The sequence below is a fragment of the Oncorhynchus keta genome, chromosome 26 (assembly GCF_023373465.1).
Source record: "Oncorhynchus keta strain PuntledgeMale-10-30-2019 chromosome 26, Oket_V2, whole genome shotgun sequence".
Classification (NCBI taxonomy): Eukaryota; Metazoa; Chordata; class Actinopteri; order Salmoniformes; family Salmonidae; genus Oncorhynchus; species Oncorhynchus keta.
Genome location: NC_068446.1, coordinates 2,649,840 through 2,754,290, shown reverse-complemented (window position 1 = coordinate 2,754,290; position 104,451 = coordinate 2,649,840). Strand labels below are relative to the sequence as shown.

The 104,451-nt window shown below is 42.9% G+C and overlaps 1 protein-coding gene across 1 annotated transcript; it reads right to left on the bottom strand.

The window, feature by feature from the left end:
- Window positions 1-41,258: 41,258 nt before the first annotated feature.
- LOC118358828 (rhophilin-1-like) lies at window positions 41,259-86,546 on the bottom strand. Its single transcript, XM_052481150.1, has 16 exons — window positions 86,322-86,546; window positions 85,980-86,063; window positions 78,003-78,118; window positions 72,752-72,880; window positions 69,938-70,013; window positions 69,737-69,814; window positions 69,276-69,400; window positions 66,872-67,038; window positions 66,146-66,333; window positions 63,909-64,065; window positions 63,618-63,743; window positions 61,691-61,885; window positions 48,570-48,646; window positions 41,850-41,996; window positions 41,582-41,734; window positions 41,259-41,465 (listed from the first exon to the last, which is right to left on the bottom strand). The coding sequence occupies exons 1-16, from the start codon at window positions 86,352-86,354 to the stop codon at window positions 41,259-41,261; spliced, it is 2,058 nt and encodes a 685-aa protein (XP_052337110.1). The 5' UTR covers window positions 86,355-86,546.
- Window positions 86,547-104,451: the final 17,905 nt, after the last annotated feature.

Below are 104,451 nucleotides of genomic sequence, written 5' to 3'. Positions count from 1 at the left end.
GTGTTCTGCCATGGCCAGCGAAGACCTCGGATCTCAATCCCATTGAGCACATCTGGGACCTGTTGGATCGGAGGGTGAGGGTTAAGGCCATTTCCCCTCAGAAACATCTGGGAACTTGCAGGTTCCTTGGTGGAAGAGTGGGGTAACATCTCACAGCAAGAACTGGCAAATCTGGTGCAGTCCATGAGGAGGAGATGCACTGCAGTACTTAATGCAGCTGGTGGCCACACCAGATACTGACTGTTACTTTTGATTTTGACCCCCACCCCTTTTGTTCAGGGACACATTATTCTACTTCTGATAGTCACATGTCTGTGGAACTTGTTCAGTTTATGTCTCAGCTGTTGAATCTAGTTATGTTCATACAAATATTTACACATGTTAAGTTTGCTGAAAATAAACGCAGTTTACAGTGAGAGGACTTTTCTTTTTTTGCTGAGTTTACATAGTAGCATTATTAAAGTGACTAGTGATCCATTTATTAAAGTGGTCAATGATTTCAAGTCAGTATGTAGGCAGCAGCCTCTCTGTGTTAGTGATGGCTGTTTAACAGTCTGATGGCCTTGAGATAGAAGCTGTTTTTCAGTCTCTCGGTCCCAGCTTTGATGCACCTGTACTGACCTCGCCTTTTGGATGGTAGTAGAGTGAACAGGCAGTGGCTCAGGTGGTTGTTGTCCTTGATGATCTTTTTGGCCTTCCTGTGACATCGGGTGGTGTAGGTGTCCTGGAGGGCAGGTAGTTTGCCCCCGGTGATGTGTTGTGCAGACCGCACCACCCTCTGGAGAGCCTTGTGGTTGTGGGCGGTGTAGTTGCCATACCAGACGGTGATACAGCCCGACAGGATGCTCTCAATTGTGCTTCTGTAAAAGTGTGTGAGGGATTTAGGTGACACGCCAAATTTCTTCAGCTTCCTGAGGTTGAAGAGGCGCTGTTGCGCCTTCTTCACCACACTGTCTGTGTGGGTGGACCATTTCAGTTTGTCTGTGATGTGTACGCCGAGGAACTTAAAACTTTCCACCTTCTCCACTGCTGTCCTATTGATGTGGATAGGGGGGTGCTCCCTCTGCTGTTTTCTGATCATCTCCTTTGTTTTGTTGACATTGAGTGAGAGGTTATTTTCCTGACATCAGTGCCCTCACCTCCTCCCTGTAGGCTGTCTCAGCTAGCAGGTCTGCACAACGCGGCTAGGGATGCCGTCTGGGCCGGCAGCCTTGCGAGGGTTTATGTTTAAATGTCTTACATCGGCCGCAGAGAAGGAGAGCACAAAGCCCTTGTTAGCGGGCCGCGTCGGTGCTACTGTATTATCCTCAAAGCTGACATAGAAGGCGTTTAGTTTGTCTGGAAGCAAGATGTTGGTGTCCGTGACGTGGCTGGTTTTCCTTTTGTTGTCCGTGCTTGTCTGTAAACCTACTGTATTATCCTCAAAACATTTTGACTACAGTATACAGCTTCAAGGATGTACCTTCATGATAGGTTTAGCACCTCATATTGAAGCTTATAGAGACCGCAACGGATGTATAGAACAATCTTAAAATTCTGTACTTTGGTTTAGGTACTAGCTTTATGAAAACTCTAAAGTTTTGTTCACAGTGCAGGCCTTAATACTGCTCAAATCAGTTTTTTTCCAAATCTGTTTTGGAATACTGACTATATAAACATCAAGTTACAAGTGACAAAATCGTATTTGTGTGTGTTCAGAAAGCAGTCATTTGCTGACATGGCTACGCAAGTTGTCATAGTAATGCCAGGTGTGTTATCAGTGGTTTAGGCTGATTGGTGTTAGTGCTCATGCTTCCTACCATGTAGAATTTATGTAGCAAATTAAGGTGACAACAATGCCTGGCATGGATGTTTCCCAGTTGTTTTGAATGTTCACAATCATAGTGTAAGAACACTTTTAAAGCCTCAAAGGACAAGAGGATCTAACTTTCAAAACAAGTCCTTTTTAGCTAGCCACAACAGTCAACTAGCTAGCTAGGTAGCTGTTTAGCTTTCTAGCACATTCACTAATTTGTTTGTGAACAACTAACAAACTAGTTAGCAATTAACAAGCTAGTTAGCTTCTTGTCAAACTGTCAACAGAGTAGCTAGCAAGCAACCAGATATGCCAAATAACAGTCTAAAAATCACTTGAAGGCAAATAAATCAGATTTGACCGTTCAGACACAACCACGTGGCCAGGATTCAGATTTCCCCCCATGTTGAGGATTAGTGTGGGGAGGTAATATTGCATATCTTTACCATCTGGTGGAGGCACGTCGGGAAGTCGAGGACCCAGTCGCATAGGGAGGATTTCAGACCCAGGGCCGTGAGCTTTTTAATGAGCCTATAGGGCACTATGGTATTGAAGGCCGAGCTGCTATAGTCGATGAACAGCATCCTCACATATGCATTATTTTTGTCCAGGTGGGTAAGGGCAGTGTGTAGTGCAATGGCGATTGCGTTGTACGTGCATCAGTCAGGGCGGTAGACGAATTGGAGAGGGTCGAGTTTGTTGGGGAGGGAGGAGGTAATATTGTCTGTGACTAGCCTCTCGAAGATGTGACACACGCCACACATGATGTGTGCTACTGGTTGGTTGTCGTTCAGTTACTTTCCCTTTCCTGGGCATAGGGATGATAGTGGACATCTTGAAGCAGGTGGGTATAGAGGCCTGAGCTAGAGAGAGATTGAAAATGTCAGAGAACACAACAGCTGGTCTGCACAATCTCCGAGGGTACGGCTAGAGATGCCATCTGGGCCGGCAGCCTTGCGAGAGTTAACACTTACATACTGTACGTCCTCAGTGGAGACTGTGAGTGTGTAGCCCACATTGTCATCTGGGGCTCTCCTCAGCAGCTCAGGGTCATTGTGCTCGAATCTTGAGAAAAAGGTGTTTAGCTCTCCCCGGTAGGGTGGCGTTGGTGAACGTGATGTGGCTGGCTTTCTTTTTTGTAATTTGCGATCGTTAGGAGCCCCTGTCACATTGTGCCTTGTGTCCGACCCGCTGAATTGCTCCACTACCCCAGTCGTCCTGTTTGTAAGCAGCATCTCTCTCTTTGTTTTCCTACAAATCAATTATCAATCCAAGGTTTCAGGTCAGTTTTGAAAGTATCGGTATCACATCATCTATGCATTTTGACTGAGTCGGCGTATTCGTTGACATTGTCTCCAGAGGTGACCCGGAACATATTCCAGTCCACTTGATAAAAACAGTCTTGGAGCGTGAATTCTGATTGGTTGGACCAAAGCTGTACAGACCTGACCACTGGAACTTCCTTCTAGAAGCATGGAGAAGATGGAGTCATGGTGGGTTTTTCCGAAAGAAGGACTGGAGAGAGCCTTATGCCCATGTCGAAAAGGTGTGTAGCAGTGGCCAAGAGTAGAATTTCCCTTAGTTAGACAATCGATGTGTTGGTAATAATTAGGGAGCACGGTTCTCAAATATTTTTTTTTATGTCTCCCTCAACAACGAACGCTGCCTCCGGGAATACTGTCTCCAATTTGTTCAGGGTCCAATGAAGATCTTTGAGAGACTTTTTGGTGTTGGCTTGGGGCGGGATGTACACAGCAATGGCAACAATGCCTGTGAACTCTTTCCAAAGATAAAAAGGATCATATTTTTGACCAAGTATTCCAAGTCGGGTGAACAGAAGCTTGCAAGTTCCTGTATATTTCCCTTGTCGTACCATGTGTTGCTGGTCATAAAGCAGAGCCCACCACCCTTTTGCTCTTGCCATAGAGAGTTCGCTTTCTATCCGCTCGAAAAACTGTAAAACCTGCTGGTTGTATATAATGTCTGATGTCAGAGAAAAGCCAAGTCTCAGAGAAACAGAGTATGTTTCAGTATATGATGCCCCTCTGGAAGGACATCCTCGCTTTCAGTTTGTCAAGTTTATGCGAGTAGTATGCTCGGTAATGGAGGACGGGTCGCCCGGAGTCTTAATCTCACTAAGACCCTGCTACATCTGTCTCGGTCGGTGTCTTTGCTTTCTACTCTCTGGTAGGACTCCAAAGCAGCTTGGCTCCTCACTTAGTTTAATACAGTGACAACTAAAAGATACCAAAAACAATTTAGTCCAATCAACATAAGATAAATACACTATTTATACAAAGAATGTGGACACCCCTTCAAATAGGTGGATTCGGCTATTTCAGTCACAGAGTTGCTGACACGAATATGAAATTGAGCACACGGCCATACAATCTCCATAGACAAACATTGGCAGTTGAATGACCTTACTGAAGAGCTCAGTGACTGGCACCGTCATAGGATGTCACCTTTCCATCAAGTCAGTTTGTCAAATTTCTGCCCTGCTAGAGCTGTCCTGGTCAACAGTAAGTGCTGTATTGTGAAGTTGTCTAGGAGCAACAACAGAACGAGACCACCGAGTGCTGAAGCGTGTGGCGAGTAAAAATTGTCTCTCCTCGGTTGCAAAACTCACTACCAAGTTTCAAACTGCCACTGGAAGCAACGTCAGCACAATAACTGTTCATCGGAGCTTCATGAAATCGGTTTCCATGGGTGAGCAGCCGCACACAATCCTTAGTTCACCATGCGCAATGCCAAGCGTTGGCTGGAGTGGTGTAAAGCTCGCCGCCATTGGACTCTGGAGGAGTGGAAAAGCGTTCTCTGCAGTGATGAATTACTCCTCACCATCTGACAGTCTAATCTGGCGGATGCCAGGAGAACGCTACCTGACCCGATGCATAGTGCCAACTGTAAAGTTTGGTGGAGGAGAAATAATGGTCAGGGATGTTTTTCATGGTTCGGGCTAGGCCCCTTAGTTCCAATGAAGGGAAATCTTAACGATACAGCATACAATGACATTCTATTCGATTCTGTGCTTCCAACTTTATGGCAACAGTTTGGGGAAGGCCCTTTCCTGATTCAGCATGATAATGCCCCAGTGTACAAAGCGAGGTCCATACAGAAATGGTTTGTCGAGATCGATGTGGAAGTACTTGAGTGGTCTGCACATAGTCCTGACCTCAACCCCATCGAACACCTTTGGGATGAATTGTTAACACCGACTGAGAGCCAGGCCTAATCGGCCAACATCAGTGCCCGACCTCACTAATGCTCTTGTGGCTGAATGGAAGCAAGACCTTGCAGCAATGTTCCAACATCTCGTGGAAAGCCTTCCCAGAAGGGTGGATGCTGTTATTGCAGCAAAGGGGGGACCAAGTCCATATTAATCCCCATGATTTTGGAATGAGATGTTCGACGAGCAGGTGTCCAAATACTTTTGTGTGATGTGGTTGTCCATGGTACTGATTCGTGTGTGTGTGTGTGTGTGTCGTACAGTAGGCTACCCACTTTTCGTTTTTGTTGTCCTGGTTAAAATGCTAACTTCCTTTCATGGGCAATGATGCGCCAGGCCAGCTAGTTAACTTTAGCCTTCTACATCTAGTTACATATTGAACTTCCATCCTCTCAGGGACACAATGTCTGAATTTATGGATCAGAATTGTTGTTATATTCATTGGCCAGAGAATGAAGTAAAACCAAATTGCTATCGATGGCCAATTCAGGAAGGGATGACTTTAGCTAACAAGCTAGCCACCGGAGTACAACAACACAACACAACGAGATGCAACAATGACATTTTTTAAAAATCTAAATGATGTTCTCCTTTTGATGTGATGTGATTGGTGTGAAGCCAAATCAAAACAGGCTTCCCATGACACGTTTTTTTTGGGTGCGTCAGGACCATTCACAGTTGCGCTCACTCAGATTAGCTCAACGCTGATTAGCTTTTAAAAATATATATATATTATCAAGAAAGACAAATGCTCACTGGCTTCCCTTGCATTCAATGCTAGAGGCGGCAACAATGTCATACTCTTTATGACCAGACAGCATAAGATCGCTACACATACTGAGAAAGAGGTGGCTGTTTCATTCACTCGGATGCTTTCTCTAGTGAGAATCATTCAGCCTCTTGCAAATTGAAGGAAAATGATGAAATACAAGGAGAAGAACGATACATTCTTTTTGTCTTTTTTTCTTGGTAATTTTTGGGGGGAAGCCTGGCTTCCCTTGGCATCCATGAATACACTGACCCCTGCTCATAACTGTCCTGTAAGATAGGGTTTCCCAAACTCGGTTAGGGCATTCATACTTCTTGCACTTCGTGGAGCAGAGCTGTTGTGTAGTAAGTTAGTTGGTCTTTATACAGGACCTCCCGCCCCCACCTACCGTCAATGCATCATGTCAATGTGGAGCCATACGGAGCTCTCCACATTGTTACACAATTTGGGAGGCGCATGGTGATGCGGTACAGAACTGTATTTGGCCTCAGCAACCCTCCGGAGGTCGGCGCAAGCATAAATTGGCTTTAACCGGCTGTAACCATAACCGTCTGCAGGCGCTGATCTTGAGGGTCAGTAGAGTTTACAGGTGGGAGACAGAAAGAATCAATACAAGAGGTACATGGAGCTATAACATCACTGTCATGGGTCAGTGGAAGAAAAAGTGGAGGTTAGCAAGGCCTGAGAGAGAACGGAGCAGAGGGAGAGACACAGTAACAGTGACACAGTATACAGTGACAGCTAATGTAGATGGGAGGTCAAGAAAATGGAGTGGAGGAAGGGGTGTCACTCCCTCTCCCTCTGTCTCTGAGGGTCATTTGGTTGTGTAGATTAAATTATGGGCTATAATGGAGGAGGTGTGGACTGCTGAATCAAGGAGAAATGGCCCACTGCACAGATTGATGGTTAATTGATACCACTGCTCTGCTACCCCCTGGAGAGAGAGAGGGGTGGGAGAAAAAGAGAGAGAGAGAGAGGAGACAGAGGGAGATAGAGAGAGATCATGGAGTTTTCAAACATTACCTTTGATAGTTTTACGTATTAGAGAATAGTTGAAGCATGTGCTAACCTTGAACATCCCTGTACGGATGATGATGATGATTATCAGTGGCCATCAATGATTGGTATATGCCTTGCTAAACTACTTAAATGTTATTGAAAGCATTTTCATTTGATTTTCATCCAGTAGGTAGCTACATAACATTACAAGGGTCACACCACCACTATGAAAGAATTAGCTTTGCTTCATTCCATTGATCCCCTATCAATAATCTATTACATTTTACATTACATTAGTCACTATCCAGAGGGATTTTACAATCAATCTGTTTATCTGATAAGTAGGCTAATCTTTAGCCTCTTTTGGTTTCATCAACTCCAGGCTCCATATTGTGGTTCTAACCTCAAGCGCTACTGTGTTCTCTAGCGTTCCATTTGGTCTCTCCACAAGTTCTCTAGTGTCACTTCTCAAGTCCTTTCTCCGTCAGACACCATTCCGCGTCCACTTGTCAGGTGTCTTTCATGTCGCCATGGCAAAGTGTCCCGAGTGGTTTTACTGAAACACATTTATGACAACGTCAATGACATCATGCCTCAGGTGGTTTGTGACAGCCTCTCCATGTGTCTTTGCTCCCCATTCAGAGATTAGGGTCATCAGGACAGACATATGGTAAACATCAAGAGCACGCCAGAGGAGAAGAGGGGAAATCTATGTTGACAGCCGCCACTTCTCTTACAGCTGTCAAACCCGGTCACGAGATAGGTTAGGATAGTGTGGCTGTCTGAGCTTTGGTATGTTCCAATATTTGAGCATTCATTTTGGTTTACACTCCGACCCGTTTCTGTCTACCGAGCTGGGCTACGAAACCATTTAATCTAGTATGTAAATCATGAATATTGTTTCATATTGACAATATCATATTGGTAATGCCCTGACACTAACCCTTATATGGATGAAAGAAAATAACCAGTTCCACATCTGAGAGGTTTAAAACGTCCTGTTTGGTTTGAGGTTAGAGGTCGTGGTTGGTCAATAGCATGACGGGTGCTTGATAGGTCGTGTTGCGGCTCTATGTACGGTGGTATTGACCAGGTAACCGAGCTGTCCAAACAGGAACGCCAGAGCCCTTCCACGCCCATCTACAATTAAAACTTCTTCAGGATTGGTGGGTCCCCCACGGGACGGTTGAGCTAACGTAGGCTAATGCGATTAGCATGAGGTTGTAAGTAACACAAACCTTTCCCAGGACATAGACATGTCTGATATCGGCAGAAAGCTTAAATTCTTGTTAATCTAACTGCACTGTTAATCTAACTGCATGAGGTTGTAAGTAACACAAACCTTTCCCAGGACATAGACATGTCTGATATCAGCAGAAAGCTTAAATTCTTGTTAATCTAACTGCACTGTTAATCTAACTGCATGAGGTTGTAAGTAACACAAACCTTTCCCAGGACATAGACATATCTGATATCGGCAGAAAGCTTAAATTCTTGTTAATCTAACTGCCCTGTCCAGGAGCTATTACAGTGAAAGAATACCATGTTATTGTTTGAGGAGAGTGCACAGTTCTGAACTTGAGAAGTTATTAATAAACAAATTAGGCACATTTGGGCAGTCTTGATACCAAATTTTGAACAGAAATGCAATGGTTCATTGGATCAGTCTAAAACTTTGCTCGTATACTGCTGTCATCGAGTGGCCAAAATCTAAATTGCACCTGGGCTGGAATAATACATTATGGCATTTCTCTTGCATTTCAAATATTCTTTATTTGTATTCTCTTTTACCAGATCTAATGTGTTTTATTATTATTTATTTTATTCTCCTACATTCCTTTAACATTTACACAAACTTCAAATGTTTCCTTTCGAATGGTATCAATAATATGCATATCCTTGCTTCAGGCAACAGTCGAGTCATGTGTCCTCCGAAACATGACCCGCCAAACCCGCCTGCTCAACCTGGAAGCCAGGTTCACCAATGTATCGCTATGAGCCAAGTAACCTAAACACATTTAACATCTCCTGGGCTTCCACACAAGCCACTGATGCAGACCTTTGGAACGTCTACATTTTAAAAAAGTCTAATAAATCCATGTAATATAGACTACATCTTCACAATAAATCCATGATTTATTTTAGACAGGCCTAAAGAAACATGATGTTAAGAAAATGTAGTCTATTTCAGAAGAACAGAATAGCATAGTCTGAGTTGTCCTTATGTTAGGTCCTGACGTGGCTATGCCATACGGCTGTGGGCTACACTAGTTCATTTAGCAGACAAGATTTGCCTAGAATTCTGTGGAGTTATTTTATATTATTTTATAGTATGAAGAATAGAATTGAACAAAGTAGAAAGGATATTTTCTCCAAACGATTCGAGGGAGTGAGCACATGCGGCTATTCAGTGTTGAGCCTGTTAAACAAAGAAACAGGTACTCCTATAAGTGTGGCCATAATGCACCTTTAAAAAAATCCATGCCTTTTGCAGCCCTTCTCCCTAAGTGCTGCCTGCTCCGCACTTCTCACTCACAAGGCTCTCCGTCACACTCTTAAAAAAAGTAGTATCCTTTCTTTAGTGGTTCTTCCAATTGAAACTGTGGGGGAACCCCTATAAGTTCTTCAAATAACCCCTTTTAATGGATCCTCAAAGAAACTTTTGAATAACTTTTTGGGGTACATTTTTTGAACTACCCCTCTCCACTGCACGCAATAATACAATTATTATTATGAAACACAATATTTTAGTTCTGAGTGTTTAAAATCTAAATGTGAACTTCCAGCAGAGTCCAATGGGTATATCCTCTGGCATGTTGACGTTAATGTGTTGATGTTCTCCATATCCACAGCCACAATGATTTAGCAGTGCATGGTGATCAAACAGGTTTCCTGTTATATTCATCAGAGGTGTAGGGAGTGTGAAGTGATGATTAACGAAACACGCACACACGTACCTTGGTTTTTGTAGTGAATTTGAATGGGGGAAAAAAACGGTTTTGATTAGGGCTTTCATACACATACTTTATCCATAATGTAGAGGCCTATGGGGATATTCATTGAAGAGATAAGGGAGGAGGTTGGTAAATGCGATCTGCATAACATACCAATACCAATTGACATACCTTTGTATGCATCCTCGTCTGTATACCTGCAGACACAGACGTGACCAGTTCAGTCATCTGCAGCCAATACACCCTTCAACATATTCTTATAGCCTAGATATTCTTACCTCTTTGTTAATAGAAAGATTGGCACAAATATGAAAAGATAGATGGTATCATCATAAAACAATATACATTTAGATCATACAAACCATACCTTAAATTGAGGAGATCTTTACATGTTTCAGTTAAGTGCCTGCACCTGCTGTCCTTTCAAATATAAATGTTTCAGGTTTCTGCAAGAACCCCCACCAACTAAGGGGGTTCCTCGATGAACCCCGCCTCCTCCTTGTAAGAACCTTTTTGGGGCCATTTTCAGTGCCAAGAACCTTTAAGGTTCTTTGAAAGAACTTTGAGGATCTCTGATGAACCCTTGTTGAACCCCTAATTTTTACATAAACGGGTCTTTCTCACAGGCTACAAGTGAAGACAAACACATCTGGAACGCAACTGTGTGCGCCCTTAACCAATTCCCGAGGTGCATATTGAAGCTATTGGAAGAACATTTACTTTTCATCAGCCTACAAGAAGAGTGGGCCTAACGAACAGCAAAAGCACTATTATATATAGCCTATTTCAATCTACTATCCCCCATAGTACAAAAGTTGACATATTCTGTGCGAGAAATAAATATTAAAAACAGACTGCGACAGTTGTGATGCGATATCCCAAATGAATACAACCACTAGCATCAAAAATAGTTTTTTTTTACGTAATGAGGCTGACGAAACAGATCCACACTTTTAGCTTAAAAATGTTGATAAACTATAAGGCTATGTTTTACCCATTATAAGTGCAGCAAATGTGCATATGACAGTAGGCTATAAGTGTAAATGTTAAATTAGTGGGAAAACACCATTATGACCACAAATGTGATTATGCATGCAATGCTTTTATTATAAAGGTGGATTTGTATGATGAAAATGCTCTTACCCAAACATGAATCTCGTGCTGCGTATAGTACGTATGCAAGTTAGGCTCTAAACCCCTTGTAAAGCAGATTAATGTGCTTCATTTTAAGACGTTATTTGGCCACTTTAGTTGCGATTACAATCCTTATCAAAACATATAGGCCTATGGGCTAGGCTACATGAGGTGTGTGACTATGATTTTAAAAAGTAATTGTGATAATATATAATTCACAAATGATAGGCTAATATTGTCACCCATCAGGCTATTCTTGATTTAATCTTGTCTTTACATATACTAAATAATATACAGTGGGGCAAAAAAGTATTTAGTCAGCCACCAATTGTGCAAGTTCTCCCACTTAAAAATATGAGAGAGGCCTGTAATTTTCATCATAGGTACACTTCAACTATGACAGACAAAATTAGTGTCACGAACCGGCTCAAAGCCCATAACAAAAGGGAGACAGCGTGGGATAAGGAGTAGCAAAATATATATTTATTAAATAAATAACTAAGTACAATATACAATGGTGTGTGTCATCAGTAATCTGTAGTGTAAGTGAGTGTTTTGCAGTAATGTGATAATGCAGGGTGTTGAAAGCAAACAACCAAAAGGCCACCAAGAAACACAACAAAATCTAGAAAGGTGTCTGCATGGAGAGAGTCTCTTCCATGAATGTGGAAGAGGTCTATTTATCCTGGGACACACCTGGCCCAGGTGCTTCCCATGTAGCTGACGACCCTCCCAACTCCGCCCACCGGCATCCTAATAAGGAAACAAGAACAAAGAGAGAATACGGCAGACAGAGTGGGAGGGTCGTCACAATTAAATTTAAAAAATCCAGAAAATAAAAAAAATACAGAAATTCACATTGTAGGATTTTTAATGAATTTATTAGCAAATTATGGTGAAAAATAAGTATTTGGTCACCTACAAACAAGCACGATTTCTGGCTCTCACAGACCTGTAACTTCTTCTTTAAGAGGCTCCTCTGTCCTCCACTCGTTACCTGTATTAATGGCACCTGTTTGAACTTGTTATCAGTATAAAAGACACATGTCCACAACCTCAAACAGTCACACACCAAACTCCACTATGGCCAAGACCAAAGAGCTGTCAAAGGACACCAGAAACAAAATTGTAGACCTGCAGCAGGCGGTGAAGACTGCATCTGCAAAACGTAAGCAGCTTGGTTTGAAGAAATCAACTGTGGGAGCAATTATTAGGAAATGGAAGACATACAAGACCACTGATAATCTCCCTCGATCTGGGGCTCCACGCAAGATCTCACCCCGTGGGGTCAAAATGATCACAAGAACAGTGAGCAAAAATCCCAGAACCACACGGGGGGACCTAGTGAATAGCCTGCAGAGAGCTGGGACCAAAGTAACAAAGCCTACCATCAGTAACACACTACGCCGCCAGGGACTCAAATCCTGCAGTGCCAGACGTGTCCCCCTGCTTAAGCTAGTACATGTCCAGGTCCGTCTGAAGTTTGCTAGAGAGCATTTGGATGATCCAGAAGAAGATTGGGAGAATGTCATATGGTCAGATGAAACCAAAATATAACTTTTTGGTAAATATCAACTCGTCATGTTTGGAGGACAAAGAATGCTGAGTTGCATCCAAAGAACACCATACCTACTGTGAAGCATGGGGGTGGAAACATCATGCTTTGGGGCTGTTTTTCAGCAAAGGGACCAGGACGACTGATCCGTGTAAAGGAAAGAATGAATGGGAACCATGTATCGTGAGATTTTGAGTGAAAACCTCCTTCCATCAGCAAGGGCATTGAAGATGAAACATTGAAGATGGGTGTTTCAGCATGACAATGATCCCAAACACACCGCCCGGGCAACGAAGGAGTGGCTTCGTAAGAAGCATTTCAAGATCCTGGAGTGGCCTAGCCAGTCTCCAGATCTCAAACCCATAGAAAATCTTTGGAGGGAGTTGAAAGTCCGTGTTGCCCAGCAACAGCCCCAAAACATCACTGCTCTAGAGGAGATCTGCATGGAGGAGTGGGCCAAAATACCAGCAACAGTGTGTGAAAACCTTGTGAAGACTTACAGAAAACGTTTGACCTCTGTAATTGCCAACAAAGGGTATATAACAAAGTATTAAGATACACTTTTGTTATTGACCAAATACTTATTTTCCACCATAATTTGCAAATAAATTCATTAAAAATCCTACAATGTGACTTTCTGGATTTATTTTCTTCTCATTTTGTCTGTCATAGTTGAAGTGTACCTATGATGAAAATTACAGGCCTCTCTCATCTTTTTAAGTGGGAGAACTTGCACAATTGGTGGCTGACAATACTTTTTTGCCCCACTGTATGTGTTTTGATATAGAATGGACCATTATCATGCAAGTGTCTCGAAGCAGGGGAAAAGGGAGGAAGCTTTTCCTGTGGATCATTTTCATGCCAGCCAGGTAGTCTATACTCCTGTGCTTAATATTGGCTTAATATTAGGACATTTGAGAAATAAATATAGTAAGCCTAGCCTGTAGAAAGCTGATGGGATCCTCCTCTTTTTAAAAGAGGACATCACTCTGTTTGTCACACCATTGCAAAGCCTATAGAAATGTTGAGCTCATTGGCTCTCATGAAGTGTTTGATTAGATTTTAGATTACATTTGCATTGATGTCAGAGGGATTAGAGAGACAATAGAGTACTGAGTAACAGGTAGCTAGCAAATTTGGTAGGCTACTAATGTCTGTCAGCAGTATCAGAGCTTGGAGAAACCTAATTACAGTGACTAAATGGGCCTTCGTGACTCGTGACTGCCAGTGTGACGATGATATAGTCACCATAACAGCCCTACTTGAGACCGGTCTTTACTGTATACAATCAACAACTGTTCTGATAAAACAAACCATGGCACATGGACCCCGGGAAGAGTAGCTAATGGGGATCCATAATAAATACAAATACACACACGAGCATACAGACACACACACACACACACACACACACACACACACACACACACACACACACACACACACACACACACACACACACACACACACACACACACACACACACACAAAACAGCTCTCTGTAGCCCAGTCATTAAATTCACCGAGTGGAGATGTGAGGTGATCAACTGGACTCAAGGATCATCTTAACCTTTGACCTTCTAACTCAGACATCATCAACGCAGAGACAGGAAGCCCCACCCCTCTCTCTCTGCTTTTCAACCTCCCTGCCCCTGCTTTCCTTTTCCTCTTTCCCGTGTCTATCTCCATCCCCTCTCCTATATGTCAGTCATACTCCCTTTCCCTCTCCTTCCCCCACCCCTTCTGTCACCCTCTCATTCCCTCCATCTCTCTCTCTCTCTCTCCGTCCCACCTCTGACACTGATCAATTCCCCATCAAATCCTAATGCTCCGGTTTAACTCAAGTGTGGCATCTTAATTAGGACGATAACTGCACACTGTCAGGGTCATCGACTGGGCCTGCCACACACACGCACACACACACACACACAGCCAAGCACGTGCAATCACACACAAACACACACACACACAAACACACTGCCGGGGTCATTGACTGGGCTTGCCCCCTCACTGACGGATAGCTTCGACATGTCTGCCAACACAACCTAAGAGAGGGACAGGGAGGCACAGGAGGGGAGAGAGGGGTACGGAGTGAGGGACAGCTAGAAGAGGAATGGAGAGAGAGGGAATAAGAGACAGCTAGACAGAGAACGAGGAAGAACGGAAGAAAGAAAGGCGAAACAGCAACAGTCTAATGACGCACAAGAGAGCGGAAAGGAGGAGAAATAGATTGAAGGTTAGAGAGAAAGAGCGATGGGAGAGACTCATCTGGGAAAACAACAACCAACAAGAATGATCATTGTCCTGTTCAGAACACTCAGAGGCCTCAACGGGGAACAAAGGGACAGAACTGTGACAGTTTATACATTTATATAACAGTCATGTTGTATTAAGCTGCTGTAATTAGAATTAGAATTAGAATCGATAATAAATGATGATTGTGACCCTGACTGAATGTTTGTTCTTTTAATAACAGTTTTTTTTTATGTCTTAGACAGTACAGTCTATGACAACTAGTATAAGGTTAATGTAAGATAAATATAATTTTTTCTGCTTTTCAGAATACAGAAAGAGATGCCAGTGACAACATGCTAGAAAATATAATGTATAGTATATGCAGCATCTCAAGTACACACACACACACACACACACACACACACACACACACACACACACACACACACACACACACACACACACACACACACACACACACACACACACACACACACACAAGGGAACCCCCTCTTTTCAACATGTCAAGAGAGGAAGAAAGGAGGGAAAGACAGACGGATGGGATAGAGAGTGAGAGATGGAGGGAAAGAGAGGGAGAAAGGAGGGGAAGACAGAGGAGAGGCAGAGAAGGAGAGGAAGAAAGGAGGGGAAGACAGAGGAGAGGAGAGAAGGAGAGGAAGAAAGGAGGGGAAGACAGAGGAGAGGAGAGAAGGAGAGGAAGAAAGGAGGGAAAGACAGAGGAGAGGAGAGAAGGAGAGGAAGAAAGGAGGGAAAGACAGAGGAGAGGAGAGAAGGAGAGGAAGAAAGGAGGGAAAGACAGAGGAGAGGAGAGAAGGAGAGGAAGAAAGGAGGGAAGGACAGAGGAGGAGAGAGGAGAGGAAGAAAGGAGGGAAAGACAGAGGAGAAGAGAGGAGAGGAAGAAAGGAGGGAAAGACAGAGGAGAGGAGAGAAGGAGAAGAAGAAAGGAGGGAAAGACAGAGGAGAGGAGAGAAGGAGAGGAAGAAAGGAGGGAAAGACAGAGGAGAGGAGAGAAGGAGAGGAAGAAAGGAGGGAAAGACAGAGGAGAGGAGAGAAGGAGAGGAAGAAAGGAGGGAAAGACAGAGGAGAGGCAGAGAAGGAGAGGAAGAAAGGAGGGAAAGACAGAGGAGAGGAGAGAAGGAGAGGAAGAAAGGAGGGAAAGACAGAGGAGAGGAGAGAAGGAGAGGAAGAAAGGAGGGAAAGACAGAGGAGAGGAGAGAAGGAGAGGAAGAAAGGAGGGAAAGACAGAGGAGAGGAGAGAAGGAGAGGAAGAAAGGAGGGAAAGACAGAGGAGAGGAAGAAGGAGAGGAAGAAAGGAGGGAAAGACAGAGGAGAGGAGAGAAGGAGAGGAAGAAAGGAGGGAAAGACAGAGGAGAGGAGAGAAGGAGAGGAAGAAAGGAGGGAAAGACAGAGGAGAGGAGAGAAGGAGAGGAAGAAAGGAGGGAAAGACAGAGGAGAGGAGAGAAGGAGAGGAAGAAAGGAGGGAAAGACAGAGGAGAGGAGAGAAGGAGAGGAAGAAAGGAGGGAAAGACAGAGGAGAGGAGAGAAGGAGAGGAAGAAAGGAGGGAAAGACAGAGGAGAGGAGAGAAGGAGAGGAAGAAAGGAGGGAAAGACAGAGGAGAGGAGAGAAGGAGAGGAAGAAAGGAGGGAAAGACAGAGGAGAGGAGAGAAGGAGAGGAAGAAAGGAGGGAAAGACAGAGGAGAGGAGAGAAGGAGAGGAAGAAAGGAGGGAAAGACAGAGGAGAGGAGAGAAGGAGAGGAAGAAAGGAGGGGAAGACAGAGGAGAGGAGAGAAGGAGAGGAAGAAAGGAGGGAAAGAAAGAGGGATGGGATAGAGAGTGAGAGATGGAGGGAAAGAGAGGGAGAAAGGAGGGGAAGACAGAGGAGAGGAGAGAAGGAGAGGAAGAAAGGAGGGAAAGACAGAGGAGAGGAGAGAAGGAGAGGAAGAAAGGAGGGAAAGACAGAGGAGAGGAGAGAAGGAGAGGAAGAAAGGAGGGAAAGACAGAGGAGAGGAAGAAAGGAGGGAAAGACAGAGGAGAGGAGAGAAGGAGAGGAAGAAAGGAGGGAAAGACAGAGGAGAGGAGAGAAGGAGAGGAAGAAAGGAGGGAAAGACAGAGGAGAGAAGGATAGGAAGAAAGGAGGGAAAGACAGAGGAGAGGAGAGAAGGAGAGGAAGAAGGGAAAGACAGAGAGAGAAGGATAGGAAGAAAGGAGGGAAAGACAGAGGAGGAGAGAAGGAGAGGAAGAAAGGAGGGAAAGACAGAGGAGAGGAGAGAAGGAGAGGGAGAAAGGAGGGAAAGACAGAGGAGAGGAAGAAAGGAGGGAAAGACAGAGGAGAGGAGAGAAGGAGAGGAAGAAAGGAGGGAAAGACAGAGGAGAGGAGAGAAGGAGAGGAAGAAAGGAGGGAAAGACAGAGGAGAGGAGAGAAGGAGAGGAAGAAAGGAGGGAAAGACAGAGGAGAGGAGAGAAGGAGAGGAAGAAAGGAGGGAAAGACAGACGGATGGGATAGAGAGTGAGAGATGGAGGGAAAGAGAGGGAGAAAGGAGGGGAAGACAGAGGAGAGGAGAGAAGGATAGGAAGAAAGGAGGGAAAGACAGACGGATGGGATAGAGAGTGAGAGATGGAGGGAAAGAGAGGGAGACGGAGGGAAATAGAGAAATAGCGACAGTGGGAAATAGAAAGTTTCCATTTTTATGTGACAAATAAATAAATCAATAAATCATTGTGTGTCTTTGACAAGTTGAGGAGGGGCCATTTCTCATGGACTATTTATGAAGATGTTGGTACCCCACATCTTTCTCTACTTTCTTTCTACCTCTACCCTCCTCTCTCTCTCTCTCTCTCTCTCTCTCTCTCTGAGCTATGTCAAGGACAGTGTGTGTGTGTATGGCTGAGCGAGTGCACTGTCTAAAATATTAAAACGTTTGCGTGCATTTCACACCGGACTTGTGGGCCAACGGAAGGGACAGGGCAGGCGGAAGGAGGGGGGGATGGTGAGGAGAGAGAGGAGTGCAGTCACAGTGGCACAGACCTGGTGTGTTAAGCGTGACAACGCGTGTGACTATGTGTCAGTATGTGTACGTAGACGGGGGCATGTTGAACAACCATTTCTTCTGGGTGCAGACACACACGCACAACCTTTGAGCTTTGTTTAGCTGTGCCCGTATGAGTATGAACATAAAAGGATGTCCCAAGCTTGTCCATAATATTAGCTCTAATATTAAATTAGTATTAGATGATGCTAATGAGCGTAACGCCAGTTTTATTGAAGCCCAAAACCCAGTTTCAGGTCCTATCTTTCTAACCTGTTGTAATCCAGCTGTAATAGACAGATTATCCTGATGACTAGTCTAGCGGACCGTGAGCCTGAATTAACACCGGAACTCCCCGTTGATATTAATTAACAGGTTTCTGTTGGGGGATAATCTCCAAATGAATGTCCTCCCTCTTTCCTCCCTCTTTCCTCCATCCTCCCCTCTCTCCTGATGTATTATTTGAACACTTTCTAGCTGCTCAAAAATAAACAGGGGGTGAGAAAGAGTCTTCTTAAATTTTATAAGCCCATGCCGGCAAAAGGTCTGGAAGTGTGCGTGTGCTTGTGCGTGCATTAGTAATGTGTGGGTTTCAAGTTTCATGTTTTATTTGTCACACGCATAAGTACAGTGAAATACTTAACTTGCCTTACTCAACAGTGCCGTATTCAATAAAAAAAAGTATTGCATTTTCTTTTTCTTTTAAATAACATGACAAATAATAAATAAGAGGGGACGCTATATACAGAGTACAATGAGCAGGGATAGTGGAGGGATAGTGGAATATTTGAGGTAGATATCTACATGTAAGGCAATGATTAGGGGAAAGTGACAGGCAGGATAACTAATCCTAATAATATTACTACTACTCCTACTACTAATAATAATAGTAGTGAGTGAGTGTGTGTGTGTATAAGTGTGGGGAGTTAATGGAGAGTTAATGGCTAAACTTCAGAGTTAATGGCTAAACCTTGGAACGATACAGAGAAGTAACCAAACCAATTTGACATTTGGAACAATTTTAACGTGAGAGAAACCTGGATGGTCTAATTCGGATGTGAGGCTCTAAGAGCTTGTTGAATATATACAGTTAAACAGTAGCATGATAAATAGATTAGATACTAATGGTAATCAATGGAAATCAATAATCAATGAACAGTGTGTGTGTGTGTGTGTGTGTGTGTGTGTGTGTGTGTGTGTGTGTGTGTGTGTGTGTGTGTGTGTGTGTGTGTGTGCGTGCGTGCGTGCGTGCGTGCGTGCGTGTGTGTGTAGCAGTGGGTGTCCCATGGATGTGTGTGTAAAAGGGAGGAGAAAACAGACAGTAGATGAAGAGGATGTTGGAGGGCCTTGCGGCGATGCTGAGATTTAAACCCATTCTGTCTACGGCTCCACCAGATAACGAGCTGATTCAGCGTACAGCGGCTACCGACTGCAGCGAGAGGAGGAAACTCTGACATACAATACAGTTTGAAAGTTTGGGGTCACTTAGAAATGTCTTTGTTTTTGAAAGAAAAGCACATTTTTGGTCCATTACAATAACATCAAATTGATCAGAAATACAGTGTAGACACTGTTAATGTTGTAAATGACTTGTGGCTGGAAACGGCAGATTTTTTTGTGGAAGATCTACATAGGCGTACAGAGGCCTATTATCAGCAACCATCACTCCTGTGTTCCAATGGCACGTTGTGTTAGGTCATTTTAAAAGGCTAATTGATCATTAGAAAACCCTCTAGCAAAACTGAAACCTACTTGAAGGTAACAGTGCTCACGGTTTCCTCGTCGTCCTCAGACATGGATGGACATCGAAAACATATTCCCTTCCCCTGGTCACTATATTTTCTGTTCCCCTCCCTCCCTCCCTCCCTCCCTCCCTCCCTCCCTCCCTCCCTCCCTCCCTCCCTCCCTCTGTCTGTCTGGTTTCCCCACTCAGTAGCTGTAGCAGTAGCTGTTGGATCACTTTCCTTCCCCCTGCTGTCTGTGCTAACCACACTGTGACCTGGCTGAACCCTCTTATATCCGTTCCCTTATCTCTCCCTACCCATTAACCACCCCGTCACCCGGCCACCCCGGCACCCTCCACCTCCTCAGTGCTCTACACACACACTTTAGAGCTCACCCACACACATACGCACACACACACAACTCTGAGCTTGCACACACGCGGACAGATACACACACCGATACACACTCAAATGCACACAGGGACACACAGGCACACACACACAGGGACACACAGGGACACACAGGGACACACAGGGACACACACACACACACGCACACACACACACACACACACACACACACACACACACACACACACACACACACACACACACACACACACACACACACACACACACACACACACACACACACAAACCTTTCACACAAACCTTTCCCCCCTTGACTCATACATACTAAAGATAAAACTATACACAATGTCCCTGCATCTCATACTAAAGATAAAACTATACACAATGTCCCTGCATCTCTTTACCAGAATGTACCTGTTTATTTTCCAGTCCACCCCCCAACACACACACACCTATTGCTCCAAATAGGGCACAGAGGAAGAGAATGCAGGCCTCTCAGGCAGGAGAGAGTCGGTCAGTGACACGGTGTGGTGATCCTTGGGACACTGTGAGCCCTCAGCTCTGAGCTTGTCCATGCCCATTCCAGATTAGCCCATCTGCACTAGCGCCAGCCAAAGTGACAGCTGTCAGCTCTGCAGCGCAGAGCACACACACACACGCTACCCGGATGCCCCCCCCCTGCCGCTCTCCCTGCTCATTCCTTTACAAACTCCGTCTCCATCCGTCCTTGGAGCATCGCCAGGGAGAGTACACAGGATGGGAGACACCTTTCACAGAGGAGAGGAGCAAGATAAGAGAAGAGAGGAGAGGTGAGGCCAGGTGAGAAATAAGGGGAGCAAGATAAGAGAAGAGAGGAGAGGTGAGGCCAGGTGAGAAATAAGGGGAGCAAGATAAGAGATGAGAGGAGAGGTGAGGCCAGGTGAGAAATAAGGGGAGCAAGATAAGAGAAGAGAGGAGAGGAGCAAGATAAGAGAGGAGAGGTGAGGCCAGGTGAGAAATAAGGGGAGCAAGATAAGAGAAGAGAGGAGAGGTGAGGCCAGGTGAGAAATAAGGGGAGCAAGATAAGAGATGAGAGGAGAGGTGAGGCCAGGTGAGAAATAAGGGGAGCAAGATAAGAGAAGAGAGGAGAGGTGAGGCCAGGTGAGAAATAAGGGGAGCAAGATAAGAGAAGAGAGGAGAGGTGAGGCCAGGTGAGAAATAAGGGGAGCAAGATAAGAGATGAGAGGAGAGGTGAGGCCAGGTGAGAAATAAGGGGAGCAAGATAGGTGAGGCCAGGTGAGAAATAAGGGGAGCAAGATAAGAGAAGAGAGGCCATGAGGCCTGAAATAAGAGCAAGATAAGAGGACAGGACAAGATAAGAGAAGAGAGGAGAGGAGCAAGATAAGTGAAGAGAGGAGAGGAGCGGCCAGGTGAGAAATAAGGGGAGCAAGATACTTCTCCTGAGAGAGGCCATTCCTGTAGACAGGACAGACAAGATAAGAGAAGAGAGGAGAGGAGAGGCCAGGTGAGAAATAAGGGGAGCAAGATACTTCTCCTGAGAGAGGCCATTCCTGTAGACAGGACAGCCTGGGAGAAAGCTTGTCTTGAGCAGCGTCTTACGCCTGAGCTTCTTTCACTGGTCTGGGTATAAATATGGACAGTTGTCTTCATCTGTTTATCATCCGTGTTTATTGCTCTTTACCTGAAGCTTAACACAATGGACACAGAGACCCAGATCACTGATGTGTTGTAAAAAGTTGCATTCCTTCCGGTTTCCAACGACGATGAGAAACAAGGCGGAAGTGAAACAAGACGATAAAGGAAATGATTTGTGTACTGGAATAAAAACGTCTTAAACTACTCACTGTCCACTCTCTTTTATAGCAGGCTACGATGGTGTCCTAAGGTACTGCATGAGGTTGGTGTGTATACATACGTTCTCTTTATGGCAGCAGGCTGGATTTGTTTGCGAGCAGCGCCACCGTTTGGTAAGGATGTTAATTGCAGCCTCCTGGTGTCTATCGGATCTCTACTGAACCGAGGGTCTTTTAACTGTCCCTGCCAGAGAGAGAGAGAGAGAGCGAGAGGGAGAAAGAGACAGAGAGACCAGGAAGAGTTGTGGATCCTAGAAAGAGTGAATGCTGCTCAGGCACTAGCTAATGGGGATCCTAATAAAATCCTACATTTTAAGAGGCATCGCGCTGAACAAACCAACTCAAAACAAACTGACAGACAAGTTAGGGTGGAAGTGGAGGAGGCAATGTGCTTGTTCTGCGTGTAGTAGACCTAGTGTATTGGTGAGCGCTATTCGCTTATACACATTTTTATGAGACAAATATTAAAATGTTACATTTAACAATATTTACATATTCAATGTTAATTTGTATGAAAAAGATGTATCAACATTAGCAACTTCAAACGAAACGCCACCAAGATTTGTACAATATGTGTTTGAATCATGCATCCTTTTTTTTTCTGAATTTATTTTGGTCAGTAATCTCTGAAAATCCTTTGCTTAATAAAGCAATAGAATAATACGCAAATGAGTTATAATTGATTTGAAAACATTAAGATGAATGACCAAACTGTATTATAATGATTCATGTTTAATGCTTAAAAAGAACAATGTCAAAATTGATTATAATGTAATATTATTGTTTTTATAATAATTGTATTTCTTGTTTGATGGTCACTTTAATTTTGTATAGTTCCTAAACACTTTTGGATCCATGTTGTCTTCTGTACTAAAACTATATATTGTCATCTATTATATTCTGTCTTTTAGCACTTTATCTTACATTATTAAAATCATTTTAATATGCGTTTAATTACTGAGTGCATTTAGCCTAAATATTCTAGGCTACAACTAATGTGAAAATGATTTGATTCAAGCTCGTATCCTTAGTTTCTAAATCCTTTTTTGTACTTAGAAATGAATACCCATTGATTCTTGAAGAATATAAGTTACAAATGCCTCATGAGCTTAGTTCAACTGTCGTACCCCATCAGAACCCGACATATGTGCTTGGTTTACTCCATTGTTTGTTAACAATGGGAATGTAAACGCGTACTTTATAGCCTCAAAACGTGGTTACAACTGTCATTTTGATATCATGGATGGTCAGTCCTTGCATCCATAGCTCTGTCTATCAATCTGAGCGTGGTTCCATGTCTCCAGGTCTCTTAGCTATTTACCAAAACAGAGGTGGAGTACCCCATTTGTTATTGTTTCAATGAATGATTCTAGTTTTAAAACCTTTATCAAAGACTACAAGAAAATGTAAGCTCATTTCTATTTGGATATTATCACTTGGTGAATATTGTGCACCTTTCAGAGTTATTCTTTTGGCTGTTGATAGTTGAAAATATATAATGATAGATTCATCCCTGTAGAGAATGAAATATTTATTATCAGATGTCACCTCCAGTAACTTGATGGCCTTTCAGCAGCAGACAGGACACAAAGCTATAGAATTGGAAAGGGCAGCAGACAGGACACAAAGCTATAGAATTGGAAAGGGCAGCAGACAGGACACAAAGCTATAGAATTGGAAAGGGCAGTCAGACAGGACACAAAGCTATAGAATTGGAAAGGGCAGCAGACAGGACACAAAGCTATAGAATTGGAAAGGGCAGTCAGATAAGACACAAAGCTATAGAATTGGAAAGGGCAGCAGACAGGACACAAAGCTATAGAATTGGAAAGGGCAGTCAGATAAGACACAAAGCTATAGAATTGGAAAGGGCAGTCAGATAAGACACAAAGCTATAGAATTGGAAAGGGCAGTCAGATAAGACACAAAGCTATAGAATTGGAAAGGGCAGCAGACAGGACACAAAGCTATAGAATTGGAAAGGGCAGTCAGATAAGACACAAAGCTATAGAATTGGAAAGGGCAGTCAGATAAGACACAAAGCTATAGAATTGGAAAGGCCAGTCAGATAAGACACAAAGCTATAGAATTGGAAAGGGCAGCAGATAAGACACAAAGCTATAGAATTGGAAAGGGCAGCAGACAGGACACAAAGCTATAGAATTGGAAAGGGCAGTCAGATAAGACACAAAGCTATAGAATTGGAAAGGGCAGCAGATAAGACACAAAGCTATAGAATTGGAAAGGGCAGCAGATAAGACACAAAGCTATAGAATTGGAAAGGGCAGCAGATAAGACACAAAGCTATAGAATTGGAAAGGGCAGTCAGATAAGACACAAAGCTATAGAATTGGAAAGGGCAGCAGATAAGACACAAAGCTATAGAATTGGAAAGGGCAGCAGATAAGACACAAAGCTATAGAATTGGAAAGGGCAGCAGATAAGACACAAAGCTATAGAATTGGAAAGGGCAGCAGATAAGACACAAAGCTATAGAATTGGAAAGGGCAGCAGATAAGACACAAAGCTATAGAATTGGAAAGGGCAGCAGACAGGACACAAAGCTATAGAATTGGAAAGGGCAGTCAGATAAGACACAAAGCTATAGAATTGGAAAGGGCAGAATAGATAAGACACAAAGCTATAGAATTGGAAAGGGCAGCAGATAAGACACAAAGCTATAGAATTGGAAAGGGCAGTCAGATAAGACACAAAGCTATAGAATTGGAAAGGGCAGCAGATAAGACACAAAGCTATAGAATTGGAAAGGGCAGCAGATAAGACACAAAGCTATAGAATTGGAAAGGGCAGCAGATAAGACACAAAGCTATAGAATTGGAAAGGGCAGCAGATAAGACACAAAGCTATAGAATTGGAAAGGGCAGCAGATAAGACACAAAGCTATAGAATTGGAAAGGGCAGTCAGACAGGACACAAAGCTATAGAATTGAAAAGGGCAGCAGATAAGACACAAAGCTATAGAATTGGAAAGGGCAGCAGACAGGACACAAAGCTATAGAATTGGAAAGGGCAGTCAGACAGGACACAAAGCTATAGAATTGGAAGGGCAGCAGATAAGACACAAAGCTATAGAATTGGAAAGGGAAGCAGATAAGACACAAAGCTATAGAATTGGAAAGGGCAGCAGATAAGACACAAAGCTATAGAATTGGAAAGGGCAGCAGACAGGACACAAAGCTATAGAATTGGAAAGGGCAGCAGATAAGACACAAAGCTTTAGAATTGGAAAGGGCAGCAGATAAGACACAAAGCTATAGAATTGGAAAGGGCAGCAGACAGGACACAAAGCTATAGAATTGGAAAGGGCAGCAGATAAGACACAAAGCTATAGAATTGGAAAGGGCAGCAGATAAGACACAAAGCTATAGAATTGGAAAGGGCAGCAGATAAGACACAAAGCTATAGAATTGGAAAGGGCAGCAGATAAGACACAAAGCTATAGAATTGGAAAGGGCAGCAGATAAGACACAAAGCTATAGAATTGGAAAGGGCAGTCAGATAAGACACAAAGCTATAGAATTGGAAAGGGCAGCAGATAAGACACAAAGCTATAGAATTGGAAAGGGCAGCAGATAAGACACAAAGCTATAGAATTGGAAAGGGCAGCAGATAAGACACAAAGCTATAGAATAGGAAAGGGCAGCAGACAGACACAAAGCTATAGAATTGGAAAGGGCAGCAGATAAGACACAAAGCTATAGAATTGGAAAGGGCAGTCAGATAAGACACAAAGCTATAGAATTGGAAAGGGCAGCAGATAAGACACAAAGCTATAGAATTGGAAAGGGCAGCAGACAAGACACAAAGCTATAGAATCGGAAAGGGCAGCAGATAAGACACAAAGCTATAGAATTGGAAAGGGCAGCAGATAAGACACAAAGCTATAGAATTGGAAAGGGCAGCAGATAAGACACAAAGCTATAGAATTGGAAAGGGCAGCAGATAAGACACAAAGCTATAGAATTGGAAAGGGCAACAGACAAGACACAAAGCTATAGAATTGGAAAGGGCAGCAGATAATACACAAAGCTATAGAATTGGAAAGGGCAGCAGACAGGACACAAAGCTATAGATTTGGAAAGGGCAGCAGATAAGACACAAAGCTATAGAATTGGAAAGGGCAGCAGACAGGACACAAAGCTATAGAATTGGAAAGGGCAGCAGATAAGACACAAAGCTATAGAATTGGAAAGGGCAGCAGATAAGACACAAAGCTATAGAATTGGAAAGGGCAGTCAGATAAGACACAAAGCTATAGAATTGGAAAGGGCAGTCAGATAAGACACAAAGCTATAGAATTGGAAAGGGCAGCAGACAGGACACAAAGCTATAGAATTGGAAAGGGCAGTCAGATAAGACACAAAGCTATAGAATTGGAAAGGGCAGTCAGATAAGACACAAAGCTATAGAATTGGAAAGGGCAGCAGATAAGACACAAAGCTATAGAATTGGAAAGGGCAGCAGACAGGACACAAAGCTATAGAATTGGAAAGGGCAGTCAGATAAGACACAAAGCTATAGAATTGGAAAGGGCAGTCAGATAAGACACAAAGCTATAGAATTGGAAAGGCCAGTCAGATAAGACACAAAGCTATAGAATTGGAAAGGGCAGCAGATAAGACACAAAGCTATAGAATTGGAAAGGGCAGCAGACAGGACACAAAGCTATAGAATTGGAAAGGGCAGTCAGATAAGACACAAAGCTATAGAATTGGAAAGGGCAGCAGATAAGACACAAAGCTATAGAATTGGAAAGGGCAGCAGATAAGACACAAAGCTATAGAATTGGAAAGGGCAGCAGATAAGACACAAAGCTATAGAATTGGAAAGGGCAGTCAGATAAGACACAAAGCTATAGAATTGGAAAGGGCAGCAGATAAGACACAAAGCTATAGAATTGGAAAGGGCAGCAGATAAGACACAAAGCTATAGAATTGGAAAGGGCAGCAGATAAGACACAAAGCTATAGAATTGGAAAGGGCAGCAGATAAGACACAAAGCTATAGAATTGGAAAGGGCAGCAGATAAGACACAAAGCTATAGAATTGGAAAGGGCAGCAGACAGGACACAAAGCTATAGAATTGGAAAGGGCAGTCAGATAAGACACAAAGCTATAGAATTGGAAAGGGCAGCAGATGAGACACAAAGCTATAGAATTGGAAAGGGCAGCAGATAAGACACAAAGCTATAGAATTGGAAAGGGCAGTCAGATAAGACACAAAGCTATAGAATTGGAAAGGGCAGCAGATAAGACACAAAGCTATAGAATTGGAAAGGGCAGCAGATAAGACACAAAGCTATAGAATTGGAAAGGGCAGCAGATAAGACACAAAGCTATAGAATTGGAAAGGGCAGCAGATAAGACACAAAGCTATAGAATTGGAAAGGGCAGCAGATAAGACACAAAGCTATAGAATTGGAAAGGGCAGTCAGACAGGACACAAAGCTATAGAATTGAAAAGGGCAGCAGATAAGACACAAAGCTATAGAATTGGAAAGGGCAGCAGACAGGACACAAAGCTATAGAATTGGAAAGGGCAGTCAGACAGGACACAAAGCTATAGAATTGGACAGGGCAGCAGATAAGACACAAAGCTATAGAATTGGAAAGGGAAGCAGATAAGACACAAAGCTATAGAATTGGAAAGGGCAGCAGATAAGACACAAAGCTATAGAATTGGAAAGGGCAGCAGACAGGACACAAAGCTATAGAATTGGAAAGGGCAGCAGATAAGACACAAAGCTTTAGAATTGGAAAGGGCAGCAGATAAGACACAAAGCTATAGAATTGGAAAGGGCAGCAGACAGGACACAAAGCTATAGAATTGGAAAGGGCAGCAGATAAGACACAAAGCTATAGAATTGGAAAGGGCAGCAGATAAGACACAAAGCTATAGAATTGGAAAGGGCAGCAGATAAGACACAAAGCTATAGAATTGGAAAGGGCAGCAGATAAGACACAAAGCTATAGAATTGGAAAGGGCAGCAGATAAGACACATAGCTATAGAATTGGAAAGGGCAGTCAGATAAGACACAAAGCTATAGAATTGGAAAGGGCAGCAGATAAGACACAAAGCTATAGAATTGGAAAGGGCAGCAGATAAGACACAAAGCTATAGAATTGGAAAGGGCAGCAGATAAGACACAAAGCTATAGAATAGGAAAGGGCAGCAGACAGGACACAAAGCTATAGAATTGGAAAGGGCAGCAGATAAGACACAAAGCTATAGAATTGGAAAGGGCAGTCAGATAAGACACAAAGCTATAGAATTGGAAAGGGCAGCAGATAAGACACAAAGCTATAGAATTGGAAAGGGCAGCAGACAAGACACAAAGCTATAGAATCGGAAAGGGCAGCAGATAAGACACAAAGCTATAGAATTGGAAAGGGCAGCAGATAAGACACAAAGCTATAGAATTGGAAAGGGCAGCAGATAAGACACAAAGCTATAGAATTGGAAAGGGCAGCAGATAAGACACAAAGCTATAGAATTGGAAAGGGCAACAGACAAGACACAAAGCTATAGAATTGGAAAGGGCAGCAGATAATACACAAAGCTATAGAATTGGAAAGGGCAGCAGACAGGACACAAAGCTATAGATTTGGAAAGGGCAGCAGATAAGACACAAAGCTATAGAATTGGAAAGGGCAGCAGACAGGACACAAAGCTATAGAATTGGAAAGGGCAGCAGATAAGACACAAAGCTATAGAATTGGAAAGGGCAGCAGATAAGACACAAAGCTATAGAATTGGAAAGGGCAGCAGACAGGACACAAAGCTATAGAATTGGAAAGGGCAGCAGATAAGACACAAAGCTATAGAATTGGAAAGGGCAGCAGATAAGACACAAAGCTATAGAATTGGAAAGGGCAGCAGACAGGACACAAAGCTATAGAATTGGAAAGGGCAGCAGATAAGACACAAAGCTATAGAATTGGAAAGGGCAGCAGATAAGACACAAAGCTATAGAATTGGAAAGGGCAGCAGACAGGACACAAAGCTATAGAATTGGAAAGGGCAGCAGATAAGACACAAAGCTATAGAATTGGAAAGGGCAGCAGATAAGACACAAAGCTATAGAATTGGAAAGGGCAGCAGATAAGACACAAAGCTATAGAATTGGAAAGGGCAGCAGATAAGACACAAAGCTATAGAATTGGAAAGGGCAGCAGATAAGACACAAAGCTATAGAATTGGAAAGGGCAGTCAGACAAGACACAAAGCTATAGAATTGGAAAGGGCAGCAGTTAAGACACAAAGCTATAGAATTGGAAAGGGCAGCAGATAAGACACAAAGCTATAGAATTGGAAAGGGCAGCAGATAAGACACAAAGCTATAGAATTGGAAAGGGCAGTCAGACAAGACACAAAGCTATAGAATTGGAAAGGGCAGCAGTTAAGACACAAAGCTATAGAATTGGAAAGGGCAGCAGATAAGACACAAAGCTATAGAATTGGAAAGGGCAGCAGATAAGACACAAAGCTATAGAATTGGAAAGGGCAGCAGATAAGACACAAAGCTATAGAATTGGAAAGGGCAGCAGATAAGACACAAAGCTTTAGAATTGGAAAGGGCAGCAGATAAGACACAAAGCTATAGAATTGGAAAGGGCAGCAGTTAAGACACAAAGCTATAGAATTGGAAAGGGCAGCAGATAAGACACAAAGCTATAGAATTGGAAAGGGCAGTCAGACAAGATAAATATTGGATATTCACTCATTCTCTGAGCTGTGATGGATGTAGATACCAATGACCAGTACAGCTATTACAAATGATAAATACTGGAAAACACACCTAATAACAAAGATGGTCTGCTAATAACTAGCATATCCTTTATATATAACACACCTAAAGTGATTGAATTGAACTGAATTATCTGGTATTTGTCCCTTTATTTGGAAATGTAACTATATCGGTGGATAATTATGAAGGCAGTATAGATGTTAAGTGTCAGGTGACAAATGTCAATGAGATGAGGTTTCCATCCAAACTGCAGCGTAGAGTTGAGTTAGTCTCAATACCCTTTTCACCTATCTTCCTCTACTCTTCCTCTCATCAATATCAACATCCTCATCCTCCCCTCTGCTGTCTCTGCTGTGTGTGTGTGTGTGTGTGTGTGTGTGTGTGTGTGTGTGTGTGTGTGTGTGTGTGTGTGTGTGTGTGTGTGTGTGTGTGTGTGTGTGTGTGTGTGTGTGTGTGTGCGTGTGTTTGACAGTATCAGTGTGTCCAGCAGGGTGACACCCACCACAGGATGACCTAATACCATCCATCATAAATTAGTTATAAGCCAATGCACACACACACACACACGCGGTGTTTTGATTCCTAGACAGACACACTCATACACATTTAATAGGATTCCTCTCTAAAACACAGGGATTCCTCCAACATATTTCCTATTATCCCTGTGTGTGTGTGTGTGTGTGTGTGTGTGTGTGTGTGTGTGTGTGTGTGTGTGTGTGTGTGTGTGTGTGTGTGTGTGTGTGTGTGTGTGTGTGTGTGTTAGGGGCGAGTGGTCATTGCCTAACTCTGGGGTGCATTTCATCTTGCCTGAGGGAGGCGAGGAGAGTGGTCCCGAGAACCCAAACCACAAGACTAGACATCAGGATACCTAACACATAACACACTGCGTCTCTGTTACTAAATGCATCACATTTGATTGACTTACTGTGATTTTCCTAATTATGAATAAATATTAAACATATATGAATTTCTAATTTCCTCTACTATTCTATTTTTCAAATGTAATTACCTCATTTAATTTCAGTTTTTAATTCAAAATATAAAATGTAAAATTTTAGCGCTAGATATTAGAGGACATTTTGAACACAGGCTTTTGGTTATTATCTGTATGGGGAAATTTCCAACCCGTGTTTAGTGTGCATACAGGGAACCTCTGTAGCTCAGTTGGTAGAGCATGGCGCTTGTAACGCCAGGGTAGTGGGTTCGATTCCCGGGACCACACACACATGACTGTAAGTCGCTTTGGATAAAAGCGTCTGCTAAATGGCATATATTATTATTATTATAACATACTTTCCTTTTAATGCTCTGTTCTTTCTATATGCATTCTGACCGTTAACTTAAGCATGATAACAGCATGCTATAAATGAAGGTGTGGCAGTGTGTCTACAGACGCGCCATATCCCGACCTTGATTTAAATTCCCTTACCCTTATGCGTGATGAAACGATGAGTAAGGTTGAGCAACCTACTTTATTTTCCCGATAGAAATAACACCATGCACTGCAATTTAGAAATTGATAAGAGCTAGGTAAAGGAGTAAGCCGTTTGGATAAGAGGATTGTAAATATAAATGACTATTGTTTTCTATCTGTTTTACCTTATGATCGCTAGAGACAAATGTGAAACCAACTAATGGCAGCAAACTGAAGCATATCAACGTATCACCCACAGTGAGGTAAATGCTGGCCTTATAGCTAGCAGGGAGGAAACTTGGAGGCTTCTCCGTGTTTTTTCTGCAATTTGCATCGTGTAAAATATTAGCCACTCTTTGTAGCCACCTTTAGTTACACCCATATAATTAGGAATATGAAATTAATATGAATTTAATAGGATCTCTATGGTTATACCGATATACATTTACAACTGTCCCTTTTGTAACTTCCTTACATTTTGCATCATTCCATTACATCACTAGCTTACCTTTCTTTTCACTGACACGTGAGTGTGGTTGTTCCTGAGGATCGCTAGCAATAGTTTACACCCGAAGCCGTGGCGCATGGTTCTCGACGACTGCACAGTTGTTATCAGTTCCATGTCTCGTGAGGATTATTAGGTAGATTTATAGACTACCTTGTAGACGACAGTCAAACTTTTCTCACCTTCCAATATTTTATGGTTTGAGCAATTGAATATGGAAACCTTACTTCCAGGATGAACCAAACCCTATGTATCAATACACAACAGCTGTTTTCTCTATGATTCCTATATACAGTGATTCATATACAAGTATTCACACCCCTTGACTTTTTCCAAATGTTGTTGTGTTACAGCCTGAATTTGAAATTGATTAAATGTAGATTTTTTTTGTGTCTTCACGACTGTCTTGATGTATTTGGACCATGATCGTTTGTTGCTGTGTGGACAACAAGGAATTTGAAGCTCTCAACCTGCTCCACTCCAACCCTGTTGATGAGAATGGGGGAGTGCTTGGTCCTCCTTTTTCTATAGTCCACAATGATCTCCTTTGTCTTGATCACGTTGAGGGAAAGTCTGTTATCCTTTCTTGGGTAGGGGGCAGTATTTTGAAGACCAATGAACGTGCCCAAAGTAAACTGCCTGTTACTCAGGCCCAGAAGCTAGTATATGCATATGCATGGTAGTATTGGATAGAAAACACTCTGAAGTTTCTAAAACTGTTAAATAATGTCTGTGAGTAAAATAGAACTGATATTGCAGGTGAAAATCCGAGGAAAATCCATCCAGGAAGTGGGATTTTTATGATGTGAGTTGTTTTCAATTGAATGCCTATTGACTATGTTATGGGTTAGGGCCCAGATTGCAGTTCCTCTGGCTTCCACTAGATGTCAACAGTCTTTAGACATGCTTTCAGGCTTGTATTTTGAAAAACGATGAGTAAAAAGACCTTTTGGTCAGAGGACAGGGGAATAATGCAGAGCTGCGTTGCACGCATGACCAATAATAGTGTGCCGTTTGTGGTTTTTCCTTTCTATTGAAACCACTATTGTCCGGTTGAAATATTATTGATTATTTAGACAATAGACAACCTGAGGATGAATTATAAACATTGTTTGACATGTTTCAACGAACTTTACCGGTACTATTAGGATGTATTCGTCTGCATGTTTTGACCGCCCTGGAGCCAGTGGATTACTGAACAAAACGCGCCAACAAAACAGAGTTTTTGGGACGTAAAGAGGGACTTTATTGAACAAAACTAAAATGTATTGTGTAACAGGGAGTCCTGTTAGTGCAACCATATGAAGATCATCAAAGAAAAGTGATTAATTTAATCGCTATTTCTGACTTTTGTGTTGTGCTTGGCCATGCAGTCATGGGTGAACAGGGAGTACAGGAAGGGACTGAACATGCATCCATCTCTGTACCCCACACATTAAATTATCTGTAAGTTCACTCAATCAAGTAGTACATTTCAAGCATAGATTCAACCACAAAGACCAGGGAGGTTTTACAATGCTTTACAAAAAAGGACACCGATTGGTAGATGTGTACATTTACATTTTTTACTAACAGCAGATGCTGAACATTGCATGGTGTTTATTAATTAGGCTTTGGATGGTGTATCAATACACCCAGTCACAACAAAGTTACAGGCATCCTTGCTAACTCAGTTGCCGGAAAGGACGGAAACTGCTCAGGGATTTTACCATAAGACCAATGGTCATTTTAAAACAGTTACAGAGTTTAATAGTTGTGATATGAGAAAACATTGTAGGTACTCCACAATACTAACCTAAATGACAGGGTGAAAAGAAGGAAGCTTCTACAGAATTTTAAAAATCCAAAACATGCATCTTGTTTGCAACAAGGCACTAAAGTAATACTGCAAAAAAATAAAAAGGAATGCAAGTGTTATATTTGGTGGTTGCTGCATCATGTTATGGGTACTGTATGCTTGCCACCGGCAAGGACTGGGGAGTTTTTAGGATAAAAAGAAACAGAATACAGCAGAGGCGAAATCCTAGAGGAAAACCTGGTTCAGTCTTCTTTACAACAGACACTGGGAGACAAATTCACCTTTCAGCAGGACAATAACCTAAAACACAGGGCCAAATCTACACTGGAGTTGCTTACCAAGACGACATTGAATGTTCCAGAGTGGCCTAATTACAGTTTTGAATTAAATCCGCTTGAAAAATCCATGGCAAGACTTGAAAATGGCTTTCTAACAATGATCAACAACCAACTTGACAGAGTTGAAGAATTTTTTTAAGAATAATGGGCAAATATTTTACAATCCAGGTCTTCAAAGATCTTAGAGTCTTACCCAGATAGACTCACAGCTGTAATTGCTGCCAAATGTGTTTCTGACGTCTTTTGTCTCAGGGTGATGAATAGTTATCAAAAATATATATATTCGTGTTTTATTTGTCATCATTTTTAAATAAATGTTCAAATTTTTCTTCCACTTTTACATTACAGAGTATTTTGTGTCAATTGCTAACCAAAATTACAACTAAATACATTTTAATCCCACTTTGTAACACAACAAAATGTGGAAAAAGTCAAGGTGTGTGAATACTTTCTGAAGCATAAAATGTTTCTAAATAATCTACAAAATCAGAGTATTTCTTAATCTACCAGTTGGGTTTGAAACGGAGACGAATATGCATATATTTAGATGGATTTCTTTCACTGATCCCTATATTCTTAAACAATGTATTCTAGCCAGTCTGTTATCAAATTTCAAAGTAAAGGTACACACTTATTTAAAGCAGTGGCTCAATATAAATGTGCTGAAACCCCTATTGAATAAAACTCCATGAGAAAATCTGTTTGCCAGCAAGTGGGAGGGTTTTCAGTGGTTGAATTACATTTACTCAGTGCGCGCAAGTTAGACACACCTGTAAGGCGTATTACACACCTGCATTAAGTAAGTCTGAATACCAACTATTTAGAAGTGCATAGGAAAGGTATATATTTACTAAATGTGAACCAGACCCTATGAGAACAACCAGAAATACGACAAGAATATAGTTTCAATCTACTGACGCAAGACAAAAAATACTTCTCACTCTAAATGGGTCTGTCCACTACTATGCATGTGCTGATGCACTACATGTCTCCACATGTGTGCAGTAGTCGCCGAGCTCTAGTGTGCCTACATTGTCTCCACATGTGTGCAGTAGCCGCTGAGCTCTAGTGTGCCTACATTGTCTCCACATGTGTGCAGTAGCCGCCGAGCTCTAGTGTGCCTACATTGTCTCCACATGTGTGCAGTAGCCGCCGAGCTCTAGTGTGCCTACATTGTCTCCACATGTGTGCAGTAGCCGCCGAGCTCTAGTGTGCCTACATTGTCTCCACGTGTGCAGTAGCCGCCGAGCTCTAGTGTGCCTACATTGTCTCCACATGTGTGCAGTAGCCGCCGAGCTCTAGTGTGCCTACATTGTCTCCACATGTGTGCAGTAGCCGCCGAGCTCTAGTGTGACTACATTGGTTTGTTTGTTGCTTTGTTTATTTATTTATTCTCGGTGAACAGGAGTACCTCTAAATTATGGAGTAGCAGTCCCCTTTCTCTCCTAAAGAAAAAAGAACATCTGTCCGCCAAATGGAGAGCTTAGTGGTATTGTATAATTAATGGTAAAAGCCTCCAGAGCCAACCATAAAATATACATCTACTAGTCTGGACCTCGATAACAAAGAGAGAGAGAGAGAGAGAGAGAGAGAGAGAATGTGGAGGGAGGAGACGAGAGGGAGGGTGAGAGAGACAGTCAGTGAGGTAGAGAGAGAAGGAAAAAGGCGTTTGAGGGATTAGGTAGAAAGGAAGCACATAAGTATATTTATCTCTTTGTAGCAGTGGATTGTGAGTGGATTGAAGAAGGGGTCAGTGAAGATATAGGTCACAAACTGACTCTCTGAAACTGGGAGTCTCACGTGGTACCCCTCCAATCCTCACCTTCATCCAATCCCACCCTCTATCCTGCCCCTTACACTACCCTCCAACTTCCCCTGGGGCTGGAAGTGTACACGGCCCCTGCGTTGACGCCACAGTGTCATTGGGTGGCTGGTGAGGCTGAATTTGCGGGTGTTAAAATGTCAGTTTTGAGGTAAACAGTGTTGTGAGTGTTATATCTGAGTGTTGATTCTTTAGGGGTTGAAATGGACAAAACCTGCGGTGAATAAACAAAGTGTTGTCCAGGTGGTGTAATTCCTGAACTGTTCATTTCCATTTCCTGTCTCGGAGTGAGAAAGACATGGGAGGGGTCTGATGATCCTATTTCCCGGCATACTTTTATAATAGTTTGTTTTAATAGCTATGTTTCTGCATGCACATTGATTGATGAATTGATCTTAAACAACACAAAGATAAATTACACATTTTTCGAAACCAATCCAATCTACAAAACGTATTTCAACTGTTATTGAGCTGGTTGTTCCAGTTTAAGGTTTAGGTAGGGTCATCTATCAATCTTCTTTACAATGGCAGTCATTTTAACTGCAGATTGCGGGTGGTGCCAAGTTCAAATTGTTGTATATATTTTTTTCAAACTCCGGCTAGATTCCAATAGGAACAAGCCAGCATAATATGATTTGCAAAGGTGACTACTGCAGTAGTCTGAAACTGCAGTAGTTTCAGACTACAGTATTAGGATAAAACTAGGCTGTCGGAGTATGGTATTGTCAACAATACATTTTTATTGTAATATAATTAATTGTAGACACTCACTTGGTGAAGGCTACAGGAATGACATCCACTAATGCAACAACCATGTCTCTGTCACTAGCAAACACAGTCAGGGGTGGTACAGGTACCTCTAAAATTCACTGGGAAAGGCAACCTGGAAAATAAATATGTAAATAAGGCTTTACACCCTACAATGGTAAAACAACACCCAACAACGTGTTGCACCACGGGTGTTAATGCCCTGACACTGAAAAGTGTAACAGCATCAGCTCTAATAAGGAATGGAATCCAGATCGATTTAGAATTGGTCAGGTGAGAACATGCAGTACCCTGGACCTCGACACCAACGCAGCATCTGATTGGCTGTCGGGGTTGAACAGGAAGATAGGGTGGAGGTCCTTCGCTAAGGGTAGCGTAATGTGACCGTAACCTATTGAAAAATACTCACACACACCTCACTGACAGACATAAATAGTCTGCTGCTCAGAGGATATAACCATCACATACACACACTCACCATGAAGCCAAGTTGTAAATTAAAGTGTTTGTGATTCCTTGTTCTATGATTGGTGTCCACCCTAAATGTATTTGTTTTTAACCTAAAAATGCATATTGCTTACACAGACACACACAGATGCGTGCGGAAACAAACACTGCAGACCTCCCTGGGTTATCATCGTGTGGTGCTGGGCCTAGGCTTGGGTCAATAATTCCCAGCTGCTTTGTTCATTGATTACTGATTGAAAAATGATTGTCTGAGGAGTAAACACAGGAGCACTCTGCCCAAGGGTCAGAGGGGAATACAGATCCACTTAGATTTACAACTGGACTGATAGAGAATGTGTGTGTGTGAGAGACAGGTAAATAGAGTGAGTGTGTGTGTATGTGCACACACAGGGTAGTACAGAGGCATAAACATCTGTGTAGATTCATGCAAGAGGGGTTATAAGGACATCGCTCTGTGCAAGGGGGCATTGTCATGCTCAAACAGGAAAGGGCCTTCCCCAAACTGTTGCTACAAGTTTGAAAGCACATAATCGTCTAGAATAACATTGTATGCTGTAGCATTAAGATTTCACTTCACTGGAACTAAGGAACCTGGCCCAAACCATGAAAAACAGCCCCGACCATTATTCCTCCTCCACCAACTTTACAGTTGGCACGATGCATTGGGGCAGGTAGCCTTCTCCTGGCATCCGCCAAACCCAGATTTGCCCGTCGGACTGTCAGATGGTAAAGCATGATACATACATACCACGTTTCCACTGCTCCAGAGTCTAATGGCGGCGAGCTTTACACACCTCCAGCCGACGCTTGGCATTGTGCATGGTGATCTTAGGCTGCTCCCGACGAACAGCACTTGTGCTCACATTCCTTCCAGAGTCATTTTGGAACTCGGAAATGAGTGTTGCAATCAAGGACAGATGATTTTTACGTGCTTCAGCACTTAGTGGTCCTGTTCTGTGAGCTCGTGTGGCCTACCACTTCGCGGCTGCAGCACTTCAATTGACTGGGGCAGCTCTAGCTGGGCAGAAATGTGATGAACTGACTTGATGGAAAGGTGGTATCCTATTATGGTGCCACATTGAAAGTCACTAAGCTCTTCAGTAAGGCCATTCGACTGCCGATGTTTGTCTATGGAGATTGCATGGCTGTGTGCTAAAGTTTATAGACCTGTCAGCAACAGGTGTGGCTGAAATAGCCAAATCCACACATTTGAAGGGGTGTTTACATAAGTTTGCTTATATAGTGTACATCTGTCTGCTTTAAAATACTTTCACAAACCAATCTGGCCCCATCTGACACAATAGCCTAGATATAGTAACACCCGCTGGAAACCACTAAACACACATTATGCCGGTAACTATTTTGATGCTGGTAACAACTGAACATAACCCGAGAACCACCAGAATCTGTTAGCATCAATGGAGACAAATCAGTGTGAGAGAGAGAAAATGCATTGATCCACTCCTTTAATTCATCAACAAAATTCTGTGCAAATACTCTAGAAATAACACACACGACGAAAAGGATCCACGTGCATACGCACAAGCACACCTCAAAAGAGGAATTGATGGTTGATCATATGAGCAGCCAGCCATGATTATCAGTCTTTCACATAATAAACAAACGAAATACAAATCCCTTTACACAATTACACTCACTCAAAACAAGACACCACAGATCACAATGGCAGACTTAATTCACAATCTGAAATACATCATATCTCAATCATTATTTTGAAGAAAAAAAAAGAACAAATGGATTACAATTTAAAATAGTGTTTGCATCCAAATATTGAAAATGTGAACATAAAAAAATAAAAATAAAAGTATCTAACAATTGTGTCAGCAGCTCTCCTCTATGGTCACATTGATAGCTGGTTTCTACATGGTAGACTGTCCATTCTCCTATTCAACTCTACTAAGTACCAGACATATAAAAGTCTTTAGTCAATCCCCTAATGTGCATATTACCACGTTAACCATTTCAGTGTCACGACATACGTAGAGCGTTAGTTTTCCTCCTCCTATGAAGTCCCGGTGCATAAGAATGTCGTACAAAATTCAAAACTACAAAATACCAGAAAAAAAAAATAAAAAAATACACATAACACAGGAGGCTGCTGAGGGGAGGACGGCTCATATTAATGTCTGGAAACTATATGTTTTGATACCATTCCACTAATTCCGCTCCAGACATTACCACGAGCCCGTCCTTCCCAGTTAAGGTACCACCAACCTCCTGTGACGTAACTATTGTAGTGCATTGTGGGTAGTCATTTGTACCCAACACATGAGAAACAAAGAAAAATGTCCACATCAAAAACACTGGTAGGAGCACAGAATGCAGTAACATGGCTACCGCTGTAAACTCTGTGTGTGCTTCAAGAAGATGCCCACGGCTTTTTACGTGTCTATTTCCAAAGCATTAAGCTAAGAGCATTAACAACTTCATAGTTCAGAACACTACAACAACATGGAATACACTGAAACATTCTAGAACCAATATCACTCCATAAAAACAACTCTATGGAACAATCCTTGGATAGCTTTTCAGAATTTACAGATAAATTGGAACACTAAATTCATAGAAACTGTAAATGACTTGGCAACAAGGAAAACATTTATTTCCGTGAAAGTATTGAAGTAATTTTGGACTGACCAATGTAGTTTCAAATACATGCAATTTTAAAGTTACACATCTTTTGGACATCAGAGCAACCTTGAAGGAATTTGATTTGAGTCAGATAAGGATGTTCATATGATAGGGACGATATACAAAACCTTGCCAGGAGCAAATCAAACTGACAATCTCTTAGGAAAAAAAAGATAAACTATTGGAACCAAGACCTAAAAAGAACTGATGTTGGCACAAGATGGAGGGAAAGTTGGCGCATAACTCATGAAATTACAGTTAACGAAAATCTATACCCAGTATAAACTTATCCATGGAATTGATGATACAGTACAAGACACAGAATTCACCAGTTCTACAGCACAACAGCAGTCATATCCCAAGTGTGAAACTATAATGGGTGTGTTCATGATTTCACTCTGGAGTGCCAGAGTGTGAGCTCAGAGTGCGCTCTGGGTGTTCCTAATATTCAGAACGGATATCAGATTGTCCATTGTTAATGGCAAATTCAGTGTTTCGCTCTCTGAGCGTTCAGAGCGCACACTGGACGCTCTGGCTGAGAGTAAAGTTCATCCGAATGTTCTGACCTCTCACAACGACAGTCAAGCACTCAAGCAAAGTGGCTAAAGTTGGCTAGCTTGCTAGCCACTGTACTTCCAGACATAATGAGAGAACACCTCATTCTGACCATCTTATTCACCCTGGCAAAGCTGGTTCATGTTGTCTAGAGCGTTGGTGACCGTAACTGTGCTGCTGGCAACAATTTAATTACTTTTTTTTGCTCATGTTTACTGACACCGTTCATATTAAAATGTTGGTAAAATTCATCAGTTATTCTGCACTCTGGCGCACTCAGTCCAGAGAGCTCTGAAATCGGAGTCGAGTGAATTTACAAACGCATGCAACGACTCAATAATCCCGTTTTTTTTGCGGGCGGAGCTAATAAAGTTGGCTGTCAGAAGTATTACAATGTTACTCTTCATCTAGAAGCATATTTCAAGACATGAGGTGTTGTGACGATTCTTTTCTCATCAATCATTTTGCAAAAAACGTATATATTAAAAATGTGGAAATCAATTAATTCGGCATCGTTAACACAATGGAAAAATCAAATGATTTATTGTAAAACATTTAGAGTGAGTGGGCTACGGAGAGATAATAATAATGATGCAGTTTGAGGTCATGTGGTGGAAAATTATGCGGGCACTGGAGATGGGGGTGTGTGTGCTAATAAGTCTGGGCAGGTGTGATGTAGTTGATGTTTGTGTGATGTCATTTGTGTGTTAAACATCAAATAAAACTTAAATCTTACAACAACAAAAAAAGAAGATTCACAGCTTGAGGAAGTAAGAGCTCAGGTACTGAATGGATGTAGGTGTGGCTGTTGTTTTTACTGTTGAGAGTAACCTCATTAAGACCGGAGTGGAAAAGCAAGACTCTGGGATACAGTAAACAGTAAAGTAAAACGACACGCTTTCAACATTAAAACGACACGCTTTCAACATTAAAACGACACGCTTTCAACATTAAAACGACACGCTTTCAACATTAAAACGACACGTTTTCAACATTAAAACAACATGATGACATTGTCGTAAGACCAGAGGCTGTAGTTTGACAGTAAGTCCAGTTTATTTTCTTTCAACTCTCTAAAGACCTTTAGCTGTATTGTAAGTCAGCTACAATAATACTGTGCCACAACTATTAGTCTATTTTAAGACAATTTTACATGATGCTCTTAACCCCTTCAGTGACATATACCTGCAGTTGGGTGCTTTCTAAAACCACTGTAGTTTCCCTGGGCATCTGGACATAGCATCCCCCCTCCTCTTCTCTTAGTAGAATACTCCTATTCGGAATGTTCCTTGCAATTGCTGCAATAATGCATTACAATATCTAGGACTATCCAGTCATATACAACTCATCCTTGTATTGGAACATGTCCCTTTGCCATTCCCTGAGTGGTTCGTCTGTCTATAGCACAATCTGAAATGGCACCCTACTCCCTAGTGCACTACTTTTGGCTGGAAGTGCACTGTATGGAATCAAGCACCATTTCAGCTTGCCCTCCGTCTATCTCAGTACATGGATTCACCGTCTCCCAGGTTTCCAAATGGCAGACTGAAGGTGCTGCCCAGTCTCTTGGTGACTCCTCCCCTTCCCTGTTTTCTTCCTGTTCCAGTTGAGTAAGGAGACGGAGCTCTGGGCCTTAGCCCCGCCCATGGGCCGTTGGCAAGCGTTCTCTTTGTCTCCTCTGGGGAGAGCATCACTGACCTCCTCTCCACCTGAACAAAACACACACAACACACATTACTGATGCACCAAAGCACTCAAACACACATGCAGACACAGTAAAACATACACACAGACAAATCACTCGAACGCACACACAGAAAGCTACCTGTGTGTCGTGTGTGTGCAGTGTGATGACGCTGAGCTCCACTCCTCGGTCACTGCAGCTCTTCAGGCTGTGGACCACCTCTCCATGTTTAGCCCACTTACAGTTCTCTCCATCCACCGCCACTATGTAGTCCCCCTCTCTCAGACCTGCCTCCTGACACACAGTACATTCCAGTGGTGCATGAAATACTGTACATTTTCAGTTCGAGGAAATAGGAATGATAGGAATGCAAAGAGGGTTAAGACGAGAGACGGGGAACTACTCTCACCTCAGCACATCCCCCCGGCACGACTCCAGCCACCAGAACAGGAGAGTCTCCTCTGAGAGTTAGCCCCAGACCCCCCTCCCCTCGCTGGAGACACACCAAACGCACCGGCCCCCAGCGCGCCCGGGCACAGAACACTGACAAGGGACCCTGCAGGGGAGACAGCGAGAGACCCATCTTCATTATACGACCCATCGTTCATTTAAAGAAACATCTCCGTCAAAATCAGTCAGCCATCGGCGTCATCATTTACATTTAACTCATTTAGCAGACGCTCTTATCCAGAGCGACCTACAGTTAGTGCAGTCATCTTAAGACAGCTAGGTGGAATGAACATCATCATCACCATCATCAGTCTTACCATTTGTATTTTATTTATTTAACTAGGCAAGTCAGTTAAAACCTGTTATGGAGGAGTGTTCCTGTGGCGGAACCAAATCAGCGGAAATATTAGAGCGCCACCTATAGTTTTGATAAAACTCAAACTTTCATTAAAACACACATGCACGGTACTGAATTAAAGCTACACTCGTTGTGAATCCAGCCACCAAGTCAGATTTGTAAAATGCTTTTCGGCGAAAGCATGAGAAGCTATTATCTGATAGCATGCACCCCCCAGAATACCAGACCTTCACAACAGATTTTGCGGTAGCCGGCGCTAACCAAAACTCAGAAATAAAATATAAAACATTCATTACCTTTGACAAGCTTCTTTCTTGGCACTCCTATATATCCCATAAACATCACAATTGGGTCTTTTTCCTGATTAAATCCGTCATTGTATAGCCAAAATGTCGTTTTCCTTAGACCGGTCTGAGCCAGGAATATTCCCTTTTACAAGACGCAACGTCACTTTTTAAAATTACAAAAGTTGCCTATAAACTTTTACAAATCACTTCAAACTACTTTTCTAAACCAACTTTAGGTATTAATAAACGATAATAATCTATAAAATTGATCACGGGGCGATCTGTATTCGATAGCAGCAAGTCTTGAAATAAACCTCCATGTTTTCAATTTAACAACATCCTGGGGCGAGCCCCAAAAAAGGAAGTGCCTGTACGTCATCTAACCAAGGATAAAGCAGGAAAACAATGCCAGTACTGTCGACATCGTGTGGAAGCTGTAGGAATTGTACTGAGGGCCTCATTTTTTGTCGGTCGCCTTAGACAATACATTGACTGGCTGATTAATATTTTTTGGGGGTTTTTGGTGAACAGTTTTTCAAGGGATTTTTACTCCTAAACACGTTCTGTTATAGCCACAGACACGATTTAACCAGTTTTAGAGACTTCGGGGTGTTTTCTATACACACATACTTATCATATGCATATACTATATTCCTGGCATGAGTAGCAGGACTTTGAAATGTTGCGCGATTTTTAACAAAAAGCTGCGAGAATTCGCAGCCTCCTAAGAGGTTTGAACAAATTCTTATTTACAATGACGGTCTGCCAAAAGGCAAAGGCTGGGATTTAAAAAAACGAAATAAAAAAAAACACCACGACAAGAGAAACACCACAACACTACATAAAGAGAGACCTAAAGACAACAACATAGCAGCAACACAACAACATGGTAGCAGCACAAAACACGCTACAAACATTATTGGGCACAGACAACAGCACAAAGGGCAAGAAGGTAGATACAACAATACATCACGCGAAGCAGACACAACTGTCAGTAAGAGAGTGTCCATGATTGAGTCTTTGAATGAAGGGATTGAGATAAAACTGTCCAGTTTGAGAGTTTTTTGCAGCTCGTTCCAGTTGCTAGCTGCAGCGAACTGAAAAGAGGAGGGATGTGTGTGGTTTGGGGACCTTTAACAGAATGTTACTGGCAGAATGGTGTTGTGTGTAGAGGATGAGGCCTAGAGGGTTTTATAAATAAGCATCAACCAGTGGGTCTTGCGACGGGTATACAGAGATGAGCAGATTACAGAGGAGTATAGAGTGTAGTGATCTGTCCTATAAGGAGCATTGGTGGCAAATCTGATGGCCGAATGGTAAAGAACTGCTTGAGAGCATCCTTACCTGTCGATCTATAAATTACATCTCAGTGATCTAGCATTGTAATCTGAAATCAGGGTTCGTTCGGCAGCTGGGGTGAAAGAGGAGCGATTACGATAGAGGAAACCAAGTCTAAAATTAACCTTAGCCTGTAGCTATGATATGTGCTGAGAGAAGGACAGTGTATCGTCTAGGCATACTCCCAAGTAGTACTTGTATGAGGTGACTACCTCAAGCTCTAATCCCTCGAAGTTAGTAATCACACCTGTGTTGAGACGGTCATTCTTCTTACCAAACCACATGACCTTTTTTTGGAGGTGTTCAGAACAAGGTTAAGGGCAGGGAAAGCTTGTTGACACGAAGAAAGCTTTGTTGTAGAGGGTTTAACACAACATCCGGGAGGGGCCAACTGAGTACAAGACTGTATCATCTGCATATAAATGGATGAGAGCTTCTTACTGCCTGGGCTATGTTGTTGATGAAAATTGAGAAGAGCGTGGGGCCTAGGATTGAGCTTTGGGTACTCCCCTGGTGACAGGCAGTGGCGGAGACAGCAGATGTTCTGACTTTATACACTGCAATCTTTGAGAGAGGTAGTTAGCAAACCAGGCCAAAGACCCCTCAGAGACACCAATACTCCTTAGCCGGCCCCCAAGTATGGAATGGTCTACCGTATAAAAGCTTTGGCCAAGTCAATAAAAATAGCAGCACAACATTGCTTAGAATCAAGGGCAATGGTGACATCATCAGTGACACATCCATAACCTGAGTGGAAACCAGATTGCATACGAGAGAGAATACTACAGATGTCAAGAAAGCCAGTCAGTTGAATATTGACAAGTTTAACACTTTTGATAAACAGGGCAAAATAGAAATTGGCCTATAACAGTTGGGGGAGATCAAGCTAATCCTTTTAAATAAAGGATGCACTGTGGCTGCCTTCCAAGCAATGGGAAGCTCCCCAGAGAGGAGAGACGGGTTAAAAGGTCAGAGATAGGCTTGGCGATGATCGGGCAGAAACCTTAAAGAAGAAAGGGTTTAAACCATCTGACCCAAAACCAAACCATCAAATTTAAGGAGCTCCTTTAGCACCTCTGACTCAGTGATTTCCTGCTGGGAGAAACTTTGTAGTGGGGCAGGGGGAAAAGAGGGAGGAGCATCGGGGGCTAGATGAGGAAATGTTGGATGGGCAAGAAGGCATGGCTAAGAGGATTAGGAATCCTGACTTAACGAAGTGGTGAATAAAGAGCTCAGCCATGTGCTCCTTGTCAGTAACAACCACATCAATATTAAGGGACATGGGTAGTTGTGAGGTCTTTAATAGTTTTCCAGAACTTCTTGGGGTTAGACCCACAGAGAACTGCTCCTTAATAACCTCTTGGAACTCCCTCTCCCGGATCCGGGAGAATTGTCATCAACTGACACTAATTAGCATAACACAACGGACAAAAAAAAATATTACTAGAAAATATTCATATTCATGAAATCTATTGAAACACAGCTTAACCTTTTGTTAATCACCCTGTCATCAGATTCTGAAATTATGCTTTACAGCCAAAGCAAGACAAGCATGTGTGTAAGTTTATCGATAGCCTAGCATAGCATTATGCCTAGTTAGCAGCAGGCAGGCAGCTTGGTCACAAAAATCAGAAAAGCAATCAAATTAAATCGTTTACCTTTGATGAGCTTCGGATGTTTTCACTCACAAGACTCCCAGTTAGACAGCAAATGTTCATTTTGTCCCATAAAGATGATTTTTTATAGCCAAAATACCTCCGTTTGTACTTCACGTCTGGTTGAGAAATCCACCAGAAACTGCAGTCACGACAACGCCGAAAAATATTCCAAATTAGATCCATAATATCGACATAAACATGGCAAACGTTTTTATAATCAATCCTCAAGGTGTTTTTCAAATATCTGTTCGATAATATATCAACCGGGACAGGTGGCTTCTTATAATAAAGAGAGAAACAATGGCTGCATTTGTCTATTACGCACAAAACACTGAGCCTCCAGTTGACCACTGACGCAATGTTGTCGTTCAGGCTCATTTTTCAAAATAAAAGCCTGAAACTATGCATTGTGACACTAGACACATTAGGGAAGCCATAGAAAAAGGAATCTGGTTGATATCCCATTCACTGCTCAATAGGGATGCATAGGAACATAGAGCTTTCTAAATAAGAGTCCCTTCCTGATTGGATTTTTCTCAGGCTTTCGCCTGCAATATCAGTTCTCTTATACTCACAGACAATATTTTTTACAGTTTTGGAAACTTTAGATTGTTTTCTATCCTAAGCTGTCAATTATATGCATATTCTAGCATCTTGTCCTGATATTTGGAATATTTTTTGGCGTTTTCGTGACAGCAATTTCCGGTCCATTTCTCAGCCAAACGTGAAGAACAAACGGAGCTATTTCGCCTACAAAAATAATATTTTGGGAAAAAAGGAACATTGGCTATCTAACTGGGAGTCTTGTGAGTGAAAACATCCGAAGCTCAAAGGTAAACGATTTAATTTGATTGCTTTTCTGATTTTCGTGACCAAGTTACCTGCTGCTAGCTGGACATAATGCTAAGCTAGGCTATCGATAAACGTACACAAATGCTTGTCTTGCTTTGGCTGTAAAGCATATTTTGAAAATCTGAGATGACAGGGTGATTAACAAAATGCTAAGCTGTGTTTCAATATATTTCACTTGTGATTTAATGAATAGGAATATTTTCTAGTAATATTTATGTCCGTTGCGTTATGCTAATTAGTGTCAGTTGATGATTATGCTCCCGGACCCGGGATGGGTAGTATCAAGAGGGTAAATGGGCCAGGAGAGAGCTTAGGGCATTTAGGGTACAGGCCGGTGCTGATGGTGGACGATAACACAACAGTCAACAAAGAGCTATTTGAAAGTTTAACGCTTAAAACCATCATATCAAATTGTTGGGGGACAGACTTGGTAGAGACAACTGAGCACTGAAGGTGTTCCTTGGTAAAAGATTGCCACTCCACCACCTTTTGGAAGATCTGTCTGGCAGAAAAAGGTTATAACCAGAAAGGTTAACATCAGTGTTCAAAACAAACTTTATTATCCACGTCTCAGTAATGACCAACATCTGGATAAGAGCTGTGAACCCACATTTTCAATTTATCCATTTTAGGTAATAAGCTTCTAGTGGACGTGCAGAAAACCCAGGCTTTTACGAGAGCAGAGATCAGTGAAGCAAATATCAGAGCAGAAATCAGAATTGGAGATAGCAGCAGTAGATGGGCCAGGGTGTACATGCACATTTCCAGATATCATCAGCAGTAATACAATTAGGGCACGGCAGAGGACAGGGAGAGCAGCATTGATTTTTTTTTTATATGAGATTTTAATGTGCATTAGATGGCAACACGACCATATTGTAATAATATATAATTATAGCAATTTAATCAGGTAACATTAATACAAAGAGGTGGCTAGAATAGGATGGGAGGCCAAAGTGTAACCAATAGAGAGTCAGAGTCCTGAGTGTGGGAACAGTCTATCCCAAGGTTGGGTAAACAAGCAAGTTCATAGTCAACAAAGCAAGCAGGAGTCATGAGGCAAATAGCATAAAGCACAAGAAAAAAAATATTGACTTGGGGCATTGTAAGTTCAGAGTCACTCGCCCCAACAGTGCGTGTGTGCTGGAGCGAGTGAAAGATTGGGAGAGAGGGGGGAGTGTGGTGGGGTACCTGTACCAGACAGGGTGAGACAGGCCAGGGCAGACAGTGAACAGAAAGCCAGGTGGAATCCAAGCAGCAGTCCAGCAACGGGAGTAGGTGTCACACCCACTTGGAAGCTTTTTTTCGGGAGGCAGATTCCTTGAAGAAATGTTTTGCCTAACTAGCAAGTCTCTGTCCGTTTTTTTTCCCACATGGAAAAGGAGGTCGTTAGCTAGCTATATCTCTTCAGTTTCAACGAATGGTCCTTTACCACATCCAAACAAAGTTGTCCTGTGGCTGTTGTATTTGAAATCATCTCCTGATGTGATCAAAGCAACAATAATGTTTCTTATTGAATTACATTTACAATTTAAGTGTCATGGCTGCATATCAGTTCAGAATTGAGGTGAATCCAGGGGTACTGTATTGTAATGACCTCTGCACAGAGGAGGGGGCTTCAAATGCCTCTGCATTTGGGTGGGGAAGGCTGTGAAACTCCCCTGCCATTGTTGGTGCCAAGGGCTTTGACACATTTCACTTCACACCCCAGTGCTAATTGTCTGATCTGTTCTGTCCTAGCACGCTTGGTAGCCTTAACTTAGTATTCAGTCCCTATAAAGTAAAATATATCACTAATTAATTTTGTTCTTGGCTTTAAAAGTAGCATCAGACTAAACATTACTCACTCAGTTCCAGGTTGGATGGTGTTTTCAGGTTTCTTGTCCTTCTTTTGCCAGAGCATTTTATGTATAGACTTTAGAAATAAGAATCTTTGGTAGTAGGAATCCCTCAAGTTAATTTTGTCCAAAATCAGGTTGTAGGTTTGGAGTTTTGATTTGGAGTGAAGGTTATGTTGTGGAATGTAGAATTCTGTATATGTCCTTGCGGAAAAATCCAAGTTTACCTAAATCCATCTTTTTGTAAAAACATGCTGAAAAATGTGGGAGCCCATCTGCTCATGATCTCTCTCTCTGCTCTCTTGTGGACCACAAAAAAAAGAATATAAAATAAAAAAAAAGACTTACCAGCCTTCGGAAGATGTCAGTGACTTGGACAGTGGAGAAATTGGGTGGAATTATATCAGGCTTCTGCTGGGTTTGAGCTGAGGAAGAAGAGGAGAGACAAAATGATCAATTACTGTTTCTCACAGATAATCTGTAAAAAAATAAATAAAAAGGAAACAGGTGAGTAAATGAGGGATACAACGTATTTCCCCAAGAACACAGTGGCCTCCAACATTTTTAAATCAAAGAAGTTTGGAACTCTTCAAAGAGCTACAGTGGTTTCTCATTTAACCTCTCTTGGGTAGGGGGCAGTATTTTCAAGTCCGAATGAAAAGCATGCCCAAAGTAAACTGCCTGTTACTCAGGCCCAGAAGCTAGGATATGCATATAATTGGTATATTTGGATAGAAAACTCTAAAGTTTCTAAAACTGTTGAAATTATGTCTGTGAGTATAACAGAACTGATATGGTAGGCGAAACCCCGAGGACAAACCATAAAAAATAAATAATAATAATTCAGCCTTCCACTATTTCCAATGGCTTTCATGATTATTACGAGGCAAAGTCCTCCCAGATTGCAGTTCCTAGGGCTTCCACTAGATGTCAGCCTTTAGAAAGAGTTTCAGGCTGGTTTTTGGAAAAATGAGCTAGAAATTGTAGTTTTTCCTAAGTGGCTGTAGTGTTTCCGGGCGTGTGGGTGAAAGCGTGTTCTTTGTTATTTATCTCCGGTAATGAAAATACTATTCTCAGTCTTACATTTTATCGTTTATTTACGTAATAGGGTACCTGAGGATTGATTATAAACGTTGTTTGACTTGTTTGGATAAGTTTATTGGTAACGTTTGGGATTAATTTTGTATGCATTTTACAGGAGGGAAACTGGTGGATTATTGAATGAAGTGCGCCAGCTAAACTAAGTTATGGATATAAAGAAGGACTTTATCGAACAAAAATGACCATTTGTGATGTAACTGGGACATTTGGAGTGTTCTTCAAAGGTAAGGCATTTATTATATCGCTATATCTGACTTTTGTGTTGCACTGGTTGAAAAATGTTTATATTTTTGTATGCGGGGCGCTGTCCTCAGATAATCGCATGGTGTGCTTTCACCATAAAACCATTTTGAAATCTGACACAGCGGCTGGATTAACAAGAAGTTAAGCTTTATTTTGATGTATAATACTTGTATTTTCATGAATGTTAAATATTTAAATTTCTGTAATTTGACATTTGCGCGCTCTGCAATTTCACCGGATGTTGGCCAGGTGGGACGCTACTGCCCATAAGAAGTTAAAGTTCCAGCATGCTGCGGCGCAGCTTGCATGATGACGTAGAATTCTATGGCATGTTATTTAAGTGTGAACCACCAATACCATTAATGCTAGTTAGTGCTAGTTCGTCCACCAGAGGGCATCTTTGAGAAGTATTTGATAGTCTTCAATAATGGCTGCACTAGACGATGCGGACACGTGGGAGACTGGGGTTCAATTTCCCGACGGGGAGGAAGGAGTAGGCTGTCCTTGTAAATAAGAATATGTTCTTAACTGACTTGCCTAGTTAAATAAAGGTTACACTAAAAGCATAACATTTCTGAACCATAATTTTCTAATTCTAGTCTAACCAATACCCAAAGGGAGATGAAAATAAAAATCTATTATCAAGACCATGCTGGTCTCAGAGCAGCGCAAAATAGTGCTAAAAAAGTTGCAGGCTTTTGCTTCAAATCCTATTGCTTCTAACTTCAATAAGCTCTTATAAAAACTAAAGAATTACACCACTTTTAACAGGACATTACTGAACACTAGTGAGACTCTTGTCGCCTACGGTAGGCCTACTGTATATTGAAAAACATGACGTGATTCTCAGCCAATAATTACACACAGTTGAAGTCGGAAGTTTACATACATACACCTTAGCCAAATACATTTCAACTCAGTTTTTCACAATTCCTGACATTTAATCCTAGTAGAAATTCCCTGCCTTAGGTCAGTTAGGATCACCACTTTATTTTAAGAATGTGAAATGTCAGAATAAAAGTAGAGTGATTTATTTAAGCTTTTATTTCCTTCATCACATTCCCAGTGGGTCAGAAGTTTACATACACTATTTGGTAGTATTTGGTAGCATTGCCTTGAAATTGTTTAACTTGGGTCAAATGTTTCAGGTAGCCTTCCACAAGCTTCACACAATAAGTTGGGTGAATGTTGGCCCATTCCTCCTGACCGAGCTGGTGTAACAGTCAGGTTTGTAGTCCTCCTTGCTCGCACACGCTTTTTCAGTTCTGCCCACATATTTTCTATAGGCTTGAGGTCAGGGTTTTGTGATGGCCACTCCAATACATTGACAATGTTGTCCTTAACTTCCTGACTAAGGTCTTGAGGTGTTGCTTCAATAAATCCACAATCTACCTTAGTCTTTTAACCGATGTAAAACACTTGTATTTTCATGAATGTTATTTATTAATATTTTTGTCATTTGAATTTGGCGTTCTGCAATTTCACCGGATGTTGTCGATGCGCTCCAATGAGCCCAAAGAAGTTAAGAAATTCAAAAGGTGTTATGATCCTATAAAAACAAACGATAATGTAAAATTCAAAAGGTGTTATGATCCTATAAAAACAAACGATAATGTAAAATTCAAAAGGTGTTATGATCCTATAAAAACAAACGATAATGTAAAATTCAAAAGGTGTAATGACCCTATAAAAACAAACGATAATGTAAAATTCAAAAGGTGTAACGATCCTATAAAAACAAACGATAATGTAAAATTCAAAAGGTGTAATGACCCTATAAAAACAAACGATAATGGAGGTACAATACGTTAAAGTAGATGGTCAAAGAAAACAGATTGAATATACTACTTGATGAACAGTTATGGCTCATAAATCTATATAGACTGAATTATGACGATCCAAACTTCTTTGAAAACATTTATTATAATCAAATTTGTCTCAGAGTTAAAAATTATTATAATACACTGCTCAAAAAAATAAAGGGAACACTTAAACAATACAATGTAACTCAGAGTCAATCACACTTCTGTGAAATCAAACTGTCCACTTAGGAAGCAACACTGATTAACAATACATTTCACATGCTGTTGTGCAAATGGAATAGACAACAGGTGGAAATTATAGACAATTAGCAAGACACCCCCAATAAAGGATGCTTCCTGGCTGATGTTTTGGTCACTTGAATGCTGGTGGTGCTTTCACTCTAGTGGTAGCATGAGACGGAGTCTACAACCCACACAAGTGGCTTAGGTAGTGCAGCTCATCCAGGATGGAACATCGATGCGAGCTGTGGCAAGAAGGTTTGCTGTGTCTGTCAGCATAGTGTCCAGAGCATGGAGGCGGTACCAGGAGACAGGCCAGTACATCAGGAGACGTGGAGGAGGCCGTAGAAGGGCAACAACCCAGCAGCAGGACCGCTACCTCCGCCTTTGTGATAGGAGGAGCAGGAGGACCACTGCCAGAGCCCTGCAAAATGACCTCCAGCAGGCCACGAATGTGCATGTGTCTGCTCAAACAATCAGAAACAGACTCCATGAGGGTGGTATGAGGGCCCGGCGTCCACAGGTAGGGGTTGTGCTTACAGCCCAACACCGTGCAGGATGTTTGGCATCTGTGCTCTTCACAGATGAAAGCAGGTTCACACTGAGCACATGTGACAGACGTGACAGTCTGGAGACGCCGCGGAGAACGTGCTGCTGCCTGCAACATCCTCCAGCATGACTGGTTTGGCGGTGGGTCAGTCATGGTGCGGGGTGGCATTTCTTTGGGGGGGCCGCACAGCCCTCCATGTGCTCGCCAGAGGTATCCTGACTGCCAATAGGTACCGAGATGAGATCCTCAGACCCCTTGTGAGACCATATGCTGGTGCGGTTGGCCCTGGGTTCCTCCTAATGCAAGACAATGCTAGACCTCATGTGGCTGGAGTGTGTCAGCAGTTCCTGCAAGAGGAAGGCATTGATGCTATGGACTGGCCCGCCCGTTCCCCAGACCTGAATCCAATTGAGCACATCTGGGACATCATGTCTCGCTCCATCCACCAACGCCACGTTGCACCACAGACTGTCCAGGAGTTGGCGAATGCTTTAGTCCAGGTCAGGGAGGAGATCCCTCAGGAGACCATCCTCCACCTCATCAGGAGCATGCCCAGGCGTTGTAGGGAGGTCATACAGGCACGTGGAGGCCACACACACACTACTGAGCCTCATTTTGACTTGTTTTAAGTACATTACATCAAAGTTGGATCAGCCTGTAGTGTGGTTTTCCACTTTAATTTTGTGTGTGACTCCAAATCCAGACCGCTATGGGTTGATAAATTTGATTTCTATTGATCATTTTTGTGTGATTTTGTTGTCAGCACATTCAACTATGTAAAGAAAAAAGTATTTAATAAGAATATTTCATTCATTCAGATCTAGGATGTGTCATTTTAGTGTTCCCTTTATTTTTTTGAGCAGTGTATAATGGTAGGAGACTACAACACAGTTTAGGTACATCAGTGGACCAGAAAGGCAATCATACTACCAACTATCACCCTCTGGTGCACAAAAATATCAAATATTATGGTCGCGTTAGAATTTATGGATATTTGAAGGCTTAAAACACCTGGATCTCATAAGATATACTTGGGAGGCTTAATCAAGCTGGTCGGATTGATTATTTTCTGGTATCCTTTCCATTGTGCCAAAATGTGATCAGACCATCAGCTTATTGGCCTTCATGTAACTATGACAGACTTTCCAGGCGGGCGGGGATATTGGAAATTTAACCAGGGTTTATTGACGGACACTACTTTAACAAAAACAAAGGAATTAGTAACTTTTTGGGGGGCAAAGTACAGGTTCAGCAGACCACTCATCTTTAAAGGCCATTCAATTAAGTGTTCATCACAAAAACAGTATCAGTCAAGAGAAAAAATGTAAAGCAGAAATAGAAAATATAACATTACACATCAATTGTGTAGATCAATGTAATGCAGAAGCATTGAATAAACTCAACGCAAAACAAAATGAGTTTGAGGAACTTATTCAGGAAGGATCAGGTTTCATTTATTTAAAAAATTTGAGGAAATTGGATGGAAAACAGCGAAGAATGCGCCAAGTAAAATCTTCAATATAGAAACATGTCCAAAAAGAACCTACACAAAATAGTCAGTCACAATCCATGTAGAAATCCTTCTCTCAGAAAAAGTGAATTTGAATGAGGATGTAAAATATTAAAAATGTTCGTCAAGTTCCTCCAATCTCACTTGATGAAAAGTTTTGTGATATCATGTGGGGGCAAAACATTTGTATTAGCAGTACTTGAGAGGTGAGCAGATTAAAGCAACAATGGGTTAAGATGCTCCTGTGAGGGTACTCCCAGAAGCAGAGACTCCCTTAAGGGATTACAGCTGGGGTAACTGACAGAATTGGCTAAACCAGGCAATATCTCAGAGGAATTATTTCAGAGTAAGTGTCCTCTGGGATTGATTGCTGGAGGAACCAGTTTAGAGTAACCAAAAGTCTGGTTGGTTGGATTGATCCCCAGCAGACCAGTGAGGTCAGTTAGGTGAGGGACCAGAGCCAGCTGAGTCTGTGTGTCACGTTTTGAGTCGGGGTGAGACACTTGAATAGATTCAATTGGGCATTAGAATAGACAGGTTTGCCCTGGGTTACAATTGTTAGATGTTATTGTGAGAGTTTTGTAATACCTGACACTTCAACACAAGTGGAGGTTAGAAAATACAAAGTTAGATTGGATTTTTGGGACCATGTTACACAATTAGATAGGCAACACGGGTATTCTGTAGGTAGTTTTGCATATCTGGATAGACAAAAAAGGATCTATACCACCATTATTGCAGTAGGTAAAATTCTGGTGTGGAGGCAACACCCTGCCCTAGGCCCATCCAATTTACAATATTTTGATAATGGTATGGGTTTTCCTGTGTTTTTGGAAAGAGTAAAGTATAAACAGCGCTAAACAGTTTTCTTTGTTTGTCTACCCCTCTGTGTCGGTGTGTCTGTGGTGTGCGAGTGGAACAGGGACCTTGGGACATGGTATTCCAGACCCCCCCCCCCCACGGGGGCGCAGAAGGTCATGGCAGATTAGTTGGGGAAGGGACATTCTGGACCAGGTGAAATTATGGCATAGGGATGGTGGTTTCCCTTGACAGGGACACTGAGTTTAACAATGTTAGACAAAGTCAGGGAGAGTGTATGGGTTAAACTGGGTTAAATATTGAAAATGGGAAAGAGAGGCAGAAAGGCATGCACAAAGACAGGATCCATTTAGGGGACAGCCCCGTCAGAATATGGTAGTGCAGACTGAGGAGGAAGGGAAAACCGATAAAGACAAGATAGTGAGAAATAACCAAAAAAGAGGATGAGATCCCCCCCCACTCTTTTCCTCCCAATCTCTACCCAGTGCTGCCAGCACCAGTGGCCGCAGCCGAGGGAGGGGCCAACTACACCCCGCCAGTTGACGCAGACCACCCTTCCTCCACTGCGCCTCCTCCTCTGTTTCTTGGGTCCTCTCCGCGGCCTATGGAGACCTGTTGAAGGACTTCCTAGTGAGGGGCCTGGCACCTGACCTGGAGAGAGCGGTGAGAACGACATGCATCAGTTGGGAGACTAAGCCACTGGCGACTGTGGTGCAACACGAAGCACGCTGAGAGACAGCAGTGCACCCAGGTGAAGGCACAGGTCAAGAGGGAGAACCTGAAGAGTACCGAACTCAGGAAGGCTCAGCTGACGTTCTACCAGGGGCGGCGGGTCAAGGCACGGCTGGAGGAAGAAATTGCTACAACTGTGGTAAACCAGGCCATTTTGCTGCTAGCTGCCCAGAAGGACCGACAGGGGTGGATCCAGAGGCAGAGGAGCCCCAAGGGCCCCTCCCCTCGAGGAAGAGGTCCACTAGGAGGACAAGGTCTGTGGTATCCCCCTGCCCAACAACAACCATGGCAGCAACCAACCGAGGGAGAATATTGACGGGCGAAGGAGGTAGTAATTGAGTTAGAATCGTCAGAATCGTCAGAGCAACCAGAAGTGTTTTTAAAGAACCATACCCTTCCTCGAATTTAGCCAACAGTGGAGGCTTGAGTCAATGGTGAGTCAATAATATTTCTACAGATGTGAGCTGCGATGTCTCCCATGTCTACTGAAACAGTCAAAACTGTAGGGGCTTCAGGCCTCCCATTCAGTATATGGGGATTTGGTGACCAAACAAATGGCACTGTGATAGACTGCATCCAATTTGTTGAGTAGTGTTGGAGGCTATTTTTTAAAAAGGACATCTCCGAAGTCGAGGATCGGCAGGAAGGTCAGTTTTACGAGGGCATGTTTGGCAGCATGAGTGAAGGATGCTTTGTTGCGAAATAGGAAGCAGATTCTAGATTTAATTTTGGATTGGAGATGCTTAATGTGAGTCTGGAAGGAGAGTTTACAGTCTAACCAGACACCTAGATATTTGTAGTTGTCCACATATTCTAAGTCAGAACTGTCCTGGGTAGTGATGTTGGATGGGCAGACAGGTGATGGCAGCGATCGGTTGAAGAGCATGCATTTAGTTTTACTTGCATTTAAGAGCAGTTGGAGGCCACGGAATGGGGAGTTGTATGGCAAAGAAGCTCGTCTGGAGGTTAGTTAACACAGTGTTCAAAGAAGGGCCAGAAGGATACAGAATGGTGTTGTCTGCGTAGAGGTGGATCAGAGAATCACCAGCACCCTTGCAGCACGAGCTCTGAAGATGGATGGGGGGGCAATCAGTTCACATATGGTGTCCAGGGCAGAGGGGGGTCTATAACAGGCGGCAACGGAGAGAGACTTGTTTTTGGAAAGGTGGATTTTTAAAAGTAGAAGGTTGAACTGCACAGACCTGGATAGTAAAGACAGAACTCTGCAGGCTCTCTCTGCAGTAGATTGCAACACTGCTCCCTTTGGCAATTCTATCTTGCCGGAAAATGTTATAGTTAGGGATGGAAATTTCTGGGTTTTACCTGGTCTTCCTGAGTCAGGATTCAGACACAGCCAGGACATCTGGGTTGGCAGAGTGTGCTGGGGCTTCTAATGTTAACATGCATGAAACCTAGGCTATTACGGTAACAGAAGTCAACAAATGATAGCGCCTGGGGAATGGGAGTGGAGCTAGGCACTGCAGGGCCTGGATTCACCTCCACATCACCAGAGGAACAGAGGAGTAGGACGAGGGTACGACTAAAGGCTAAAATAACTGGTCGCCTAGTACGTTCAGAACAGAGTAAAAGGAGCAGATTTCTGGGCATGGTAGAAGAGATTAAAGGCATAACGTATGAGGGTAAACCTGTGCATAGAGTGACGATGTAATTTAATTCAAGCCAGGTGATGTCACCGCATGTGTGGTAGGTAGAACTAAAGTGTTAAATAAGGCGTATTGAGCAGCTAGAGGCTCTACAGTGAAATAAGGCGTATTGAGCAGCTAGAGGCTCTACAGTGAAATAAGGCAATAATTACTAACCAAAATCGCAATGAACAAGACATATTGACGTTAGCAACAGACATGCGTAGCCGAGTGAACATAGGAGTCCAGTGAGTGGCTTCAGGCAGCCGGGGCTAGCAAAAGGGCCTTGGAGGGAAGTCGCGACAGAAGAAAGTTTGTTGTGGGCCCCTCGTGCTATTACGTCAGCAGACGGATCAGCAGGGCTCCGTGTGAGGAGAGCCAGAACCAATCACCAAATCGTAAACCAGGCCAATTGGCAAAAAATATAAAATGGCTGTAGTGGCCAAAGAATTTGTCCGATGGGCCTCTTAAGCCAACAGTCCGATGTGCTCTGGATAGCTAGCAGGCCACGACTAATATGCTAGCGGATGGGCAGTCAGGGGAGAACGCGACGGAGGAGCCGTGGGCCTAGCAGATGCGCCTAGCAAGGCTAGCGCCAGGCTAATTGGTTCTTGCTTCGGGACAGAGACATTAGCCAGGAGTGGCCACTCGGATATTAGCTAGCTAGCTGCGATGATCCAGGTGGAAAGAAAGGTCGGAGCTTGAGGTAGGCATCCGGAGAAAAATGTCAGATTTTCTCTGGTTTGGGTTGCGCTGTGCAGACTGGCGAGAGTTGTCCATGCTAGAGGTAGCTGATGACTGCAAACAGTGGCTAGCTGACTACTAGCTAGTAGCTGGCTAGCTTCTGTTAGAGTTACGGTTCAGAAGACGGATCAGCAGGGTTCCGCGTGGTGAAACCAGGCCAATTGGCAAACAAGGTACAGTGGCCAAAGAATTTGTCCGATGGGCCTCTTTAGCTGACAGTCCGATGTGTTCTAGACAGGAGCGGGCCGTAGTTTGCTAGTAGACAGTTAGCTGGCTAGCTTTTGATGGGGGATCCGGATTCTTAAGTGTAAAATAGCAAATCCGTACCACTTGGGTGAGGCGGGTTGCAGGAGAGTATATTCAGTCCGTAGATGGAAAGTGATATTAAAATATATACGAGAAAAAAACAAGAAAAACAATGTTTACATGGGACAGGGACGATACACGTCCGACTGCTACGCCATCTTGGAACATAGAGATTGCCTACGGGCAAGGGATAAGTATGATTTTAGCAGGATGAAGGGGGCTGAGCCCATTGTAGTCACTGCCAAAGATACCAGGCGTCCTTCCAGAGCAAAGTATCCACTTAGTAAAGATGCTAATTGCAGGTATTACACATGCCCCACTGTTAGAACACAGAGCGTTAGTCCTGTGTCCACTCACCTTGCAACACCCCTATCTGGCCAGTAAGAAAGGCCTCGGGCATGAGCGCAAACAGCATCACCTATGTGGTTCCCAATCCTACGACACTGTTGTCTGCAGTTCTAACAGCAGCAAAATGGTTTTCAGTTATTGATTTGGCTAATGTGTTTTTTTTAGCATCCCCGTGGCAACAGATCTTCAGTGCTGGTTTGCTTTTACGTTCCTTGGCAAAATTCCCCCGCAATTTTTTCAACCGCATTGGCACAAAATTGAGGGTTTCCTTCCACCGGAGGGGAGCACTCTCATACAGTACGTGGATGACTTATTGCTATGCTCTGAGACTCTCCAGTCCTGTGAAACTGACACAAGAGCTCCGTCAGAGAATGGCCAAAGTATCAACTCTCATACAGTACGTGGATGACTTATTGCTATGCTCTGAGACTCTCCAGTCCTGTGAAACTGACACAAGAGCTCCGTCAGAGAATGGCCAGAGTATCAAAAGAGAAGTTGCAACTAATCTCCCAAACGGTTCAATATCTGGGTCATGATATCACTCCCAGCTGGGCACAGAGTGCAAGCCATTCTCTCTGTCCCACAGCCTGTTACCAAGCAACACACGTCACTGACTGGTAATAGCAGGTTATTGTACAGCGTGGCTGCCTGACTATGCTGAGGTTGTCCAGTCTCTCTCTGATCTCACTTATGGTCACAAAATGGCTATGAATGATAAGATAAAGTGGATCCGAGGGTTTGACGGCCCTGACAAAACTGAAACAACTCATGACTCCTTCCCCATGCTTGGGGCTCCCTAACCACTCTAAAACATTTCATCTGTTGGTGTGTGAGAAAAATGGTTTGGGGTCTTCTGTTTTGACACAGGAACATGGAGGAAAGTAGAGACCAGTGGGCGAGAGGTTTGGTGTTTAAAGGGCGGTGGCTGCTGCTACTGAAACTGTGTTAGCGTGTGCAGATATTGTGGCCATGTGCCAGTTAACTGTTCACGTCCTACATGTGGTCCATGCTCTTATTTCACAGGCAAAGAGAGCACACCTGACTCCAGGGAGAATCTGAATGTGCTGCTCACAATGTCTCATGTGACCTTGAAGAGGTGCACTGTGCCCAATCCGGCTACATTGTTGCCGACCCCTGATGACGGAGAACCTCATGACTGCACAGACCTTGTTGAAGATGGTATCCAAACCAAGGTCAGACTTAACTGACGTACCAATACAGAATGCCGATTTGGAAAAATGTGTGGATGGTTCAGCTCAGAGGTCTGACAAGGGAGAGCCGCTTGTGGCTTATGCTGTAACAGCATCTACTCCTCTTGAAAGTGCTAAATTGCCCTCACACCTCAGCTCAAGCTGCGGAGTTGTTTGCTCTTATGAGAGCTTGCATTTTGGCTAAAGGGCAAACTGTTACCATTTAAACTGACAGTAGATATGCATTTGGTACATGCTTTTGGAACCCTCTGGAAGCAGTGAGGTTCTCTCACGTCAGAAGACAATCTCACATTCGAAATTGGTTGACAACCTTTTAAAATGTGAGATTTATTGTCCGCTTTATTTGGAATGGCAAACCAGATCAAGTTAAATTAGCATATTTATATAATAATATTATAAATTATAATTATATAATTAAAACTTAAATATTAAGGCATTAAGCCTCTATTAAAGCCTCATTTGTACTGAAATTGTATATACAGTTTAAATCGGAAGTTTACATATCCTTAGGTTGGAGTCATTAAAACTCGTTCTTCAACCACTCCACAAATTTCTTGTTAACAAACTATAGTTTTGGCAAGTCGGTGAGGACATCTACTTCGTGCATGACACAAGTCATTTTCCCCAACAATTGTTTACAGACAGATTATTTCACTTCTAATTCATAGGACTTGTTTTACTGTGGATATAGATACTTCTGTACCCGTTTCCTCCAGCATCTTAACAAGGTCCTTTGTTGTTCTTGGATTGATTTGCACCAAAGTACGTTCATCTCTAGGAGACAGAACGCATCTCCTTCCTGAGTGGTATGACGGCTGCTTGGTCCCATGGTGTTTATACTTGCATACTAGTATTTGTACAGATGAACGTGGTACCTTCAGGCATTTGGAAATTGCTCCCAAGGATGAACCAGACTTGGAGGTCTACAAATTTGTTTCTGAGGTCTTGGCTTCTTTTATTTATTTATTTTATTTTCCCCATGATGTCAAGCAAAGAGACACTGAGTTTGAAGGTAGGCCTTGAAATACATCCACAGGTATACCTCCAATGGACTCAAATTATGTCAAATTGATTATCATATGCTTCTAAAGCCATGACCTAATTTTCTGGAATTTTCCAAACTTTTTAAAGTCACAGTCAACTTAGTGTATGCAAACTTCTGACCCACTGGAATTGGGATACAGTGAAATAATCTGTCTGTAAACAATTGTTGGAAAAATGACTTGTGTCATGCACAAAGTAGATGTCCTAACAGACTTCCCAAAACTATAGTTTGTTAGCAAAAAATGTGTGGAGTGGTTGAAAAACTAGTTAATGACTCCAACCTAAGTGTATGTAAACTTCTGACTGTATATAGATATAAAAATGAAATATCACATATACTTAACTATTCAGACCCTTTAGTCAGTGCTTTGAAGCACCTTTGGCAGTGAATACAGCCTAGAGTATTCTTGGGTATCATGCTCGGCACACCTGTATTTGGGGAGTTTCTCCCATTCTTCTCTGCAGATCCTCTCAAGCTCTGTCAGGTTGGATGGGGAGCGTCACAGCACAGCTATTTTCAGGTCTCTCCGGAGATGTTCGATCGGTTTCAAGTCCGGGCTCTGGCTGGGCCACTCAAGGACATTCAGAGACTTGTCCCGAACCCACTCCTATGTTGTCTTCGCTGTGTGCTTGGGGTCGTTGTACTGTTGAAAGGTGAACCTAAGCCCCAGCCAGAGGTCCTGAGCGCTCTGGAGCAGGTTTTCATCAAGTATCAAGCATTTTGAACACTTCCAAAAGTCTTATTATAACAGCAGTTCAGTGGGACTCATACGTAATAACGTTTAACACATATTTCCAGTTAAATGTACACCATTGATGTTGCTGTGTGATGCATCCCTCCAATAGAGTTCCAGTCACATGTAGAATCTCTGCCAACGCGCATTGAAGCTGTTCTGGCGGCTTGTGGTTACCCAACGCCCTATTAAGACCCTTTATGATGGTGTTTCCTTTATTTTGACAGATATCTGTATCTCTACACATACACATGACATTGAAGCTGTTCTGGCGGCTTGTGGTTACCCAACACCCTATTAAGACCCTTTATGATGGTGTTTCCTTTATTTTGACAGATATCTGTATCTCTACACATACACATGACTTTAATGAAAAACTCACTCACACAACTGCACTCACACAGTCTAATTACTGGTGCTCACACTTACAAAACACACTCACAGTGTATCTCGGGAGCCTCTGCTGTCTCGTCGAAGTCGTCCTCTCGGTCCATCTCAGAGTATTTGTCCAAAGAGCGTTTGTGCACGAAGGAGAGCACCTCTTGTAGAATATCCATCTTCCTTAAGATCTTACACAGACCGTGTACTCTCATAGCTTCCTCATGTCTGATCAACGCACGACGCAGGTGGGCCTTACCTAGAGCACTCACGCAAAGACAGACACACAGGAAAAGCTTTAGTAGGATCTCACAAAGGCCATGCTTGTGCATCAAATATAGATACAGTTGAAGTCAGAAGTTCACATAAACTAGTTTTAATGACTCCAAACTAAGTGTTTCCACCACTCGTTTGTCAACCACTCCAAAAATGTATTGGCAACAAACTATAGTTTTTGCAAGTCGATTAGGACACCTACTTTTGGCATGACAATTCATTTTTCCAACAGTTATTAAAAGACAGATTATTTCACTGTATCACAATTCCAGTGGGTCAGAAGTTTACATACACGAAGTTGACTGTGCCTTTAACCAGCTTGGAAAATTCCAGAAAATGTCATGGCTTTAGAAGCTTCTGATAGGCTAATTGACATCATTTGAGTCAATTGGAGGTGTACCTGTGGATGTATTTCAAGGCCTACCTTCAAACCCAGTGCCTCGTTGCTTGACATCATGGGAAAATCAAAAGAAAATCAGCCAAGACCTCAGAAACAAATTTGTAGATCTCCACAAGTGTGGGTCATCATTGGGAGCAATTTCCAAACGCCTGAAGGTACCACGTTGATCTGTACAAACAATAGTACACAAGTATAAACACCATGGGACCACGCAGCCGTCATACCGCTCAGGAAGGAGACACATTCTGTCTCTTAGAGATTAACGTCTTTTGGTGCGAAAAGAGAAAATCAATACCAGAACAACAGCAAAGGACCTTGTGAAGATGCTGGAGGAAACAGGTACAAAAGTATCTATTTCCACAGTAAAACAAGTCCTATATAGACATAACCTGAAAGGCCGCTCAGCAAGGAAGAAGCCACTGCTCCAAAACCGCCATAAAAAAAACAGACTACGATTTGCAACTGCACATGGGGACAAAGATTGTACTTTTTGGAAAAAAGTAGTCTGGCCTGATGAAACGAAAACAGAACTGTTTGGCCATAATGACCATCGTTATGTTTGGAGGAAAAAGGGGGAGGCTTGCAAGCTGAAGAACACCATCCCAACCGTGAAGCACAGGGGTGGCAGCCTCATGTTGTGGGGGTGCTTTGCTGCAGGAGGGACTGGTTCACTTCACAAAATAGATGGCATCATGAGGCAGGAAAATGATGTGGATATATTGAATCAGTCAGGAAGTTAAAGCTTGGTCACAAATGGGTCTTCCAAATGGACAATGACCAAGCATACTTACAAAGTTGTGGCAAAATGGCTTAAGGACAACAAAGTCAAGGTATTGGAGTGGCCATCACAAAGCCCTGATCTCAATCCTATAGAAAATGTGTGGGCAGAACTGAAAAAGCGTGTGCGAGCAAGGAGGCATAAAAACCTGACTCAGTTACACCAGCTCTGTCAGGAGGAATGGGCCAAAATTCACCCAACTTATTGTGGGAAGCTTGTGGAAGGCTACCTGAAACATTTGACCCACGTTAAACAATTTAAAGGCAATGCTAGAAAATACTAATTGACCGTATGTAAACATCTGACCCACTGGGAATGTGATGAAAGAAATAAAAGCTGAAATAAATCACTACTATTATTCTGACATTTCACATTCTTAAAATAAAGTGGTGATCCTAACTGACCTAAGACAGGGGATTTTTACTAGGATTAAATGTCAGGAATTGTGAAAAACTGAGTTAATGTATTTGGCTAAGGTATAAACTTTCAACTTCAACTGTATGCGTTTGTGTGTGTGGTGAGTGCGAGCGTTCTCACCCAGTTTGCGTCTCTCCTCGGGTTCTCTGAGCACCTGGCTGAGTGGGGGTCCAGCAGGAATACTGACATGGAGCTGGAGGAGAGCCTTCTCTCCCTCTTCATCACACTCTTCTTCATCAATGGACTCTACGGGACACAACACACACTGGCAGATAGACACACATTTACTGGAATACACACACTCATACTAAAAACTCACACAAACAGGACAATTTCCGAACCACCACAATCGTCATTCCTGTAATCATCAATATCAGACTCAACATAAACCCACCTCACGGTGGAACTTACGTGTGCGGTCACAGAGAGCGACAGCAGCATAGTAGTGTGAGAGAGCTCTGAAGTGTTCTGCTTTCACCTGAACCATGGAGGCCCAGGAGAATGGGACATAGTCCTTCACTAGGGGCTGAGACATGGTCTGCAGCACCAAGCTATACACATCTGATACCTATAGCGAGAGAGAGAGAGTAAAAGATGGATGAAGAGAGACAGGAGAATGGAACATAGGCTTTCACTAGGGGCTGAGACATGGTCTGGAGCACCAAGTTACAATTAAACACAGTCTCAAATAGCCACCTGTCCCTTTTAATAGCCGGTCAACGGCACACACTTCAGCAAATAAACACGGTTTCAAATAAACTCTAGGTCTAAATGAATCATTTACGAGGTCACCATGAATTGTTTACAAGGTTTAATGTTTGATTTGTTACATTAAATAATTCAGTAATGACTCCAAAAAATAAATGGCGATCATCCGTTTTTAAAATCGCCAGTAAGAAACAACTGAGAACTGCTAGCACAAAAACAGTAAACAACTTTAGGGGTACATACACTGCTGATTTTCTAGGGGTGCCATCTAATGGCAAAAGTAAGAACTGACAAATGCACAGTTAAAAGAGGAGAATAATATTATTCTGTCAAGGAAAAGAGAGTCATTTATATATATATATATATATATATATATATATATATATATATATATATATATGGAGAGAGAAATGTGACAGTGTGCAAATGATAACAGTGCAGAAAAGGGAGAAATGTATTAAAATGCTGGAAGTGATGAATGCTGAAATTAAACAATTAACTACGCAAATCAGCAAAAGCTGTGCATTAAATAGACGCCTAACTCAAATAGAACCCTGTCTGTAATAAGTGACTGTGGAGTTCAGTGATTTAAGCAAATAAATGTCCGGGCTATTAAGTTTTACAGTATATAGGTCTTATACCTACAGAGAGAGAGAGAGAAAGACGACACAGGACAGGCTATGCTAACTGCTCCCGGGGAAAGGTAGAGAAAGAGCTGGATTTCCTATTACACTGTGAAAAATACTTTGTTCTATTTTATAGTTTCAAATTCGTTGCAATGAATGATAATCTTTTTTCCAAAAACTATTAAAAAAATATATTTATTGGATGAAAAACCAAAATGTGTAGTTTGGGCAGACAAGGACAGTATGTGGCCTCCTGCCACAACCAGAGGGCCAGTCAGTGAAAAGTACAATGCAACAATAGTATTTGCAATTTTGTTTTGTTTTGGCTTTCATACACTATACATACAAAAAAAGCATGTGGACACCAATTCATATCAGTGAATTCTGCTACTTCAGCGACACCCATTGCTGACAGGTGTATAAAAATCGAGCACAGTCATGCAGTCTACATAGACAAACAATGGCAGTCGAATGGCCTTACTGAAGAGCTCAGTGACTTTCAACGTGACACTGGCATCGGACGTCACCTTTCCAACAAGTCAGTTCGTCAAATTTCTGCCCTGATCGAGCTGCCCCAGGTCAACTGTAGGTGCTGTTATTGTGAAGTGGAAACGTCTAGGAGCAACAACGGCTCAACCGCGAAGTGGTAGGCCACACAAGCTCACATAACGGGACCGCAGAGTGCTGAAGAGCATAAAAATAATCTCATCGGTTGCAACACCCACCCACAACCAAGTTCCAAAATGGAAGCAAAGTCAGCCCAAGAACTGTTCGTCGGTAGCTTCGTGAAATGGGTTTCCATGGCCGAGCAGCAGCACACAAGCCTACATCACCATACGCAATGCCAAGAGTCAACTGGACTTGTGTAAAGCTTCCCTTAGATCCAGTGAAGGGAAATCTTAATGCTACAGCATACAAAGTAGGAATTTGTCTGACTGCGAGCCAGGGGCTGTTTTCATGGTTCGGTTCCAACATCTAGTGGAAAGCCTCCAGAAGATGGAGGCTGTTATAGCAGCAATGCTAGGGTCCCCTTAGATCCAGTGCCATATGGCTTCTCAGGTAAAAATCTTAATGCTACAGCATACAAATGATATTCTGGATGATTCTGTGCTTGCCCAAGTTTGTGGCAGAGAAAGAGAGAGGGGGACAGAGAAAGAGAGAGAGGGGGACAGAGAAAGAGAGTGAGGTGAACAGAAGAGAACTCTGCACTGGATCAAGGTCATGAGCACCAGTGAAAAGAACATGTTGGCTATCTACACACACACACACACACACACACACACACACACACACACACACACACAGGTCCCTCACTCGTGCAGCCTCTTGAGCCACTTGTAGTTGGGAGGTGAAGTGTGTGTCCTGCGTGGTGAGTGTGACCCTTTCGAACACACACTCCTGTACTTGGGCGATCATCAGCCGGACCAGCATGCATAGCGACGGGCCGCTCATATCCAGACTGGGAGCGTTGGAAAAGTTCTCCTTCAGGAAGTTAAATGCACCTAGACACACCCAGATTTTATACACTTTTATAGTTTACAGGTTTATACAAAAAAACAACTAGAAACGCAGAAAAAATAATGACAGTTGCACATGAAATGTATGATCTGCAGTTGTGTGTGAACTCCAACTGTGGTGTGTTATTGTGTAGAATCTCAGGCAAATGGTATTTCCTCACCAGGGCCCCTTGTGGTTGTGTTCCTGTAATAGTAGTTTGTATGTGTGTGCGTGCGTGCCTGCCATGTGTGTGTGTGTGTATGTGTGTGTGTGTGTGTGTGTGCGTGCCTGCCATGTGTGTGTGTGTGTGTGTGTGTGTGTGTGTATGTATGTGTGTGCGTGCGTGCCTGCCATGTGTGTGTGTGTGTGTGTGTATGTGTGCCTGCCATGTGTGTGTGTGTGTGTGTGTGTGTGTGCCTGCCATGTGTGTATGTGTATGTGTGTGTGTGTGTGTGCCTGCCATGTGTGTATGTGTATGTGTATGTGTATGTGTATGTGTATGTGTGTGTGTGTGTGTGTGTGTGTGTGTGTGTTTAGGCCTACCTGCAGCTCTCTGGAAGGCGTCTATAGCCCGGTCTATGCCAGCTGCAGCAGAGCGGTCCTGTCTGGCTCCTATCTGTGTGTAGAGAGCTCCCACATTGAACAGCACACTTCCCTTCTCAAATGCCAACGCACGCTGGCATGACGGCACACCTGTCAGAGAGTCATACCTAGAGACGGTTAGGGGGGCATGAGAGAGAGAGAGAGGGGTGTTTAGAGTAATTCTAAACTTAAAAAACAAGAGTGAAGATTGGTGAGACAGTCATTCCTAACATCCAAGGTTGTTGTGTGAGAAAATAAAAAAGGTTGAGTGGGTGAGGTAGATACAGAGCCTTCAGAAAGTATTCACAACTTTTTCCACTTTTTTTTTTTTACCTTTATTTAACCAGGCAAGTCAGTTAAGAACAAATTCTTATTTTCAATGACGGCCTAGGAACAGTGGGTTAACTGCCTGTTCAGGGACAGAACGACAGATTTGTACCTTGTCGGCTCAGGGATTCGAACTTGCAACCTTTCGGTTACTAGTCCAACGCTCTAACCACTAGGCTACCCTGCTACAGCCTGAATTTAAAATAGATTACATTTAGATTTTGTGTCACTGGCCTTAACACGATACCCCCAAGATAATGTCGGCTCAAGTGCAACCTTTCGGTTACTAGGCTCTAACCACTAGGACCCTGCTACAGCCTGAATTTTAGATTACATTTAGATTTTGTGTCACTGGCTCTGGATAAGGTGAATGCACGTCTGCTAAATGACTTAAATGTAAATGTTAAATGTAGAATTATGCTTTTAGAATGATTATTTTATTATTTACAAATGAAAGGCTGTCAATAAGTATTCAACGCCTTTGTTATGGCCTAAATAAGTTCAGGAGTAAAAATGTGCTTAACAAGTCACACAAGTTCTTGTGTCTCGCAAAGAAGGGCACCTATTGGTAGAGAAAAAAGAAGAAAACAAAGCAGAGATTCAATATCCCTTTTAGCATGATGAAGTTATTCATTACAATTTGGATGGTGTATCATTTTGAACTCAGTTGCCGGAGAGGATTTGTCCTGGGATATAAACATTGAGATGTTATTTTACCTGAAATGCACAAGCTCCTCTACTCCGCCAATTAATCCACACATAAAACAGCCAACTGAATCGTTTCTAGTCATCTCTCCTCCTTCCAGGCTTTTTCATCTTTGAACTTACATGGTGATATGGCATCTAAACTTTCATAGTATTACCATGACTACAGGTAAAACAGTTCATCTTTCAATCACCCACGTGGGTGTAAGCAATGAGGAGATGGCACGTGGGTACCCGCTTCTATAAACCAAAGAGGAGATGGGATAGGCAGGACTTTAAGCGCGATTTGCGTCAGAAATAGAAAGGAGTTCTATTTTAGCCCTTGGCATCGCAGATGCTCTTTGGCGCGTGCGGGCAGTTTTTGTGCAATAATTGAATAACATGGATTTCTAGATTTATTTTGCGAACGCTCGCGCACGCGACGTGTCCAGTCTGGTCAGCATGTTCGAGTTGAATGACTATGATAAAGAGAAAACGGAGGATGGATCAACAACATTGTAGTTACTCCACAATACTAACCTAAACTACAGAGTGAAAAGAGTACAGAATAAAAATGTGTTTTCAATAAAGTACTAAAGTAAAACAACAAGAAAGGTGGCAGAGAAAATAACTTTATGTCCTGAATAAAAAGTGTTATGTTTGGGGAAAATCCAACGCAACATATCACAAAGTACAACTTCATATTTTCAAGCATGGTGGTGGCTGAATCATGTTATGGGTATGATTGTCATTGGCAAGGACTAGGGAGTATTTTAGGATAAAAAGTAAATGGAAGAGCTAAGCACAGGCATAATTCTAGAGGAAAACCTGGTTCAGTCTGCTTCCCAACAGACACTGGGAGATGGAATTCATCTTTCAGCAGGACAATAACCTAAAACACAAGGCCAAAATATACACTGGAGTTGCTTACCAAGACAATATTGAATGTTCCCGAGTGGCCTAGTGACAGTTTTTAATTAAAATTTCCTTGAAAATACATGGCAAGACTTGAAAATGGCTGTCTAGCAATGATCAACAACCAACTTGTACAATCCAGGTGTGCAAAGCTCTTAGAGACACCCAGAAAAGATGTGATTGTAACATGTATTGACTCAGGGGTGTGAATACTTCTCTGAAACTAGATATGTCTGTATTTCATTTTCAATAAATGAGCAAACTTTACTAAAAACATGTTCTCACGTTGTCATTATGGGGTAGTGTGAGAAAATATAAAAAATGTGGAACAATTCAAGGGTATGAATAAAGGAGAGGGGGAACCCAGAAAGGTTTCCGTGTGTGTGTCCTTTCTGAAGGCACTGTAAGTGAAGAGTTTGTGTGAGACTAAGAGTCTGACCAGTGGAAGTGGACTCCTAGTGTTCTGTGTGGGGGGAAGAACCTCTGGTCCAGATAGTACAGCTGGTTATAATACTCTACCAGGAGCTCCAAACCTGCCTCGTTACGACTGGGGGTACGCATGTCCTGATGGTCACAGGGGCATATATTAGCACACACACTCATATATTAGCACACACACACACACTCATATTTTAGAACACACACACTCAATGAAACACATGACTGTATAACAATACATTTACAAGCTATGTCAACAACATTAATATGTGACCACATTTACCAACTAAAACAATTGTTAATTCACAAAACAGTGTATAATATCGTTTACACACCCACAGTGTATAAATGATATGATACTCAGAATTATCAAACATTTAGCCGGCCAGTTTATATTGTTAGTGATATAGCTAAAGCCACTAGGTGGCAGTGCTTTCAAGAGCGGTTGACTTCTGTTCTAACCTGTCTGAGCTCCATAAACTCCTTGATTTCCTTCTCAAACAGAGAGCTGTCCTCCCTGTAGTGCTCACAGATATATTCCTAAGAGAGAAGGGCAGAAGGGCAGAGGATAGTCACTTCAACAGAGAGATCAGTCACTTCAAAACACACAAAGAGACCGAGAGAGTGAGCACGCAAGAGCGAGAGAGATATTTTTCTCCTCACCTTGAGAGGAACAGTGAGGTCCACTTCCTTGGTCTCCTTCAGACCCAGTGGGATCATGGGAACATTGATGGCTTCACTGAAGGAGAGAGAAGAGAGATCAATATGTGTGTGAAAAGACACATCACATACCTCCACAGACAAACGCAAATCTGCCTCCCCCCACACCATCCCTATTATGACAGTAAGCCCTCACCCCTCCTAAATGTTCCACCTCAAAATCACAAAATTAAACTCATTTCAATACTCAGAACTGGTAATACTTGTAACTGGAGCGGAGCGGGCTGCTGAAGTCAGGACTCTGTGCTGGCCAGTCAAGTTCTTCCACAGATCTCAACAATCCATTTCTGTAAGGACCTCGCTTTGTGCCCGGGGGCATTGTCATGCTGAAACAGGACAGGGCCTTCTCCAAACTGTTGCCACAAAGTTGGAAGCACAGAATCGTCTAGAGTGTCATTGCTTGCTGTAGCATTAATATTTCCCTTCACTGGAACTAAGGGGCCTATCCCGAACCATGAGAAACAGCCCCAGACTATTACTCCTCCTCCACCAAACTTTACAGTTGCCACTATGCATTGGGGCAGTTAGCATTCTCCTAGCATCTACAAAACTCAGATTTGTCGGGCAGACTGCCAGATAGCGAAGCGGGATTCATCATTCCAGAGAACGTGTTTCTACTGCTCCAGAGTCCAATGGCGGAGGGCGTTACACCACCCCAGCAGACGCTTGGCCTTGCACATGCTGATCTTAGGCTCGTCTGTGGCTCGTCTGTAAGCTTCCGACAGTTCTTGTGCTGAGGTTGCTTGCAGAGGCAGTTTGAAACTTGGTAGTGAGTGTTGCAACCGAGGGCAGATGATTTTTACGTGCGTCAGCACACAGCGGCCCCATTATGTGAGCTTGTGTGGCCTACCACTTTACAGCGGAGCCGTTGTTGCTCCTAGACATTTCCACTTCAGAATAACAGCACTTACAGTTGCAGGGCAGACATTTGACAAACAGACTTTTTGGAAAGGTGGCATCTTATGACGGTCTCACTTTGAAAGTCACTGAGCTCTTCAGGTAAGGCCATCCTACAGCTAATGTTTGTCTATGGAGATTGCATGGCTGTGTGCTCGATTTTATACACCTGTCAGCAACGAGTGTGGCTGAAATAGCCGAATCCATATACTTTTGTATATATTGTACTTTGAAGAACTAGTCAAATTATTTCATCAGACAGCTCTGCAGCATACTTAGACAGGCTAGCCAAGCAAAAAAGCATGACTAAAGACTGTACAGTATGTTGAGCACAGATAACATCGTCTGGTTGGCTAGCTGCAACTGCCTCAGCAGAGATGCGATGACTTTAAAAATAAAAGTCAACTCTACACAATTGAAATAGTATTTTTTCATAGTAATTTCCCATTTTTCTGTTGAGGCTCTGCACTTTCACTGGCTGTTGTCATATCAATCCCGCAGCCCTAAAGGTAATTGTTTATGGTTCATTGAACTAGCGTGGGAAACAGTGTTTAAACCCTTTACAATGAAGATCTGACGTTATTTGTTTATGGTTCATTGAACTAGCATGGGAAACCGTGTTTAAACCCTTTACAATGAAGATCTGATGTCATTTCGATTTTTACCAATTATCTTTGAAAGACAGGGACCTGAAAAAGGGACGTTTCTTTTTTTGCTGAGTTTAGTACCGGGACAGACCCCCTTGCCTCCAGAACAGCCGGAATTCTTCAGGGCATGTATTCTAAGGTGTGGCATTGAAACATTCCTCAACTGGTATCAAGGGACCTAACTTGTGCCAGGAAAACATTCCCAACACCACCGCAACCAGCCTGTACCGTTGACACCAGGCATGATGGGGCCATGGACTAATGCTGCTAACGCCAAATCCTGACTCTGGCATCAGCATGATGTAACAGGAACCAGGAATTGTCGGTCCAGGGAATGTTTTTCAATTCAATTGTCCAGTGTTGGTGATCTCGTGCGCACCGGAGCAGCTTCTTCTTGTTTTTAGATGATACAAGTGGAACCCATTGTAGTCATCTCCTGCAACAGCCCATCCTTGACAAGGACCAACAACTTGTGTGTTCCCGAGATGCCGTTCTGCACACCACTGTAGTACTGTGTCGTTATTTGCCTGTTTGGGGCCCGCCTGTTAGCTTGCATGATTCTTGCCATTCTCCTTCGACCCCTCAGCTGTTTTTGCCCACAGGGCTATCGCCGACGGGATGTTTTTTAGTTTGTCGCACCGTTCTCTAGACACTGTCGTGCGTGAAAATCTTAGGAGGCAGGCCGTTTGAGACACTGGAACCGGCGTGCCTAGCACCAACAATCATTAAAATATATATATAGTTTAACCTTTATTTAACTAGGCAAGACATACCATGCTCAAAGTCACTTGTTTTTCCCCATTCTAACGTTCAATTGAATTAATAGCAGTCGGATTAAGTGAAAGGCAATTACTTTATATGAACATGTATTGCAATGCGAAACATGTATTCCTTGAGGAAACACTTACGTTTGGTGAAAAAGTGACTGTGTGTTGTACTTAGTCAAATGTAAATGTGTTTTGAAACGACTACCTTTTTTGATGATCTGTTTGGAGTTTTGTACTAAGAGTTGTGAAAATTGCACCAAAGCGACTGAACAAAAACTGCAATGAGTCTAAATCAAAGGATTTGCACCACTTGTGACCCTGAGCTTCAGCTGGGCTGGATTACCAGTGCCTCATTACTAGCATACCAGGCCACTCTCATTAGGCTATAATTAAAGCAAATAGGCCACCGTCACATTGAGTGTCCTCCACCTCAGTGTGTGTGTTACCTCTCTGTCTGGTAGACCTCCATACTGCTGTTGAGCTCCTCTAGTTCTTCCTTCAGTAGCTGCAGGTTGGAGTTGACAAAGCTCAGCTCTAGAGCCACAGTCTCCTTCACTTTGTTGTTAGTGGTGGCTCTGCAACACACAAGTACATTCATATGGGACACCCTACCTGAAATAGGATGTACTAACGAGACCACGAGTCGCACTTCATCGTCACCTTGTGATCTTTATCCAGCTCAATCCGGTTCGACATAGTTCTGAATGGATGTACAGTAGCTCATACATCCTGTATTTATTGAGAAAAGGGCCTACTTCTACTTCACTTTCTGGGGCCCCAAGCAGTTTGGGACATAACACAGCACACTACACACACTTGATTTTTTAGTATTACCCCCAATACACACAGTCAAGAGGAACCCACTCAACCCAATTCTGTGATATATCCATTTTCCAAAAGAGTATTAGGAATCAACAAGAGCGAGTTAAACACACCTACTACAGGTGACTTGTCCCCTAATTATAAGGTGATCAATAACATTTAAACAACTCCCGTCCTTACACACACACACACACACACACACACACACACACACACACACACACCTTGAAGCACGCATCTGTGACTCTTTTCCCCCCTGCCCCCCACCGGCTAATCCCACATCAGACCTCCTACCCTCCTCACCCCACCCCAAAAACATGCACGTCTCTCTCTCTCTCCAGGACAAGCCAGTTTCAATCTGATTATGGTTAGCTTTAAAAGGCTTGCCATGTATCCCACTTCACACACAAACACACACACGATCTACAACAGAGTATTGCTGTTAAACTGTCTGATACCACCAGTGTATAATGTGAGTCACATAACTGTTATTTTACTCTAGGAAAAATACAAGGGCCTGTGTGTGCTCATCACTTCAGTTAAAGCAGTTAAAGACATCACTTCAGTTCACTTCAGTAAAAGCCCCTGTACTGCTCGGATTTCCAGTAACGAACTGAGTGATGTCATCCCCTATAGGATTAGACTAGTTAACTGTCGCTCGCAGTAGAATTCCTTTCCCAAAGTAGATAACACACTGGTCTGTTACACCAGCATGACAGCACATAATATGAAGCTCTCATGAGATTAGAGCTGACCCCAATTATTCGACTGGTCTACAGGCTGTTGGTCGACCAAGATGGTTTTTAGTCGAGCAGTAGCAAATAAATAAAATACACCCCCCCCCAATTCGGAAAGTGTTCAGACCCCTTGACTTGTTCCACATTTTATAATGTTACCCTTGTTCTAAAACATATTTTTACTTTGTTTCCCCTCAATCTACACACAATGCCAAAGCAAAAATGGATTTGAAATGTTTGCAACATTTATTAAAAATAAAACTGAAATATCAGATTTACATAAGTATTCAGTCCCTTTAGTCAGTACATTGTTGAAGCACCTTTGGCAGCAATTACAGCCTCGAGTCTTCTTGGGTATGACTTTACAAGCTTGGCACACCTGTATTTGGGGAGTTCCTCCCATTCTTCTCTGCAGATCCTCTCAACCTCTGTCAGGTTGGATGGGGAGCGTCGCCGCACAGCTATTTTCAGGTCTCTCCAGAGATGTTCAAATCCGGGCACTTTCTGGGCCACACGAGGACATTGACACTTGTCCCGAAGCCACTCCTGTGTTCTCTTGGCTGTGTCGTTGTTGTCCCGTTGGATGGAGTCCCTGCCGCTGACAAACATCCCCACAGCAGGATGCTGCCACACCATTCGTCACTGTACGGATGGTGCCAGGTTTTGTCCAGACATGACGCTTGCCATTCAGACCAAAAAAGTTTAAATTAAGATTATCAGACCATGGAATCCTGTTTCTCTCTGGTTGACACACACACCCATTCAAGGATTTATTATTTTCTACATCGTAGAATAATAGTGAAGACATCAAAACCATGAAATAGCACATATGGAATCATGTAGTAACCAAAAAATAAATAAGTGATAGTCCCACTAAACGCAAACCATATGGGATGACACATCACTGCAGAATGCTGTGGTAGCCATGCTGGTTAAGTGTGTCTTGAATTCTAAATAAATCACAGAAAGTGTCACCAGCAAAGCACCCCCACACCTCGACCATGAAGGCCCGATTCACGCAGTCTCCTCTGAACAGTTGATGTTGAGATGTCTGTTACTTGAACTCTGAAACATTTATCTGGGCTGCAATCTGAGGTGTAGTTAACTCGAATTAACTTATTCTCTGCAGTCTTCCTTTCCTGTGGCTGTCCTCACGAGCCAGTTTCATCATAGCGCTTAATTGTTTTTGTGACTGCACTTGAAGAAACGTTCAAAGTTCTTGACATTTTCCGTACTGACTGACCTTCATGTCTCAAAGTAATGGACTGTCGTTTCTCTTTGCTTATTTAAGCTGTTCTTGCCACAATATGGACTTGATCTTCTGTATACCACCCCTACCTTGTCACCACAACTGATTGGCTCAAATGCATTAAGGAAATAAATTCCACAAATTAACTTTTAACAAGGCACACCTGTTAATCGAAATGCATTCCAGGTGACTACCTCATGAAGCTGGTTGAGAGAATGCCAAGAGTGTGCAAAGCTCATCAATGCAAAGGGTTGCTACTTTTGAAGAATCTCAAATATATTTAGATTTTGTTTAGCACTTTTTGGTTACTACATGATTCCCATGTGTTATTTCATAGTTTTGATGTCGTCGCTAATATTCTAGAATGTAAAAAAAAAAAAAAAAAAGGTAAAATAAGAAATGTTTGCAGAGCGCACAATTTATGCTAGACTTGGATTATTTAATTTACCAGTTTTGTTAATTTGTTAGTCTTTTGTTTGGAGCGCTCCTGTCAATGTTGAGTAAGGACACGCACACATAGAAATAGGACTATAAATGCCCATTTGGGGATCTGATAGTATTTCTGATTGACTTAATGCACCACCACTAATGAGCTGTGAAACTTCTCAAAGTAGTGTTTTCTTCACCTCAAACAGCAAAAGCCTGTTTTTAAATCCATTGTGAATGACAATTCCTCAATGCGTTCGAAAAATCTTTCCAGCTCTCTCCCTTTCGATAACCACTCAGCGTGAAAGGGAAAAATGTCATGCTCTGATCCAGTGGAAATGTCATAAAATAGGCCTACTACTTACTCACTGGCACGGAAACTCTGGGGCCCAGAATGTGTGATACAATGTTGCAAGGAGCTTCAGGTCAGACTGAAGTTAATATTTGATACAATGTTTCAAGTTTGTTGCAGACAAACCATACATAGGATATTTCATTTTTCTCTGGAAATGTTCTACCTGCAGGCAGCAATGTTTTTATTTGTTGGTTTTATAGGGTATTTTTTACATAGTTGGCAAATGGAAATAAAGTTACTTGTCAGGTTTATCATTTAGATTTGGATAGAATTTTGATTAACCACGACAATGAATGATTTTGAGATAAGACATTATTATAAATTAAATTAAACGGTTCCATGAAAATGTGCAAATGAAAACCATAACTGGGACACAGATCAGTAGAAATGGTAAGCTACATTGGCTCCTTGTGTAGCCTATTACCGGCAACTTCAGGAGAGTAATGGCAAAAGCCAGTTGGAGCAGGATGAGGATGGTAATCTTGATCTCTGGCTCCCTTGAGTCATTTGAGTCTTATTTCATCAAACAGTGAACTTAAAGCATCAGACAAGCTCAATGCATATTTAGTTGATTATATATATGGAAAAATAAAATGGTCGAAAGGACAGATGACTTTAGTTCAACAGTTTTTTTCTGTTTATGTCTGGGATATTCCGACACACACGTTTGTCCGACTGGCATTGAACCGTAGTTTCCTGCATGATGCCAAAATATTATGTGTTAACCCACTGAACTAAAGCCTGGTCTTCCAATGACAATCAGCAATGAGATTCCTACAACAGCTGCCCTCCCTGGGAATCCTTCTTTCTGCCTGGAAAGGGAAAGATGCAGCAGCAGGACACAAAGCCTGTTGATTGGTGGCTGACTGGGGGTCTATTTGTCTCTGTGACCTAGTCCCAAAAATGGGGGAAGGACTGGGTGTTGCTGGTGGGTGTTATTACCCCCATCCCCTAGTACTCCCTTTTTAATAGTTCTCTCTCTCAAACCAAGCTGCATATTCGCAAGTACGACAATGTGATTCATGTCCTAGCCTGAATCAACACTGTTGACCATGACTCGACTATAAAAGCGCTGGTGAACAGGATACAGGGTGCATGAAATATCTACTCATTCGATGATCTTACTAATCTTACTTGCCATCTTTCTCAGAACCTAATTACGTCGGGCAAGAAAGAAAAATAGTAAGAGGTTTTGACACACAAACAGGGGAGGAATGGTTCTTTCAACTAGCTTGATGTTTATCTTATTAGATAATGACTCAGCCAAACAGACCATTAAAACAGAAGAATAAGGCACACTGCTATAAGTACGTCCTACTCATCATCATCATCATCATCATCATCTCCTCCTCTCAGATTAATATGCATGTTAAAGAGAGACAGTGTCCTATTATACCACTCAGACCAATCCAATACACCATGTCCTTCAGTGGCTCAAACACTACTAATAAGTGTAGGATAAACTTGATGAAATAAGAGTTGGGGGGAGAGAAAGAAAAGGCAGAGAGGGAGAGGATCAGAATTATGCTAATGCTCTTGAGATGGTTTGGTTTGATGCACTTTAAAAACCTTTAAAAACCTTTAAAAACCTAGCTCAGCTTTGATGTCCTGCCACCAGCTACTTTTCTGGAAAGAAAAAAAACCCACATTACTTTAAAAGGAGAGAACGATAACAGGCTGTATTATAACTGTTCAAGTTCAGCACAGGTCAAAGTGTGTGTGTGTGTGAGATTTACACTTCTGACAAAATACACGTGAAAAATGAAGGTGGAAAATAACAGGCATCAAACCTGTGGAAAGGCAATGCACAACCCCCACACACCATGGGACAAATAGTGATTTAAAAACAGGATGGTGTGGGTTTTTGGAGGTGCTCCCAATATACCCTAAAATAGTTGGGTATTTCCATCTGCCAGTGTTTGTATATGATAGAGCTCAATGTTTCCACAGGTAGTAGGGCTTGGGGTTCCCATTTCCACCACAGGGGAAGGGAGGGAGTGGATGCCCCGCAGAGCTGTGTACACACAGGAGCAGAGACAGTATTCGACCACTTGTACAATGACCTGTCCCTTCCCTCACCCCTGACCCCTGACCCCACCCCAGCTCACCTGAAGAGGTTCTCAGCCCCGGCCCTCATCCTCATCTCCTTGTTTATCTGCTGGTTGATACGAGCTCTACGGTGCTGCAGCTTACTGCGTTGGGTCTGGGAACAGGGATCACAACCCTGGAGAGAAAGAGGGGGATTGTAAGAGAGATTGTGGTTAATGCGTAACATCCTAGAACACAACATATGTCCATCTCCTCTTGCTTGTGTCTAAACCCTATGTGTAGTTCACATGCCTTTGAATATTAGTGTATAATAAACAAACTGTACGTAAGGAAGAGTATTCCAAGCCGAACAGGTAGGGGTTGACGGACTATTCAGTACATTACACAAACCTGTCACAAATACACTGAGGGAGACATACACCTGAGCACCTGGTTAGCCTCCCTCCCTGATTAAGTATGGGTGACTAAGACCACCTGCCTCCATCACAATTAGGATCAAATATCCCTGTTGTCAATGTAGTTGGCTCTCTGTGGTGATGGTTGCCAGGAGACCAAGCCCCAGCAGATCTCGGTCGGTAGCCTGCTGTGAGATAAGTCCCTTAGACGTCATGGTCTACAGAACAGAGGAGACTTGAAGACCTCTTACACCTGACCTTTGCCTACCACACACACACACACACACACACACAAGCACCAAAAGTTACCAATGCTCTTTTTAATAGTGTAACTTCGTCACCCCACCATGTCATGTGATCAACTCAAGGTGTGCCTCTGTGCCTCTACAGGTGGTATTCAGTTACAAGTCCTACACCTTTACATATGATCTGGAACTGAGGAAAGGAGTAGACCATATGATCCATGATTATGCAGAGCACACTAATGGAAAGGCTCAAATGGGCTCTGAGATCACAGCTTAGAAGACACATGAAGCTGGGAAGAGTTTAAAAAAATACATTTTTAAAAAAGTTTGCAATCACTGGTTATGGGGTGCTGCTATGAGATCAAGTTTAGACCGAGATCAGTACTGTACGAGTGACTAGGATTACACATTTTGGGAAATATTCAGGAGGTGGAAACTTTCCGTGGGAATTAACGGGAATAAATGGAAATATGCCTATTAATACCATTTAAATGTGGTAGTTTTTTTGCATTGGATATATTTACCATATCATATGGAGACAAACCTTTTACCTTATAATTAACATAAATGCAAATTATTAAATCGTTCCAATAGAAGAAAAAAAACACTTTGGTTACGAATTTAACTTTAATTAAATTATTTTGACTCTCCACTAAACAAAAGGGAATATTGAATGATCCATCACATCTCCCAAAAACATTAACAAATATCTGTAAAATGATAGTCTAGAAACTAAAGCTTTGGTTATCTTCCTCTCAGGCGTCCATGTCTTCTCCCTGGACCTCCTCAATGTCCTCCTCATGAACATCAGACTCTGAGGCCTCATCTTCACTGTCACTTTCCAACCTTGTTGAGGATGCCTTGTTATCAGGCTCAAAAAGCCTCAAATTTGCCCAGTTGGCCACACATTTGTCAACCCTTCTATTGGTCAGCCTGTTGCGTGCTTTGGTGAGTGCGTTCCCAAACAAAGACCAGTTACTCTCGGAGCCGGCTAATGTTGGTGGGATTTGGAAGATTATGGAGGCAACAGGGGAAAGAGCCTCAGATCTCCAAAGTCCCTTCCACCAGGTGGCTGAGATATGTTGGCACGACTGCCATATTGCATCTCCGTCCCAAAGCCCCTGCTTGGAAGTGTACTTCGCCAGGCTGCCAAGAACATTGCCCTCATCCAGGCCAAGGTGGCGAGACACAGTGGTGATGACACCATCGGCCTTGTTGATCTCTGCACCAGACAGGATGTTCTTGCCAGCAGACTTGGGGTCCAACATGTACGCTGCGGCGTGTATGGGCTTCAGGCAGAAGTCTTCACGCTTTTTGATGTATTTCAGAACTGCAGTTTCCTCTGCTTGGAGCAACAGTGAAGTGGGCAGGGCAGTACGGATTTCTTCTTACATCTGCAAGCAGAGTCTGAACATCAGACAGGATGGCAATGTCTCCCTCAATCCTACTGCTATAGGTTTCAGGAGTTTCAGGCTGCTTACCACTCTCTCCCAAAATACACCATCCAGGAGGATCCTCTTGAATACCACCACGGGGGAGCCATGTCTTTGCCTGAATTACAGTAGTAACAGAAGTTGAATTCTTCCCAAAGGGTCGTTACAGCTGTAATTCAGACAAAGACATGGCTCCCCCGTGGTGGTATTCATATATATATATATAAAGTAATAAGTGTGCATCTGTTTTGCTTAATAACTTATGGCTGGGGGCAGTATTGAGTAGCTTGGATGAATAAGGTTCACCAGAGTAAACTGCCTGCTACTCAGTCCCAGAAGCAAAGATATGCATATTATTAGTATATTTGGATAGAAAACACTCTTACGTTTCTAAAACTGTTTGAATGATGTATGTGAGTATAACAGAACTCATATGGCAGGCAAAACCCTGAGAAAAAATCCAGACAGGAAGTGGGAAATCTGAGGTTTGGCATTTTCAACTCATTCTCTATTGAAGATAGTGGGATATTGGTCATGTTGCACTTCCTAAGGCTTCCACTAGATGTCAACAGTCTTTAGAACCTTGTTTGATGCTTCTACTGTGAAGTGGGGCTCATAAGGGCTGTTTGAGCCAGGTGTCTGGCAGAGTGCCATGAGCTCGTGGAGCTCGTGGCGCTCGTTCACATGAGATCGAGCTCTGTTCCATTGCATTTCTACAGACAAAGGAATTCTCCGGTTGGAACATTATTGAAGATTTATGTTAAACATCCTAAAGATTGCTTCTATACTTCGTTTGACATGTTTCTACGGACTGTAACGGAATGTTTTGACTGTCTGCTCATGCGTCATGAATTTGTATTTGTGAACTGAACGCGCTAACAAAAAGGAGGTATTTGGACATAAAGATGAACTTTAGCGAACAAAACAAAACATTTATTGTGGAACTGGGATTCATGGGAGTGCATTCTGATGATCAAAGTTAAGTGAATATTTATAATGCTATTTCTGACTTCTGTTGACTCCAACATGGCGGACATCTGTTTGGGTTGTTTTGGTCTCGAAGCGCCGTACTCAGATTATTGCATGGTTTGCTTTTTCCGTAAAGTTTTTTATTTTTTATTCTGACACAGTGGTTGCATTAACCTCTTGAAGCTAGGGGGCATTATTTTTATGTTTGGAAAAATGACGTTCCTAAAGTAAACGGCCTATTTCTCAGGACCAGATGCTAGAATATGCATATAATTGACAGATTAGGATAGAAAACACTCTAAAGTTTGCAAAACTGTCAAAATTTTGTCTGAGTTAAACAGAACTGATATTGCAGGCTAAAACCTGAGGAAAATCCAATCAGGAAGTGCCCCTGTTTTTGAAACCTCTGTTATGCATCCCTATTGCCCATTTAAAGGGATATCAACCAGATTCCATTTTCTATGGATTCCCTAAGGTGTCAACAGCATTTAGACATAGTTTCAGGCTTTTATTTTGAAGAATGAGCGTGAACGACCACATTGCGTAAGTGGATAGGTGGGGGCTCTCAGAATCAGCTGTGCGCAAAAGAGTAAGGCGGTCATTGTTACTCCCGGTCTTAGTGAAAAGCCAACTGTCCCGGTTGATATATTATCGAATAGATATTTGAAAAACACCCTGAGGATTGATTATAGGATTATAGGATTGATTATAAAAAACAGTAAATATCTGTTAAGGTCTTCCCTCATTACCCTTTTCGTCTCCTTGGTCAAGGATGGCTCCATATCCTTTTCCACCAGAACATCACGGGTGATGTGGTCCAGGACAGGCTTGATGGCTGACCGTGTCACTCATGTCTCGGAGGCAAGTGCATCTGTAAACTTGCTCAGAGGTTCAAGGAGCTGGCACAGCTGCTCCATGACACTTGTCGGCATCAGATGCCATGTTCCTCTTTCTCCAGCCAGTGTCGCACAGCCTGGCTGATGAAACGCTAAAGCATCTTGTGTGTAGATATAGGGTCACCGTATCATGGATTACAGCCTTATGTGGCATGTTGAGGGCAGCTTGCTTCTCTCAGTTCTCCCCTCTTCCAGCTCCGTGAGAAGCCATGGACCAGATGGCAGGCCTTGACTGCTGTCAACTCTCTGAATTTTCAGAGCCTTTGAGATGGCCAGGTTCAGATTATGGCCCAAGCACCCAAGCCACAGATCTGGGAACTCGTCAAAAGCCTTGATCGTGTTTGTTGCGTTGTCTGGTTATGCAGACCATTCATTTCTTGTTGATCCCCCACATTCTCAAAAAAACTCTTGTGAGCCGAGTAATCGTCTGGGAAGAACTGTTTCCAGGCAGTTTCATTCCAGTTGCCAGTCTGGGGTAATGGATAGTGAAGCTGATGTAAGCTTTAACTTGGGTTGTACAGGTTTGGGATTTCATTCTTGGAAGAAAAATGTTTGTGATGGCACTTTGTTGTGAGGCATGGCAACCTTCATCAGTCTCAAAAAGCCTCTCAACATTTTGAAAATGGCATCATGTCCTTTGCAATGTAATGTAAAAGAGCTGCAGTGAGGTTTTTGATGTGGGTGCATAAGTAGACTGCCTTTTAAATGAATGCTCGAGTGTCTGTCACAACTGTAGAGTGACCAGTAGCATTACTAGGTTTGCCTGCTGCACGCCCACTCTGTAAACAAAGGAATAGTAAATGTATTATTTACTACTACATCACACACACAATATTCTGTGTTGCGTTTGAGTATATGCAATGACCCCATGCACAATTTACATAAATACAAATGAGTCTTAAGACAGTGATAGTAATTGCAACGAGCCAAATAATTGACATAAATACAGGAGTCTTGTACATGCATATATAGTGTTTCTCCTGTTGGAACACTTTTACAAACAATGGGCGAAGAGTGAGAGCTCACGACGCATACAGCAGCAGAACAATGGGCAAAGAGTCTGCACACGGCGCATACAGCAGCAGAACAATGGGCGAAGAGTGAGAGCACACGACGCATACAGCAGCAGAACAATGGGCGAAGAGTGAGAGCACACGACGCATACAGCAGCAGAACAATGGGCGAAGAGTGAGAGCACACGACGCATACAGCAGCAGAACAATGGGCGAAGAGTGAGAGCACACGACGCATACAGCAGCAGAACAATGGGCGAAGAGTGAGAGCACACGACGCATACAGCAGCAGAACAACGTGTAGTGTTTTAACAAGAGTCTGTAATACAAAGCTTCAGTTTAAATTATTTACAAGCTATTAGCAAGTTAGACAGAAAAACAATGAAATTGTCCCCCATTTTGAAGTACCCACATCATGCATTGAGCTAAAAGTTAACTTAGATTGCATTCGTTATAAAGTAGTGGGTGGTGGTCATGAAGATGACTCAAGAGATTAGGTAAAGCTGTACAGCGCAATATGAATGTCAATACACACAATAGGCTGACTGGGGGAGGTGATTTCCCGCGATAAGAGCTACAACGCTAATATTTGCGTAAACTCTTCACAGTTGCGTTCTGTGGGTGTCACCGAGTAGACTGATAACCCATTTCATTGCTTCCAATTCTAACCTTGTTTAACATTCTCTAGTCTAAATATGGCATGATTCCACCAATTGTAACCTTCTGCATCACTTTCAAATAGGTACTTTTATTTTGAAGCCAAACAGCAAATTCCACTAACGTGCCTAATACTTATTGTGGCTAGCTTCTCACCACATAACTCGGTCCGGTCGAGCCTCACTAGCCAGATTAAGCTAGCTGGCCGCTTATAACTTTAAATCTGTTGCCCAAAGCTAAGTAGCTGGCTACTAGATGAAGCTAGCTGGCTGCTTATAACGTTAGCTTTGGGCAACAGGGTTAAGTAGCTGGCTAGCCATTTATTTTCATGAACTGAAGTTAATTTTCAATAGGCGAACAACAAGTGGATTCCTAGCTAATACTTACTCACAAGGATTCCTAAATCATTGCTAAGAATAATGACAATGACTGCAGTTTCCACTGGTCATTGTTTTTCGGGCTGGTTGTATTGGTGCTAGCTAGGTACCAAGCTAAAGCTAGCTATCCCAGAAGTTGCGGTCAAACAAATAATGTTTTATTACCAACGTGGTATTGTAAACACATCGTTCGTGGCCGGTGTTTGCCTGCTTGCAGAATTTTTTTGAACAGCTTTGACAGTGCTACTGTTGGTAAGTGGTGGCGCTTGGCTTGCACGTGAAAATTCAGAACACACAACATTCTATAATAGAACTGTTATTTGACGTGTGAAATCAAATAGTGTTCTTGTCAAAATGTTATTTGATGTGTATCTTTTTGACACGCCAAGACCAAAATGGCGTTCCATAGAATGTCGTGAAGCTTATTACTGTTTTGCACATCGGCGTTACACTAAACATCGGGCCGATACCGATGTTGCCATTTTTAGCTAATCTCGGCTGATTCCTATATATTGTAACATAACAAAATGTGGGAAAAGTCAAGAGGTCTGAACACTTTCCGTACATGTCGTCAACATGCAGGCCAACAACTATCAGGAAATTAAAATAAAATTACGGCTGATGTTGTGGTCAGAGGCGATAGGACAGCCACACGCTGCTTTTAACTGGTCATCTGCATGGTGTGTTTGTCCTTAAAGCCATCTGACTAGGCTCTTACTCATACAGCACAAAGAAACAAGGAAGAAACAGACCACAACATGGAAGGAAAGGCCATAATAGGGTATGCTAACCCCAAAATGAGAAACTCTCATTATTCCTCCCTTTTTCTCTCTTCCTCTCACAGGCAAGCCAACCTTCTCCCTTTTCCCCCCTCACCTTATTTCACTCTCCTCTCTACTTCTCTCCCCCCTGCCTTCATCCCTCTCTCTTAGTGAGGTGTTTGTTCTGCGTGTGTGTGCTCAGTAATCCTCAGAGTGCTTGTAGGGATTAAGGTGCTAGCCTAGCCATGCTTCAACCCCCTGCCTCCGGTATCCAGCTCAGCCATAGCCATGCTACAACCCCCTGCCTCCGGTATCCAGCTCAGCCATAGCCATGCTACAACCCCCTGCCTCCGGTATCCAGCTCAGCCATAGCCATGCTACAACCCCCTGCCCCCGGTATCCAGCTCAGCCATAGCCATGCTACAACCCCCTGCCCCCGGTATCCAGCTCAGCCATAGCCATGCTACAACCCCCTGCCCCCGGTATCCAGCTCAGCCATAGCCATGCTACAACCCCCTGCCCCGGTATCCAGCTCAGCCATAGCCATGCTACAACCCCCTGCCCCCGGTATCCAGCTCAGCCATAGCCATGCTACAACCCCCTGCCCCCGGTATCCAGCTCAGCCATAGCCATGCTACAACCCCCTGCCCCCGGTATCCAGCTCAGCCATAGCCATGCTACAACCCCCTGCCCCCGGTATCCAGCTCAGCCATAGCCATGCTACAACCCCCTAGCTCCAGCCTTAGCTCAGCCATAGCTCTCCTAGATGCATGATGACTTCAGAGCAGCAATGCGATTGGTCAACAATCAAATACATCTAGGGTGTATGGTTTTCAGCTTTTAACACATTAATTGCATGACCTGACACAAAACGTGTTGAAAGAAAATTACACAAAATCATGTTGTGCCAACACAGTGATTGTGTTAAAAGTTCACATGTGCCATCCCTAACAAGACACAGGGATGTGCTAAATAACATATTTTATAAGTGTACCCACAGACAGGGGACAGCAGGTGGTGGAAAGGAGTAACCGGGCTCTCCCAGCAACATCCCATCAGTACAATATCTCCCCCTGGACAGCATCCTGCTACAATCTACCCCCAATGACCCAACAGCAGACATTTCATATGGTATTGATCATGTGGAACACCTAAGCTGTATGCATTATGAAACTGACAATTAGGCCAAAATAGTATTGTCCTGTTCATAACAGATACACGTCCCAATGGAACATGTACTTCAATATAAACGTGTGTTGGTACAGTATCGTGTTTTACAGTACCGCTCACCTTTCTGATACTCCCGTCGTGACTCCCCTGCTCCATCATGGGTGCGGGAAGCTCCTCGTCCGAGCCAGCGTCAGACATCTCCGGCTCTCTATAATAGAAATGCCCATTTAAACAGAATTAAAAAAAAAAAAAACACTTTTCCCGTTCTACCCTAGCCACACCTACTACCAGTTATTGTTACGGTATTTATTTAGCGAGCATACATTGTTTCAACTACATTGAAACTAAAAAAAAAAAACAAGTGAACTGGGACTGAATGGATGAGCTCGTTCTGGTTAGCAGTTCGTTTAGCATGAACTCACCAGACATTGTACCACACAACTAGACATCAAATATGCACACTTGCCTTGTCGCAGGTTCCTCGGCCATCCTCATCAAGCCAGGACGCTAGTAAGGCAACTTGTTGAACCAATACTTTTGTAAATAACAAATGTCCACAGGCCAAGGTCTCTTGCGGTGGATGCCTAGTGAGAAAACTAACCAGAGCAAAACAACTACTATCTGTTCCGCAAAACGTAATCGTTCACCTCTACCTCACCAAACCCTTGAAGAGAAAAAAAACTTGCGGCGTGGTCCTATTCCAGGAGGCGGTACATATACATGAAAAATAGCCAATGACAATAGCACTCCTGTTGATTGACGTTAAAGTCGACGAATCGGAATATCATATTTCTCCTGATGACAACTAACACTGTCCAATTGTGAATCCCATGGGCGGTGACAACATTTTGGAATTACAGTTGCCCATAACAACGCCGAGCCGTAGAGGAAAGGAAAGCCTGGAGTAGTAAGCAACTCTGAAAGAATTCACTGAATGGAATCACGAGGGGCCACGAAAGGATATGGATAGGTTAGGACCTAAAACAAAGATTATCTATATATTGCCTAAAACATACACACAGTATAGTCCATCAAATAATATTACTTTAACAATACAAAAACAAAAATATATATATTTTACACAATGACATTGGATATTTTTTTTCTTATTTTTTACACTGTAGGGATGCCTCCTTGTTTTGGGTAAAGGGGCGGCAGGGTAGCCTAGTGGTTAGAGTGTTGGACAAGTAACCGAAAGGTTGCAAGTTCGAGTCCCCAAGCTGACAAGGTACAAATCTGTCATTCTGCCCCTGAACAGGCAGTTAACCCACTGTTCCTAGGCAGTCATTGAAATAAGACTTTGTTCTTAACTGACTTGCCTAGTAAAATTAAAATAAAAGGAGTGTCATTGTTTTTGCAACTAATACAAATCTCCATAATTTCAAGCATCTTGATCCTAACCAACCAAACCAACCAAATCTATCTATCTTGAACTAAACAATCGCCAAGGCTTCGTCCATTCTGCAAACCTTAAACAGGTCTCAAAAGTTAGGGATTGATTTGGTTGGTTAACCATGGTTAAGACTAGGATACTTGAAATGATGAATTACTGTGGTGAGTTGTATTAGATGTGAAAACTATGACACTCCTTCACCCAAAACAAGGAGCCATTCTTGGGGCCCAGTGGTAGGAGCTTCTATGCAACGCTAGCAAATGTTTTATTTCTTCCTGCATCCGTGCTGGATGTCCAGTATTATTACTCTACTCTAAAATCATGCGTAGGTTTCAATACTTCAAATATAGCAGTTTCAGGTAGCTCCTCATCATTTCACTTTTTATATCTTCAACCAAACCACCACCAAGGCTTTGTCCGTCCTGCAAACCTAAAACAGGTTTCAAAAGTTATAAGAAGGCATTTGAAGAAGAAGAAAACACAGCAGACAATGAGTGCTGACCGCTTCATTTTCTTGATTTTAAAAATGGAAACTTACACACGATTCTAATAGCAGAGAAGACTATTAACATTCAGCATAGATGCAGGGAGATATAGAACATTGGCGAGCTTTGCATAGAAGCCCCTACCACTGGGCCCAACCCAGCACAAACATAGATATTGAAATAAGCAATTGTAATAATCAACCTGCAATAAAGCATGTTGGTAAATATGATTAATAACGGGTGTGGTTTTGGTTCAAAGTTATGTGATGAGTTTCAGGCCCCTGTATTAGGGTAAAACTAGGCCCTCAAAATAAGGCCTGAAATATGCATAGTATTGTGTTAAAAATCAATTATAATGACAACATATTCCCTTAGGATCTCACTTGGTGAAGTCCATAGGACCGAAAATGGATGAATGCAACAATCATGTCTCTGTCACTAACAAATACAGTCATAGATATAGTATAGATAGCCCGTTGTTCACTCCAGGCCTGACTGTCCTTGACCAGCACAAAAACTTCCTGTGGCTAACGGCATTAGCATTGAATAGCCCCCGCGATATGCAACTTTTCAGGGAAGTTAGGAACCAATATACACAGGCAGTTAGGAAAGCAAAGGCTAGCTTTTTCAAACAGAAATTTGCATCCTACAGCACAAACTCCAAAAAGGTCTGGAACACTGTAAAGTCCACAGAGAATAAGAGCACCTCCTCCCAGCTGTCGACTGCACTGAGGCTAGGAAACACTTTCACCAAGAATAAATCCACAATAATTGAGAATTTCAATAAACATTTTTCTACGGCTGGCAATGCTTTCCACCTGGCCACGCCTTCCCTGGTAAACACCACCAAAAGCAACTTTCCCAAGCCTCTCCATTTCTCCTTCACCCAAAGACAGATTGCTGATGTTCTGAAAGACCTGCAAAATCTGGACCCCTACAAATCAGCCGGGCTAGACAATCTGGACCCCCTCTTTCTAAAATTATCAGCCCAAATTGTTGCAACCCCTCTTACTAGCCTGTTCAACCTCTCTTTTGTATCGTCTGAGATTCCCATAGATTGGAAAGCTGCCTCGGTCATCCCCCTCTTCAAAGGGGGAGACACTCTAGACCCAAACTGTTACAGACCTATATCCATCCTGCCCTGCCTTTCTAAAGTCTTCGAAAGCCAAGTAAACAAACAGATCACCGAACATTTCGAATCCCACCGTAACTTCTCCGCTATGCAATCTGGTTTCAGAGCTGGTCACGGGGTGCATCTCAACCACGCTCAAGGTCCTAAACGATATCATAACTGCCATCAATAAGAGACAGTACTGTGCAGCTGTATTCATCGACCTGGCCAAGGCTTTTGACTCTGTCAATCACTGCATTCTTATCGGCAGAATCAACAGCCTTGGTTTCTCAAATGTCTCAAAAAATCCTCGCCTGGTTCACCAACTACTTCTCAGACAGAGTTCAGTGTGTCAAATCGTTGTCCGGACCTCTGGCAGTCTCTATGGGGGTGACACAGGGTTAAATTCTCGGGCCGACTCTCTTCTCTGTATATATCAATGATGTCGCTCTTGCTGCTGGTGATTCTCTGATCCACCTTCAAGGTCTCAGAGTGAGTGACATCAGCGATTGATGCGCTATTAGCGCGCACCCCGCTAACGAGCTATCCATTTCACACCGGTTACACACGCACACACATAAATCAGAACCATAGACAGCCACATCATATCTGGTAACATTGATTATACAAAATTATTTTTGGTATCTTTTCGTTGTCACTGTATAAAACTAAGCACAGGTTGTTTTTTGGGGAGTGGATCAGATTTAATATTCTAGCTTCCATTAATGTAATTGTCTGCATCATTTCCAATGCCCCACATATATATTTTTATCAATATATACAGTACCAGTCAAAAGTTTGGGCACACGTAGTCATTCCAGGGTTTCCTATATACCGTAAATCAAATTATGAATGAACACGTATGGAATCATCTATGAAACAAAAAAGTGTTAAACGAATCAACGTTGATTCAGACAGCTAGCGTTTTTATTTTTATTTTAGATTCTTCAAAGTAGCCACCCTTTGCCTTGATGACAGCTTTGCACCACACTCTCAACCAGCTTCATGAGGTACTCACCTGGAATGCATTTCAATTAACAGCTGTGCCTTGTTAAAAGTTCATTTGTGGAATTTCTTTCCTTCTTAATACATTTGAGCCAATCAGTTGTGTTGTGACAAGGTAGGGGTGGTATACAGAAGATATCTATATTCAGTAAAAGTCCATATTATGAACAGCTCGAAATAGGTAAAGAGAAATTAAAGTCCATCATTATTCTAAGACCTGAAGGTCAGTCAATATGGAAGATTTCAATTGAAGTATTCTTCAAGTGCAGTTGCAAAAACCATCAAGCTCTATGATGAAACTGGCTCTTATGAGGACAGCCACGGGAAAGGAAGACTGCAGAGGATAAGTTCATTAGAGTTAAACTGCACCTGAGATTGCAGCCCAAATAAATGCTACACGTAGTTCCAGTAACAGACACATCTCAACATCAACTGTTCAGAGGAGACTGCGTGAATCAGGCCTTCATGGTCGAATTGCTGCAAAGAAACCTCTACTGAAGGACACCAATAAGAATAAGAGACTTGATTGGGCCAAGAAACACAAGCAATGGATATTTGATTTTTGGTTCAAACCGCCGTGTCTTTGTGAGACACAGAGTACGTGAACGAATGATCTCTGCATGTGTGGTTCCCACCGTGAAGCATGGAGGAGGAGGTGTGATGGTGTGGGGGTGCTTTGTTGGAGACACTGTCCGTGATTTATTTAGAATACAAGGCACACTTAACCAGCGTGGCCACAACAGCATTACGCAGCGATACGACATCCCATCTGGTTTGTGCTTAGTGGGACTATCATTTGTTTTTCAACAGGACAATGACCCAACAAACCTTAAGCTGTGTAAGGGCTATTTGACCAAGAATGAAAGTGATGGAGTGCTGCATCAGATGACATGGTCTCCACAATCACCCGACCTCAACCCAATTGAGAAGGTTTGGGATGAGTTGAACGTCAGCCAACAAGTGCTCACCATATTATGGGTGAACTCCTTCAAGACTGTTGGAAAAGCATTCCAGGTGAAGCTGTTGGAGAGAATGCCAAGACTGTGTAAAGCTGTCATCAAGGCAAAGGGTGGCTACTTTGAAGAATCTACCATCTAAATGTGTTTTTTTTTCTGGTTACTACATGACTCAATATGTGTTGTTACATAGTTTCGATGTCTACACTATTATTCTACAAAGTAGAAAATAGTGAAAATAAAAGGTGTGTCCAAAGTTTTGACTGGTACTGTATACAGTTGAAGTTGGAAGTTCACATACACTTAGGTGAGTGATTTGTTGACAAACTTCTGGCAAGTCGGTTAGGATATGTACTGTGTGCATATCACAGGTCATTTTTCCAATAATTGTTTACAGACAGATTATTTCATTGTACCACAATTCCAGTGGGTCAGACGTTTACATACACTAAGTAGACTGTGCCTTTAAACAGCTTTGAAAATTCCAGAAAATGATGTCACGGCTTTAGAAGCTTCTGATAGGCTAATTGACATAATTTGAGTCAATTGGAGGTATATCTGTGGATGTATTTCAAGGCCTCCCTTCAAACTCAGTGCCTCTTTGCTTGACATCATGAGAAAATCAAAAGAAATCAGCCAAGACCTCAGACAAACGTTTGTAGACCTCCACAAGTCTGGTTCATCCTTGGGAGCAATTTCCAAACGCCTGAGGGTACCACGTTCATCTGTGCAAACAATAGTACGCATGAATAAATATCATGTGACCACGCAGCCGTCATACCGCTCAGGATGGAGACGCGTTCTGTCTCCTAGAGATTAACGTACTTTGGTGCGAAAAGTGCAAATCAATCCCAGAACAACAGCAAAGGACCTTGTGAAGATGCTGGAGGAAACGGGTACAACAGTTTCTATTTCCAAAGTAAAACAAGTCCTATATGGACATAACCTGAAAGGCCGCTCAGCAAGGAAGAAGCCACTGCTCCAAAACCGCCATAAAAAACCTATGGGGACAAAGATCTTAACTTTTTGAGAAATGTCCTCTGGTCTGATGAGACAAAATTAGAACTGTTTGGCCATAATGACCATCGTTATGTTTGGAGGAAAAAGGGGAAGGCTCGCAAGCCGAAGAACACATCCCAACCCGTGAAGCACGGGGGTGGCAGCATCATGTTGTGGGGGTGCTTTGCTGCAGGAGGGACTGGTGCACTTCACAAAATAGATGGCATCATGAGGTAGGAAAATGATGTGGCTATATTGAAGCAACATCTCAAGACATCAGTCAGGAAGTTAACTTCTTCGGGCTAGGGAGCAGTATTTGGAAGCTTGGATGAATGAGGTGCCCAAAGTAACCTGCCTGTTACTCAGGCCCAGAAGCTAGTATGTGTGTCACGTTCTGACCATCGTTCGTATGTGTTTTCCTTGTTTTAGTGTTGGTCAGGACGTGAGCTGAGTGGGCATTCTATGTTTGGCCTGATATGGTTCTCAATCAGAGGCAGGTGTTAGTCATTGTCTCTGATTGGGAACCATATTTAGGTAGCCTGTTTTGTGGGTGATTGTTCCTGTCTCTGTGTTTGCACCAGATAGGACTGTTTAGGTTCACTTTTCATTGTTTTGTTTAGTCTGTTCATTTATAGTATTTATTATGTATTAGTGTCTTTAATAAAAACATGAATAACCACCATGCTGCATTTTGGTCCGCCTCTCTTTCACCAGAAGAAAACCCTTACAATGTGCATATAATTGGTAGTATTGGATAGAAAACACTCTGAAGTTTCCATTTCTGTGAGTATAACAGAACTGATATGGCAGGCGAAAACCCGAGGACAATCCATCCAGATTATTTTTTTTTCAGCTCACCTCTGATTACAATGGCTGTATGGGAATATAAAAGTAAGTCCTCCCAGATTGCAGTTCCTAGGGATTCCAATAGATGACAACAGTCTTTAGAAAGATATTCAGGCTTGTGGGTCCCATTTTGGCTGAAGTGTTTGTAGCGCGTTCCGGTGAGTGAGCGTACTTCGTTATTTATCTCCGGTAATGGTCTCCGTTATTCTCAGTCTAAAATGTTATCATTTATTTACATAATAGGATACCTGAGGATTGATTAGGAACGTTGTTTGACTTGTTTAGAAGAAGTTAATTGGATTCCTTTTATATGCATTTTGAAGGAGGGAAACCGGTGGATTACTGAGTCAAGCGCGCCATTGAAACTTACTTTTGTGGGATATAAAGAAGGATTTTATCGAACAAAATGACCATTTGTTATGTAGCTGGGACCCTTGTGATTACAACCAGATGAAGATCTTCAAAGGTAAGTGATTTATTTTATCGCTATTTCTGACTTTCTGCTTTGTTGGAAAATGTTTGTAATGCTTTTGTGTGCGGGGCGCTGTCCTCAGATAATCGCATGGCGTGCTTTCGCCTTAAAGCTATTTGAAATCTGACAACGCAGCTGGATTAACAAGAAGTTAAGATTTTAAATTATGTATGACACTTGTATTTTCATGATTGTTTAATTTTACGATTTCTGTAATCTGAATTTGGCGCTCTGCAATTTCACCGGATGTTGTCGAGGTGGGACGCTAGTGTCCCAATGATCTGCTTGGTCGCAAATGGGTCGTCCAAATGGACAATGACCCCAAGCATCCCTCCAAAGTTGTGGCAAAAAGGACAACAAAGTCAAGGTATTGGAGTGGCCATCACAATGCCCTGACCTCAATCCCATAGAAAATGTGTGGGCAGAACTGAAAAAGCGTGTGTGAGCAAGGAGGCCTACAAACCTGACTCATTTACACCTGCTCTGTCAGGAGAAATGGGCCATACTTCACCCAATTTAAGCTTGTGGAAGACTACCCGAAAAGGTTTGTCCCAAGTTTAACAATTTAAAGGCAATGCTACCAAATTCTAATTGAGTGTATGTAGGCTTCTGACCCACTGGGAATGTGATGAAAGAAATACATGTTGAAATAAGTCATTCTCTCTACTATTATTCTGACATTTCACATTCTTAAAATTAAGTGGTGATCCTAACTGACCTAAGACAGAGAATTTTTACTATGATTAAATGTCAGGAATTGTGAAAAACTGAGTTTAAATGTATTTGACTAAGGTGTATGTAAACTTCCGACTTCAACAGTATATTATGTGATACACACACACACACACACACACACACACACACACACACACACACACACACACACACACACACACACACACACACACACACACACACACACACACACACACAGTGCATTTGGGAATTATTCAGACCCCTTGCCTTTTTCCACATTTTGTTATGTTACAGTCTTATTCTAAAATTGATAATTAAATAGTTTCCCCCCCTCATAGATCTACACAATACCCCATGATGACAAAGCAAAACATATATAGTTTTTGCAAATGAATAAATAATAAATAAAATAAAAATAAAATATCATATTTACATAAGTATTCAAACCCCTTACTTAGTACTTTGTTGAAGCACCTTTGGCAGCGATAACAGCCAATCAAGTCTTCTTGGGTATTCTTTGACGTGGGTGATTGTCTTGATGTCCTTATGCTGTGTTCGTTTGCACCAGTTTGGCTCACCTGTATTTGCAGTTTGGGAGTTACAGTTACCCACCTGTATTTGGGGAGTTACTCCCACTCTTCTTTGTAAATCCTCTCAATCTCTATCATGTTGGAAAGTGAACCTTCACCCCAGTCTGATGTCCTGAGCTCTCTGGAGCAAGTTTGAAGGATCTCTCTGTGCTTTGTTCTGTTCATCTTTCCTTCGATCCTGACTAGTCTCCCTGTACCTGTCGCTGAAAAACATCCCATCAGCATGATGCTGCCACCACGTTACTTCACTGTAGGGATGATGCCAGGTTCAATCTTCGTTTGATCAGACCAGAACATCTTGTTTCTCATGATCTGAGAGTCTTTAGGTGCCTTTTGGCATACTCCAAGCGGGCTGTCATGTGCCTTTTTCTGAGGAGAGGCTTCCGTCTGGCCACTCTACCATTAAAGCCTGATTGGTGGAGTGAGGCAGAGATAGTTGTCCTTCTGAAAGGTTCTCCCACCTCCACAAAGGAACTTTGGAGATCGTGTGACCATGGGGTTCTTGTTCACCTCCCTGACCAAGGCCCTTCTCCTGCGATTGCTAAGTTTGGTGCTGCGACCAGCTCTAGGAAGAGTCTTGGTGGTTCCAAACTTCTTCCATTTTAAGTATGATGTCGGCCATTGTGTTCTTTTGGGACCTTCAATGCTTCAGACATTTTTTGTTACCCTTCCCTAGATCTGTGCCTCGACAAAATCCTGTCTCTGAGCTCTAAGGACAATTCCTTCGTCCTCATGGCTTGTTTTTTTGCTCTGACATGCACTGTCAACTGTGGGACCTGATATAGACATGGTGTGTGCCTTTTCAAATGATGTCCAATCAATTGACTTTACCACATGTGGGCTCCACTCAAGTTGTAGAAACATCTCAAGGATGATCAATGGAAAGAGGATGCACCTGAGCTCAATTTGATTCTCATAGCAAAGGGTCCATAAAGTTATGTATTTAAGGTATTTTTGTTTATTTTTAATACATTTGCAAAAATGGCTAAAAAAAACTGTTTTCACTGTGTCGTTGTGTAGATAAAAAAAAATCTATTTCATCCATTTTAGAAAAAGACTAACATAAGATAATGTGGAAAAAGTCAAGGGTTCTGAATACTTTCCGAATGCACTGTATACTTGTATGTCTCATCTTTCATCTTTGCCTGGTGTGTGTTAGTTACTGGGTAGCTAGGTCTTCAGCCAGCATGGAACAAAGGGAGGGGGAGGGGGAAGGGAGGGTAAAGGGTCTTTCAAAATTCTGATGCAGTTGTCATGTCAACACATCAATCAGTGCTGCTGTGAACTGCAGCACAAGAGACATGCCAAGAAGAGATGTGTATATAACATTTTTTTTATATAGAATTGATGCATTTTCAAGTTGCTTTGTGTTTCACCAAATTTGCTTGAGGATTTCCCTGCAACACTGCTCACTGCATCCAAGTTGCTTGACACAGGGATTTCAAAGAGGTGTCAATCAAGGCGAGCTCATGAATATAAACTCCCCGCCCACTTCCCCTGTCTTTTCAAACTTCCTGGTAGTTCGCTATGAGAGAGAAAGTACTTTTCAGGATGACTGTCCAGGACCTTTAACCCCACTCAAATCAACACAGATATAGGACACACTTTTAACCTCCAAAATGGACATTTTTATATTTGCTGTGTGTGTAGCCATGCATGGGTAGCAGTCGCCCCAAACAGCAGATCAGAAGTCAGTTTTATCACCGCCTGTGATTAGAAATGCCAGCAAAACCACAGATCATCTGGGGTTAAGTTAAGGACAGCTTGGTGGGTAGGATCTGTAAATGTGGAATTGTGTAGCAGGTTAAAGAGTGGTCTATTAGTAGTTCCTGTCAGTCATAGATAGACCTTGTTGCTTTCCAAGTGGCGCCCTATTTCCTATTAAATAGGATCTATGTATTTTAGTTTAGGATCACCATGTTTGATGTACAGTTCCAAGCTGACACGACGTCATGCCCTTGGTTGTATTGAACAGAATGAGCCTATGTTTGTCTATTGTGAATACATGTTCCTGCGGCACACGCATTGCGTAAACAGCAACAGTAATTGCGTTATGGATGCAGGGTTGTGTTCCAAACAAAACAACGAACAACGTGTGCTTTCTGTAGTTACGACACAGATAGGAGAGCTCAAAAAAAAAAGCCCCTTGTAGTTGAAGAGTCTTCTTTGAGTCATGAAAGTACATTGCAATTACATTTACATTACATTTACATTTAAGTCATTTAGCAGACGCTCTTATCCAGAGCGACTTACCTCACTTTGGAGACGTGTATTTTTATTTGTGTTTATTAAGGATCCCCGTTGTCAAGGCAGCAGCTATTCCTCCTGGGGTCCAAACAAATTAAGGCAAAACATTTCATCAAATAAAACGGCACACATAATATTACACCACAACATATCTAAAATACAACAGTTATAATACCATCATACATACATACATATGTCCTGTTGCACGTACCTACACGTATGCTACGGTCACAAGACGCAGCCCTCCTTATTTGTCCTTAGAATTTGGAGGTAAACAGCTGGTTTCAGGGCTTTCTCCTATAGAGCTCAATTTTGCTGGAATGGTCTGCCTATCCATGTTCGAGAGACAGACTTGGTATCGACCTTTAAGTCATTAGTAGGTCCTTTGATTGAGTGTAGTTTGGCCCAGGGGTGTGAAGGTGAACAGTAAGGCACTGGAGCGACGAACTGCCCTTGCTGTCTCTGCCTGGCCGGTGCCCCTCTCTCTATTGGGATTCTCTGTCTCTGACCCTATTACGGGGGCTGAGTCACTATACCTTAGTGGTGCTCTTCCATGCCGTTCCTAGGAGGGGTGTGTCACTTGAGTGGGTTGAATCACAGATGTAATCTTCCTGTCTGGTTTTGCGCTCTCTCGGGCTTGTGAGGTGGAGGAGATCATCGTAGGCTATACTCAGCCTTGTCTCAGGGTAGTAAGTTGGGGGTCTGTTGGTATCCCTCTAGTGGTGTAGAGGCTGTGCTTTGGCAATGTGGGTGGGGTTATATCCTGCCTGGTTTGCCCTGTCTGGGGGTATCAATAGTCTATGTGCCGGGGGGCTAGGACCTCAGGACTACCTGGCCTGATGACTCCTGGCTGTCCCCAGTCCACCTGATCATGCTGCTGCTCCAGTTTCAGCTGTTCTGCGTGCGGCTAGGGAACCCTGATCTTTTCACCGGACATGCTACCTTGTCCTGGACCTGCTGTTTTAGTCACTCACTCACTCACTCACTCACTCACTCACTCACTCAATGCTCGGCTATGAAAAGCCAACTGACATTTACTCAATACTCAGGTATGGACCTGTTGCCCTCCCTACAACCACTGATTATTATTTGATTGATGTGTGTCCCATCACAGTTCACATTGTTAAAGTGAAGTTTCATCTGGGTTTTTAAATCAGATTTTACTGCTCGCATGAGTTACTTGATGTGAAATAGAGTTCCATGTAGTGTCTGTGGCTCTGTGTAGTACTGTCCGTTTTCTAAAATCTGTTGTGGACTTGGACTGTTAAGAGACCCCTAGTGGCATGTTTTGAAGGGTACGCATGGGTGTCTGAGTTGTGTGCTAGTTGTTTGAACAGACAGCTCGGTGCTTTCAACATGGCAATACCTCTCACAAAGACAAGTAGTGATGCAGTCAATCTCTCCTCCACTTTGAGCCAGGGGAGACATGTGTATTTAAGGGCCAGCCGTACTGCTCTGATCTGGGCCAGCTGTAATTTGCCTATGTCCTTCTTTGTGGCACATGACTGGTCAGTAGTCCAGGTGCAACAAAACTAGGGCCTGTAGGACATGTTTTGTTGATAGAAATGTCAAGAAAGGAGATTAGTGCTTAATTACAGACAGAGCTCTCCCCATCTTGGCTACCGTTGCATTAGTATGTTTTGACCATGACAGTTTCGTCTTCTCAACTTTCTCCATTTCCACGTGATTCATTACAAGATTTAGTTGAGGTTTAGAGTTAGTGAATGATTTGTCCTGAATACAATGATTTTATTTGGTGTGGCCACTTGGAGACACCAGTATTGGTCCTCTTACACAAACCCTTGTAATTTTCTGGTCTTATCCCACCTTTCTCAAAATTTCCAGGAAATGTCATATCATGTTCCTGACGTATCCAGAGTATTTTCAGATTTTGTGATCAACAAATGATGAAAAAGAACAATAAATGTGAAATGCAAATACTTATGTAAATAGAAATATCTTATTCACATAAGTATTCAGACACTTTGCTATGAGACTCGAAATTGAGCTCCTGTTTCCATTGATCATCCTTGAGATGTTGCGACAGCTTGACTGCTCTGACATGCACTGTCAACTGTGGGACCTTTATATAGACAGATGTGTGCCTTTCCAAATCATGTCCTATCAATTGAAATTTACCACAGGTGGACTCCACTCAAGGATGATCAATGGAAACCGGATGCACCTGAGCTCATAGCAAAGGATGTGAAAACTTTAGTAAATAAGGTGTTTCTGTTTTTTATTTTTGCTAAATTTGCAAAAATAAAACAACTTTTCCGCTTTGTCATTACGGGGCATTGTGTGTAGATTGACAAGGGAAAAAAATACATTTAATCCATGTGTGACTGACCACCTTGATTCGTTTTTTTTATAGCACAATTTGAAATTCTGTATCTTACATTGGATAAAAGCAGACACGGAGTTACACAATGGTTTATCTTACACTTCATTTGAAGAACATTGGGAAAGTAGATAAACTTGTCAGATCACTTTTGAGAAAATGGCCTTTGAATGTTTTGGTATACCTACTGGAGACCTCTTCTTTGTCTACACCCATTCAGCGTTGTTCACACCCTCTTAAGCTTTAGCCCCGCCCATCTCTATAAGGGTTGATCCGAGCGTTCTGTCCTAAGAGCAGTCAAGTACCCAAGATAACTGGCAAACGTTGGAGAGCTTGCTAGCTACTTCCAGACACGTGACAGAACAGCTCACTGACCATTACTCGCCCTAGCAGAGCTGGCTAGCTACTTCCAGACACGTGACAGAACAGCTCACTGACCATTACTCGCCCTAGCAGAGCTGGCTAGCTACTTCCAGACACGTGACAGAACAGCTCACTGACCATTACTCGCCCTAGCAGAGCTGGCTAGCTACTTCCAGACACGTGACAGAACAGCTCACTGACCATTACTCGCCCTAGCAGAGCTGGCTAGCTACTTCCAGACACGTGACAGAACAGCTCACTGACCATTACTCGCCCTAGCAGAGCTGGCTAGCTACTTCCAGACACGTGACAGAACAGCTCACTGACCATTACTCGCCCTAGCAGAGCTGGCTAGCTACTTCCAGACACGTGACAGAACAGCTCACTGACCATTACTCGCCCTAGCAGAGCTGGCTAGCTACTTCCAGACACGTGACAGAACAGCTCACTGACCATTACTCGCCCTAGCAGAGCTGGCTAGCTACTTCCAGACACGTGACAGAACAGCTCACTGACCATTACTCGCCCTAGCAGAGCTGGCTAGCTACTTCCAGACACGTGACAGAACAGCTCACTGACCATTACTCGCCCTAGCAGAGCTGGCTAGCTACTTCCAGACACGTGACAGAACAGCTCACTGACCATTACTCGCCCTAGCAGAGCTGGCTAGCTACTTCCAGACACGTGACAGAACAGCTCACTGACCATTACTCGCCCTAGCAGAGCTGGCTAGCTACTTCCAGACACGTGACAGAACAGCTCACTGACCATTACTCGCCCTAGCAGAGCTGGCTAGCTACTTGACAGAACAGCTCAGACACTAGTGACAGAACAGCTCACTGACCATTACTCGCCCTAGCAGAGCTGGCTAGCTACTTCCAGACACGTGACAGAACAGCTCACTGACCATTACTCGCCTAGCAGAGCTGGCTAGCTACTTCCAGACACGTGACAGAACAGCTCACTGACCATTACTCGCCCTAGCAGAGCTGGCTAGCTACTTCCAGACACGTGACAGAACAGCTCACTGACCATTACTCGCCCTAGCAGAGCTGGCTAGCTACTTCCAGACACGTGACAGAACAGCTCACTGACCATTACTCGCCCTAGCAGAGCTGGCTAGCTACTTCCAGACACGTGACAGAACAGCTCACTGACCATTACTCGCCCTAGCAGAGCTGGCTAGCTACTTCCAGACACGTGACAGAACAGCTCACTGACCATTACTCGCCTAGCAGAGCTGGCTAGCTACTTCCAGACACGTGACAGAACAGCTCACTGACCATTACTCGCCCTAGCAGAGCTGGCTAGCTACTTCCAGACACGTGACAGAACAGCTCACTGACCATTACTCGCCCTAGCAGAGCTGGCTAGCTACTTCCAGACACGTGACAGAACAGCTCACTGACCATTACTCGCCCTAGCAGAGCTGGCTAGCTACTTCCAGACACGTGACAGAACAGCTCACTGACCATTACTCGCCCTAGCAGAGCTGGCTAGCTACTTCCAGACACGTGACAGAACAGCTCACTGACCATTACTCGCCCTAGCAGAGCTGGCTAGCTACTTCCAGACACGTGACAGAACAGCTCACTGACCATTACTCGCCCTAGCAGAGCTGGCTAGCTACTTCCAGACACGTGACAGAACAGCTCACTGACCATTACTCGCCCTAGCAGAGCTGGCTAGCTACTTCCAGACACGTGACAGAACAGCTCACTGACCATTACTCGCCCTAGCAGAGCTGGCTAGCTACTTCCAGACACGTGACAGAACAGCTCACTGACCATTACTCGCCCTAGCAGAGCTGGCTAGCTACTTCCAGACACGTGACAGAACAGCTCACTGACCATTACTCGCCCTAGCAGAGCTGGCTAGCTACTTCCAGACACGTGACAGAACAGCTCACTGACCATTACTCGCCCTAGCAGAGCTGGCTAGCTACTTCCAGACACGTGACAGAACAGCTCACTGACCATTACTCGCCCTAGCAGAGCTGGCTAGCTACTTCCAGACACGTGACAGAACAGCTCACTGACCATTACTCGCCCTAGCAGAGCTGGCTAGCTACTTCCAGACACGTGACAGAACAGCTCACTGACCATTACTCGCCCTAGCAGAGCTGGCTAGCTACTTCCAGACACGTGACAGAACAGCTCACTGACCATTACTCGCCCTAGCAGAGCTGGCTAGCTACTTCCAGACACGTGACAGAACAGCTCACTGACCATTACTCGCCCTAGCAGAGCTGGCTAGCTACTTCCAGACACGTGACAGAACAGCTCACTGACCATTACTCGCCCTAGCAGAGCTGGCTAGCTACTTCCAGACACGTGACAGAACAGCTCACTGACCACTCGCCCTGAGCTGGCCTACTTACTGACAGAACAGCTCACTGACCATTACTCGCCCTAGCAGAGCTGGCTAGCTACTTCCAGACACGTGACAGAACAGCTCACTGACCATTACTCGCCCTAGCAGAGCTGGCTAGCTACTTCCAGACACGTGACAGAACAGCTCACTGACCATTACTCGCCCTAGCAGAGCTGGCTAGCTACTTCCAGACACGTGACAGAACAGCTCACTGACCATTACTCGCCCTAGCAGAGCTGGCTAGCTACTTCCAGACACGTGACAGAACAGCTCACTGACCATTACTCGCCCTAGCAGAGCTGGCTAGCTACTTCCAGACACGTGACAGAACAGCTCACTGACCATTACTCGCCCTAGCAGAGCTGGCTAGCTACTTCCAGACACGTGACAGAACAGCTCACTGACCATTACTCGCCCTAGCAGAGCTGGCTAGCTACTTCCAGACACGTGACAGAACAGCTCACTGACCATTACTCGCCCTAGCAGAGCTGGCTAGCTACTTCCAGACACGTGACAGAACAGCTCACTGACCATTACTCGCCCTAGCAGAGCTGGCTAGCTACTTCCAGACACGTGACAGAACAGCTCACTGACCATTACTCGCCCTAGCAGAGCTGGCTAGCTACTTCCAGACACGTGACAGAACAGCTCACTGACCATTACTCGCCCTAGCAGAGCTGGCTAGCTACTTGTGACAGAACAGCTTGACCATTTGCGCCCTAGCCATACAAGTTATTCTGCTTTTTCAGCGAGACCGCTCAAAATCAAATCAAATCAAACGTTTATTGACACTGGCCATATTCGTCAGTTATTCTGCACCCTGGCACAATCAGACGAGACCGCTCAAAATCAAATCAAATCTGTCACTTGCGCCGAATACAACAGGTGTAGAACTTACAGTGAAAGGCTTACTTACAAGCCCTTAACCTACAGGTGTAGAACTTACAGTGAAAGGCTTACTTACAAGCCCTTAACCTACAGGTGTAGAACTTACAGTGAAAGGCTTACAAGCCCTTAACCTACAGGTGTAGAACCTACAGTGAAAGGCTTACAAGCCCTTAACCTACAGGTGTAGAACTTACAGTGAAATGCTTACAAGCCCTTAACCTACTGGTGTAGAACTTACAGTGAAAGGCTTACAAGCCCTTAACCTACAGGTGTAGAACTTACAGTGAAAGGCTTACTTACAAGCCCTTAACCTACAGGTGTAGAACTTACAGTGAAAGGCTTACTTACAAGCCCTTAACCTACAGGTGTAGAACTTACAGTGAAATGCTTACTTACAAGCCCTTAACCTACAGGTGTAGAACTTACAGTGAAATGCTTACAAGCCCTTAACCTACTGGTGTAGAACTTAGTGAAAGGCCCTTAACCTACAGGTGTAGAACTTACAGTGAAAGGCTTACTTACAAGCCCTTAACCTACAGGTGTAGAACTTACAGTGAAAGGCTTACTTACAAGCCCTTAACCTACAGGTGTAGAACTTACAGTGAAATGCTTACTTACAAGCCCTTAACCTACAGGTGTAGAACTTACAGTGAAAGGCTTACAAGCCCTTAACCTACAGGTGTAGAACTTACAGTGAAAGGCTTACAAGCCCTTAACCTACAGGTGTAGAACTTACAGTGAAAGGCTTACAAGCCCTTAACCTACTGGTGTAGAACTTACAGTGAAAGGCTTACAAGCCCTTAACCTACAGGTGTAGAACTTACAGTGAAATGCTTACAAGCCCTTAACCTACTGGTGTAGAACTTACAATGAAAGGCTTTACTTACAAGCCCTTAACCTACAGGTGTAGAACTTACAGTGAAATGCTTACAAGCCCTTAACCTACAGGTGTAGAACTTACAGTGAAATGCTTACAAGCCCTTAACCTACTGGTGTAGAACTTAGTGAAAGGCTTACAAGCCCTTAACCTACAGGTGTAGAACTTACAATGAAAGGCTTTACTTACAAGCCCTTAACCTACAGGTGTAGAACTTACAGTGAAATGCTTACAAGCCCTTAACCTACTGGTGTAGAACTTAGTGAAATGCTTACAATACCTTAACCTACAGGTGTAGAACTTACAGTGAAAGTCTTACAAGCCCTTAACCTACAGGTGTAGAACTTACAGTGAAATGCTTACAATCCCTTAACCTACAGGTGTAGAACTTACAGTGAAAGTCTTACAAGCCCTTAACCTACAGGTGTAGAACTTACAGTGAAATGCTTACAAGCCCTTAACCTACAGGTGTAGAACTTACAGTGAAAGGCTTACAATCCCTTAACCTACAGGTGTAGAACTTACAGTGAAAGGCTTACAATCCCTTAACCTACAATGCAGTTTTAAGGAAAAAAGTGTTAAATAAAAAATAACTGAAACAAATAATTAAAGAGCAGCAGGTACCGGTACAGAGTAAATGTGCGGGGGCACGGATTAGTTGAGGTAATATACATGTGTAGGAAGAGTTAAAGTAACTACAGATACAGTTGAAGTCAGAAGTTTACATACACTTAGGCTGGAGTCATTAAAACAAATTTTTCAAATACTCCAGAAATGTATTGTAAACAAACTATAGTTTTGGCAAGTCGGTTAGGACATCTACTTTGGGCATGACACAAGCAACAAGATCACAGATTATTTCACTTATAATTCACTGTACCACAATTCCAGTGGGTCAGAAGTTTACATACACTAAGTTGACTGTGCCTTTAAACAGCTTGGAAAATTCC

Excerpts from the sequence above, each read along its gene's own strand:
- LOC118358828 (XM_052481150.1), bottom strand. The coding sequence starts at position 86,354 with ATGAGGATGGCCGAGGAACCTGCGACAAGGCAA. Across the intron at positions 48,647-61,690 it reads AGAGGCTCCCGAGATACACT|CTCAAACCCAGCAGAAGCCT; the intron begins GTGAGTGTGTTT and ends CTTCTTCCTCAG. Across the intron at positions 41,466-41,581 it reads TGCACACACACGACACACAG|GTGGAGAGGAGGTCAGTGAT; the intron begins GTAGCTTTCTGT and ends TGTTTTGTTCAG.